Genomic DNA, 117,267 nt, shown 5'->3' with positions numbered 1-117,267 from the left:
GTAGCTCAGAGTTGGTTACATTATGTAACACAAATTTTGTTCCCAGGGTTTAAAGGTTATATTCCAATTGCTTATGTATAAAACAAATTAAAAATTGCTTACATTCATCATAAACTTCGCTTTTGTGACCACCGCAATGAAAATTATGCATTTTTATGATAGAAACAGATGATTTTGCATTTTCTCATTTATACAGTCAGACTAAGAATACTATATGCATTGCAAATTTACACAGATTACCAAAAACTGTTCAGAAGTGTGCGGGTTTCCCAGATTTACAACTATACTGCAAATCAGTTTCACGCATCAATCCCCAAATATAGTCGCCCATCATGTTTTCGTTATATTGTCCTTGGTAACAACGTTCAAAGTTCATAATGTCCTGGAGAAAGCGCTCGCCTTGCTCCTCTGAATAAGCTCCCATGTTCTCTTTGAACTTATCAAGATGAGCATCAAGGATATGGATTTTGAGTGACATCCTGCAGCCCATTGCAGCAGAGTTCTTTATCAGAGTCTGAACCAGTTGTACATAGTTTTCATCTTCCTCTGATCTGTGACTTGGACGCTTTCATCTAATAAGCTCTCTGGATCTCATCAATAATTATAGCTAAATTCATGCTCACTTTTATTTTCTCATTTGCTGTGGTGGCACAGTGGTTAGAATGCAGTACTGCAGGCTACTTCTGCTGACTGCTGGCTGCCAGCAGTTTGGCAGTTCGAATCTCACCGGGCTAAAAGTTGACTCAGACTTCCATGCTTCTGAGGTTGGTAAAATGAGAATCCAGATTGTTGGGGGAAATATGTTGACTCTGTAAACCGCTCAGAGAGAGCTGTAAAGAACCGTGAAGCGGTATATATCATATTTTTCGCAGTATAAGATGCATCTTTTTCCTCCCTAAAAGAGGCTGAAAATTAGGGTGCGTCTTATACTCTGAATGTAGCTTCCCCCCCCGCCAGCCCTAATTAGCTGATAACAATGTTCCCAGCTCTTACCAGCTTGCAAGCTTTTTCATTGTTACTCTCTGCAAAGAATGTTTTCCAAGCCCTAAGTCTTTGAAGGTTTTTTTTCCATTGGTCTAACTTGCTCCAAATGTCTCTTTCCAGCCCTTAACAGGTGCTAACGATGTTCCCAGCTCTTACCCGCTTACAAGCTTTTTCATTGTTACTCTCTGCAAAGAATGTTTTCCAAACTTTGTCTTTGTAGGGTTTTTTCCCTTTGCTTTACTTGCTCTGAATGTTTCTTTCCAGGTGCTAATGATGTCCCCAGCTCTTACTGGCTTGCAAGCTCTTTCATTGTTACTCTCTCCAAATAAAGTTTTTTAAAGCCCTAACCAGGGATAAAATAATGTACTAGCTAAGGATGCTAGCTAGATGAGTATCTGGTAAGCAGATTTCTCCTCCCCAAAAACTAAGGTGCATCTTATATTGTGGTGAGTCTTATACTCCGAAAAATATGGTAAGTCTAAGTGCTCTTGTTATTTAATGTATTTTATTCCTTCTAAGAATGGAGTTAGGTCAAAGTCAGTCCATCCCCATTTGTTTGTGCAACAGTGATCATAGATCTTACAAATCTTCTTCCTGAATAGGTTTTGTAATTTCCCATCTCTTCTTCAGATATCTCGTTGCCTGCCACTCTTATTTGTGCAGCCTGAAACTCAGTCGTGATGTCTTCTTTTCAAAAACATGGCCATTTTCTGTTGTTTTTTTTAAAAAATATTTCTATGTTGTTAATCTTATAGCAGTGATGGCAACCCTTTTTTGGTTTGTGTGTCAACAGGGTGTGCATGCGCATCCTAGCATGCTTGCTTATACCCATGCCCTGTGCACATGCATGCAAATCCCCCACTGCTTCCGCCCCTGCGCATGTATACATGCCTCACAAACTTGGGGAGAGTGAAAATGGCCCAACAGGCCAACTGGATATTCATTTCTGAATTTCTGGTTGGCTTATTTGGCTGTTTTTCGCCATCCCCAGGCTTCAGGAGGCTTCCCTGAAGCCTGGGGAGTGGAGAGAATGAAAACGGCTGAAAAGAAGGCCAACTGGCCAATGCACTCATATGTGCTGGAGCTGACCTAGGGCAATGCCTCATGTGCCCTCCGATATGGCTCTGTGTGCTGGAGCTGTGGCTGGGGTGCCATCGGTTTGTTACAACAGCCCTGCAGATTTCTACAATTCTGGGCTACTTCCTTCAATATTTTGACTCATCATAGGACTCTGTATGTTTTGAAAATAATTGGAAAGAAAGCTTAAGCTCTTTTGCAAGCACAGCGTCTTTCTACTTTCATTCATGCAAATTTGGACAGGAGGGAGGGGAAAGCTTTGGTCAGAGCCAGATTGGGGTGGGGGTGGGGGCTTGATTAGAGAAATGAATTAACTTGGGAGAATGGAATTCTTAAAGCAACTTTCTCCTTCTGTCCTGGCCACTTTTTACAGACTGCATCACAGTTTGGTTTGGGTGTAGCAGCGCCTGAAACAGAAGGTCCATACAGAGAGTGGTAAGGAAAGCCGCTATTCAATATTTATTTATTTATTTGTTTATTTGTTTGTTTATTTGTTTATTTGTTTATCTGTTTATCTATCTATCTATCTATCTATCTATCTATCTATCTATCTATCTATCTATCTATCTATCTATCATTTATTTATTTATTGTTAGAGTTGAAAGGGACCATGAAGGCCACCGAGTTCAACCCCCTGCCCAAGCAGGAACCCTATAGTACACCAGTCAAGTGGCAGTTCAATCTTCTCTTAAAAATGTCCAGAGTGTTGGAGTTCACAACGTCCGCTGGTAGGTTGTTCCATTGGTTGATCGCTCTGACCATCAGGAAGTTCCTCCTTATCTCCATGTTGAATCTCTCCTTGGTCAGCTTCCAGCCGTTGTTCCTCGTCCGGCCCTCTGGTGCCCTGGAGAATAAAGTGATCCCCTCCTCTCTGTGACATCCCCTCGTATACTTGTAGACTGCTATCATGTCCGCTCTGGCCCTCCCTTTCTCTAGGCTATCCATGCCTAGTTCCCTCAGTCTCTCTTCGTAAGTCTTGGTTTCCAATCCCTTAATCATCTTGGTTGCTCTTTTTTGCACCTTCTCCAGAGTTTCAATGTCTCTTTTGAAGTGTGGTGACCAGAACTGCTTATAAGCACTTTGTACTTAGAGCTCGAAGCCTCGTATTGACCCCACACATGCATTTTATGGTGTGTCTCTCTTGCTCCCCTCTGGGAGGAAGTTCCAAAGTATTTCTACCAATAGCAATAGGATTTAGACCTATATACCACTTCATAGTGCTTTTACAGCCCTCTCTAAGCTGTTTACAGAATTAGCCTATTGCCCCCAACAATCTGAATCCTCACTTTACCCACCTTGGAAGGATGGAAGGTTGAGTCAACCTTGAGCCGGTGGTGAGATTTGAACTGCTAAACTACAGCTAGCAATTAGCTGAAGTAGCCTGCAGAGCTGCACTCTAACCACTGCACCACCCCAGCTCCAGATTCTGTAACAACTTTGCAGTGATGGTGAACCTATGGCACGGGTGCCACAGCTGGCACATGGAGCCATGTCTGCAGGCACGTGAGTTGTTGCCGTAGCTCAGCTCCAGCATGCATGTGCGCACCAGCTAGCTGATTTTTGGCTCACGCAGAGGCTCTGGGTGGGCATTTTTGGCTTCCGGAGGGCCTCCGTGGGATAGAGGATGGAAGACTCTGGAACCTGGGCGGGTGAAAAACAGTCCTACCGGGCCCACCAGAAGTTGGGAAATGGGCTGTTTCTGGCCGACAGAGGGCCTCCGGGGGGGATAGGGGAGACAATTTTTGCCCTCCCTAGGCATTGAATTATAGGTGTGAGCACTCACACAGGTACGATAGTGTGTACGCATGCGCTTTCGGCACTCAAGGGAAAAAAGGTTTGCCATCACTGCCCTATGCCATCCATCTGGTAAACTCGCAAGATTCGTTTTCCTCACCATGTACATGTATACTATGCATCCAAACCAGGCCTTGTTGTTTCTCTATATCATAGAATATATTGGGGTATGTGCATTTCTTTTTGGTCATGTTTATATAGTGTACATCGAAGGTGGTGAGTGGTGACCCTTGAGAGCTGTATGCAATGAAATTTCATTTTAATGTATTCCATTTAGTGTACATTTAAAGTGACGGTAAAGTTATTGTAAACTAAACTCTAAGCTCAACAGCACCATGTGTATTCTCATCTCACTTAGAACCCTCTGGCTGCCTTAATAAATTGCAGAGAAGGACTGTATTCACAAAAACACGTCTCTTAAATTATTTTTGAAGCATGCGCAATTCTTACTATGTGATCTATAGAGGGAAGTGTATAAATGGAAAATAATTGTCAGGGTTGACATTTGTTTTCTACTGAAGATAAGGGAGTTTCAGTATTGTTTTAAATTGTTCTGTAGAAGATGAGGTTTGATATTTTACACGACTTCCTCTTTGGGGAACAATCAATTAATATAAAGAGCTACTGTTCTAGCTAACCTTACCAGAGGAGGTCACTGCTTTCTATCTAAATCATCCTTACTGCAAACACTAACATTAAGTCACAATTGGCCTTTTGTTTTGGGGGTATCTGGTAGCCTTAGAACATTAGTGCCAGACAGATCTTAAAATATTTAGTAACTGTTCTGCTACTAGAACCACTTCAGCTGCTATGTTTACATAAGTAAAAGATATAGCATGCTTTGCTTTGTGATTATAAAAGGCAGCAACATATCAGCTATAAGATTGTGCTGGAAAAATTCAGACAAGTATGAGTTTTCTGTATCACTTTGCTGCCCTTCAGATGTTTATGGCTCAGACGTAGGAGCCCAGACTTTTTCAAACTTTCTTCTATCACAAACACCCTATATGTGTGTGCATAAGAGGGGGGAAAAACAACCTGATTGCAAGTTAGAATAGTTTCTGCCGAGTCCTTGGAGAGGGGCAGCATACAAATCTAATAAATAATAATAATAATGTTTTCAACTGCAACCTTCTATTTGCAAGGCAAAAGTTGTCATATTCTGCTATTGCAGCATTTATATTAAAGATTTAAAAGTTTAAAGGACATGAGAACAAAATAGGCCACATAGCTTGTTGTACCTGCATGTAGCTGATTGTGATTGTGTTTAACTTTCTGTATATGTGTGAGCAGTTTGGTGTATTTGTTAAAGCACCAGAGTAGAAACTGGGAGATAGGGAATTCTGGTCCCACCTTAAGCATGAATGATATTGAGTCAGTCACTCTTTTTCAATCTTAGGAAACAGTCAAGAGCAAATTATTTTTGAAATCTTGCAAAGAAAACTGTAGGGAATTGTGCAGGCAGTTACCAGCAGTCAAAACTGCCTTGAAGACACCAAAACAGACAGAGAGACAGACAAGTCCAAGAAGATCTACCCACAGGATGGAAAATGATTGGCTACTTCTTTTCTGGAACAGAAAAGTGGAAGAGCAGAACAGTAGGGAAGTTGTCCAGCAATAGGACAACTAGTGGAAGCCTATAGTTTCCGCTAAAACCTTTGTAAGCTGTTGCTAAAGTGTTTTGAGTCTAGATAGCATTTTCTTAGAAAGGCTCAGTGTCAAACCCAGCACGAGCAACTTAAATTCAGTAAGTGCAGGTAAGGCCTTTGGGTTAAGCTATTTAACTCATCAAATCCCAGAACTGCATTTGATGTATGTATATGAATATCCATATCAACATTCACCCACCCAATAAAGCTGAGTAAATATAGACCAAGGCAGGGACTATGGGGTGTGCAGAATAGAACTAGGTGTAAATGATGAATTACTGTATTTTTCAGAGTATAAGACATACCCTTTTACCACCACCCACAAAGGGTGAAAATGTGGGTGCGTCTTATACAACAAATGTAGCCCCGCCCAGACACACCCATGTTTTGGCCTCTGCCTCCCAGCAATTTATCTCTTTGCAGCAAGCAGCCCAGAGCCTGTTTAGCACAAGCCACTGATTATGTGCCTCCAGACTCTCAGCTGATTGATTGAAGCTGCAGGCAAGCCCAGGGCTAAAATGAAAGTGAAACTAAAGCAGCACAGAGGCAAATAGCTGGCTGGGAGAGGCAAGGCAGATTTTAATTTTCTTATGCTAATCAGACTGTGCTAAAACTGACTGTTGTTTGCTGCAAGGAGGCAAGTCAATAATTACAAATGCCTATAAGAATGCTCAAATTATTAGACTTATTGTTTAAAGACTGCTTTATTATTGTTCTAGAATCTAGACAACTTGCAACGAAGAAGCTTTTTAAAATAAATGCTTGGTTTAATGAGGCCCACTGCTATTGCGTCTTCTTTTAAATAGTAGAGAATAACTATACTTCCAGAAAGCCACATCAATTATAACAGGATCTGTAAAAGTATAACCTGAAATGTAGCAGTGTCCCGTTTAATATTAAGATAAGGCAGCTGAGTTAAACCCTGACTTAGTCACGTTTGGGGTAGATCTATTTAAATAATTGGGAGAAGTTAGCATGACTACATTTAAGAAAATTTTCTGGAATTAATATACTGCCATAATGTACATTTCTCCAATTCTTTGCTATTTCTATGGGTCAGGCACACATGCACAGAAATACACAGCAGACATATCATCTGTGCTGTTTGCTGGAAGGCAAATTGCTAGGAGACAAAGGTTCCTTGTTTTCCTCCCCCAAAACTAAAGTGCATCTTGTACTCCAATGCTTCTTATACTCTGAAAAAGATGGTACCCATTTACACATAGTAAATGTATCTCCTGCCTTTCAGCTCTGAAAGCGGCATGTTACTCCCTATAGAAGCAAGGAAACAACTAGTTTCTATGGAAACTAGTTGAAATGCTGCATACAGTGCAGGATAATAAATAAATAATAACTAGCACACATTCCCACATACAAACTGGTGAGCAGACTGATTCCTTTGAGCCTTTCTGGATAAAGAGAGGATAGAAGATGCCCACATGTAATTTCGGTGGCTGGTTCTTGCAAAGGGGTTGCATGACAGCAGTTTTCCATGCTTTTGAGTGACAAGTCTCCGGAGAGGGGCGGCATACAAATCTAATAAATGAAATGTAAATGAAATGAAATGATGGGATAATTCATCTTGCTTGCAACTGTGGCAGGGCCTTTAAAAAACACATGAACAAACTTCGTGTTTGAATCATTAGAAAACGTCAGAACAATAAGTTTGAAAAGTCTTCATCAGATACATTTATCAATTCTGAACAAAAGAAAATAAAGAAATGTAAGGATTTGAAGTATTGATCTAAGATAATTATAAATTCATGATGTGTGCAGATAAATTTGGATTATTGACTTTTATTAGAAGATTTTGGAATTAACTATAAAACACAAATAGCTTCTTATGGGAAAAAACCTATTTTGACTATTCTGGCTATAACAAATATCTTTGTCGTTACAAAAATAAGTGATCATTTTAGAAACTGGACATTAAAGGAAACTAACAATTATAAGCAGAGGAAAAATACAAGAATGTTCTTGATGTCAGCGAATACTGGGGCTTATAAATGACATAAAATATTTTAGGACCACAAATATTAAAGGAGAATATTTGAATTTTACGTATAAAATATATATCTTTAGGAGAAATACAAATGTTTTAAGTATTCATAGTCATTATTTTAGCCCAAAATGACCTTATCTCAGGGATCGCCTTCTGCTGCACGAATCCCAGCGACCAGTTAGGTCCCACAGAGTGGGACTTCTCCGGGTCCTGTCAACTAAACAATGTCGTTTGGCGGGACCCAGGGGAAGAGCCTTCTTTGTGGCGGCCCCGGCCCTTTGGAACCAACTCCCCTCAGAGATTAGAATTGCCCCCACCCTCCTTGCCTTTTGTAAGCTTCTTAAAACCCACCTCTGCCGTCAGGCATGGGGGAACTGAGATATTCTTTCCCCCTAAGCCTTACAATTTACGCATGGTATGTTTGTATGTATGTTTGGTTTTATAAGTTTTTTTTTAGTTGTTTAGTATTGGATTGTTACATGCTGTTTTTTATCACTGTTGTTAGCTGCCCCAAGTCTGCGGAGAGGGGTGGCATACAAATCCAATAAATAATAATAATAATAATAAATAATAATAATAATAATTTGTAGAGATTAAAAAAAACAATGTTTTAAAAAATCTAATATAGTTAAAAAGGATAATGACTGGATTTATTCCCTCAAACCTCACCCAGTGAAAACACCCAGACTGTGAGAATGGCCTAGCTCAATCTAGAACAAGGTTCCACCCCTATTTTGTAGAACATCTCCTGTCTTGGAAATGGGTTGGGCCATTTGTGGATATACAGGGGCCATGAGAACAAATGGCAACTTGCAAGCACTGACATGACTTAAAGTGCAAAATATAGCCTTGTTTTCTTCCAACCCTCAAATTTTGGTTGACGCTCATGAATCAAAATTTTATTTATGGGCCTAAAATCACTACTGAGGAGTTGTGAATTTTTGTTACATTATCATATTTTGTTAATGATTTATGTTTATTTTTTAAAATCATAGATGCTTTATACGTCTGTAATGAGGTAAACACCATGTTACCTGGTGAACAAATAAGGAAATAAATCATTATAATTGTTTTCCCACCCATATTAATTGCTGCTTCTTTTTGCTGATACTCCAAATCATTTAAGGAAAAAACTTGGAAATAAATAATTGTGTCAAACTTTTACTAACACCCACACCAGCATATCAAACTGGCTCTCCTTTACCAGTCATATTTATGGCTAAATGGGTATTGCAAATTTGCCCTAAACCAGGCCTGTCAAACTGGTAGCCAGCAGACCAGATGTGTCATGCACAGGCCATGCGCACTGTGGCTCCACAAAGGCAAAAAAGCCACATTATGTCCCAATTTATCATGTGACACAATCAAGTTTAAGACCTGTGGTCTAAACTGTAAATCCATCTTCTTCAGTTGTGAACACTTGTTTTGTGGAATGATCCCCTATCACAACACCATTGGTCCTAACTCTTTCGCCTTCAAAAGAAACCCCCCTGAGATTTTCCTTGGGCGTTAAGCCAAGATTAGGCCGGTTAGATCCCACAGAGTTGGTCTTCTCCGGGTCCCGTCGACTAAACAATGTCGTCTGGCGGGACCCACGGGAAGAGCCTTCTCTGTGTCGGCTCCGACCCTCTGGAATCAACTCCCCCCAGAGATTAGGACTGCCCCCACCCTCCTTGCCTTTCGTAAACTCCTTAAAACCCACCTCTATCGTCAGGCTTGGGGGAACTGAGACATGAACTCAATCTGTATAGTCTGGAGGATAGAAGGAAAAGGGGGGACATGATCGAAACATTTAAATATGTTAAAGGGTTAAATAAGGTCCAGGAGGGAAGTGTTTTTAATAGGAAAGTGAACACAAGAACAAGGGGACACAATCTGAAGTTAGTTGGGGGAAAGATCAAAAGCAACATGAGAAAATATTATTTTACTGAAAGAGTAGTAGATCCTTGGAACAAACTTCCAGCAGACGTGGTTGGTAAATCCACAGTAACTGAATTTAAACATGCCTGGGATAAATATACATATCCATTGTAAGATAAAATACAGGAAATAGTATAAGGGCAGACTAGATGGACCATGAGGTCTTTTTCTGCCGTCAGTCTTCTATGTTTCTATCCCCCCCTTGCCTATGTAGTTTTGTGCATGATATGACTGTGTGTATGTATTTTATATTGGGTTTTTTTCTTTTTAGACTTTTTAATGTAAAACTGTTATTTTAGATTTTAATTATTAGATTTGTTACCATGTATTGTTTTTATCACTGTTGTGAGCCGCCCCGAGTCTGCGGCGAGGGGCGGCATACAAATCTAATAAATAATAAATAATAATTAATGGAACTCCAAATTAGAGAGGATGTAAATGTGAGATCCCAGCTGCCAACTTACATCTGTTCGGATGTGAAATGAAAAGCTTTCTCCATTTCCATTTGGTCCATTTCCCATCATCTAATCTTGTGTGCAGTGTTTGAGTTGGATGGACGTATCATTAAAGAAACAAAACAAAGAAATGAAGCTGAAATGAATCAGCTGTGACAACTCCCAGAGTTTATCTAGTTCCCATAAAAAGCATTTCTAGGCCTGGGGATGAATAAAACAATCAACCCTTACATGTGATAATTCTTTGATTCTATGACAAGCTTGCATTATTCATCCAGGAAATATAAGCTGAAGCAAGAGTAAACACAGTAAGCTTTGGGTAAATGTTGCAGCCGCTACTGGGAACAAAGCTAGTGATTTCACGGACAACATACAGTATATCTGCCATTTATCAAGTGTTTAAAGGCCCTCCTGAATGCCCCTAGAATGCATAGACAAAAATGGGAGAGCTACATTACCGAATATATTGTGCTCTCTGGTTTTGCTACAAAGCATGAAATAGCTGTTGAAATAAACCGAGGTAGGGCAATGTGTAGTCTCAAATGATCCACCAAGCAGACAACTGATGCTTAGCTTTTGCAGTATGGTTACTTTGAAGAAATCTGGATTTCAGAGATATCGCAAGTAAGAAGTGGATAAATAACCAAATCTTCGGAATGGATCCTATCACCAAAGTATGATCCTCCATGTAAAATTGGCAGTGTTTTCTCAAATAACAAAAAGTCCTCGCTTAGGAAAGATATTGGATGGTGGATTCTTAGCTTTGCAATTATACACTTCTAAAGAATCTTGGACCTAATGTTGGACCTCCAAGCTTTGAGAACTTTTAAGATACATGGATTTTAACTCTCTTAATTTCCCAGCCAGCATCATTTCCCTTTGCTCTGCATGAAGCGGACCCCATTGCAGGTTTTGAATCCAATACTGGATGCTCCATCTCAAGAAGATTCATAGAACCTGGAATGGGTGCAAAGCAGTGAGGATGCAGAATAACAGAGCTGGAAGAAGAATTGGAGGTCTTCCCTAGTTCAACGCCTTGCTCAAGCAGGAGATCCGACCTAAACCATTCTGGACAAATGGCTATACTGTACAGTCTTTTCTTAAAAGACTTAGGTGTTGGAGCACCCTCAATTTCTGGAAGTAAATCATTGCACTAATGAATTGTTCTCACTGACTGGAAATTTCTCAGTGCAGCTTAGCATTGCTGAAATTTGCACATTTTCTGCCAAATTGAAGTGGCCCAACGCAGAGCAGAAGGCTGAGCTAGATAAAACTCAGGCACTTGTGGCAGGCAGTGGCCTTCCTGAAACTCCCTTCTGTTGTTAAGAAGTACATATGCTTTTTTCCACCCTGTCTTTATAGCATGAGATTACCAGGCATCCCGCACACACCATGGTATCCTCAACTGTTAAGCCCCAATAGCATGGATTCCTCAGGCAGCATGATCCTTGAGTGGGAGATAGTCTTGCTGCAAAGTTGATGCTAGCTGTCCATTTGCTGTACCTGAGTGATGGTGTCAGTATGCTCAAAAATAATGATAAGTCTAAACTTTGAAATCCCAACTTGCCAAATGGAAGAAGTGTTTCCCAGGGATGAACATAACGTAGGGGTGGAGAATCTTTGGTTCTTCACTTACTGCTGAACTGCCTCTCCATTGGCCATACCCATGGGGATGAATGGGAACTGAGGTTCAACAGAATCTGAAAAACCACATAGCATTATCAATAGCATTTAAACACATACCGCTTCATAGTGCTTTTACAGCTCTCTCTAAGCGGTTTACAGAATCAGGATACAGTATTGCCCCCTGGGTCCTCATTTTACCCACCTCAGAAGGATGGAAGGCTGAGTCAATCTTGAGCCGGTGGTGAGATTTGAACTGCTGAACTACAGCTAGCAGTTAGCTCAAGTAGCCTGCAGTGCTGCAGTCTAACCACTGTGTCATCCTGGCTCTAGTCCTCCTATTTCATGCAAGGGATAAGTAGATTGCCTATCGAGCTTCATTATTTTTCTTTCAAGGCATCAAGATCAAACTAGGGCAAAGACAAATGGCAGATCTATTTAGCTAGCATAGTGCAGAGGTGAAGGTATCAGAATTGGAGCACGGTTCAGATTCAAGTCTCCATGGACATGGAGTTGACCGGGTGATTGTGGTTAGTGTCATCACTGAGTTAGAGAACCAAAAATAAAATCTACAGGACTAAAATGATACTATAGCAGTAGGCTATATAATAATAGAAGCTTGATTGTACTACTCCCTCTTCTATACTGCTAAAAAAAAATAAAGGGAACACTTAAGCAATACAATATAACTCCAAGTAAATCAAACGTCTTTGAAATCCAACTGTCCACTTAGGAAACAACAGCTGCTCTGAGTCCTCGGAGAGGGGCGGCATACAAATCTAATAAATAAATAAATAAATAAATAAACAAACAAACGAATGAACGAACGAATAAATAAATAAATAACATTGATTGACAATCATTTTCACATGCTGTTGTGCACATTCAAGAGAACAAAGTATTCAATGAGAATATTTCATTCATTCAGATCTAGGATGTGTTCTTTGAGTGTTCCCTTTATTTTTTTGAGCAGTGTATATCCATCAAATTAGGGAGAAGGCAGCCTTAGCATCTTTGTTATACCGTCTCGGTTCCCAGGACCTAAGGCTAAGCAATGCTTTTGTCCTTTCTTTGCTTATATAAGTTTCTGAATATTTGCTTCAATGCCGCTTCTCTATCTCTCAACAGCAGCTTCTCTTTCTTCAGCCAAATCATTCTGTCAAAAAGAAATTATTGCAACGGTAAGATTAGGGGAGAGGCCCCAATCATTATGTCGAACTCTTAGAAGAAAGGCAAGAATTGGTGCAGTAAAAAACACATCCATATTGGCTAAATGTCTGTGGAGATTCTCAGTCAACCAGGTCATGACTGTCCGGAAGATGCTTTTTCAAAAGGCAACTGGACTTTGTTTTTCCTTGAAGATATTTTACTTCTCATCCAAGAAGGTTCATCAGTTCTGGCAGGACGGTGGAGGGATGGAAGGATTAGTTCTGACTCTCTCCCATCTTATCAGAACTAATCCTTCCATCCCTCCACTGTCCTGCCAGAACCAACGAAGTGAAACCTGTTCAATGAAAAACAAAGAAAGTCCAGTTGCCTTTGGGACATCTATATTGGCTTGCAGAATGCTTACCTATCTGGACCGGGACTCATTACTCACAGTCACTCATGCCCTCATCACCTCGAGGTTCGACTACTGTAATGCTCTCTACATGGGGCTACCTTTGAAAAGTGTTCGGAAACTTCAGATCGTGCAAAATGCAGCTGCGAGAGCAGTCATGGGCTTACCCAGGTATGCCCATGTTTCACCATCACTCCGCAGTCTGCATTGGCTGCCGATCAGTTTCCGGTCACAATTCAAAGTGTTGGTTATGACCTTTAAAGCCCTTCATGGCACTGGACCAGAATATCTCCGAGACCGCCTTCTGCCGCACGAATCCCAGCGACCGATTCGGTCCCACAGAGTGGGCCTCCTCCGGGTCCCGTCAACTAAACAATGCCGGTTGGCGGGCCCCAGGGGGAGAGCCTTCTCTGTGGCGGCACCGGCCCTCTGGAACCAACTCCCCCCGGAGATCAGAATTGCCCCTACTCTTCCTGCCTTCCGTAAACTCCTCAAAACCCACCTTTGCCGTCAGGCATGGGGAAACTAAACATCTTCCCCTGGGCACGTTGAAGTTATATATGGTATGTCTGTATGTGTGTATGTTAGTACAGGGGATTTTCTTAAACTTATAATATTTTAATTAATTGGATTGTATTGGATTGTTTTTCACTTGTTGTGAGCCGCCCCGAGTCTTCGGAGAGGGGCGGCATACAAATCCAAATAATAAATAAATAAATAAATAAAGGTTCTCAAAAGATTGATTTCTAAGATACATTAGAATTCCATACAAATTTTCACCAACATTGCAAATGCTCATCTAATTATGAGCACATTTATTCACAATTTGTTCCTTTCAATATTCATGATTTTGATTGACTGATTGATTGGGATTAACAAAACTAACAACTTAAGCATCCATGTCTCTGGAGTCTAAGGATACTTCTCTTACTGTATTATTCCCATGTATGATGTATGAATTTTAATAATATTTGCTCCTGGTGATGCATTTTTGGCCAGGATCTGACCAGAGGGACATAAAGCCCTAGGCTACATATATGTGTTCAGAGTTGTGCTTTTTGAAAGATAGAATAATACAATGTTAAAGCTGCCAAGAAGCAGAGAAACTAGAACTGGAGGAGAAAAGAAGGAACGAAGATTCACGAGAAACAAGAATATAGGCCTGTTTTGTATTAAACAGCAATGTGGCTGTTCTGCCTGGCTCTATGGTAAGAGTCTCCCGAAAATTCAAGGGTACAAATTTCAGGCACACATGCTTGAAAGTTCAAAACAATGTTCTTTATCACAAAAATTCAAAAGAAACAAAACACCCTTTTGGTATTGCAAAGAGCACTGGTCCCAAAAACAACTTGGTAGTCTGTACAATCCCCTTTATCAGTCTTTAAGTACTTAGCTAGCAGCTGTGAAGAACCATCACAGCCCTTCTTCTTCCACGAAGTGAAACACACACACACTTTGCTCTGCTTTGGTTTCAAAGTCGTGAAAAATCAACAAACAGCAAGGCACAGTCCTAAAGAACAACGATCAGATAATCTTCCACAACGGCCAAACCAACACCCTGCTATTTATATCAGCAGCTCTAATTACTGGAGCCCCACCCAAACACAGGTGGCCTCTCTTATCTCCTGTAATATTTCTGCAATTGGTATCTTCTATGCATAATTCTGCACATGCGTGGGTCTAACACTTCCTCATCTGAATCAACCGGAGATAATGGAGATTGGCTTCCTGGGCTGTGTGCCAAGCCCCCCTCTTCCAAGTCACCCCCACCTTCTTCTTCGTCCAAGGAAACTGCACTACCTGCCTCTGTCGGCAATAAAACAGGCCTATGACATGTTGATGTTTCCCCTGCATCCACCTCCACATTCCTTGGGTCAGGAGCTGGGCCAGAGCCAGCCACAACAGTGGCAAATATACCACACTAGTTCTTTCATTGCCCAATGCCTTCAGCAATCAGATGGAGACCTGTGGTTTCCAAAATCAACATTTATGATTTGGCAACATGTTTTGGTTTTTTTGTGCCTTCACGTCACTCTTGACTCCTAGTGACAATAGTGGCAGGTTTTATGCAATTTTCTTGGCATGATATGGGAAGTGGTTTGCCCTTGCCTGCTTGCTCAAGCTGAGAGAGTATGACTGATATCACACAGCTCGCTACAGCACAATGTCTCCTTGGTTCTATCCTGGTCTTTTAACTACTATACCAAACTGATCCTCCAGGCATTGATTAGATATCTCCCAATGCGAGAGACACTTCTTCCACTTACTTGAAGCAAGTCAGTATCTATGGTTTGTAATGACTAGAAGTTACTTGTATCCAAAATTTTGGCAATGCGCTGTAGGACATACAATGACAACCTGGGCAATAGCTCAGCACATTCAGAACCAAACTATCCAACATTTGGCATAATTGTAATCTTTATCACAAATTGGAATCTCCTCATTGGTTTAGCTTCAGATTGATTGGCCCTAGTCATCAAGAGTATTTTTTGAGAACAACCTTAATGTCTCAACACACCTATTGACCTAAAAAAAGAAAACAAAAGCAACCACACATACTTGTTCTGCCGGGCTCTATGGTATGAGTCTCCCGAAAATTCAAGGGTACAAATTTCAGACACACACACACATACTTGAAAGTTCAAAAACAATGTTCTTTATCACAAAAATTCAAAAGAAACAAAGCACCCTTTTTGTATTGCAAAGAGCACTCGTCCCAAAACAACATGGTAGTCTGTACAATTTCCCTTAATCAGTCTTTAAGTACTTAGCTAGCAGCTGTGAAGAAACATCACAGCCCTCCTTCTTCCACGAAGTGAAACACACACACTTTGCTCTGCTTTGGTTTCAAAGTCGTGAAAAATCAACAAACAGAAAGGCACAGTCCTGAAGAACATCGATCAGATAATCTTCCACAACAACCCAAGCCAGCACGCTAATATTTATATCAGCAGCTCTAATTACTGGAGCCCCACCCAAACACAGGTGGCCTCTCTTATCTCCTGTAATATTTCTGCAATTGGTCTCTTCTATGCATAATTCTGCGCCTGCGTGGGTCTAACACTTCCTCATCCGAATCAACCGAAGATAATGGAGATTGGCTTCCTGGGCTGTGTGCCAAGACCCCCTCTTCCAAGTCACCCCCACCTTCTTCTTCGTCCGAGGAAACTGCACTACCTGACTCTGTTGGCAATAAAACATGCCTATGACATGTTGATGTTTCCCCTGCATCCACCTCCACATTCCCTGGGGCAGGAGCTGGGCCCGAGCCAACCACAACACATACTGTACAACAAACCCACAAATCTCCAACTTAAAAAATGCATAGGTAGGACCTAGCAGTTTTCAGGACTATTCCATTTAACCTTCAGCAATATTATTGCTGTTCCCCTTCGGATGCACAGAAAGATCTGTTTAGCACTTAGGACCTGCTCAGTTCCTTCGTTCTTATAATTGTCATGGTCATCAGCCACCAGACGGAAATGCATCTTTCTATAGATAAGAGGGCAAGGAAATAAATTGGAGCTGTGTCGTGAATTTGGAATCTTTCCATAAATTTCAAAAACGTCATTTAGACATATTGCCCAATAAGGAACAGAAGTAACAAAATACTTAAGGCGAAGAGGCTGAGTTTATGGCAATTAATAGGAGTCGCTTCCTACTTTCATAGCACTTGGTGGCCCATGAATATGGCCCACTAAAAAACGTTTTTGAATGCACAGTATCATTTTGGCTGCAGTGCTTTCAAAATTATACTTCACTAAAACACGTTACTTATAAAGACAGCTTAAAAGATACTTTGCAATCAATCTTTCTCTCTCAGCCTTGCAAGGTGTAGCCCCGGCAAGAAGCACAACTAGGAGTATTAGCTCTATCTTTATTACAAGGTTATCTTAACAGAAACTTGCAAGACCGAAAGTATTTCTCTTCCTTGTTCTTCATTCTGTCTCCCAAGGTCATTCCCACCTACCATTTCATTTTCCCAAAAGGATTCAAGGCACACTTCTTTTATTAATATAAAGTGACTTACAACCATTTTTCACACTTACAACCATTGCAGTATCATCAATGTCTTCTGATCAAAATTTGGGTGATTGGTAACTGTCATGTATTTATGACAAATTAACTGTGCCTGGGTTATACGATCACCATTTGTAACCTTCCCATCTGGCTTCCATCAAACAAAGACCATGGGGGGAAGCCAGATTCACTTAGCAACTGCACGTTTCACTTAACCACTGCAGTGATTCACTTAACAACTGTGGCAATAAATATTGTAAACTCACTGCCTTGCTTAGCAACAGAAATCTGGGGCCTGATTGTGATTGTAAGTTGAGGACTACCGGTATAGCTTATATGACTACCAACCTCATGTAAAGGAAATAAGTGTCACTGAGGAATGGGGCTGGGTGGGAAATGTGCTAAGATTAATTACACAGGTGTACAAAAAATATTTTTTGTAATCATCACAGTTGACTTTGTACTTTTCTGAATCATTTTTTTGTTCTGATTTTAAAAATGTAGTTTTTCTGTAGCAGGTATACAGTGTTCCTTCGATTTTCGCGGGTTGAAACTTCGCGAAAAGTCTATACCACGGTTTTTCAAAAATATTAATTAAAAAATACTTCGTGGGTTTTCCCCCTATACCACGGTTTTTCCCACCCGATGACGTCATATGTCATCGCCAAACTTTGGTCTGCCTTTAATAAATATTTTTTTTAATAAACTTTAATAAATAAACATGGTGTGTAATAATCTGAATGGTTGCTAAGGGAACAGAAAATTGCAGTTTAGGGGTTTAAAGTGTTAAGGGAAGGCTTGTGATACTGTTCATAGCCAAAAATAGTGTATTTACATCCGCATCTCTACTTCGCGGAAATTCGACTTTCGCGGGCGGTCTCAGAACGCATCCCCCGCGAAAAGCGAGGGAACACTGTAGTTTCCACGGAGCAGCATCATTATTATAAGGTATAGGAAATATACTGGCGACATTAAGAAAACAGTAATCTACGTATCAGAAATAATATACGGTAATAACAAAAATGCTTCTATATCAGACACTTTATGTGATAGAGCACAACTATGCACATTTTTGGAATCAACACATCAAACTCCAAAAAACAGACATATTACCTTTGCCGCTGATTTTTTTTTGTGTTGACCAGTGTTATAAAGAAATGCAGAATTAGTGAAAAGAAAATGAACCCAACACAGAATTTCTTCATAAAATAGTTATCAGCTTTATTATTTCCAGTCAAGATTACCAGAGCAAGACATCGTTCCCACTGAAGTTTTTTTTTCCAGCAAGTGAAACAAAACTTCTAATGCTAGCTCCTCCATTCAAAATCTAGGTCCTTTCACCCTGTCTCCGTTCTTCGAAAATGCTAAAAGAATTGTATGGAAACCAGCGATGTCCTTTTAAAATGGGACATTGGAATCCTGCAGATAGGTTTTGATCTGTAATGTCAACCAATCGGCAATTAAAAGTGTGGTGTGCTCATAAAATACCCGGTACTTACAAAAATCCAAAATCTATTTTTCCCCCTTTGGACTTATACCTTCCATTGAAAGTGAAAATGCTAATTATTTCTAAGCTACAAGTATTACCAGTGTTGTCAGTTATAAGAAAGTTACTGTTTGGGAGCTGACAACCATGTTACAGAGAGGACTCTCTCCTTCCTGCCTGCCCCCTTATCAGGGGAAATTCAAGAAATGTACATCTGAATGTTTTTTAGAAACATTACAAACACATAATAAGGATAAGAGCAAATTTTTGGTCCAGCAGTTCACTTTGATTAGGAGAAACCATGATCCCTTTACTCGAATTGCTTTCCTAGTGGGCATTTCTTGTCAACAAAATGCAAACACAAATACACACACATACACAAATTTGGGTTTTTGAGTTGCTTTAACTCCCATCCACTGATGTGAGTAAGTAATTCGTTTGGCAGCTGGTTTCTCATGAAAGACGACTTCCTGCTCTGCTAGTCTTTTGTTTTTTTTAAAGGCACATTAGCAGCTTTCCTTGTTCCTGGCATTGCAGTGTACCACCAAGGCGATGGATGTACCAAGTCACATGCCATCTCCCACTGCAGGATGTTAATACCAGTGTAATTTAGGAAGGCCAAAACTGGGCCCTGTTTAGTCATGAAGAATGGAAGCAAGTTGCAACCTTCTGTAGGCCTAGACCGCAGGGGTTATTAGGAGAATTAAAAGGCACATCAAGCTCAGACGTGGGGGAGGAATTCCTTCTCTTCAATTTGCTGGGAGAGGACTGAACAGCTGTAAGACACAGTTTAAATTCTTCCACAGAATCATCAGTTGCTACCTGCAGCATGCTGGCAACGATTCCGAAGCTTGAGGTAAAACACGGGCCGCGGCCTGTGCAAAAGGGCTAGGATTTCAGTCACACAACAATACTGCAGGCCAGCGTTTGCTATTTCAATTGCAGGTGGCTGCACTGAGCCTTTGGAAGCAGAGGTTTGCCTGCTGCTCACCTGCATGTCAGTGCAAAGACCTTGAAGATAGCTGAGAAAGCATTAGAATTACGGAGATTTCTCCTCAGTATTGTCAGAAGCCGCACTTTCTATGTAACAGATTAAAATCATTATCTTTGGCATTCAATTATTCTCTAAACCAGTGTTTCCCAACCTTGGCAACTTGAAGATATTTGGACTTCAACTCCCAGAATTCCCCAGCCAGCGAATGCTGGCTGGGGAATTCTGGGAGTTGAAGTCCAAATATCTTCAAGTTGCCAAGGTTGGGAAACACTGCTCTAAACTATACACACACAATTTATTCCTTAGGACAAAGCCTCAAAATACTACTTCCTATAATATTCACAACATACAATTTAGGGAAATGTTTGAGTTCACATCTGGCTGATGGCCACATTTTTCCTCTACAGCGATATGAACATCACCACCACCACCAGTATAGTTTGCCTCAGAGTGTGGAACTTCGATAATGCATCTAGTATTCTAAAGACCAAACATACCGGCGTGTAGTTATTTTTATCAAGAAACCCCCCAAATAAAATGATATATCAACGTTGGCTGTTTTGACCTTATTGCAAAAGGCACAAGAGTGTTACAGGCAAATTTTGGATTATGCAGCAAATTGGTTCCCCCTCTCATTTCCAGAAATGTTTCCTCTGTTGCTAGAAAGTACAGTCAGAAGATTGGGAGCTTTGTCAGGAGATGCATTTCAGAGCTGCTTTGGTCTTTTTCCTGGGCTGCTTTAGCTGAAGTGCCAAATCTGATGAGCATCTGCAGTGTTGCAGGGAGCCATGGATGGATGCTCACCTCTTGCAGATAAACACCAGTTAATTGCTACATTCTTAAGCAGGTGGTCCTAAAAAACAACAACAAAAGGCACACTGTTGAGATTCGCCCACATATCTACAACACTCTGTGGCCTGCATTGGCTGCCGATCAGTTTCCGGTCACAATTCAAAGTGTTGGTCATGACCTTTAAAGCCCTACATGGCATTGGACCAGAATATCTCCGGAACCGCCTGCTACCGCACGAATCCCAGCGGCCGATAAGGTCCCACAGAGTTGGCCTTCTCCGGGTCCCGTCGACTAAACAATGTCGTCTGGCGGGCCCCAGGGGAAGAGCCTTCTCTGTGGCGGCCCCGGCCCTCTGGAATCAACTCCCCCCGGAGATTAGAACTGCTCCCACCCTCCTTGTCTTCCGTAAACTACTTAAGACCCACTTATACCGCCAGGCATGGGGGATTTGAGACACCTTTCCCCCAGGCTTATTATAATTTATGTTTGGTATGTATGTGCTGTTTGGTTTTTAATTATGATAGGGTTTTTAGTTTTTTTTTTCTTATTAGATTTGTGCCTGTATATATTGTTTTATCGTTTGTTGTGAGCCGCCCCGAGTCTTTGGAGAGGGGCGGCATACAAATCTAATAAATTATTATTATTATTATTATTATTATTATTATTATTATTATTATTATTAAAACACAATTGAAGACTCCACTGGCTGAGTTGGCTAGGAATTCTGGGAGTAGAATATCTATCTATCTATCTATCTATCTATCTATCTATCTATCTATCTATCTATCTATCTATCTATCTATCTATCTATCTAACTATCTACCTACCTATCATCCATCCATCCATCCATCCATCCATCTATGTCTATATCTATCTATCTATCTATCTATCTATCTATCTATCTATCTATCTATCTATCTATCTATCTATCTATCTATCATCGTCTGTCTGTCTCCACTCATCATCTTCAGGCTGGTGCTTTTGGCTTTGTGCTACAGTGAATATGTTCATGTTCATGCCAAGACCTTCATATATATATCATATTATATGCTGCTCAAAAAAATAAATGGAACACTGAAATAACACATCTTAGATCTGAATGAATGAAATATTCTCATTGAATATTTTGTTCTGTACAAAGTTGAATGTGCACAACAGCCTGTGAAATTGATTTTCAACCAGTGTTGCTTCCTAAGTGGACAGTTTGATTTCACAGAAGTTTGATTTACTTGGAGTTATATTGTGTGGTTTAAGTGTTCCCTTTATTTTTTTGAGCAGTGTATATTTGGGTTCTTGGAGGGAAATTCTACAGCTAGAGCAGAGATCTTCAAACTTGGCAACTTTAAAACTTGTGGACTTCAACTCCCAGAATTCTCCAGCCTGCTATAGCTGGCTGGATTATTCTGGGAGTTGAAGTCCACAAGTCTTAAAGTTGCCAAGTTTGGGGACCCCTAAGCTAGGGATTCTATTAAGCCAAGATGTTCTACAGCAGGGGTGTCAAATTGGAACCTGTGGGCCGGATGCATCATATGCATGTTCATCCCAGCTCAGCAAAGAGGTAAAACATTGCATTATGCCACCTGACAGTAATGTGATGCTGCAGGCTTGATCCCCATACTGTACACAAAAAGGGCATGCTGGCCCCGCTTGCACCTGGAGGACTCCTAGTGTGGCTCCTATTTAGTCAAGCTGTGCCCTACACTTTGAGAAAAACGGTGCAATCGAAGCTAGTAACAGCCACATTTCCCGATGTAACATCACCACCTGGAGCACACTCAAACCACTTCCTGTGTAGTAGGTAGCAAAGGAAGGAAACTCTTCTTATTGGCAGGTGCAGGGGAAAAAACAATTTTTTAATGTGCAGATATAGGTGGAAATATATTACTCCCGGCTTCTGCACTGATAAAATCATGCTATTTGAAAGATGGAATTAGGCTTCCGCTTCTTAACCCTCCATGACATTATTTGAACTGCCAACTGCTGGTTCACATCTGGAGGGTTTAGCAAAACAGCCTCTTTTGTGAAAATTTATCTTTCTCTGACCAATCTTTCCATTGACTTTGGACAAAGAGAAGGGAAGAGGAGATTCCTAAGTACATATGGACTGTTTCCTTACATAGTTTTGAAACTTCATTTAACTTTCACAGCTACAGAATGGGAACTGTGCAGCTCTTATGGTTGATTGCTAGGTGATGAATGATGGGTCTTTCTCATGTCATGCGGGGCTAAGATTACACTTAATTGGGCATTACCGTATTTTTCGGAGTATAAGATGCACCTTAGTTTTGGGGGAGGAAAATAGGAAAAAAAAATCTACCTGCCAAGTATTCATCTGGGCAGCGTCCTTACTCTGTTCAGCTTCAGCACATTATTTTATCCCCTGGTTAGGGCTGAAAAAGCATTTTTCAGAGGGAGTAGGAATGACAGCAAACCTGCAAAGACTTAGGGTGGGAAAAATTGCTTTGGAGGGAGTAGGAATAAAACAATGCAGCAAGCCAGGAAGGTAGCATCATGTTAGGGCCGAAAAGCATTGCTTTTTCAGGGGGAGTATTGATTGATTGATTGGAATGAAAACAAGCCTGCAAAGACTTAGGGCTCGAAAAAACCTTCTTCCTAGGGAATAAGAAGCTGGGAAGATCATTAACAACTAGTTAGTGATGGGAAAAAGAGCTTTAAAAAACCCCTACATTCAAAGTATAAGACGCACCCAAATTTTCAGCCTTTTTTAGAGAGGAAAAAGATGTGTCTTATACTCTGAAAAATACGGTAACTCCAAACAGGGACAAAGGGTTTAAAAAAAATATTTTTCAAAATTTTAATTGACTTTACTGCCTAGCTAACAATCAAAATTTGGCAAATAGATTCCTTCTCTTCAAATGATTTTTGCCATTTTGCTCATGGCAGGAAAAGTCATGATCTTTGTAGCAGAGACTGGCTGACGTACATGGTTGGACATAAAAAAGACAGGATTTTTTTTTTAATTAAAAAAAAAGCAAACATTAAAAAAGTACCACAATGAAAGCAACATTACAGTAATACCTCATCTTATGAACTTAATTGGTTCCCGGGGGAGGTGCGTAAGGCAAAAAGTTCGTAAGACGAAACATTGTTTCCCATAGGAAACAATGCAAAATGAATTAATGAGTGAAAGAAAAAAAAAACGCAAAAAACCGCCGCTGCCCGGCTGCCACCTTTTGAAACAGCCGGGTGCTTCTCAGCGTTCTCCCAATGCCGAACCCGGACGTTCGGCAAAAGTTCGGGTTCGGGTGGCCGCCGAGAAGCCCCGCCGCCCAGCTGTCACCTTTTGAAACACCCGGGGGGCTTCTCGGCGGCCTCCCGAATGCCGAACCCGGAGGTTCGGGTTTGGCGTTTGGGTTCGGGAGGACGCCGAGAAGCCCTCCGGCTGTTTCAAAAAGCGAACCCGAACCCGAACTTTTGCTGAACGTCCGGGTTTGGCGTCGGGTTCGTAAGACGGAAAAAGTTCGGAAGAAGAGGCAAAAAATTTCCGAACCCCGGGTTCGTATCTCGGATTGTTCGTATGGCGAGGTACCACTGTATTATTAAACAGAGTAGGAAAGAGTATCTTCAATGTTGCAAGCATTGTAGCCATCTCAGTAAATTTGTCAGGGCCAAAGTCATTATGAGAAGGATTTCTGGAAGCTACCAAGGGTGGGGGCCAGCCACACCTTGGGAATTGGGGAAATGATGTTCCAGAAGATGTTGCCATTTTAGAAACAGCCATGATCTTTGTAACAGAGACTGAACTCATAATTATTGGCGTCAGGTATTTCCTAAAGTTCTTATTATCAGCAGCCAAAATCATATGCTGCTACTCTTGCTTCAGATTTTCTTTTGAAGAGCAAATGACGTAATGCAAATTTCGGAACGGACTCCGAAATTGTATTTTTAATTATCAGTGCAATTTTAGCAACCAGATATGTGAATAGATGCCTCAACAGGAAAGGCATTATATTCTGAACTTCGGTGTGTGTGTGTGTCTCCACAATAAGAAATATTTGGCTGACAAGTAATGTGAGACCAGCTGCAGGTAGAAATAGCTGATCCTGGAAAGACTTAAAAAACTTAAAGAAGAGCATCTTTGTCTGTAAAGTCCACAGATTAAACTCACTTGCGTCAGTTCCCATTCTTCATTTTCTGGCACTCGGGAGTGTTTCCCTGTAAAGCGACAGTCTCCCAACTCAACAGCCCCCTTCTTGGCTCGGAGGCAGAGCTGCTTGCCAATGTTGTGTCGCAGATCTCGCTGGGATGTGTATTCAAAATACTAAAAGCAAAACAGGGATAAGAAGCAGTCGCTATTAGAGGCAAAGCCAAAAATATTAATATTTTTTTCTAAAGTTTTCAACACTTCAGTGCACCAACTTTGTTCGTTACATTTCCAGACTTTTCTGTCTTCCATATATTTCCTACGTTGCTTTTCATTCTTTATAGAGTGCCTTCCTCCCTCCCACGCTCCTCCCTCTCTTGCAGGATTTAATAAACTCCATCCAACTACCACCTTTTCAGCTCTCTGTTTTCTCTCAACTCATTTACTTTTCCTTAGCTACTTATTCCTTATTTATATATAACCAAACCTCTCCGCGTGTAACTTTGAGTGGTCACTAAATTAAATGCTGTAACTCAAGGATAAAAGAATACATAAGAAGTATATAAAACATGTATATAAAAAGTATAAAAGAAGTATACAGGTGTTGTGGTTCAGCCTGAGTCAGATGAAAGACCAGATGCGTCTCTCCTGGCTCCATGCCCGGGGGAGGATGAGAGCGAAGAGGAGAGTTCTGGGCAGTCGGACAGGGGAGATTACAGTCAGGAACGTGACGAGGAAGAACGGCCTGTGAGCCCTGGGGAGGGGCTCTCTCAAGCCAGTAGCTTGGAGTCTCTAGAGTCGTTGGATGACGAAGCACAAGCTATCATTAATATGCCACAGAGACACATAGATCAAAGGAGGAATCAATTGAAGAAATATTATCAGCATTGAATGAGGAACACCAGGGGGTTGGGTGTGGTCCTCATTAGCAGGGAAGGGTTTATAAGGCAGGCAATCTCTTTCGGCAGTGTGGAGTGTTATCAGAGTAGAGTTGCTGTAATCTGCATTGTCTCTCAGCGTTTCTGTTCCTGACTCGTGGCCCAGCAGTCTTGAAGACCCGTGGGAGGTGTATGTCTGTTATCTACAGCCTCGTCTTGGCATCAAGGATCCTGTGTTTCTGTATGAACAATTGCCTTCATGTATCCATTTGGAGTTCCAGTGTTTTCCTGATTTGAAAGGACATTTTCTGTTGGCTTCTTTTCTCTTTACCATTATAAAACTGTGTTTGGATTCTACCGGTGTGTCTGGCTTATCTTTTTGGGTTGGTCATAGCTTCCGGAGTGACCCAGACAGAACAACAGGGAGTCCCTGAGTTACAGCATTTAATTTATTGAGCGTTCAAAGTTACAGCGGAACTGAAAAACTTAAAATTTATGCAGCATCCCCATCATCATGTGACCAAAATTCAGATGCTTGGCAATTGACTGATATATTTATGATGGTTGCAGTGTCCCAGGTTCATGGGATCACTTTTTGTGACCTTCTGACAAGCGAAGTCATGAGGGAAGCCAGGTTCCCTGAACAATTATATTATTAACTTCACAGCAGCAGTGACTCATTTAACATCTGAGGCAAGAAAGGTTGTAAACTGGGGTAAAATTCATTTCACAACTGTCTCGTTTAGCAACAGAAATTTGGGCCCAATTGTGCCTGAACTGATTACTTCCTATTGTATTCAGGCTACATCCATCCATCCTTGACTAATTCTTCTTGGACAAACAAGTGTCTTAAATAACCCATTCAACTTACTTTTATGCCTTCCTGACATTTCACATTTCCACTAATTAAAAAATGGACAGTAGCTTAGTCTTATAAACAGTGAGGTTGTGGTTGAGAGCTTACCGAGAGGCTGGGCAGGGCTGGGATGGGATGGAACTGATTCCAATTCGATCCTACCAAGACTGAATGGACTCAGGGAGTTTCATCTAAATTCTTGGATAAGACCTCTCCATTCAGGAATTATGCACTATGGGAGCTTCTCTTAAACTAAGCCTTTCCTTAAAGAGTTAAGTGGCAAGTGGCAGCTGTGACCAAGTGGTCCTTTGCACAGCTCCATGTGATGCACCAGCTGCATTTCCTCTTGGGTTGGAAGGACAATCTTTGGTCAATCACTCATGCCTTGATCTCCTCCCAGCTTGATTATCATGAGCTGTGGAGTGGACCTCTCACTTCTGATCAACACCGATTGGGATGAGAGTTGAAGAAAGGTGGTGAACCAGCACAAAACTGCACCCCCTCCATCCCCAGTTCCCAAAGCTGATCCAAATGGAAAACATGATCAATGGCATCAAAGATTGCCCAAAAGTTAAAAAAGAACTAGGAGGGATGTCCCAAAAGTGCTTTTTCAAGAGGCAATTGGACTTTCTTGTTATTCTTTGAAACGTTCTACTCCTCATCCAAGAAGCTTCTTCAGTTTCTTGGATGAGAAGCAAAACATGTTCCAAGAAAAACAAGAAAGTCCAGTTGCCTCTTGGAAAAGCACCTCTAGGACAACCATGACCTGGATGACTGAGAATCTCCGTAACCAGGATAGATGTACTACCTCCATCCCGCTCCTGCCAGAAATCACCCAAAAGCACGACTAATACATCCGGGTCCGCCTTCTGCTGCACGAATGCCAGCGACCGGTTAGGTCCCACAGAGTCGGTCTTCTTCGGGTCCCATCAACTAAACAATGTCGTATGGCGGGACCCAGGAGAAAAGCCTTCTCTGTGGTGGCCCCGACCCTCTAGAACCAGCTCTCCCCGGAGATCAGAATTGCCCCCACCCTCCTTGCCTTTCGTAAGCTCCTCAAAACCCACCTCTGTCGTCAGGCATGGGGGAACTGAACTACCCTTTCCCCCCTAGGTCTATACAATTTATGCATGGTATGTTTGTGTGTATGTTTGGTTTTAATAAGGGTTTTTTAATTATTTTAAACATTAGATTTGTTACAAACAAACAAATAAATAATGCAATTTCTATCCTATGTCTGGGTCTGGGTCTGAAACCTGACTGGAAGGGATCCAGATAATACATCTCAATCTCATCCAGGATCCTCTGCAGCTGCAGTGTGACCATCTTCTCAGCTACTTCCTTAGAAAGAGAAGGTGGGAGACTAGGTGAAATTCAACCAGAATACTGTAGTTGGATAAATATTGAAGTTCTTGTACTTTGATTATTAAGATCTTTACATTATTTTTAAAATAATGTATGCTTGTAGGAAGAGTGTTTTCGAGATTGAAGATATAATAAGACAAGAAATTTATAATGGCATTTGGGGACATCTTTAAGGAAGCATCTCATGCTTTGATTCAATCATGCTGTTTATGTTGTGACTTCTTGGGAACAGTTTATTCCTAAACGAACATGTTACAGAATAAAATATGGAGCAAAATTTGAGGAAAATATGAATGAAATGCATAAAATTTGTCATCAGATATAAAGGAAAAACTAGATAAGGTTTAAAAAATGAAGGATATGAAAATGATAATTCCAGAGAATGATTGGACTAATGTCCTTTTGTTGGATTTGTAAAACAGTTACAGAGGTAAAGAAATTTATAACATAGCCCTCTTTCTGAAACAATTTTATTTTCACCATATCTGTCTGCATTTCATCTTTTAATCTTAGCTGCAGCTTATTGCCATTGTTCTTTGAAATTATCTGTTTTGTGGTATATAACCATCCACATTTTTACAACCGCTATTCATTCATAGCAACTTTTACCTCATAAATTTTAATCCTATCACCGTAACTCCCAGTGCTTCCGTGGCTCTTTGCAGCACAATCCTTTTTTCGCTTTTCCAAGCACCTTCAATGTTATTTTTCTTTACATCTATTATTCATTCCTCTTATGCTCCAGTTATAGTATTTAATCTATGTTCTAATAATTTCTCCATAAAAGTATGGAATACTTTCATTTCCAGCTATCACTCTAATTTCAGCAGATTCTTTCCTCCCTTCGTCATTTTGATAGATATAACCTGGATTTGATGTTTACAGAAGCAGAGATAAGGATGGATACATTTTTATGAAGCCCGTACCTGGTTACCTCCCATCCCATGACAGGGATACAAAATTAAAGGCTTTCCACCATGGTTGTTTTCACCAACATCCAGGCACTGCTGGGCACCTTCATTTCTAATCTGTAATGGATTTAATAAAATTAGGAGCATATTAACAGAACACCCACACAAAGCTTTGGGTTTTAACTAAAGCTTGGACAAGAGTGGTTTTTTTTTAAATGTTCTTTTCTAAACATATTTACTCTTTTATCTCCCTTTTGAGCTCAATTTGCCTTTAAGTACCTCACACCAACGAGAGTCAATTAATGAATTATTTTGGGAATCACAATATTTATGAACATTGAAAGACTGAGTCAATGGCAAGACAGCTTGAATGGGAAATGCAGAGCCAAATAAAGATAGATTTGTTTCCTCAGGTCTTTCAATCAACTCTAAGACAGTTTGAGAGTGAATTTATAATACACCTACCGCCCAGCGCAAATACTGTACATCAGATTTAGTTCCTTGAGATTGGCTTGCAATTCTTGGACAATTCTAGACTTTAATTCATTCTTTTGAGGTATTCACTTCTCTCTCCCCTGTTAGTGTTTTATTATTAATCTTTGCATCAACACAATATTTTGCCCAGTATTTTGCCATCTTATTTAAGAAGAAAATGCTCATATTGCTGGTTTCCATTGTTGGATTGTGCTCTGGGTTGATTTTCTACTTTTTTCCCCCAGACTGAATGTAACAAAAAGTATTTTATGAGAATGTGTGTACACCTTTGTATTCCTATTTATTTCCTCATATTTTCCCATCTGCTGATCATTTATGCAATCCAAAGATTCTAGAGGCACGAAATTAAAGAGATGGGCTCCTCCACAAACTTTTAGGAAAATAAACCATCATTTGCAAACCAGGCAGATATTGCTGATATCGAATGAAGAAACACTACTACCATCTTAGCCTCTGTATTACAGTCCAAGTAGCTCAATACCATAGAATGATATTGCTGCCGTGAAAGACCCAATACACAAGAAATTATAAATACAACTTTTCTGTTTTTTGAACCAGCAAGATCAGGGGAAAGCGCGAACGCAGTCCCCCACTACCACAAATTATGCAGTCGAGTTTCCCGCATTTGGGGAAATCGCAGAGGTCAGCACACCCGGAGTGCAATGGATGAGCCTCACTCTGGGAAAACCACCTTCATGATCATGGTGTCTCCCCTGCCAGGTAAGTATGAGTTGGAGGTGTGCATCTGCCTCCTTGCCCCTTTTTGCCTCTGCCTCCAACCCCATGGTGACTCCCCCAGAAAATTTCCAGCAAGCTCAGGAAGGCTCAGCTGACATCCTGCCTCTCCCCAGTTTCCTTGCACAGAGTGTTGGGGCACTTTGTGAGCTTAGATTTGCACCCTGATTTTCATCCCACAATGCCTTGCAATACATATATTTGCATATGTGCGTCGGTTGCTAAGGCACAATAAAGAAAGGTGGGGGAGGGGTGTCACTGGGATTCTTTCCCTTTGTAGCCTGCGGGGAATCAGATCCACATTCTGACTGGCAGCATCAACTTTAGCAATAGGTCGCATGCTATCTATTGATCACACCAGAGAGTAACCTGATCACTCTTCAACAACTCAGTTCCTCAGGGTTATTATGCTTTCTCACGGAGGCATGTCTAGCCATAGATTTCGGCATGGGATTGCTTATTATAGGAGGAAAACAAACTGAAACAAACTATCATTTCTCTTTGGTCTTCAAAGAACTTTCACTTCAGAGACTCAGCCTTCACCATTATCCATATAGGTTCTTTTTCGGAGAATACAGTGGAACTAAAAGATGCAGCTCCATGTATCCAGAGAATAAATCCAGAGTCTTCAGAGAGGGGCGGCATGCAAATCTAATACATCATTATTATTATTATTATTATTATTATTATTATTATTGCTACTATGGGACTACCTCTGAAGAGTGTTCGGAAACTTCAGATCGTGCTGAATGCAAGTTCCGAAAGCAATCATGGGCTTCCCTAGGTATGCCCATGTCACACCAACACTCCGCAGTCTGCATTGGTTGACGATCAGTTTCCGGTCACAATTCAAAGTGTTGGTTATGACCTATAAAGCCCTTCATGGCATCGGACCAGAATATCTTCGGGACCGCCTTCTGCCGCATGAATCCCAGTGACCAGTTAGGTCCCACAGAGTTGGCCTTCTCCGGGTCCTGTCAACTAAACAATGTCATCTGGTGGGCCCCAGGGGAAGACCCTTCTCTGTGGCGGCCCCAGCCCTCTGGAATCAACTCCCTCCAGAGATTAGAACTGCCCCCACCCTCCTTGTCTTTCGTAAATTGCTTAAGACCCACCTATATCGCCAGGCATGGCAGAATTGAGACATCTCCTCCAGGTTTATATACCGGTAGTTTTATGTATGGTATGCTCGTGTAGCATGGTTTTTCCCAAGTAGCTCAATACCATAGAATGATATTGCTGCCGTGAAAGACCCAATACACAAGAAATTATAAATATAACTTTTCTGTTTTTTGAACCAGCAAGATCAGGGGAAAGCACGAACGCAGTCCCCCACTACCACAAATTATGCAGTCGAGTTTCCTGCATTTGAGGAAATCGCAGAGGTCAGCACACCCGGAGTGCAATGGATGAGCCTCACTCTGGGAAAACCACCTTCATGATCATGGTGTCTCCCCTGCCAGGTAAGTATGAGTTGGGGGTGTGCATCTGCCTCCTTGCCTCTTTTTGCCTCTGCCCCCAACCCCATGGTGACTCCCCCAGAAAATTTCCAGCAAGCTCAGGAAGGCTCAGCTGACATCCTGCCTCTCCCCAGTTTCCTTGCACAGTGTGTTGGGACACTTTGTGAGCTTAGATTTGCACCCTGATTTTCATCCCACAATGCCTTGCAATACATATATTTGCATATGTGCGTCAGTTGCTAAGGCACAATAAAGAAAGGTGGGGGAGGGGTGTCACTGGGATTCTTTCCCTTTGTAGCCTGCAGGGAATCAGGTCCACATTCTGACTGGGCAGCATCAACTTTAGCAATCTACTTATTGATCACACGAGAGAGTAACCTGATCACTCTTCAACAACTCAGTTCCTCTGGGTTATTATGCTTTCTCGCGGAGGCATGTCTAGCCATAGATTTCGGCACGGGATTGGTTATTATAGGAGGAAAACAAACTGAAACAAACTAGCATTTATCTTTGGTCTTCAAAGAACTTTCACTTCAGAGACTCAGCCTTCACCATTATCCATATAGGTTCTTTTTCGGAGAATACAGTGGAACTAAAAGATGCAGCTCCATTTATCCAGAGAATAAATCCAGAGTCTTCAGAGAGGGGCGGCATGCAAATCTAATACATCATCATCATCATCATCATTATTATTATTATTATTATTATTATTATTATTATTACTATTATTATTATTGCTACTATGGGACTACCTCTGAAGAGTGTTCGGAAACTTCAGATCGTGCTGAATGCAAGTTCCGAAAGCAATCATGGGCTTCCCTAGGTATGCCCATGTCACACCAACACTCCGCAGTCTGCATTGGTTGACGATCAGTTTCCGGTCACAATTCAAAGTGTTGGTTATGACCTATAAAGCCCTTCATGGCATCGGACCAGAATATCTTCGGGACCGCCTTCTGCCGCATGAATCCCAGTGACCAGTTAGGTCCCACAGAGTTGGCCTTCTCCGGGTCCCGTCAACTAAACAATGTCATCTGGTGGGCCCCAGGGGAAGACCCTTCTCTGTGGCGGCCCCAGCCCTCTGGAATCAACTCCCTCCAGAGATTAGAACTGCCCCCACCCTCCTTGTCTTTCGTAAATTGCTTAAGACCCACCTATATCGCCAGGCATGGCAGAATTGAGACATCTCCTCCAGGTTTATATACCGGTAGTTTTATGTATGGTATGCTCGTGTAGCATGGTTTTTCCCAAGTAGCTCAATACCATAGAATGATATTGCTGCCGTGAAAGACCCAATACACAAGAAATTATAAATATAACTTTTCTGTTTTTTGAACCAGCAAGACCAGGGGAAAGCGCGAACGCAGTCCCCCACTACCACAAATTATGCAGTCGAGTTTCCTGCATTTGAGGAAATCGCAGAGGTCAGCACACCCGGAGTGCAATGGATGAGCCTCACTCTGGGAAAACCACCTTCATGATCATGGTGTCTCCCCTGCCAGGTAAGTATGAGTTGGGGGTGTGCATCTGCCTCCTTGCCCCTTTTTGCCTCTGCCCCCAACCCCATGGTGACTCCCCCAGAAAATTTCCAGCAAGCTCAGGAAGGCTCAGCTGACATCCCGCCTCTCCCCAGTTTCCTTGCACAGAGTGTTGGGGCACTTTGTGAGCTTAGATTTGCACCCTGATTTTCATCCCACAATGCCTTGCAATACATATATTTGCATATGCGCGTCCGTTGCTAAGGCACAATAAAGAAAGGTGGGGGAGGGGTGTCACTGGGATTCTTTCCCTTTGTAGCCTGCAGGGAATCAGATCCACATTCTGACTGGCACTGACAGCCTCAACTTTAGCAATAGGTCGCATACTATCTATTGATCACAGGAGAGAGTAACCTGATCACTCTTCAACAACTCAGTTCCTCAGGGTTATTATGCTTTCTCACGGAGGCATGTCTAGCCATAGATTTCGGCACTGGATTGCTTATTATAGGAGGAAAACAAACTGAAACAAACTAGCATTTCTCTTTGGTCTTCAAAGAACTTTCACTTCAGAGACTCAGCCTTCACCATTATCCATATACAGAATACAGTGGAACTAAAAGATGCAGCTCCATTTATCCAGAGAATAAATCCAGAGTCTTCATTCAGCGAGGGGCGGCATACAAATCGAATAAATTATTATAATAATTATAATAATTACATATAATTATAATTTTTTTATTTATTGGATTTGCATGCCGCCCCTCTCCGCAGACTCGGATTGCACATACTGTAATTATAATTATTATAATTATTATTATTATTATTATTATTATTATTATTATTATTATTATTATTATTTCTGTTGTCCAAAATGTTGAAAAACAACATGCGTACATACCCATACATCCTTTTCAACTCTTAAAAATATTATTATTATTATTATTATTATTATTATTATTATTATTATTAATAATAATAATAATTAGATTTGTATGCCGCTCCTCTCCGTAGACTCGGACTCTGTAGGCTATTAAGAGGTCTAGTGCAATTTATCTTTTATATTTATGCCACCTCTTCCCTAGAATTCTCATACAGCTATGCAAGGAAGGAATAAAACATCAGAATAAACTAAAGACCAAAGAATTGAAAGAGAATACAGTGGAACCTCGACATACGAGCAGCTCTACTTACGAGCTACTCGAGATAAGAGCTGGGAGGGGAGCGACATTTTTGTTCGCCTCCCGAGCTCACATTCGGGATACGAGCGCCAAGGAGCTGTCTCCTGAAGCCGAACGCTAACTTCTGCGTTCGGCTTCAGGAGACAGCTCCTTGGCGCTCGTATCCCGCGTGTTTTAAAAGGTTGCAGCCGGCCTGGGGGGGTTAACTTCCGCGTTCGGCTTCAGGAGACAGCTCCTTGGCGCTCGTATCCCGCGTGTTTTAAAAGGTTGCAGCCGGCCTGGGGGGCTAACTTCCGCGTTCGGCTTCAGGAGACAGCTGCGAAGCGGCGCGGGTGTTTTAAAACGTGGCAGCCGGCCTGGGGGGTTAGCGTTCGGCTTCAGGAGACAGCTGCGAAGCGGCGCGCGTGTTTTAAAACGTGGCAGCCGGCCTGGGGGGCTCGGGGGGAAGCCCCCGAACCCCCCAGGCCGGCTGCGACGTTTTAAAACACCCGCGCCGCTTCGCAGCTGTCTCCTGAAGCCAAACGCGGAAGTTAGCGTTCGGCTTCAGGAGACAGCTGCGAAGCGGCGCGCGTGTGTTAAAACATGGCAGCCGGCCTGGGGGGGCTCGGGGGGAAGCCCCCGAACCCCCCAGGCCGGCTGCCACGTTTTAAAACTTCCGCGTTCGGCTTCAGGAGACAGCTGCGAAGCGGCGCGCGTGTGTTAAAACGTGGCAGCCGGCCTGGGGGGGCTCGGGGGGAAGCCCCCGAACCCCCCAGGCCGGCTGCCACGTTTTAAAACACGCGCGCCGCTTCGCAGCTGTCTCCTGAAGCCGAATGCTAACCCCCCAGGCCGTCTGCCACGTTTTAAAACACCCGCGCCGCTTCGCAGCTGTCTCCTGAAGCCGAACGCTAACTTCCGCGTTTGGCTTCAGGAGACAGCTGCGAAGCGGCGCGGGTGTTTTAAAACGTGGCAGCCGGCCTGGGGGGTTAGCGTTCGGCTTCAGGAGACAGCTGCGAAGCGGCGCGCGTGTTTTAAAACGTGGCAGCCGGCCTGGGGGGCTCGGGGGGAAGCTGCCGGGGGGAAGCTCGGGGGGAAGCTGCCACGTTTTAAAACACCCGCGCCGCTTCGCAGCTGTCTCCTGAAGCCGAATGCGGAAGTTAGCGTTCGGCTTCAGGAGACAGCTGCGAAGCGGCGCACGTGTTTTAAAACGTGGCAGCCGGCCTGGGGGGCTCGGGGGGAAGCCCCCGAACCCCCCAGGCCGGCTGCGACGTTTTAAAACACCCGCGCCGCTTCGCAGCTGTCTCCTGAAGCCGAACGCTAACTTCCGCGTTCGGCGGCAGCGTTTTTTTTTGTTGTTGCACGGATTAATTGACTTTACATTGTTTCCTATGGGAAACAATGTTTTGTCATACGAGCGTTCCGACTTACGAGCCTCCTTCCGGAACCAATTAGTCTCGTAAGTCGGGGTTCTACTGTAGTTGATAATCCAATGAAGACATATTTCTTTCCATCTGAAATACCCAGCACCCCGGGCTATTCTCCTCTCTCCCCCCTCCCCTTGGATGACAAAGATGCTAAAATGTCTCCCTACATTTATTATTCACTTCCAATGTTTGTTTTGACTTCCGTGTGCTTGATATTGCTCTGTTATTTCTATAGATTATCCCGACAAGTTGCATTTTCACTTACCGCTCCATAGAAAGCCGGAGTGAGGTCTGGAATGAAGATTTCAGGATAAACCGTTTGTAGGTACCAAGTGAAATTTTTGCAGTGTAATTGCTCCTTCAGCTGCAGGCGCTCACTAAGGTCTCCATAGGTTTTCTAACGAAGCCATAAGACGTGCAATGTTTAAAAAGAATCACATAAAACAGACAAAAGAACCATTTCCAGTTTGTTTACTATAATAACTACAGGTCTTCACCCTCTTTATTATTTTATTTGAGACGGTTCCAGCTAGAATTTTGATTTTTAGGGTTACTTTCAGATATGGGACATTCCAACCCTGAGATCTTCCAAATTTCTCTCCTTCAATAGATCCTGGAGGTTTTTTTTAGGATAAAGCCACAGCTCCATTTTATAACCTATCAATGGATCTGCTTTTGTATCAAATCTCTTGCCAGTCACTCCAATTATAGAAATGAGGCCACTTCAGGCTGTCCAAATCCTTGAAATAATGATTGGAAAATGCTCTAACATTTCTCTTCCTTTGGTAAGGTTCTCAGCAACTATGCTGGAGAATCCTGCCTTTATTTAGCGGAAACAGAATCCATTAAATCAAATATTTAGAATGTAAAGACAAGACCTATAGATTTTGTACATTAAGGGAAAAACAGTAGTACCTCTACTAAGAACGCCTCTACTTACAAACTTTTCTAGATAAGAACCGGGTGTTCAAGATTTTTTTTGCCTCTTCTCAAGAACCATTTTCCACTTACAAACCTGAGCCTCTGAAACTAACTGGAAAAGGCAGGGAGAAGCCTCTGTGGGGCCTCTCTAGGAATCTCCTGGGAGGAAACCGGGCCGGAAAAGGCAGGGAGAAGCCTCCATGGGGCCTCTTTAGGAATCTCCTGGGAGGAAACAGGGCCTCCACCCTCCCTGTGGTTTCCCCAATTGCACGCATTATTTGCTTTTACATTGATTCCTATGGAAGAAATTTCTTCTCATTACAAACTTTTCTACTTAACAATCTAGTCACAGAACAAATTAAGTTTGTAAGTAGAAGTACTGTACCACTGTAATTCTCAAGGAAAGTATTTCATACCTCTCTGGCCATCTGGGAGGCCTGCTGGTTCCTTCGGTAGAAGATTTCCTTATAGTCATCCATCCAGACCTCTGCCAAGCGCACCTGATTCCTAGAAATGACTTGGGTCCCTTTGGGGAAGGTGTGGGGGCTCTTGGAACGGAACACATGGCCAACTACGGAGCAGGGAATAATCTCCAGCTGGCCTCCACACTGCCAAACCTGAGGATGCAAGGCAGAGGGCATGAAATACCATTCAAACTACAACAGGAAACTACAAAGTCATACAGTCGGAGTCAGGTAAAGGACATAAAATGTGAAATCTTTTCTCTTTAAAACATGAATCACGATCAGATTCCAGCTGCCTAAAATCAGGCCTCTTTAGGACAGAAGCAGCCATCAACTAGCAATAGCACTATACTGCTTCATAGCACTTTACAGCCCTCTCTAAGCAGTTTACAGAGTCAGCCTATTGCCCCCAACAATCTGGGTCCTCATTTTACCCACCTTGCAAGATTGGAAGACTGGGTCAACATTGAGCTGATCAGGATCGAACTCCTGGCAGTGGGCAGAGTTAGGTTGCAATGCTGCATTCTATCCACCGTGCCACCACAAAAGAGCATCTTCTTAGGAGGATGGAGGCAATATCTATCTATATCTTTCAAGTTTGATACCAGTCCCCCCCCCCCTGCTTTTAAAAGACAGTGGTCCAATACCCCAGTTTCCTCTGACCAAAACCTGGGACTAGTTCAACCCAGAATAGACCTCTCTCCAAAGAATCTTCATCTCAGAAAGATGGCTTTAGTTAAAGATTTACTCAACCTGCAACTGGATTGGATAAAAAAAAATGGGTAATACTATGTTGATAAACAAAACATGTAATATTTTCCATCTGGGACCCATTCTTAGCCCCTGTGGACCAGGACAAAAATCTAACTTTATGTAATTTAATCAGTAATACATGTATTAATTAAGACATATGCTAAAAGTGTAATAAATAATTCCACCTGACACATTAATAATTTCACGCCTGACTCAAACTGCCCAAGGAGCTGCTGACACAGCCCTACAGAGGAATCACTGAGTCTATCAACTGCAGCTCTCTAACTGACTGGTTTGGTTCTGCAACCCAACAAGACCGACACAGACTTCAGAGGATAATCAGAACTGCAGAAAAAACAATTGCTGCCAACCTGCCTTTCATTGAGGACCTGTATACTGCATGAGTCAAAAAGAGGGCGGTGAAAATATTTATGGACCCCTCGCATCCTGGATTTAAACTGTTTCAACTCCTACCCCCAAATGATGCTATAGAGCACTGCACACCAAAACAATGAGACACAAGAACAGTTTCCCCCCCAAATGCCATACACTCTGCTAAACAAATAATTCCCTCAACACTGTCAAACTATTCACTAAGGCTGCATTACTATTACTATTACTGCATTACTATTACTATTATGCACGAATCCCAGCGACCAATTAGGTCCCAGAGTTGGCCTTCTCCGGGTCCTGTCGACTAAACAATGTCGTTTGGCGGATCCCAGGGGAAGACCCTTCTCTGTGGCGGCCCCGACTCTCTGGAACCAGCTCCCCCCGGAGATTAGAACTGCCCCCACCCTCTGTAAACCCCTTAAAACCCACCTTTGCCGCCAGGCATGGGGGAATTGAGATATCTCCCCTGGGCCTATACAATTTATGTATGGTATGTTTGTATATATTTCTGATTAATAATGGGGTTTTAAAAATGTTTTTAAATTATTAGATTTGTTATGAATTGTTCTATTGCTGTTGTGAGCCGCCCCGAGTCTACGGAGAGGGGCGGCATACAAATCTAATAAATTAAATAAATAAATAAATAAATAAAATTAGTCTTCTCTATCACCCATCTCCTCCCACTTATGACTGCATGACTGTAACTTTGTTGCTTGTATCCTTACAATTTATACTGACTGGTTCCTAATATGATTTGACTGCTTTTTTGTTCCTGGACTATCATTAAGTGTTGTATCTTATGATTCTTGATGAACCTATCTTTTCTTTTATGTACACTGAGAGCATGTGTACCAAGACTAATTCCTTATGTGTCCAATCACACAGCCAATAAAAAAATTATGTTCTATTTCTATTCTATTTCCATTCCATTCCATTCAAACAACTTGGTGGCAATTTTGAACAAGGCCACAAGCAAGGCTTGGGAGGCAAGTACATGTTAGTGCCTTGAGATTACATTCATGCTTAAGGACTCTGGTTCTCGCCAGTTCTCTCCATTCTTGGTCTTGCAAAACATGTCCACTTCTAGGGTTGGATTTGTCTTATTATTAATTATTAATATTTTTAATGCTAGGTAACAAAATGTCATCAGAGCAAAAGCAAATTAGAAAGCATACAGTACATAAAGCCATGCATTAACCTGGATGGAAGGTGATCTTAAATTTAACATTATGCTCGACTTTAGTTAGACAAAAGCAAAAGAAAAGGCTTCTGTATTTTCATTTAATCTGAAACAATTGTCCTATTTTAAAGATAGCTATTGAAGGCAGAAAAACTTAATTTGTTTTAGGTAGTTACAGGAAATTGCAATTCAGACTAGAAGTTCTTAACCTCACTTTAAAAACAGAAGTACTGTACTGTATTTGTGTTTCTCATATTCTTTTTTGGCCACATGGTGGCACTTTACACAGCATTTAAAATCTCACTTTTAACATTTAAAAAAATCTTTATGTGCAAAGTTACCAACAAAGCATCTACTTAAACATCTGCACTGCAAATATATATTTAAAAAAACCTTCTGTAGATCCTGAGATCATTTCTTCTTCACAATATCAACTGTAAAATAAAATTTGCTTGCATTTTTCTCAGATTCTTGTATAATTTTCCAACAATACTAAGCATTTTTTTTAAATGCAATTGAGGCACATGTTATGATCAAATTTGGTACGCATACTTAATGAAACAAATTATAATTCATTGTATCTTCAGAATCAATTGATGCCTTAAACTGGGAGAAATTGTGGAATGTCCTGGGGGTAATAGAACCATTTCTAATTGCTTGCTTCTAAGCCAACGATCCAATTTGGGGCTGCTGCTGTCAAGATGCCTGTGTAAAACAGCAGGATGTGAGTTCTGTTTTTTGCGGGGGTAGTGATTTGAAAGCAGGAAAAGGGGTAATTGGGCCAAACAGTTTAAGAACCAATGCTGTGGCATCTATGCACCTGCACTGTAATCATTGTCCCTGGATTGGACAGCAAATGAAAGTTTTATTCCCGGATGGACAGTCGGAACTGAGAATCTGAATACAAAGAAGTAGTTAGTCAGCTTCCAAACTATGTCTGGCTTGGTTTCCATAGAATTTCTTAAATTTTACTACTTTGTTTACTACTTCTACTTTCTTTACTTTGTTTTTACAACTTTCTTCCTTTCTTACTACTATTTTCTCCCCTTTACTTTCTTTTAATTGCTTTCTTTATTATTACTTTCTTCTGCTACGATTGCTACTACTATCACAAGACTCCATTCCATTTTGAAAGCACAGAGCTAGGACAATGTGCATCGGATCTACGCAATCAATCCAGGTTTATATATCCTGACTTTTGTTGTGAAAAATTCCATCCACTATGAGGTTACATGATACTGCCATTACTTTACATTCACATTTTTAAGCATTGGGTTATAAATACAATCTAAAACGTAACGGAGCAGAAATAAAATAACCCTTAAGTGAAGAAATGTCACGATAACTTTGTAGGTCCACTTAAAGTGGTGATTTGCAACCTTTCCACCGTGGTGGTGTGAGCTGGCAAGAGAGGAGGCGTGTGTGATTGGTAGGTGCATGCTCGCACAGATCCATTCGCACATAGCTCGAATATGAATCCTTTGCATGTGAGTGCCCCCTGCTCATGTGAATGGAGCTTTGCATGTGAGCAAACATGTCTTTCACTTGCACACAAATCTTCATTTGCAGTCCGCTTACATGAGTGGAGTTTCATGTGTGAGAGCAAGGACCCACCGCTTGTGCGAGTGGAGCTTCATGCATGCTTGCCCATCACGTGTGTCACCTGGTTTTGAACAGGCTGCAGCCAGGTAGTGGGCTATGGTCTGGTGGTTGGGGACCCCTCATCTAAAGATTATGCACTTCAAGGAATAAAGCCTACAGTAAAAGAAGCAGTGGTGGGCTTCAGTGTAAATTTGGATTTAAGGCTACCAAGAAAATGCACTGAGTAATTTATAGCAAGGCATCACTGAGCATCATGTACCCCCACAAGACTATTGCTAGGACAAACTAGACAGGAAAAAAAATATGATCGATAAGTCTTTACCGGAATCTTTACTCTAAAACAAGTTAGGGGGTAAAAATAATAAAATTCAATACAAACTTCTTAGAAGCAATCCACATATTATGTGGTGCTGGATATTGGTCTTTTAATTATCATATAGATTTTCACTTTGAAATTTTCATGTTTTTCAAGCTATATGCCACCTAATTCTCTCACGGGGAAAGTAATATATATTGTTCTCTTTTAATATTAGATTTGTTGCAATGTTATATTGTCTTGATTATTGTTGTGAGCCGCCCCGAGTCTTCGGAGAGGAGGGGAGGCATACAAATCTAATAAATTATTATGATTATTATGATTATTATGATTATTATACTGACAAATCTAAGCCCCAAATTCTGAACCAGCATTATTAGGCAGTGATGGCAAACATATGTGTTCAAATATGACATGTTATGATATTTTGGGCGACACACTAGTAAGAACAGGGTGTCCTTTCCCGCAGTCTCCAAACTTTCTGAAAATGAGATTTAGTCATATTTCATTTTTGCAATTATTTGACATTGTAATAAATAATGTATGTGTTATACGATACATAGCACCACTCAAGATGGGAATGCATTTTTTTCAAAAAATATCTGAACATGGAAAGAATTCTTTATCTTTTGTTCAGGGGGTGACATGCCTGCAGAGTCAGGTTAGGTATTTTCCAAATATTTGACATGTGGAGCCAAAAAAAATTCTATTTATTTATTTATTCATTTATTGGATTTGTATGCCGCCCCTCTCCGCAGACTCGGGGCGGCTAACAACAGCAGTAAAACAGTATATAACAAAATCCAATACTAAAAACAGTTAAAAACCCATTATATAAAAACCAATCATACATACAGACATACCATGCATAAAATTGTAAAGGCCTAGGGGGAAAGTGTATCTCAGTTCCCCCATGCCTGGCGGTAGAGGTGGGTTTTAAGCAGCTTACGAAAGGCAAGGAGGGTGGGGGCAATTCTAATCTCTGGAGGGAGTTGGTTCCAGAGGGTCGGGGCCACCACAGAGAAGGCTCTTCCTCTGGGTCCCACCAAGCGACATTGTTTGGTTGACGGGATAAATAAATAAATAAAAAATTTCACCATGAATGACATCAGGCATTGATAATCTATTACTTCCCATTTCCTCTCTAAAGACAGAGAACTGGTAAAAAAAAAAAGAAACCCCCCCACAAATGATATCTAAACATAGCTCTAATTGCAAAGAATATTTTGTCTCTTTCCTTCTTACCCGAAAAGACATCTCTACGTTTTCCCCTCCCCAGATTTCCATCTGATCATCATAGGAGCCAATATGTTCAAAATAGGACTTGGAAATGGCAAAGAGACCACCGGCAAATGTAGGAGTCCTGCAAAGGAAGCAGAGGAATATTGAGAAAATGAATTATGGAAAACAGGACTCTTCTCTCTGAACTGAAGTCTTCATTCCCTCTAACATTTCCGAGTGAAATATCAAGGAAAGCTCAAACCAGGTTACAACAGCTAAAATAGGGAAAGGTATTGCATGGCACGTTGGATATTGTTGAATTTCTAGTGTCTCCACATAGCACAGGCAATGCAGAAGGATGCTGGGAGATATTGGCAATGACTTCCGGAGAAGGTTCTCAAATCCTTGATCAAAGCAGATCACATAAATTGGAAGGCAAGGGTTTTTCTGCACTATATCAAAGGCAACTTTCAAACACCCTTGTACTGAGGCAGCCTTTGAGAAGTGATCTCAGGCTTTTACTACAAGTTTCAAGTTTAAAAAAAAAAATGGCAAAAGATGTGAGGAATATCTGAACATTCAAAATACGTAAATGTTTTACATGTTAATATTTTTCCACTGATTGTCCATAAAACTGAACCATGTATTTCCATGCAGTGGAAGTGATGTGCTGGTGCCTGGAGGCTGTTGGGGTCTGGATGGGTGTCAACAGACTCAAACTCAACCCTGATAAGACGGAGTGGCTGTGGGTTTTGCCTCCCAAGGACAATTCCATCTGTCCGTCCATAACCCTGGGGGGGAATTATTGACCCCCTCAGAGAGGGTCCGCAACTTGGGCGTCCTCCTCGATCCACAGCTCACATTAGAGAACCATCTTTCAGCTGTGGCGAGGGGGGGCATTTGACCAGGTTTGCCTGGTGCACCAGTTGCGCCCCTATCTGTTGGCCCTATCACTACTCACAGTCACTCATGTCCTCGATGTTCGATTACTGTAATGCTCTCTACATGGGGCTACCTCTGAAGAATGTTCAGAAACTTCAGATTGTGCAGAATGCAGCTGCGAGAGCAATCATGGGCTTCCCTAGCTATGCCCATGTTACACTCTGTAGTCTACATTGGTTGCCGATCAGTTTCCGGTCACAATTCAAATTATTGGTTATGACCTATAAAGCCCTTCATGGCATCGGACCAGAATATCTCCGGGACCGCCTTCTGCCGCACGAATCCCAGTGACCGGTTAGGTCCCACAGAGTTGGCCTTCTCCGGGTCCCGTCGACTAAACAATGTTGTTTGGCGGGACCCAGGGGAAGAGCCTTCTCTGTGGCGGCCCCAACCCTGTGGAACCAGCTCCCCCCGGAGATTAGAACTGCCCCCACCCTCCTTGCCTTTCGTAAACTCCTTAAAACCCATTTCTGCCATCAGGCATGGGGGAATTGAGACATCTCCCCCGGGCCTATACAGTTTATGCATGGTATGTTTGTGTGTATGTTTGCTTTTTAATAAGGGTTTTTTAGTGATTCTTAAATTATTAGATTTGTTGTACATTGTTTTATTGTTGTTGTGAGCCGCCCCAAGTCTGCGGAGAGGGGCGGCATACAAATCTAATAAATAATAATAATTTTCTAGTTCCCTACCAAATATCCTAAAAATCATAGTTTTCTAAATTATATGGAAAGCATATTTGAAATAAAAGGAAGCATAAAAATAAAATTTTATGAAACAAAATAAAATCATTAAATTAGCACACACACTCCCCAAAGAGTACCCACAATTTCCTGATCCAGTTATCAAAAAAAGTCAAGAATCACAAATCACAAGTATCTGAATGGTAATGCTTCACTTAAAGGAACAAACTAATTATGTGCACTGGGATGGTGGGACAAAGTGAGGCAACACTTTCACTCCCGTTCTCTGAAAAGTTTTTATACAGCAGTATCATCTACAATTTGTTTAAAAAACAAAAAATCCAAACCAAATTGATGCTTGTAGACCAATTTTTACTTACTATAGATCGCTGTATTGATCAAAAAGCAGAGCTGTATGTATAAAATCTAAACAAATGCAGTGAAGTCAATATGAATGACTGTGCACGGGCATTGTACGTGTTGACACAAAGATGTTCTCCCCTCATCCTTCCTACCACTTTTTGTCTGATACATTTTGCCTGGTAGTTCAAACACTTGCTGACAAGAGGGCGGCTGCTAATTCCAGAATCAGATGAGATTGAGGGGGGTGGTGGTGAGACTCAAACCTGATAATTGGAGTCATGTTCTTGATTAACTGCATCTCAAAACAAAAAATAACTGCAGTGTTTGGGATAGATCGCATTCCATAAGAGCTTCAAGGATGGCTCTTCAGAGGCAGACTGCGCCTTTATTTATCCTTGGGTAAGACACTGAGCTTCTTGATAGAAAGGTTGGCAGTTCAGCGGTTTGAATCCCTAGTGCCACATAACGGGGTGAGCTGCTGTTACTTGACCCAGCTTCTATCAACCTAGCAGTTCGAAAGCACGTTAAAAAAAGCAAGTAGAAAAATAGAGACCACCTTGGTGGGAAGGTAACAGTTTTCCGTGTGCCTTCGGCTTTTAGTCCTGCTGGCCACATGACCTATCCTCGAATACAGCTCATCTGTTTGGAACCCATATCGTATCTCAGACATTAACACCCTTGAAAATGTCCAAAGATACTTCACCAGAAGAGTCCTTCATTCCTCCACTCGAAACAGAACACCCTACGAAACTAGACTTACAATCCTGAGTATTGAAAGCTTAGAACTACGACGCCTTAAACATGATCTAAGTATTGCCCACAAGATCATATGTTGCAATGTCCTGCCTGTCGAAGACTACTTCAGCTTCAACCACAACAACACAAGAGCACACAACAGATTCAAGCTTAACATTAACCGCTCCAAACTTGACTGTAAAAAATATGACTTTAATAATCGGGTTGTTGAAGCGTGGAACACATTACCGGACTCTGTAGTATCATCCCCTAACCCCCAACATTTTACCCTTAGACTATCCACGGTTGACCTCTCCAGATTCCTAAGAGTCAGTAAGGGGCGTACATAAGCGCATTATAGTGCTTTCCGTCCCCTGTCCTATAGTCTCTCCTATATCTCGTATTTCTTCTCTACTATATCCTCTATAACCTTCACTGTGTATTATTGTGTATTGGACAAAATAAATAAATAAATAAACAAACAAACAAATAAATAAAATAAAATAAATGTAGAGGTCTTCGGACAGCGCTGGCTCTTCGGCTTTGAAACGGAGATGAGCACCGCCCCCTAGAGTCCAGAATGACTAAGCACATATGTGCTAGGGCTGTGATGTCAAACCTATGGCACGTGTACCACAGGTGGCACGCGGAGCCATAGCTGAGGGCACATGAGGCATTTCCCTATGTCAGCTCCAATGCTGCTTTTTGGCCTTCCAGAGGGTGGGGGAGCCCGTTTTTACCCCCTCCATGCTTGAGGAAAAGCTCTGGAGCCTGTTGATAGGGAAAAAACGACCCAACGGGCCTACCGGAAGTTTGGAAAGGAACTTACGGTAGGCCAATTGGGCCATTCTGCGCCCTCCCCACGCTTCAGGAAAGCCTCCTGGGGAGGGTGAAAAATGGCCCAACAGGACTACCGGAAGTTCAGAGGCTTCAGTGGGGCCTGCATGCATGCAGAGGGGCCAGCGGTGTGTGTATGTGTGTGCATGCATGCAGTGTAGAGGGCATTTGCATTATGGTGTGAGCATACACACGCTTGCTATCACACTCATGCATGCCCTTTTGGCACCTGAGCAAAAAATGGGTTCACCATCACTGTGCTAGGGGAACCTTTACTTTTACCATTGATGCAAAGGTTGGGCACAAATAAAGAATATTTGGGGGTAAAGTTTTTTTTTAACCAGTTGCACTACATTATTATTATTATTATTATTATTATTATTATTATTATTATTATTATTATTATTATTATTATTATTTAGATTTGTATGCAACCAGTTGCACTACATTATTATTATTATTATTAATAATAATAATAATAATAATAATAATTAGATTTGTATGGCACCCCTCTCTGAAGACTCTAGTTACCCCAGAACTCTTTGTCCTTGCTTGCATGCTCACTTGTTTTAAGGAAAAGAAAAGCTGAGACTGGCACCAGAAACCAGCTTCAGCAAACTTTTCTCTGAAACCAGCCCTCTATTGCAAATAGAGGAGATTAGGAGCTGATGAAAAGCCAAGTGGCCAATCTCTCTCTCTCACTCTCTTTCTTTCTTCCTTCCTAAGAAATAACAAAAAGGAATCTCTGTGCCTCTTTCATTGAGACAGAACAGCCTCCTGTTTGACCTCTGCACAAAGAGGAGCTGTACTTGAGGCCAAAGGAACAGGATTTTGTCTCCCTCTTGGAAGGGAGGAGGGCCAAGCCGGTATCAAGTGGCCAGCACCATGAATTTCAAAGGTCATTTCAAGCTTTAAGAAGTGGAGAGAGGCTGGTTACCTTAATGACTTTTCAGTTGTCCACTGCCAAGAGAGACAAGGGGCTGGCAGAGTTTGAAAGAGGGAGGAATAAACCTTAGTTCTTTCATGTCATGGCCCTTATTATCCAGCTTTGATGCAGCAGGGGGGGAAAGCTCCTGTCATTGTCTCTCAAGGAAGTACAGGGTCTCACAGGCAGTTTATTACAAACTTTGTACTATAATCAATGACACTTGGGAGATAAATCACTCCAAATTTTTTTTCTTTTCTGATGTTATGGTACGGGGGAGAGTGCAGAAGCAGTCTTAGAAAGCTATTAATACTGTAAACTTTTTAAAGAAAATCCTAATCTAATTAGCTATAAGAGATTCTAAAATTGAAAGGAGGTGGGTATTTTCCATTAGAAATTTATAGCATCTTACAAGGCAGAGGTAAACCTCTTAAATTTCCTTTGTAAGAGGGGCTGAGATACTTTGCAGATATATCTTTTAACTGTGTGGCAGTAATATTTGTGTCATTGATATTGAGACAGACTGAGAAAACATTTCCAACATAAAACTCGGAGAGAGTTGCTGCATAAACAGTTGGTTTCTTCTACACATTTCAAAATTCAATCCTGGTTCAAACATGCACATTCATTATTAAGTAAAAACTCAGCAGCAGTACAGTATGCCTTTTACATGCACTCCTATGTCTTACAAAATACTGAAATCCCACAGAGCCATAATAAAGCACTTCATGAACTGATTAGATAAAAACTCAACATAGTAAATACTGTGGTACCTCTACTTAAGAACTTAATTCATTCTGTGACCAGGTTCCTAAGTAGAAAGGTTTGTAGGTAGAAGCAATTTTTCCCATAGGAATCAATGTAAAAGCAAATAATGTGTGCAAACCTATTAGGAAATAAATAAAAGCTTAGAATTTGGGTGGGAGGAGGAGGAGGAAGAAGGGTTGTCTAGAGCCAAGGAAGTGTTTCTTTTCTCTGGGTGCTGGCAGAGGTTTATTCCCTCTCCAAGCACACAGAGAAAGGAAAATGCTTCGTTTGCTCTGGACTGCCAAAGCCTCCTTAGGCGCCACCAAAAGGCTCCTCTGGCAGCCCAGAAAAGCCTGAGATGGCCGGGATTAAAGGGGGAATGGCAGGAAACTGGCTGGTCCTTCGTGTCACTCTCAAATTTCCTAGGAAATTTTCCTAGACTCGGGTTCTGAAGTAGAAAATGGTTCTTAAGAGGCAAAAAACGTCTTGAACACCCAACTCTTATCTAGAAAAGTTCTTAAGTAGAGGTGTTCTTAAGTAGAGAGACCACTGTACTGTATGATGGAAACAGTTTAATTCATCAATCAGGCTGGAAAAGTCTTGAACCAGTTCACTCATAACTAGAGCAAAACAAGAATGATATTGCTACTTCACAGACTATCAGAACTCCAGACAAGAGGAATTTTCCTATTCAAAGATAAGATTAACACCTAAAAAAATGGAGCATCCACTTAGCCATTATTTTTGTTTAAAAAATAAATTTCCTTCCTTCCCTTCCTTCCTTCCTTCCTCTCTAAAGATGGTTCTTTGAAGTGAACAGGGAGGAAAATTCTAAGAACCCACAGTCTCACTCTGATTTAGTCATCGTTAAGCCTACTGGAATCGTACGCACAGAGTTCAGTGCTAGATTGTGGCCAGGAGTATTTAAGCATCAGTTGCATTGACAAATGCTTAGGAACAAAATACATCTGTGCCAAAAGAAAATTGTCTTTTAATGACCTTGTACTCATGTGCATCAGGGTGAAGTTAGAGGGGAGGGGCAACTGAATGGAGCTGAGGGTTTACTGGTCCAATGCCCATACCTGTTGCCAATGCAGAGTTCGCAGCTGACATTGTCCCCAAAGAGAAAAATACTTGCTGCTATCTAGGCTACCTAGGATCGAACTCACAGCCTTCTGATTGTGAGTCAAGAGCTCCACCTCTAGGCCACCCCACCACTCTAAAATACATCTCTGCCAATTCCAATGGCAAATTAAAGATTAGTGAGATCACTAAGAATGACTATTCCATATCATCCATCTTATTATATGTACCTGTTCTGTCGGGCTTTCTGGTAGACTTCTCCCAAAAATTCACAGGTACAAATTTCAGAAACAACAATGTTCTTTATCAGGAAAATTCACTTAAACCAAGCCCTCTTTTGGTATAGCAAAGAGCACTGGTCTCCAAACAAACTGGTAATTTGTACAAGTCCCTTATCAGTTCTGTGATACTTAGCTTGCTGCTGTGAGGCAATTCACAGTCCTTCTTCTTTCACAAAGTGAAACACCCTTTGCTCTGGTTTAGTTTCAAAGCGGGGAAAAATCAGCACACAAAGGTCGAAGTCAGTAAAGCAGTCATGAAACACAACGATCAGATAATCCTCCACAATGGCCAAACCCACAGGCTGCTATTTATAGCAGCCTCACTAATTACCACAGCCCCACCCAACCACAGGTGGCCTCATTTTCTTTCATAATAATCTCTCAGTTGTTGCTGCCTATGCATCGCTCTCCGTATGCGTGGCTGTATCATTAACTCTTGTTCTGAATCCAAGGAGGAGCTAGATAATTGATCTCCTTCTGAGCTGTCTGCCACACTCTCCTCCTCCCTGTCACTGATGTCTTCTTGGTCAGAGGAGCCTTCATCAGCAGATTCCACCAGGGGCAAAACAGGCCTGCAGCATGTGGATGTCTCCCCCACATCCACAGTCCTTGGGGCAGGAGCTGGGCCAGAGCGAACCACAACATGTACCAGAATGTCATAATAATGTATACTCCAAGGAAAATGTACGTCTTTCTGTCATATTGGCTCACAGTCACTCATGCCCCAGTCACTTCCAGATTGGACTATTACAATGTGCTCTACATGGAGCTGCCCTTGGAAATGGCAGCTGGTGTAGAACTGCAGTTTGCTTCTTGGTCTAATTCAAGGTCTTGTTTTAGATTTAGATGGCTTATTTTTCTAATCAATTTTGTTCCATCTCTGCAAATTCCCTCCTCTGCTGCATCAACATGCTGGCACTTTCATTTACTTTTCTCAGTCTGGAAGTGTACACAAAAGTTTTTCTGCCAAGCAAACTCAGAACACAAGGGAGTTGTGGTGGCTGGGTGGTTTAGTTGAGGATTGCTTGTACAAGTAGTCCTCAACTAACAACAATTCATTTAGTGACCACACTGAAAAAAGGGATTTATGACATTGTTTTCACACTTATGACCATTGCAGCATCCCCATGATCACATGGTCAAAATTCAGATGCTTGAAAACTAATTCATATTTATAATGGTTGCATTGTCCCATTTTTGTAAACTTCTGACAAGCAAAGTCAATGGAAAAGCCAGATTCACTTAACAATTGTATCATTAATTTAACAACTGCAGTGATTCGCTTAACAGCTGTGGCAAGAGAGAAAGTAGCATGGGGCAAAATTCACTTAACAATTGTCTCATTTAGCAACAAAAATGTTGGGCTCAATTGAGGTTGAGGGCTACCTCTATTGCTGGGAGTATATACATAATCATAAGGGTTCTAAGCAAGGCTTCAAAAATTGTATATTTTTTTATATTACCTTGAGAGAATGCTAAAACACTTTCAGAGTACACCTAGATTTTGAAGTATTTGACCCCAGTATCAGTTCCATAAAGTGATTTTTACAAGCATGTGAAAATCCAAAGAGAATACGTGCTGTTCTACAAATGAAAAATGAAAAATAACAAACTATGCTTGGTACGATTGCAGAGATAAGTGTTTCCACATAAAATATTTAAAGTAAACCAAATTCAAAAGCAAAGCTCTGAAATAGCTTCTGCTGCTCAAATATGGATATATTCTCCAGGCACTAGAAAGCAGAAGAAGATCTATTACTCGACAGATGGAACTTCGGTGGGTTCATGGAATTGTACCAAAAGCAGGCATGCGACTTTTTCTTCTTCTTCAAAAAGTCCTGGAAATAAGGCTAGATTGAATTTGATCAGCTCAATGAGTTAAGGAGACTAATAGAAGTAGTCCTCAACTTATGACCACAATTTGAGTCCAAAATTTATACAGTAGTTGTGGGAAATTTGTTAAGTGAGCTTTGCCCCATTTTACGACTTTCCTTGCCGCATTGGTTATGTGAATCACTGCGGATCTTAAGTAACACTGTTGTTAAGTCTATTTGCACTTGTCAGAAGGTCACCAAAGGAGATTACATGACTCTGGGACATTGCAACCATCATAAATGTGAGTCAATGGTCAAGCATCCAATCGTAAATCATGTGACCACGGAGATGCGGCAACAGTCATTAAGTGTGAAAAATAAGTCACTTTTTTCAGTGCTGTTGTATGTTCTAACAGTCACAAAATAAATTGCTGTAAGTTGAGGACTACCTGTAACCACTGACTTTTTCTATTCTGCACTGATCTCTGATTTATAATATGCCTTCTGCTTTTTGAAAAGTTATCATGTATATATAGTATAGTCCAGTGATGGCAAACCTTTTTTGGTCCACGCTCTGAAAGAATGTGTGTGCTTGTGCCCACACCCATTCCCTCCTCCCCATGCATGCGCAGCCCCGCTTGTCACGCTGTATATTGACAGCCCCTCAGAGACATTTAGTAATGAAACAGTTAACTAGTGTGTCTTATTGGATCCTCCCTCTTATGTCGCAATATCCTGCCAACTCACTTCCTCTCTTCCTTCTTCTTCTTCCTAACCTCCATGATGTAAGATGCATATGTTCTCCTGTCCCTCGAGACAGTCTTTTATTTGTTTATTTCTTTTTTTCTTAAAATAAATATCTTGTTTAAAAAATGATTGAGGCTTCTATCCATCGACCTCCGGAGTTAAGGTCCTAACAGACTTTAACCTTTCCCGTGACACCGCTCTGCCTCTGCCCACAATCCCCCTCATCCCCGCACATGCGCACAGGCCTCACTGAAGCCTGGGACAGTGAAAAAACAGGCAAACTTGAAGTTCAGAGAAAGAGACTTCCAGTTTGTCAGTTGTGCTGTTTTTCGCACTCTGGAGCCTTCAGGGAAGCTTCCTGAAGCCCTGGAGGGTGAAAAACAGCACAATGGGCAAACTGGAAGTTAGTTTTTCCAAACTTTCTGTTTGCCTGTGGTGTTGTTTTTTGTACTGCAGGGCTTAAGGGAAGTTTCCCTGAAGCCTCTAGAGGGCAAAATGGCCTTCCCCAAGGCCAAAAATTAGCTGGCTAGCATGCGTATGTGTGCTGGAGCTGACATAGGACAATCCCTTGCATGCCCTCCAATATGGTTCCATGTGCCACCTGTGGCACACATGCCACAGGTTTGCCATCATGGGTATAGTCCTTCTGTGTCAAAGTACAATTCAGGAGTGGGAAGATTTTTCAGCACTGCATTACCTTCCCCTAAGAGAGAGAGCCATGATGCGAAGGCACTAGAAGCACCTATTTCCTTTTCAAACTAATCTGAATTCTTCATCATATCTGAATTTGGGGGAGCTCTGGCTACATCAGGGTTACCCTACATTTGGCATATATCAAGGGATTTTCAAGTAGACATGGATGATTCTAGTTTCAGCCGCCTTGAGTCTTCGGAGAGGGATGGCATACAAATCTAATAAATTATAATTATTATTAGTCCTTCTCTGGGCTTCAAGAAAGACAATGGGAGGGGGAGGCATGGGGAATGGGACAGGACTTGGCAGTGCTTGTAGTGACAGTGTTAAACTATGGTGCTGTTGCTAAAATGGAACTCAGCTAAATGCATCTTTCCTGTTCCTGTTCAACCCAAATCTATTATTACAATGCAAGCGGCGGACCCCTTTCATTACGTTTTGTTAAGACTAAACGTATGGCCAGAATTTAGAAATGCAAGCAGGCCTTCACAAGGTATTAAAATGAATGAATTTAAGATAGAGAGAGAGGGGGGGGGGGTTTAAAGGAAACAGTTGACTTCTTACTGAGAACTAAATAGCAAGACCTGAATGGAGCTTGAAGAGATTTAATAACTTCTTTCATTTGTAAGAATGAATCTCACCCTGACCTCCTTTCGCTCAAGAGTTCAAGGAAGAGGCTGCATCCCATCCCCCAACCCACGTTGACAGCTTTAAACCATTAAACAAATGATTCTATAGGCAGAGTTTAGCCATGACAGATCAAAGATCAGCAAGAAAAGCGCTTGGAAAAGTTTGGTCTTCAGGAGCTCTAATATGGGAAAATGTTGCCTGATGACTCTCTGGATTGTTCATTAAGGTTTCCTAGCTGGCTTCATACATTGCACAAAGTACAGTGTTCCCTCGATTTTCGCGGGGGATGCGTTCCGAGATCGCCTGCGAAAGTTGAATTTTTGCGAAGTAGAGATGCGGAAGTAAATACACTATTTTTGCCTATGAACAGTATCACAAGCCTTCCCTTAACACTTTAAACCCCTGAATTGCAATTTCCCATTCCCTTAGCAACCATTTAGATTATTACTCACCATGTTTCTTTATTAAAGTTTATTTAAAAAAATATTTATTAAAGGTGGATGAAAGTTTGGTGACGATATATGATGTCATCGGGCGGGAAAAACCGTGGTATAGGGGAAAAAACCGCAAAGTATTTTTTAATTAATATTTTAAAAAAACTGTGGTATAGACTTTTCGCGAAGTTCGAACCCGCGAAAATCGAGGGAACACTGTACATGTTTTCTTTGCAGTTTAGTGCGATGTGCAAAGAACAAGGAGTAAGCCATGTTGTTGTTGGGTTTTTTAGTGCAGTAAATAACTATTTGTTATTAGTGTATTTATTGGAGCCATGGATTACTGTGAAGTATGAAACATGAAGAAGTGGTTTAATTTGTGGTTTCATGAATTATTTCTTTTTTTCAGCCACATCAAAGGCTTTAACTAATCCTTAGAAGTGCAAGGCACGGGTGGTAAAAGTTTGAAAAAGTTTAGTTCTTTGATATTCCTTATCTGCCTTTTGAGAGGTAGCCTAATGGTTCATTCTTGCCTGTGGCATTGTTCTCTGTTTTCAACTGGAGAAGAGAAATGATTATTCTGCTTAATTAGGCTAGGCTCATGGGATGCCAAGGGAGGCCCTTTCTGGTTTTTAAATGGGAGCAGTAAATACAATACCTGTAAAGTACAAGCTGTCACTGTAATCTACGGTATCATATCCATGTTTTGTGAAGTATTAACATCAGCATGATCTGACAATGGAGGTTAAACCTAAGGGCTTCAGGCCTATAATGGTTTCCTCGTATCAGTACTCTAAAGGTTGGGAAAGATAATACTGTAGTTAAGCTAATGAACTTGGCACAACAGAGAGAAAGCAACCCCTTCCGTTTTGATTTGAAGATGATAAGAACATCTCAGTGTAAACCTTCAGATATTTGCTTCTGGTAGGTTCCATACATGAAACCTACTTTAACATGATATGCCAAATCGTCTAGTTCAGGGGCTCTTCTATGACTTATGGACTACAATTCCAAGAATTCCTGAACCAATCACGCTAGCTCAGGAATTCTGGGAGTTGAAGTACACGTGCCATAGAAGAGCCAATTTTGCCCACCCCTGATCTAGATGCACTTTCTTGGCTATCTCTGCAGGAATGTGCCTCAGCATCTCCGTCTTTTGGAATATTTATTTTATTTTATTTTATTTTATTTTATTTTGTTTTGTTTTGTTTTATTTTATTTTATTTTATTTTATTTTAATTTTATTTTATTTTATTTTATTTATTTATTTATTTATTTAATTTGTTTACTGTCCATCTCCCCTGTCAGAGCCAATGGCACTGATGCCTTTTTCAACCTGAGGGCTCTCCAGATGTTCAGGCTTGAAATAATTCCAGTTAACATGGTGTGAGAATTTTAGGAATTGAAGCCCACCCATCTGGATGCCACCCAGTTTATAGAAGATTGGACTAAGAGATCCAAGATAATCTTGAAGCAATCCAGCTACTTTAGTCCAGGCAAAACCCCACGCTCCCAATTTCTGTTAAAAATAGAAATGCTGTGATTTTTATTTCATGAATAAATAGTAAAGAGTAAAGAGAAGGAATTTGTATAAAGCTGACTATTAGCTGAATATCCGTGCTTCGCTACAACACTATGTGATCAGGCTGGATACGTTGGCATGTAAAGCTTGAAAATTTATGTAGAATGTATAACTCACTAGCATCAGAGCATGTTAATATAAGGCAACTGGCAGTAGGATCAAAGTTCTTTTCATGTGGGGAGGGGGAGTAAAACGTCTAAGTCTTCAGCATGTTAATAAATATTTTAGTGTGTTAATAATAATATAAGAAATAACTAATGATCTGATGGTCATTTTGAAAAATCTTCTTAGCGAGCACCTAGAAGCCAAGAATTGCCAAGTTTTAATTTTGAAGGCTATTCGGTTCTGGAGATTTTGTGATGGTGTGTGAGTAGCATTTGGCTTTCAGATATCATTTCATTTATAGATTTCAGGATTTCCAAAACTAAAACCTATGCTTTGGGAAAGTGTTCTTTTAAGGCAATCTCTTGCCACCCATCACTTCCCCAGACATGTTAACAATGGTATCAAACTTTCAGCTTGAACCTACTTGATTGGGTAGGTCTCATCTTTTCTTCTCTGCTTCTCGTGTTGAGGGATAGCCTCCCAGCCAAAAGTAAGGCTCCAATCAAAGTTTCCCCGACTGTGCTGCTTCCCATATTGAATGGGCTTGGAAAATTCAAAGGTGTTCAGGTCAATGGTGGTGATATCTGGACTGACCACAGCTGTGGGCTCTTCAGCAATGCGCGACAGGAGAGGTTCTAACCATCCATGGAAACATTCACCTGAGGAAAAATCAATCAGGAACTGATACACCATCTCCGCAAAAATAATGTAAATCCCTATTTCCAAACGTTGGTGGTGAAGGACATTGATGGCGAACCTTTTTTGCCTCGGGTGCCGAAAGAGCGTGCATGTAATTGTGCATGCGTGAGTGCCCACACCCATAATTCATTACCTGGAGAGGGCAAAAACAGCTTCACCCACCCCGGAGGCCCTCTTGAGGCCAGAAACGGCCTGTTTCCCAACTTCTGATGGGCCCAGTAGGCTCATATTTTGCCCTCCCCAGGTTCCAAAGGCTTCATTGGAGCCGGGAGAGGGTAAAACACCTACCTCCATCCCCCCTCCCCCCACGGGGGTTCTCTGAAAGCCAAAACAAAACCCTGTCAGAGCCTCTGTGTGAGCCAAAAATCAGCTGGCCTGCACACACATGAATGTTGGAGCTGAGCTAGGGCAACAGATCAGGTGCCAGCAGATATGGCTCTGCATGTCACCTGGGTATCCGTGCCATAGGTTCACCATCACTGGTGTAGGAGATGACCAGGCTGAGTCCAAGGGCAGAGTCAAATGTGTCATCAGTTTGGAGTCCCTATGCTCCCACAAGACACCTAAGTCCATCCCCCCTTGAATTCCATTTATTTTTATCTAGCACCAATTTACCTTAACTGCTAGTAGATCAGATTCTTGTGTCTAAGTAGCATGTAATAAACTTGAAGTGCTTTGAACTAAACTCCTGTTTCACGTTCTTTCTTTGTACCTAACAGTTGCTGCGATCACTTCTACCTTTCAAGGTTTTTCAGAGATAAACCTGATGCTCAGGAACTGGTACTCACTTTCTTACCCATGGAAAGTCATATGGACCCCCAATTTTCTTTTAAAAACGTAAACATTTATTTCCTTAACATTTGCAAGATGAGGACACCTGATCTCTTCTGGCCTCAGAATACATCCAGGATCAAATCTGCCTAGTATTTGGATGATAGACAGTTTGGGAGTTACCTGGGCCATAGGTGTTAGACTTTCCAGAAAAAGATAACAACAAAGCTTTCATATTGGTGTCAAGAAAACTTGCATTAATGTGTCCAGATGTCAATCTCAATACATAGAATGATAGAATCAGAGGACTGGAAGGGACCATTCTATCCCTATTCTGCCCCTTTCCAAAGCAAGAGTCCTTATACTATCCTGGAGAAATAGCTGTTCAATCTTTCCTTGAAAACCCCCAGCGATAGAGCACCAATAGCTCCAGGAAGCAAGCTGTTCCATTGATTAATTGTTCTGTCTGGAAATTCCTCCTTATTCCCAGGTTGGCTCTTCCTCTGATGAACTTCCATCCGTTACTACTTCTCCTGCCCTCGGATGCTTTGGAGAATAAACTGATGCCCTCTTGGTGATGACAGCACTTCTACTATTGGAAGACTACTATCAGGCCTCCCCTAAGCCTTTTCCTAATTAGGCCAAACATACTTAGTTTTCTTAGCTGTCAACTATATGATTTAGCCTCCATACCCATTAACATCTTTCTTGCTCTTCTCTGCACTCTTCCCCAGGGCCTCTGCACCCTTTTTGAATGGTGGTAACCAAAACTGGGTGTAGTATTTAAAATGTGGCCTCACTAGTGCAGTATAGAGTGGTGCTATCACTTCTTTCTTTCTTTCTTTCCTTCCTTATTTATTTATCGATTTATTTATCTATCTATCTATTTATTTATTTATTAATTTATTAAATTTGTATACCGCCCCTCTCCGTAGACTCGGGGCGGTGATAGAAACAATGTACAATACAAATCTAATAATCTTGTGATCTTGATGCTATCCCTCTGTTGATGCAGCCAAGGACTTGGTTGGTTTTTATTTTTTTTTGCCAGCTGTAGCCCACTGCTGCTTCATACATAAGCAGCAGTCCACCAGGACATCAAGATCCCTCTCACAGGCACTACACTGTTGAGCTAGGTGCTGCCTGCCCTGTACCTGTGCACCTGGGCTTTTCCTGCCTAAGTATGGGACCTTACTTTTTCAGCACTGAGCTGCATCTTATTGGATAGGGCTCAATGCTAAAGTCTGTCAATATCCTTCAGACTCTTGAGTTTATCTTCCAAAGAAACTGAGCCATTAAGTAATTTGCAAAATTGGACAAAATGGACAAAAATGTAACTATGGAGGGAAAATGATTGTTTGAGATCTAAAAATGGAGAGACAAAAGGCTGAAGTAAATAGACTGAACATTCAGGGAATCAAACCTATCTAAGCGTTGTTGTTGTTTTAAAAAAATACCACATACTCTATGCAAGAGAATCAGAACATGCCTCCAGGACAGAGACAGTTGCATGTACATTAAATGAATAATGCATTGAATGCATAGGTGTCCGACTCCATATTTCAATTAAATATTGAATGATGATCCCCTAACCCCCAACATTTCTTCCTTAGACTATCCACGATTGACCTCTCCAGGTTCCTAAGAGGTCAGTAAGGGGCGTACATAAGTGCACTAGTGTGCCTTTCGTCCCCTGTCCAATTGTCTTTCCTTTATCTCATATATCATATATATTTTCTTCCTTTCATATATCTTCTCCTCTATTTTTACATATTATCTTTATATTTATTACTTCATGTCTATTGTGTATTGGACAAATGAATAAATAAATAAAATAAATAAATGATGCATCCAACCTACATCTGAGCATGTTGGATGCAGCTTTAGTGCTTTAACACCTTGAACAAAATAGCATTCTTAGTACAGTCTGCTATTTAGGTTGTTCAAGCGCCATCCACTTGTTTGACTTCACTAAAGTTATCGTGTTTGACACAACAATCGGAACCATAATCAATTAAAAAGTCTGCCATATCCATTCAATGAATGGCCTGCTCATTAGTGGATAAAGATTGCAACTCATCCCAAGATGCAGAACAAGCAATTGATGGAGTATTTCTCAACTTTGGCAACTCTAAGACATGTTGTGAGACACTGAATTAAACGCATACATATCGATGAACTGGCACTGCGTGTCAAGGTGGAAAAAACCCAAACTTTATCAACAAAGTGATTTATTACTTACAATGAGCATCCAAGAAAGTGAGGACATCTCCCTTGGCAACACTGGCACCAAGCAACCGGGCAGTTATTAAGCCCTTTCTCTCCAACTGCCGGACAACTCTGACTACCTGCAATTGCTTCACATAGTTGTCCAACTCGTCTTTCAAGTAATCTGAAAGAGAATTCATAGAAACATAGAAGATTGACGGCAGAAAAAGACCTCATGGCCCATCTAGTCTGCCCTTATACTATTTGCTGTATTTTATCTTAGGATGGATATATGTTTATCCCAGGCATGTTTAAATTCAGTTATTGTGGATTTACCAACCACGTCTGCTGGAAGTTTTTTCCAAGGATCTACTACTCTTTCAGTAAAATAATATTTTCTCACATTGCTTCTGATATTTCCCCCAACTAACCTCAGATTGTGCTCCCTTTGTTCTTGTGTTCACTTTCCTATTAAAAGCATTTCCCTCCCGAACCTTATTTAACCCTTTAACATATTTAAATGTTTCGATCATGTCCCCTCTTTCCCTCCTGTCCTTCAGACTATACAGACTGAGTTCATTAAGTCGAGTTCATCAAACACAAGGCCAGTTATCTACAGCAGTGTTTCCCAAACTTGGCAACTTGAAGATATTTGGACTTCAACTCCCAGAATTCCCCAGCCAGCATTCTCTGGCTGGGGAATTCTGGGAGTTGAAGTCCAAATGTCTTCAAGTTGCCAAGGTTGGGAAACACTGATCTACAGAACTGTCTTTGTGCCATTACAGTGTCCCATCCCACTTGGTAGGGCAGGGAAAATGTATTGCGGACCCTGTCAGTTAAAGAATTTTGATTGGCAGTGTCCAGGAAGAATGCTTTCTCTGCCTTTGTCCTTGCTCTGTGTGGCTCCCCTTTACTGGCCTTTCAGAAAGGTATAAAGACATGATGGTGAGGCCTCGCTTGCAGTTCACACAGAAGCATGTAGCATGGGGTTGTTTGGTTGGTGCCCTGAAAGTCCTCCCTTTTCCTTTTAATTAATTTTTAACACTGTTTTGAATCATCCTTGCCTCTTTTTTAAATTTTAACTTTTGTTTTTATGTTTTAATATTCTATTGTACAGCACTACAAGTCCCTTTATGAGGGAGATGGGCAGACATGCAGTCAGTCAGTGGGATATAACCAGGGGTGGGCTACTGCCCAGGGTGTGTGTATGGGGGAGGAGAATGCAGGGGGAAAGTGAAAATGGAGACCCACCCCAGGGGACCCAATTTGCACTGAAAGATGTTGAAAGAAAATGCAGGGCGTCCTGCATAAGCCACGCCCACAGTGTGGTAGTAAAAATGTTGGTAGCCCTTCACTGGATATAATGCTGGGGACAATGGGAGTCAGATTCTCATCCCTATGTGGGGGATCAATTTAAACTCTGGTTTTTAATTTCAAAAGTTTACTTTTTGCTTGAAAACAAGCTTAAGAGCTAAAAAATGCTTATGAAACCATATGATGATTAGAAAAATGAATGGCTCAGAAAAAAAAAAGAGAGAGGCTGGGACAAGAGAAATGTAGTGAAGGGGAAAAAAATATAACCTTTACCAGTCAAAGAGTGTGATTTTATACACATTTGAGCCGGAAAATAAAAGCCCACTATGATAATTGAAAGTCATTCTCAACCACACACACACACTTTAATACCTCAAAACAGGTTGCCATAGTTTCAAACAAACACACCCAAGATTATGCTTTAGAAGGGTTTGTTGCACTCCAGACATGCTTTCACTCTTGCTATTATTTATTTATTATTTATTTGGACTTATATGCCGCCCAACTCCCAAAGAACTCTGGGCGGCTATTTATTTTATTTATTTATTTATTTATTGGATTTGTATGCCGCCCCTCTCCGCAGACTCGGGGCGGCTAACAACAGTGACAAAAAACAGCATGTAACAATCCAATACTAAACAACTAAAAAAACCCCCTTATTATAAAACCAAACATACATACAAACATACCATGCGTAAATTGTAAGGCCTAGGGGAAAGAATATCTCAGTTCCCCCATGCCTGACGGCAGAGGTGGGTTTTAAGAAGCTTACGAAAGGCAAGGAGGGTGGGGGCAATTCTAATCTCTGGAGGGAGTTGGTTCCAAAGGGCTGGGGCCGCCACAGAGAAGGCTCTTCCACTGGGTCCCGCCAAACAACATTGTTTAGCTGACAGGACCTGGAGAAGGCCCACTCTGTGGGACCTAACTGGTCGCTGGGATTCGTGTAGCACTCCATAACAAACAACAATAAAAAACAAACTCCACCAGCAGCATTTGATTAAAGCACTTACTTTTATAGCTGCCCATTGCCCAAATTTCTTACCCATTATTTGGAATGTATGTTTTCAAACCACTGGTTTTCAGCTAGCGGCTCATATTAGAATAGTTTTGTAACTTTGTAGCCTACAAGCACAGGAAGGCCACTATACATTTTTTTTAAAGAACTCAAAACTGAATTAAAATTAAATGTTGAATAACAAACCGCACTAGAGGTTTCCAAGTCTAAACAATTCTGGGTGATGATTTATCTCCCTGACTGTTCTGGGTCTAAGCATTTCCAGCAATGTTGACATGGGAACGTATACTGATCAAAAAAACAGAATGCACTGATTAAGAAAGCAGGTATTCATCAGATAAGGGTGGGGTGGGAAAATAGGTGATTTTGTACAGATGCCTAAAAGTTTATCCAAGTGCTTCTGTTGCTTAGCACTAATTTCAGGAGTGTATACAAGGCAATTCCTACCCACCCATTCTTCAAACAGAAGATAATACTTCTCAGTGACGTCCTTTCTTATGCTAATATCGAAAAGTTACAGGCTCCTTTCCTTCACTGTGTGCCCCCAGAGGACATCCAGTAATGGGAGTTGGAGTCTAACATACAGTGTTCCCTCGATTTTCACGGGTTCGAACTTTGTGAAAAGTCTATACACGGTTTTTCAAAAATATTAATTAAAAATACTTTGCAGTTTCCCCCCCATACCACGGTTTTTCCCGCCCGATGACGTCATATGTCATCACCAAACTTTCGTCTCCCTTTAATAAATATTTTTTTAAATAAACTTTAATAAATAAACACAGTGAGTAATAATCTAAATGGTTGCTAAGGGGATGGGAAATTGCAATTTAGGGGTTTAAAGTGTTAAGGGAAGGCTTGTGATACTGTTCATAGCCAAAAATAGTGTATTTACTTCCGCATCGCTACTTCGCGGAAATTCCACTTTCGCGGGCGGTCTCGGAACGCATCCCCCGCGAAAATCGAGGGAACACTGTATTTGGAGGGATCAAGATTGGGGGCAAAACAATGTTGAATATCTTGTCTGTTCATATCCAATTACTTGTATTAATTGCAGAACCCTATTTATTTATCAGGGAACAAAAAGAAAAAACTCTGTTTTCCTCACTCGCCCACTGACCCCCACTTAACCCAGCATCTCTTAGCATCAAAGCTAAGTCCTTATTTAGAATTAGTCTGACCAGACTTTGGGTGGCAGGTGCAACCTGTGGGCAGGAAGCAGTTCAAGTCTGTGTGGGGAGAGATTGTTAGCTTTGTAAATTGCAGCCACCCTGAAGGACTCTGCTGCAAATTTGAAGAGGAAGAGGGCAGGAAATGACAGCACGGAGTTGCAAATGACAACTATAAAATAGAAGCAGCTTTCAGCCAAGGTAGCTGAGGAGTTGTCTTCTTACAGTCACATATATACGAACAAATACATTCTCCCACTAACTCTGAAGTCTTGGGAGATACCGGAAATAATAGCTTACTACAGCGTCAACAATAAAATTAAACAGGCAAATTATTGTCTCCCCACATTAAATGGGAGGTTTTTAACAAAGTTCATTCTCTTTAAAATTCACAGATTATGTGCAGGATAATGGGCTAGCTAGTACTTTTGTTTTATTCTTCAGTGTGGATAGAATGGTATGGTGGCGTTTTGTTCTCCATTTGAAAATCATCCAATATAAATCTGGTTTTAAGATAACAAATGATAGGAACGGGCAGCAATAAAGATTTGGATCTGTACGTTACCTGGGCTGTTGTGAGCATAAAAGCAGCAGGTGAGAGCAAAAGTCTGTTTTTAGCTTAGCAGGAAAAAAAATCTCATTATCAGGAGAACATAATATTTATAGCAAGGAAGCCTAAAACCAGATAGATAGGGATGTTTTCTTCCTCTGTGTGAGTGTACGTGCATTTTCAGAGCCTAACAGCAAGAAAAAACCTAAACAAAATAGCCCTATACTATATGTGTAAGTTACCAGTATTAAAACATATAGTAAAAATAATTCATAGTGACAGTAGTTTATTTGTTTTTTTTTAAATTAATTAAAACTCTAGTTGAATTCTTATTGATTTTAACATTGGGTCAAAATTAGCTTTGGAATTTTCCCTGTAAATGTATGCAACCTAAATAATAGATAGCAAAACAGAAAGCAAACCTCTCTCTCTTTTACTGTATTTTTTGGAGTACAGTGATACCTCATCTTACAAACGCCTCATCATACAAACTTTTCAAGATACAAACCCGGGGTTTAAGATTTTTTGCCTCTTCTTAGAAACTATTTTCACCTTACAAACCCACCGCTGCCGCTGGGATGCCCTGCCTCCGGACTTCCGTTGTCAGCAAAGCACCCATTTTTGCGCTGTTTGGATTCCCCTGAGGCTCCCCTCCATGGGAAACCCCACCTCCGGACTTCCGTGTTTTTGTGATGCTGCAGGGGCATCCCAGCAGCGCAAAAATGGGTGCTTCGCTGGCAATGGAAGTCCAGAGGTGGGGTTTCCCAGCGAGGGGAGCCTCAGTGAAATCGCAGCATCGCAAAAACACAGGTAGGTAGGGTTTGTGATAAGGTTCCAGTAAAGAGCAGCAATTCCAAAACCAACTCTAACAATATCAGAATGAGTTCATTTATTAGAATTCCCCTGCAGCATTGCAAAAACACAGAATTCCGGAGGTGGGGTTTCCCATGGAGGGGAACCTCAGGGGAATCCCAGCAGCACAAAAATTGGCGTTTCGGCTGGCAAAAGGGGTGAATTTTGGGCTTGCATGCATTAATCGCTTTTCCATTGATTCCTATGGGAAACATTGTTTTGTCTTACAAACTTTTCACCTTAAGAACCTTGTCCCAGAACCAATTAAGTTTGTAAGACAAGATATCACTGTATATGATGCACCTTAGTTTTCTGGGAGGAAAATAGGGGGGGAAATCTGCCTACCAGGTATTCATCTGGCTAGCATCCTTAGTCTAGTCAGCTTTAGCACATTATTTTATCCCCTGGTTAGAGCTTAAAAAAACTTATTTAGAGAGAGTAACAATGAAAGAGCTTGCAAGCAGGTAAGAGCTGGGAACATCATTAGCACCTGGTTAGGGTTGGAAAGAAACATTTGGAGCAAGTAGAGTAATGAAAAAAGCCTGCAAAGACTTAGGGCTGGAAAAACATTATACGCAGAGAGTAACAATGAAAGAGCTTGCAAGCCAGTAAGAGCTGGGAAGATCGTTAGCACCTAGTTAGGACTGGAAAAAAAACCTACAATCAGAGTACAGTGGTACCTCTACTTACAAACTTGATTTGTTCCGTGACCAGGTTCTTAAGTAGAAAAGTTTGTAAGAATAAGCAATTTTTCCCATAGGAATCAATGTAAAAGCAAATAATGCATGCAATTGAGGAAACCACAGGGAGAGTGGAGGCCCTGTTTCCTCCCAGGAGATTCCTAGAGAGGCTTCATGGAGGCTTCTCCCCACCTTTTCTGGCCCTGTTTCCTCCCAGGTGATTCCTAGAGAGGCCCCACAGAGACTTCTCCCTGCCTTTTCCAGTTACAGTTTCGGAGGCTTGGATTTGTAAGTAGAAAATGGTTCTTGAGAAGAGGCAAAAAAATCTTGAACAAATCTTCTTATCTAGAAAAGTTTGTAACTAGAGGCGTTCTTAGGTAGAGGTACCACTGTAAAAGATGCACCCAAATGTTCAGCCTTTTTTAAGGAAGAAAAAGGTGCATCCAAAAAAGAAGGTACTTAACTAATAAGCATTGTTTTCTTAAGAATTGGCCCTGCCTTCAGTTCTGGAATTAGCTTAAGATGAGAACAGCAAGGGGTTAATGGTCCTGAATATTTGTTCAAAGCATTCAAAGCAAGCAAGGCCTTTTGTTAAGAAAATTTCCAGCTAAGGAAGAAAATGATAGGCCACTGCTTATTCATATGAGGTGATTTAATGCTTGCAAAGCAATTTATAATCCATCTAGGCATCTCTATATTACAACACAGTATTACAAGATTCAAAGAGAAACATAAGTCTTTTATGTTTGGAGAATTCACAGGGTTTTATCTACAAGTATCAACAACTGTAGAGATTTTGTTTCAAATAGGTACTTTCCTGCTCAGAATGTTGTGTCAGGCATTCCAAGAGGTCTGGAACTCATAATTTATGCAATTTAATTAATGCTACTGCTCAAGGAAAATGCTGCTCTTCCTCCCAAAATTCTGATGTTGAGAAGGTGATGGGGAATAGTAATCTCTGTATACATGCACCAAACCCAAGACTCAGCTGGAGAATTAATCTCGCAAAAAAAAAGCTGGCCAAAAAAATAAATCAATGCACTCCTAGGCTAAATTAGCAAAGGGATAGTTTCAAGACCATGCAAAGTGTATACAGCCTTGGTGAGACCATACTTGGATTATTGCATCCAGTTCTGGTCACCATGATACAAAAAAGATGTTGAGACTCTAGAAAGAGGGCAGAGAAGAGCAACAAAGATGATTAGGAGTCTGTAGGCTAAAACATATGATGAATGGCTGCAGTAACTGAGTATGTCTAGTCCAGTGATTTTCAACCTTTTTTGAGCTGCGGCACATTTTTTACATTTTAAAATCCTGGGGCACACCACCAACCAAAATGACACAAAATGACACGCTAAGACACTCTCCTCTCTTTTTCCATCCGTCTCCTCCCCACCCTTGTGTGTGTATACACACTCTTGAACCATTTCCAAAAACAAATGAGGGCTAGGGGTTTTTTTCCTCTTATTCTTTGGGTGCTTTTTATCATATGCTTTAAATCAAGAGTCACTTCTCTCTCTTCTGTTTCTCTCTCTTTCCTCTCATTCTCTGTCTCAATCATTTTCTCATTTCTCTTTTTTCATCCCCTTTTTGCTCATTTCTCTCTCCCTCTCCTTTTCTCTCCCTCTTTCTTGCTTTCTTTCTCTCTCTCTCTTGCTTTCTCTCTCTCTTGCTTTCTCTCTGTTTCTCTCTTTTCTTTCTCTCTCTTGCTTTCTCTCTCTCTCTCACTCTTTCTCTATCTCTTGCTTTCTTTCTCTCTCTCTTGCTTGCTTTCTCTCTCTCTCTCTCACTCTCAGCAAAAAGTTGCGAGACCGGAACCTGAGCTTCCTTCTTCGCGGCACACCTGACCATGTTTCGCGGCACACTAGTGTGCCACGGCACACTGGTTGAAAAACACTGGTCTAGTCTAAGGAAGAGAATGACTAGGAATGATGTGAAAGCAGTCTTCCACTACTTGAGGAGCTGTTGCAGAGAAGAGGGGTTTACCTATTTTCCAAAGCACCTGACACAGCAGTGGGTTACAGCAATGGGTTACTCTCAGTTCGGTATGGTTCTGCAAACCAGGAGCCCCGGCAACGGGAGGGTCCGTCCACCCGTCCAGGACACTTTGGCCCGTGCGCATAAGTGTCACAAGCAAGCTGGTAGCAACAGGCTTTAGAACCCACTACTGATAATAATAATAATAATAATAATAATAATAATAATAATAATAATAATTTATTAGATTTGTATGCCACCCCTCTCCGAGGACTCGAAGCGGCTCACAACAGCAGTAATAATACAATACAATACAAATCCAATATAAAAAACTAAATTAAAAACCCATTATTACTAAAAAAACAATTAATTCTACACAATCACACCACTCCTAGAAGCTAAAGTCAGAAGGGTGGGGGATAAAGTTAATCTCCCCATGCCTGGCGGCATAAATCAGTCTTCAACATCTTGCGGAAGGCAAGGAGGGTGGGAGCAATTTGAATCTCTGGGGGGAGTTGATTCCAGAGGGCTGGGGCCGCCACAGAGAAGGCTCTTCCCCTAGATCCTGCCAGACAACATTGTTTAGTTGACGGGACCTGTAGAAGGCCAACTCTGTGGGACCTAATTAGCCGCTGGGATTCGTGCGGCGGAAGGTGGTCCTGTAGGTATTCTGGTCCAATGCCATGTAGGGCTTTATAAGTCATTACCAACACTTTGAATTGTGACCGGAAACTGATTGGCAGCCAATGCAAGCCGCGGAGTGTTGACGAGACATGGGCGTATCTAGGAAGGCCCATGATTGCTCGCGCGGCTGCATTTGGTGGGCCCAGGACAGGGGTTTTCCTCTGTCCTGGTGCTGCTTGACCTCTCAGCGGCTTTCAATACCATCGACCATGGTATCCTCTTCCCCCCCCGGAGGGGTTGGGAGTGGGAGGCTCCTTCAGTGGTTCTCCTCCTACCTCTCCAGTCGGTCACAGTTGATGTTAGTGGGGTGTCAGAGGTCGAACTTTAGGTTTCTCCCTTGTGGGATGCCTCAGGGGTCAGTCCTCTCCCCCCTGCTATTTAATATCTACATGAAACCGCTGGGTGAGATCATCCAGGGGCATGGGGTGAGGTATCATCAGTACGCCTGATGATACCCAGCTGTACATCTCCACCCCATGTCCAGTCAACGAAGCAGTGGAAGTGATGTGCCGGTGCCTGGAGGCTGTTAGGGTCTGCATGGCTGTCAACAGACTCAAACTCAACCCTGATAAGACGGAGTGGCTGTGAGTCTTGCCTCCCAAGGACAATTCCATCTGTTCGTACATTACCCGGGGAGGGGGGATTATTGACCCCCTCAGAGAGGGTCTGCAACTTGGGCATCCTCCTCGATCCACAGCTAACATTAGAGAAGCATCATTCAGCTGTGGCGAGGGGGGGGCGTTTGCCCAGGTTCGCCTGGTGCACCAGTTGCGGCCCTACATGGACCGGGACTCACTGCTCATAGTCGTTATGCCCTCATCATCTCGAGCTTTGACTACTGCAACACTCTCTACATGGGGCTACCTTTGAAAAGTGTTCGGAAACTTCAGATCATGCAGAATGCGGCCGTGAGAGCTATTGTGGGGTTACCTAGGTTCACCCACGTCTTTCCAACACTCTGTGGCCTGCACTGGCTGCTGATCAGTTTCCGGTCACAATTCAAAGTGTTGGTAATGACCTATAAAGCCCTACATGGCATCGGACCAGAATACCTCCGGGACCGTCTTCTGCCGCACGAATCCCAGCGGCCGATAAGGTCCCGCTAAGTTGGCCTTTTCCAGGTCTCGTCGACTAAACAATGCCGTCTGGTGGGCCCCAGGGGAAGACCCTTCTCTGTGGCAGCCCCAGCCCTCTGGAATCAACTCCCTCCAGAGATTAGAACTGCCCCTAACCTCCTTGTCTTTCGTAAATTGCTTAAGACCCACCTATTTCGCCAGGCATGGCAGAATTGAGACATCTCCCCCAGGCTTATATAGTTTTATGTATGGTATGCTTGTGTTGCATGGTTTTTAAATGTTGGGTTTTTAATGTGTTTTCTTTTAAACATTAGATTTGTCACATTGTACAGTTTTATTATTGTTGTGAGCCTCTCCAAGTCCCAAGTATGATATTGCTGCCACCCAATACACAAGAAATTATAAATACAACTTTTCTGTTTTTTGAACCAGCAAGATCAGGGGAAAGCGCGAACGCAGTCCCCCACTACCACAAATTATGCAGTCGAGTTTCCCGCATTTGGGGAAATCGCAGAGGTCAGCACACCCGGAGTGCAATGGATGAGCCTCACTCTGGGAAAACCACCTTCATGATCATGGTGTCTCCCCTGCCAGGTAAGTATGAGTTGGGGGTGTGCATCTGCCTCCTTGCCCCTTTTTGCCTCTGCCTCCTACCCCATGGTGACTCCCCCAGAAAATTTCCAGCAAGCTCAGGAAGGCGCAGCTGACATCCTGCCTCTCCCCAGTTTCCTTGCACAGAGTGTTGGGGCACTTTGTGAGCTTAGATTTGCACCCTGATTTTCATCCCACAATGCCTTGCAATACATATATTTGCATATGTGCGTCGGTTGCTAAGGCACAATAAAGAAAGGTGGGGGAGGGGTGTCACTGGGATTCTTTCCCTTTGTAGCCTGCAGGGAATCAGATCCACATTCTGACTGGCACTGACAGCAACAACTTTAGCAATAGGTCGCATACTATCTATTGATCACACGAGAGAGTAACCTGATCACTCTTCAACAACTCAGTTCCTCAGGGTTATTATGCTTTCTCACGGAGGCATGTCTAGCCATAGATTTCGGCACTGGATTGCTTATTATAGGAGGAAAAGAAACTGAAACAAACTAGCATTTCTCTTTGGTCTTCAAAGAACTTTCACTTCAGAGACTCAGCCTTCACCATTATCCATATACAGTGATCCCTCGAGTTTCGTGATCTCAATCTTCGCGAAACGGCTATATCGCGATTAAAAAAAAATTAATTAAAAAAACCCACTTCCGCATTTGGCTTCGGGAGTCAGCTGGGAAGCGGCGCGGCTGTTTTAAAAGGTCGCCGCCGGCATGGGGGGCTTCCCAGCAGCCCCCCGAACCCGGGTTGGGAGTTTGGGGGGCTGCTGGGAAGCCCCCCATGCCGGCGGCGACCTTTTAAAACAGCCGCGCGGCTTCCCAACTGAGTCCTGACGCCAAACGCGGAAGTTTGCCTTTGGCGTTTGGCTTCAGGACTCAGTTGGGAAGCCGCGCGGCTGTTTTAAAAGGTCGCCGCCGGCATGCGGGGCTTCCCAGAACCCCCCCCAAACCCCCAACCTGGGTCTTCCCGGCCGCCCACGCAAAGGGGAAACCCCGGCTCCTCGCTGATGCCCGCCGCTCGCCCGATCCTGGGGTTTCCCCTTTGCGTGGGCGGCGGGCGGCACCCAGGGAAGGTTCCTTCGGCCGCCGGGCAGCTGATCTGCTCCGCAGCACGGCAGCAGCGAGAAGGCGAAGATGGGGTTTCCCCTTTGCGTGGGCAACGGGGAAACCCCATCTTTGCGTCCTCGCTGCTGCCGCGCTGCGGAGCAGATTAGCTGCCCGGCGGCCGAAGGAACCTTCCCTGGGTGCCGCCCCCCGCCCACGCAAACTCCACCATCTGCGCGTGCGCGGCCATGAAAAAAGGGGCGCGCATGCGCAGATGGTGTTTTTACTTCCGCAACCCTACATCGCGAAAAATCGAGTATTGCAAGGGGTCTTGGAACGGAACCCTCGCGATACTCGAGGGATCACTGTACGTTCTTTTTAGGATAATAAACTAAAAGATGCAGCTCCATTTATCCAGAGAATAAATCCAGAGTCTTCAGAGAGGGGCGGCATACAAATCTAATAATACAGCCAATAATCTCAAAAGCACTAGCTTTCTCACCTTTCCTGCAGGGCAGGTTTAGTGAAAAACATAGAAACAATATTTACAGTATCAGCGTTGTATGTTGGCATAGTATCGTGTGCCAGAATCTCTAAAATAGCTGCATAGTTAAATGTTGCAGCTACAGCAAAGCAGTCAAAGAGGTCCTTAAGCTTTTCAAAATACAGTGCTTCAAAAACCACACTGCTTTGAACAAGCTGCTTATTATTTCTAGAAATAAGATCTGTTTAAACTGATAAAAGAAGCAAGAAAATTTATAACCAGTTTGCTCACGAGCGGTCTTCTCAACTGCATTATTTCTAGTTGTGGAACACCTCTTAAAACTCACTCCTATTGTTCAATTAATGATGATTTAGATTTTTATTTGACGGGGTGGGTGGGAGGAGGAATAGAAGCATGACTGGGACAGGGAAAGGGTTAGAAGAAAATGCATGCTGTAGTGCAGAGGTCTTCAAACTGGCAACTTTAAGACTTGTGGACTTCAACTCCCAGAATTCTCCAGCCAGCACAGGTGGCTGGAGAATTCTGGGAGTTGAAGTCCACAAGTCTTAAAGTTGGCAAGTTTGAGGACCCCTGCTGCAGTGGAACAATATCAAGTTAGGAGCAGGAGAGCATCACTTATAGCCATGTAGCTCATGGGTTTTGAATGAAACCACTTCCTTTCAATTTAATCTACTATAATTTCTAATATTATGAGCTACAGAAACACACTGTAAAGAGAATGATGCCTTCTGCATTTCTCTGACACTCTGTCATGGAAGATACCATATTTTTGGACTATAAGGTGCACCTAGGTTTAGAGAAGGAAAACAAGAAAAAAAAGGTTTTGGTCTCCGTCTGTCCTGTTTTTGCCCTCCCCAGCATCCAGAAGCACTCTGCGGGCCAAAAACAGGTCCATTTTCGAAAGCAAAAATGGGACCCACAGAGGCCAAAAATGGGCATGGTTTTGGCCTACAGAGTGCTTCTGGATGCCGGGGAGGGCAAAAATGGGACGCATGGAGGGCTTGGGCAAAACAGGCCCATATTTGCTATATAAGATGCATAGACATTTCCATCTATTTTTTTGGGATGGGTAGGTGGGAAAGTGCATCTTATACAGTGGTACCTCTGCTTAAGATCTTAATTTGTTCCGTGTCCATGTTCTTAAGTAGAAAAGTTTGTAAGTAGAAGCAATTTTTCCCATAGAAATCAATGTAAAAGCAAATAATGTGTGCAAACCCATTAGGAAAGAAATATAAGCTCAGAATTTGGGTGGGAGAAGGAGGAAGAAGAGGAAGAGAACAGTCGCTACCCAGAGCGAAGGGAGCGTTTCTTTTCTCTGGGCGCTGGCAGAGGTTTATTTCCTCTCCAAGCGCCCAGAGAAAGGAAAATGCTTTGTTCGCTCTGGACTGCCAAAGCCTTCTTAAGCACCACCGAAAGGCTCCTCTGGCAGCCCAGAAAAGCCTGAGATGACTGGGATTTAAGGGGGAATGGCAGGAAACTGGCCGGGCCTTTGTGCCGCTCTCAAATTTCCTGGGAAATTTTTCCGGGCTGGGGTTTTTAAGTAGAAAATAGTTCTTAAGAAGAGGGGGGAAAATCTTGAACACCCGGTTCTTATCTAGAAAAGTTCTTAAGTAGAGGCGTTCTTAAGTAGAGGTACCACCGTAGTCTGAAAAATATGATATCTTTGGCTACAAGGATCAATAATCTGACTTAGTAAAAGTAGGACCCAGCATGCAATATTGGAAAAGATGCAGCGCCTTTTAGCAGCAAGCTAACGTCTGACAGGCAAAGTCAATGGAGAAGCCAGATTCATTTATCAACTGTGTTACTAACTTAATAACTGCAGTGGTCCAATTAAGTGCAGCAGGGATGGTTGTGAACTGGGACTAAACTCCCTTAAAAACTGCCTTGCTTAGCAACACAAATTTGGCTCCATAAGTGGTTAAAATATTAATCTTACTGGAAGGGAAAAAACATTCCAATGTTTTTTTCCCATTAATAGATTTCATATTAGCTAATTGTGTTATTTGTCTAACTCTTAATATAAAACATTGCATTGTAAAAATGTGGAGCTAAGGACACCGAAAAAGATACATGGGATAAACTTCCAAAATAATCTCCCCTCCCTCCTGGAAAATGGTACTGTTGCAGACAATTTAAAGAGATTTAGAGAGAAAGCAAAGAATGGATGCAGAATGGAGTAGAAGAGAAAGATTTAAATCTACAATGAAAGCAGAAATAAGGGGTCAACGTATGATATGGTATGCACCAACTGGTATTAAAACTTACAACTCATTAGTATGTTTAAAAAATATTTCACTGTAGTATCTTTAGTGGCTGGTTGAAAAGCTTGAGGAAAGCTTGAGGAAAGCAGGCTGAGGCACAGTATACAAGTTGTGATGTTGAACCATGTCATTATCTTAATCTGAAGGATAACCAATTTAGATTGCTAAATACAGCTTGCGGTTTCTAAACTTGCCCAGCTGAGTAGTTTGGACAGAGGCTAAATACAGTTTTGTGAAGAGGTATTTGGGCTTTCTAAATTTTTGTATATCTTTGCTGCAGGATACTATATCCACATAAGTTCTAGAGTTTGAGTTAATGAGTAACACCAAAATGAGGTGCTTGTTTCATTTATTGTATAAAGAAAGTCAAATAACATGTGACATGGCACCATGAAAAAAATATATAATTGCTTCCTTAGATTGAGTGACAAGCTGCACTAACTTTAGCTCAGTAACTGTAAGCAAAAGCTAACTGGTGATCAATTTCTCATATTGCGGGATAGGAATTTTTCTTACCATTCCTGAAGAGAAAAACTAATTAAAGGTATTCCAGTATAAACAGCTTGTTTCGGAACTGGCAATATTTTTGGACCTAGGTCTGAATTTTGACTTATTTAAAAACAATGAATCTCTTTCTTTCTTTCTTTCTTTCATTCATTCATTCATTCATTCATGTCAATCAAGTATAGGATAGTAGTTTATATAAACAAAACATAGAAAGTAATGATAAAAGAAGACAATAGGACAGGGATGGTGGGCACAATTGTGCACTTATGCATGCCCCTTACAGATCTGATAGAAAAGGGGAGAGGTCAACTGTAGACAATCTAGGGTTGAAGATTTTGTGGTTTAGGAAAGAAATAACAGAGTCAGGTAATGAATTCCAGGCATTGATCACTCTATTGTTGAAGTCGTATTTTCTGCAGTCTAGTTTGGATCAGTTTAAATTTAGTTTGAATCTGTTACGTGCTCATGTGTTGTTATGGTTGAAAGTGAAGTAGTCATTAACAGGAAGGACATTTTGGTATATGATTTTGTGAACTATGGTTAGATCAGTTGGGAGGCGACGTAGTTGTAAATTGCCTAATTTCAGAATTTCAAGTCTGGTGGAGTAAGTTATTTTGTTGCGGGAGGAGGAGTGAAGGACTCTTCTTGTGAAATATTTCTGGACACTTTCAATTGTATTAATGTCTGATATGCAATGCGGGTTCCATACAGGTGAGCTGTATTCAAGAACTGGTCTGACAAATGTTTTGTAAGCTCTGGTTAGCAGATCAATATTACCAGAGAAGAAGCTGCGTAAGATTAGATTGACAACTCTTAATGCTTTTTTGGCAATGTTGTTACAGTGGGCTTTAGGACTTAGGTCATTGGATATGAGTACTCTAAGGTCTTTGGCAAAGCGAGGGTCGTCTACATGTCATGCATTATAGCTTAGGAGGCAAACTTGATGAAGAGAATGAATGTCCATAATCTGATGTTCAGGTGCTTATTTTAGATGGGAAATTTCAAGGACTCTCTTTGCTTTATATAGTCCTCAACTTTAAACTAGTTAGATTGGATCCCTCCAACAGAGAAAGGAGCACTAACTGTCCTATCTCTAGATATAAATACAGGTACAGTGTTCCCTTGATTTTCGTGAGTTCGAACTTCGTGGAACGTCTATACCAGGGTATTTCAAAAATATTAATTAAAAAATACTTTGCGTTTCCCCCCCCTATACCACGGTTTTTCCCACCCGATGACGTCATATGTCATTGCCAAACTTTTGTCTGCCTTTAAAAAACATTTTTTTAATACATCTTAATAAATAAACATGGTGAGTAATAATCTAAATGGTTGCTAAGGGAATGGGAAATTGTAATTTAGGGGTTTGAAGTGTTAAGGGAAGGCTTGGGATACTGTTCATAGCCAAAAATAGTGTATTTATTTCCGCATCTCTACTTCGCGGAAATTCGACTTTCGCGGGCGGTCTTGGAACGCATCCCCCGTGAAAATCGAGGGAACACTGTAGTGGATAATGTGACTCTTAAGGCAAATATGATATTATGATCCAAAAGTTTTAAAATATTTCTTACATACAGGATAAAAGACAATGGTCTTTCAGGAAAAACACACAAGCACACACACTTTCAAAGGGATTATACTTGCCATCTGTACTGGCATCATCTACAAGAATGATTTCCTTTAACAATATAGCTGGAGAAGAGTACAGCACACTATAGACAGTGCGGAGCAATGTGGACCAAGCTTCATTATGGAAGACAATAATGACGCTGGTGGTGGGAAGGGGTGGGCAGCGTTTGAACTTTTGATCGATGCACCTGCAAAGGGAACATTAAATCTAAATTACAACTAAGATTAGATAGGAGCATTACATTCATTAGATAATTACAATTAGATAACGAACATGTTTTCATTTCAGTTAGATAGGCTCTGCATCCAAGAGTTATAGAGTTATATGGTGTTCAGTTTAGTGCATATGTTTTTTAGCACTTTGGGGTTATTTAAGAAAACCCTTCTTGTAAGTAGATATTATCTCAGTTTTAATATGCAGACATACACAACAATAAACTCCCTTTTTACGACCCCGTAATCCCGTAATTTGGGGTCTGAGGAAACAGCTACACCCCAAGGACAAACTTGTCTATAGGACAAAATGTGCTTTACTACGTGCACTTGGTATCTGGAATTGAAACGTTATGTCCTTCCAATACCAGAATTTTCCAAATTAGCTTGGACTCTCCGGGGTTCTGGGACCTATTTGTTCTGACTATTATGCTTGGCTGCCCATATAGCTTAAGACGGCCGTATCTGAGCTAAGATATATGTTTAAAATGCTGGGTATAAGATCTATAATCTGTCAAAGCATGTGAGTTCTTGATCTGAAGACCTCCCATTGCCATACCACAAACCACCAAAACTGCACATTCAGATATAATACTAAACTATTGCTTTGTGCTGTGGGAATGAACCTGGACATACATACATATTTGTAAGCTTGTAACTACTACTGTATTTTTCAGTTATTTTAATTAAGCTATATGGACTTTCTCAGAATCCAGTCTTCAGAGAGGGGCGGCATACAAATCTAATAAACACAAATACAAATACAAATACCATGCAGTCTCTCTAGCTGGTTAGACACCACCTCAATCAACACTTTCGATGCTACTTTGAGTTTCATATTGCAGAAAATGGGGGTGGAGAGAGGCACCATTCAAACCAGGCTACTTAGTAAAATATATGGCAAAGTTAACCTTTGAAAACGAGTCCTTGTTGCTTCAGGGCTCAGCCTCTTTCTTAATCACTTGACTATGCTAGTTCTGAGAGGGCCCATAAATAAAGGGGAGTTTAACAGGTGCAGCTTAGCATTTCAGTACTGCAAGAGAGTACTGTAAAGAGCTGCTGAAATCCCCATTCTTCCTAATTTTTAAAAGGGACAAGGGCTCTATTGCATTTGTTTACCAGTCCGGGCTGCTTCACCCCTCCTTTACCTTGCCCTTAAGCGCCTGTAGGTCACAGGATGAGGTCATGAATTGCATCCCTGAAAGGCGGCCACAACAATAAAGGCTCTCAATGGGTTGCCTCCAATGCGCTTGTGAATGGAAGCTCTGCCTGGCAGAGTATTAAGGGGAGGGGCGGTAGAGGGGGAGAGATCATTTATTCTTTTAAGATTTAGGGACCAACGGCATTGCCTCCTGCCATTGTTTGCAAGCTCCGCTGTAAAATAGAAAAGTTACAAGGAAGATCTTTTTTGTTCCCAGAGAGCATGTGCTCCTTTAGAAACTAGGAAAGCTTTCTACTTCTCATAGCTCATGCAGTTCGGGATCTTTTGCCAAGGTTGGCCATTCAGATACAAAAAAACAAACAAAACAAACCCCATCCTTCATTGCTCCCCATGATCAGAAACGTCTGCTTCCTGTTGTTTGACCAGTTGCAGTACAGTACAGTGGTACAGTGATCCCCCGTTTATTGCGTCCCCAACCATTGCGAACAGGGTACTTCGCTATTTTTCAACCCGGAAGTCAAAATACCATCTACGCATGCGTGCCCGTGGGCACGCATGCGTAGATGGCAACCGGGAGATCAGCTGCTGGGCGGCTTCCCTGAGTCTTCCCCCTCTTGCTGGCGTCAGCGAGGAGTTTCCCCACTGCCCAAGCAAACTCCTCGCTGCCGCCCGCCCTTCGCCCGCCCACGCCGTTCATTCTCGCCGCTTTCGAGCTGAATCCGGGAGCAAATTCGCTCCCGGATTCAGCTCGAAAGCGGCGAGAATGAACGGCGTGGAAAAGCCGTTCCTTGCCGTTCATTCTCGCCGGATTCAGCTCGAAAGCGGCGAGAATGAACGGCGTGGAAAAGCCGTTCCTTGCCGTTCGTTCTCGCCGCTTTCGAGCTGAATCCGGGAGCGAATTTGCTCCCGGATTCAGCTCGAAAGCGGCGAGAATGAACGGCGTGGAAAAGCCGTTCCTTGCCGTTCATTCTCGCCGGATTCAGCTCGAAAGCGGCGAGAATGAACGGCGTGGAAAAGCCGTTCCTTGTCGTTCATTCTCGCCGGATTCAGCTCGAAAGCGGCGAGAATGAACGGCGTGGAAAAGCCGTTCCTTGCCGTTCATTCTCGCCGGATTCAGCTCGAAAGCGGCGAGAATGAACGGCGTGGAAAAGCCGTTCCTTGCCGTTCGTTCTCGCCGCTTTCGAGCTGAATCCGGGAGCGAATTCGCTCCCGGATTCAGCTCGAAAGCGGCGAGAATGAACGGCGTGGAAAAGCCGTTCCTTGCCGTTCATTCTCGCCGGATTCAGCTCGAAAGCGGCGAGAATGAACGGCGTGGAAAAGCCGTTCCTTGCCGTTCATTCTCGCCGGATTCAGCTCGAAAGCGGCGAGAATGAACGGCGTGGAAAAGCCGTTCCTTGCCGTTCATTCTCGCCGGATTCAGCTCGAAAGCGGCGAGAATGAACGGCGTGGAAAAGCCGTTCCTTGCCGTTCGTTCTCGCCGCTTTCGAGCTGAATCCGGGAGCGAATTCGCTCCCGGATTCAGCTCGAAAGCGGCGAGAATGAACGGCGTGGAAAAGCCGTTCCTTCCCGTTCATTCTCGCCGGATTCAGCTCGAAAGCGGCGAGAATGAACGGCGTGGAAAAGCCGTTCCTTGCCGTTCATTCTCGCCGGATTCAGCTCGAAAGCGGTGAGAATGAACGGCGTGGAAAAGCCGTTCCTTGCCGTTCATTCTCGCCGGATTCAGCTCGAAAGCGGCGAGAATGAACGGCGTGGAAAAGCCGTTCCTTGCCGTTCATTCTCGCCGGATTCAGCTCGAAAGCGGCGAGAATGAACGGCGTGGAAAAGCCGTTCCTTGCCGTTCGTTCTCGCCGCTTTCGAGCTGAATCCGGGAGCGAATTCGCTCCCGGATTCAGCTCGAAAGCGGCGAGAATGAACGGCGTGGAAAAGCCGTTCCTTGCCGTTCGTTCTCGCCGCTTTCGAGCTGAGTCCGGGAGCGAATTCGCTCCCGGATTCAGCTCGAAAGCGGCGAGAGCCAGCGCCCCCCGGACCCCCAACCCGGGTTTGGGGGGCTGCTAGGAAGCCCTCCATGCCGGCGGCAAACAGCCGCGCCGCCCCCAATCTTCGGCTCCTCGCTAGCGCTGTGGGAGTAAAAACACCATCTGCACATGCGCAGATGGTGTTTTTACTTCCGCAGCGCTACTTCGCGAAAACCCGCTCGTTGCGGGGGGTCCTGGAACGGAACCCTCGCAACGAGCGGGGGATCACTGTACCTCTACTTATGAACTTAATTCGTTCCGTGACCAGGTTCTTAAGTAGAAAAGTTTAGAAGAAGAAACAATTTTCCCCATAGGAATCAATGTAAAAGCAAATAATGTGTGAAATTGGGGAAACCACAGGGAGGGTGGGGGCCCTGTTTCCTCCCAGGAGATTCCTAGAGAGGCCCCACGGAGGCTTCTCCCCGCCTTTTCTGGCCCTGTTTCCTCCCAGGAGATTCCTAGAGAGGCCTCATGGAGGCTTCTCCCCACCTTTTCTGGCCCTGTCTCCTCCCAGGAGATTCCTAGAGAGGCCCCACGGAGGCTTCTCCCCACCTTTTCTGGCCCTGTTTCCTCCCAGGAGATTCCTAGAGAGGCCCCACGGAGGCTTCTCCCTGCATTTTCTGGCCCTGTTTCCTCCCGGGAGATTTCTAGAGAGGCCCCATGGAGGCTTCTCCTCGCCTTTTCTGGCCCTGTTTCCTCTCAGGAGATTCCTAGAGAGGCCCCGCGGAGGCTTCTCCCCGCCTTTTCTGGCCCTGTTTCTTCCCGGGAGATTCCTACAGAGGACCCATGGAGGCTTCTCCCTGCATTTTCTGGTTACAGTTTCAGAGGCTCGGGTTTGTAAGTGAAAAATGGTTCTTGAGAAGAGGCAAAAAAATCTTGAATACCCGGTTGTTATCTAGAAAAGTCATAAATAGAGGCGTTCTTAGGTAGAGGTACCACTGTATATTGTAACATCTAGAAAAACTGGCCCAAATAAACTAAGGCCTGTTGAAAGAAAGACGGATTGTAGTTCATTCCAAAAATTATTTGTTAATCTGGGAGCTCCCCCCTGATAACATTCAGTTAAGCCATAATGGGAAAACATGGCTACCTTAAACCAGGGTCAGATGGATTGCTCCTACTGCTGATACCAGTGCGCTGTGTGCGTAGCTTCTGGTGTCTTATGTGTGCGCGTGTGTGCCCCAGCATGTTTTTGCTTCTGTGCAGGAAGAAAAATCTCACGAGGGGATGTGAGATTTCGGCAATTTTTTTTGTTTCTGCGCATGCTCAGAAGCAAAAAATAAATCGCACAAAATCTCTCTCGCACACGTGTCCCCTCACAAGGTTTTGCTTCCTCTGCTTGCGCGTATGCACTGAGATGCATTCAAAGCTCTACACGCAGCTCAAATTTTGCTACCAGTGTGGCATCCTTTACAGTTCCGGTAGGAACCCGCTACTGCCTTAAACTCCCTAATAGGTGTTAGGCAATATTTGTTAATGTTTTTAGGTAGTCCTCGATTTATGACCACAATCAAATCCATTTGCTAAATGAGACATTTGTTAAGTGAATTTTGCCCCATTTTATGATCCATGATTTTTTGATTTTTTAATGATTTATGATTTTGCCGAATTATTTAAGGGAATCACTGCAGCTGTTAAGTTGGCAACACAGTTGTTAAATGAATCTGGTTTCCCCATTAACTTTACTTGTCAGAAGGGGATCCCGATACACCAGGACACTGCAATCGTCATAAATAGAAGTCACCTGCCAAGCGAATTTTGAACACATGACTATGGGAAAAATGGTCATAAATCACTTTTTATAACTTTGAACAGTCACTAAATGAACTGTTGTAAGTCGAGGACTATATACTGCCATGTATGTGGTTTAATGTATATTGCTCAAAAAAATAAAGGGAACGCTCAAATAACATACAGTATCCTAGATCTGAATGAATGAAATATTCTCATTGAATACTTTGTTCTGGACAAAGTTGAACGTGCAGAACAGCATGTGAAATTGATTGTGGACAGTTTGATTTCACAGAAGTTTGATTTACTTGGAGTTATATTGTGTTTAAGTGTTCCCTTTATTTTTTTTTGAGCAATGTATGTTTTCTTAGTTCAGGCCTTACTGTTTTTTTCAGACTGTAAGACACACCAGTGTATAAGGTGAACCAAGATTTCAAAGAGGTAAGTACCGGTAAGTTAAAAAAAACACGTTTTTGTCCTCCCTGGCCCCCAGGAGCACTCTGCAAGCCTCCCAAATCCTCAGTGCTTTTCACCATTTTCACAAAAATGGGCCCATTTTTTACCCATTTTGCAGAAGGTTTGAGAGACCTGCAGAGAGCTCCTAGCGGCTGGGGGAAGGCAAAAATGCTCATTTTTGCAAAAAAAAACAAAAACAAAAAAAGAGTCCCTTTTCACTCATCTTTTTTTTACAAAAACTGGAGTGTTTTTGCCTTCCCCCAGCTCCAGGAGCACTCTGCAGGCTTCCCAAACCTTCTGCACATTTAATTTTTGCAAAAAAGGGCCCATTTTTGGCAAAAATGGGATGTAGGAGTGGGGCTTTGGGAGGCCAAAAATGACAGTATTCGGTGTAATAAGACACACCAACATATCTACCTCTTTTATTGGGGGGGGGGGAGGGGAATGTGTCTTATACTCTGAAAAATATGGTATTTCTATGTCTTTTCCAACCCACACCTCTGATTTTCTTTGTTTTCTCCACTAAAGCTATGCAAGAGCTGTGAAAAGTAGATTTGATGACTTTACGTTGCTCTCTACAGTTTAAGTCCTAAGCTGGAGGAGAAGAGGGGAGCACCAAAATCTATGGTTGCTTATCCATGCATTAATATGTTAATTTATTTAGTGGATTAATATTCACTTATTTTTTATATATCATGCCTTGGTACATGCTATGTGGAGAAACTTAAAATATATCCATTGGCCATCACTTAGTAAACTACCGAATTTAGTGTAAATTTTTTCCTATCCCTCTCCACTTTATATACAGTATCTATCTAGTACTATGTAAACTATTTACATATCATTACAGCAGGGATGGAGAATATGTGGATCTTGGTAACTTGTGGAATAAGAGAAGAATGTCCATTTAAGGTTTGGCAAGTTGCTGCAAGAGTCGATGCCGAGATTTTAAAAAAAGAAAACATCAAAGAACTTATAGTTTAAAATCTGTAAAATCTTTTGCGTGCTACAAAATTCAAGAACGCTTACTGTGATTGCAAGTTTTTTCAACATACCTAGAGCGATGCTCAGCTTTAAAACAGAGAAACTGTTCTTTGGTATGTATGAGTAGTGTACAAGCCCATTGTACTGCGTACAGATAGTCCTTGGCTTAAGACCACAATTGAGCCTAAATTTTATGTTGCTAAGTGAGACAGTTTTAAAATATGTTTTGCCATATTTTATGACGTCTCTTGCCACAGTTGTTAAGCGAATCACTGCAGCTAAATTAATAACACCCTTGTTAAATCAATACGGCTTCCTCATTGACTTTGCTTGTTAGAAGATCATAAAAGGCAATCACATGACCCTGGGACATCGTAAATACCATGCCAGTTGCCAGATGACCATATTTTGATCACATGACCATTGGAGATGCTGCAACAGTCGTAAGTGGCGGCCCCGGCCCTCTGGAACTAACTCCCCCCGGAGATTAGAACTGCTCCCACCCTCCTTGTCTTTCGCAAGTTACTCAAGACCCACCTTTATCGTCAGGCATGGGGGAACTAAGACATCTCCCCCAGGCTCTCTTATATTTTATGTTTGGTATGCATGTGTTGTATGTTTTTTTTAATAGTTGGGTTTTTTTATATAATTCTTATTATTAGATTTGTTCCATTGTCTATAAGCTTTTTTTAAAAAAAACAAAAACATTATTACCTATGTTGTATGTTCTATATGGTGAACCTATGGCACGCGTGCCAAAAGTGGCACGCAGAGCTCTCTCTATGGGCACGCACACCATCACCAGCTGCTCTTCTGGTTTCCTGCCAGCTGGTCTTTGCAGGTGCTAGAGCACCAGAAAACGACCTGAAAAATGGCCAAAAACCCAGACCATTTTCCAGACCATTTCCAGGCTGTTTTGGGGCCAAAAGCCAGCCTGAAAATGGCCCCAAAATGGTATGAAAAGGGCTCCCCCCAAATGACACCCAAAACAGGCATGTGTGCACTGGCCAACTGGTCTCTGGGTTTCCAGCGCCTTGGCACTCGCACATACGCACACATATGCATGCACATACATTACGGTTTGGGCTGAAAAGTTTTGCCATCACTGTTCTAGGATATACAATGTCGTTTGGCAGGGCCCAGGGGAAAAGCCTTCTCTGTGGCGGCCCTGGCCCTCTGGAACCAACTCCCCACGGAGATTAGAATTGCCCCCACCCTCCTTGCCTTTCGTAAGCTCCTTAAAACCCACCTCTGCCGTCAGGCATGGGGGAATTGAGATATTCTTTCCCCCTAGGCCTTTACAATTTATGCATGTTATGTTTCTTTGTAGGGATGTCTGGTTTTACAATAAGGGTTTTTTAGTTGTTTTAATATTGGATTTATATGATGGTTTTTTTTACTGTTGTTAGCCGCCCCGAGTCTACGGAGAGGGGTGGCATACAAATCCAATAAATAAATAAATGAATGAATGAATGAATAAATAAATAAATAAATAAATAATACAAGGTGAATTCTGTGCTTGGACCTTTGGCAGAGAGCCAGAGAATTCAAATCGTTTTGCTGAAACAAGAGGCTCCCACCTTATAGCCATCTCTTTGGATTCCACTACCCATCCCACCCTCTGAATCTTTCAGCAGGGAGAGAGAAGGGGGTCCCCTTACATGCTGCATACCTCTAGGGCACATCAAAAGGGGGAGGGGGGGAAATGTTCCACATGGCAGCTCAGGCCCTCCCCTCCCTCGCTCCTTCTCCAAAGCACTAGACAATAATAATAATAATAATAAAAAAGTTCCATTCACAGCCTCTCCCTCCATCTGAGCCAATTTCCCCGATTTATGGTTTGTTTCTGGGAGGGCTTTACACCCGTTAATTGAAATTGGTTTATGCTTTTTTGGGTTGACTGAATAACATTCTTGCCCTCTGCCTTGAACACAGCATTCTTCTATTGTGGCTATCTACACCTGCTAGGCAGAAATAATCAGCTGTCAGAAGGGTAGGAGGTAAGTTGAAGAGAGAGAAAACTGCCTTTGCCAACCCAGCCTAGTTTTTAAGCCCTTATTCAAGCTACCTTTTGTTGGCTCCTTTGACTGACTTATCCCCCTTATGAAAAGCCGCAGCGGCGGCCTTAGAAAAAGCTTCGGGGAGACCACAGGGGAAGGGGTGGCAAGAATCACGTTCGCCTCCTTCCACACCCTCCTGCTGTACTGTAAAAAGCCCCCACCCCACCCGCCTCTGTTCCACTGGCCGAGCAAAGTGAAAATTTATGGAGGCAGCGGAGCTTCTCGGAGGGAGAGGAAATGGACCAAAACCAAGGGCAGGAGACAGATGTAATCAAGAAAAAGTTTTTGAACTTGAGCAACTCCTTTTTCTTATTTATGCACTGGGGGGGGAAAAAGGCCGCAATTGTCCGTGTTCACCGCTCTGTAAATGAGGCGACGGTGGCACTAAAAGGTAAGACAGTGAAGGGTGGCAGGAGCAAAGGGAGAGGGGGGTCTCGTAGGATAATTAAAAAGTAGAACTGAACCCTGGGCTTTTCTTTTTGGTTAAAAAAAAAATCAGAGATGAAAAGAAACCAGTTGAGGGTTAATCCGTGTGATCTTTTTCCCCTTCCGACCCACTTGTCACTACCCACTAATGTATGGATAGAGCTAGAATCAGAGGCTCTGGGCTGCTTTCCTTTTTTATACTTGCAAACAAAGAAGCCCGGGAAATTTTGCGTTTTTGTACTCTTGGCCGTTATGGCAGAGAGTCATTCTTTCACAGCTACGGCTTTCTAAATACAGGTTTATTCCTCAACTGATGACCTCAACGGAGCTCAACATTTATGTTGCAAATTTACATGTACTTTTTCATTAAAGCATTCTTGGCTAGCTGTCCAAGAAACATGAGGTTCCTTAGAACAGTGTTTCCCAACCTTGGTAACTTGAAGATATTTGGACTTCAACTCCCAGAATTCCCCAGCCAGCGAATGCTGGCTGGGGAATTCTGGGAGTTGAAGTCCAGATATCTTCAAGTTGCCAAGGTTGGGAAACACTGTCTTAGAAGACTGAAAATAAATGGCACAATACAGTGGTCCCTCGATTTTTGCGGGTTCGAACTTCGCGAAAAGTCTATGCCACGGTTTTTCAAAAATATTAATTAAAAAATACTTTGCGTTTCCCCCCCCTATACCATAGTTTTTCCTGCCCGATGACGTCATACGTCATCGCCAAACTTTCGTCCGCCTTTAATAAATATTTTTTTAAATAAACTTTAATAAATAAACATGGTGAATAATAATCTAAATGGTTGCTAAAGGAATGAGAAATTGCAGTTTAGGGGTTTAAAGTGTTAAGGGAAGGCTTGTGATACTGTTCATAGCCAAAAATAGTGTATTTACTTCCGCATCTCTACTTCGCGGAAATTCGACTTTCGCGGTCGGTTTCGGAACGCATCCCCCGCGAAAATCGAGGGAACACTGTATATATGACTGATGACATCCAAATGTCAGTACAGGTAGTCCTCAACTTGCAGCAGTTCATGTAGTGACTGTTCAAAGCTACAATGTCACCGAAAAAAGAGATATTAAGTTAGTTACATGGTTATTTAAGGGGGTCTGGCTTCCCCGATGGACTTGGCATGTCAAAAGGTCGCAAAACATGATCACATGACCCTGGGACACTGCAACTGTCATAAATACATGGCAGTTGCCAAGCATTTGAATTTTGATCATGTGACCATGGGGATGTGGCAATGGCCATAAGTGTGAAAAATGGTTGCAAGTCACTTTTTCCGGTCACATTGTAACTTTGAACGGTCACTACATGAACTGTTGCGAGTTGAAGATTACCTGTACTGACAAGTTGAATGTCATCAGTTGGATGTGCCATTTATTTTCAGTCTTCTAGGGCAGTTTCCCAACCTTGGCAACTTGAAGATATTTGGACTTCAACTCCCAGAATTCTGAGAACCTTAAGGTTCTAAGGAACCTTAAGTTTCTTGGACAGCTAGCCAAGAATGCTTTAATGAAAAAAATACATGTAAATCTACATAGACTCTCATTCCAGCCATGCGCTGATGTTGATAACTCAATTTATAGTTTCCTAGCAAGATTCTCCTGGCAGCAACAGGATTTTTCTAGATCAAAGGAGAAAGAACAATAGCAATAGCATTTTAGACTTATATTCCGCTTCATAGTGCTTTTACAGCCCCCTCTAAGCAGTTTACAGAATCAGCCAATTGCCCCCAACAATCTGGGTCCTCATTTTACTTCTATACTTTTCTTCTATTCCTATATCTCTTCTTCTATTCTTTCATTGATATGTTCTATTACTATACCTTCTTTTAGAAACATAGAAACATAGAAGACTGACGGCAGAAAAAGACCTCATGGTCCATCTAGTCTGCCCTTATACTATTTCCTGTATTTTATCTTACAATGGATATATGTTTATCCCAGGCATGTTTAAATTCGGTTACTGTGGATTTACCGACCACGTCTGTTGGAAGTTTGTTCCAAGGATCTACTACTCTTTCAGTAAAATAATATTTTCTCATGTTGCCCTTGATCTTTCCCCCAACTACCTTCAGATTGTGTCCCCTTGTTCTTGTGTTCACTTTCCTATTAAAAACACTTCCCTCCTGAACCCTATTTAACCCTTTGACCTATTTAAATGTTTCGATCATGTCCCCCCTTTTCCTTCTGTCTTCCAGACTATACAGATTGAGTTCATTTAGTCTTGCCTGATACGTTTTATACTTAAGACCTTCCACCATTCTTGTAGCCCGTCTTTGGACCCGTTCAATTTTGTCAATATCTTTTTGTAGGTGAGGTCTCCAGAACTGAACACAGTACTCCAAATGTGGTCTCACCAGCGCTCTGTATAAGGGGATCACAATCTCCCTCTTCCTGCTTGTTATACCTCTAGCTATGCAGCCAAGCATCCTACTTGCCTTTCCTACCGCCTGACCACACTGCTCACCCATTTTGAGACTGTCAGAAATCACTACCCCTAAATCCTTCTCTTCTGAAGTTTTTGCTAACACAGAATTGCCAATGCAATACTCAGATTGAGGATTCCTTTTCCCCAAGTGCATTATTTTACATTTGGAAACATTAAACTGCAGTTTCCATTGCTTTGACCATTTATCTAGTAAAGCTAAATCATTTACCATATTACAGACCCCTATTCTATTCTTTCTTAGATATATTTTACTATGAGTATCTCCTCTATAACCTTCATCATGTATTTTACTATGTGTATATAGATATATACCCACTAAAACCCTCATTGTGTATTGGACTAACTGAATGAATGAATGAATGAATGAATGAATGAATGAATGAATGAATGAATGAATGAATGGAAGGCTGAGTCAATCTTGAGTTGGTGGTGAGAGCTGAACTGCTGAACTACAGCTAGCAGTTAACTGAAGTAGCCTGCAGTGCTGCACTCTAACCCCTGCACTGCCCCAGCTCGTCCTTCCTAACAAGGAAGGAGGCATCCAGTACTGGTATGCAACAGATATCCAGGGAGACAGAATCCATTAAGCTTGAAGGTACTACAGTACACAATGCTACAACAGTGGCTTAAATTAATATGGGATGTGTTGGGGGGGGGGATACAACGCTGCATTTCTGCCCATATGCAATGTGTGTAGATGTGTTGCCTGTGTTCGAGTTGACTCTGTAGCAAAATCAAATTCCAATTGATGTTACAGCTTTTTCAATCACTGCAGAGCTGCTGAGAAGTCTAAATTTACTGTAGGGGACCATGTGGGACTGGGTAAGTGCATGAAAGTCACAAATCCTCTTTATTGTCAAGTGGAGAAGATGAGTAATGACTAGCAGCAGCAGGAATAAGACTCTTTAAAAGAAGAGCTGCTTTAAACAGCTTGCTGTTATAGTCACTGAGCTCAGTTTAGCATTCGAGAAGTCTGTTAAAGAACTGGGTATTTAAACTGGCTGGGGCAGGGGTAGGTGGCAGGGAGGACAGAGGGATGAATGATTTCAATGTTATTATTAGAGGTACAGTAGTCCTTGATTTATGACTCAGCATTTCATAACCATTCAAAGCTACAATGGACCGAAGAAAAGGTACTTGTGACCCAGTTCTGAACTTCTGATGCCTCCCTTCCCCCCCAGTCACATGACTCCATTCACAGCCATTTGCAATGTCCCACAGTCACATGACTTCAATTTCCTATATTTTTGCAGACAACTGGCAATTATTTCCGGGTTTGGACAAAAATGCCGCTAGCCAACAATGGGTTCATTTAACAACTGCAGCAAAATTAGATTATAAACTCAGGTCAGTCATGTGATGATTTGCTTAACAAATCATCACGATTTACAACCATAATGTACCAGCTGCATTATGGCCATAACAAAAGGACTACAGTATTTATATTATATGTATTATGTTATGTTATCATATTCAGGGTGTCCGGGGGAAAGCATTTTGAAATTCCCTGATATTTCCCTGTAACTTGCGATCTAGTTAAGGCAAGATCATAGATGACATCATAACAAACGGCTAAGCCGTGGAGAAATATCGGTAGCTGAGGAAGCACGTTGTGGCCACAGTTATGCTCATTTTTGCTTGACTCTGCAAGGCAGCGTGATCTGTTTTTTAACATGATTTTTCCCTGACTTTTAAACATTTTAATACATTTAATACATTTTCTGCCCCCTCTCCAATTTATTCAGGTTTTTTTCCACAAATTCCCTGATAATTCCCTGGTATTTCCCGAATGGCCTGATAATTCCCTGATTTCCATGTTTTCCAGGTTTGCTGGACACCCTGTATATTATAACATATTATAACGAAAGGACTATTTACATTATATGTATTATGTTATGTTATTATGGCTATAATTCTCTAGACTATAAAAAATACGACTTCAGCAATAGAGTAATCAATGTCTGGAATGCACTACCTGACTCTGTGGTTTCTACTCCTAACCCCAAAACCTTTAACCTTAGATTATCTACAATTGACCTCTTACCCCTTCCTAAGAGATCTGTAAAGGGCGTGCATAAGCACACCATTGGGTCTACCGTCCCCGTTCTACCGCCCTATTGTCTTTTGTCATTACTTTTTATCATTACTTTCTAATGTTATATTTATATAAACTACCATCCTATAATTGTTTGACAAACGAACAAATAAATAAATGTGGGTAATATATAGTTTAGCTTCAACATAATACAGCAAATGGTTGCGTATACACTGCTTAAAAAAAATAAAAGGGAACACTTAAAAAACAGAATATAACCTCAAGTAAATCAAACTTCTGTGAAATCAAACTGTCCACTTAGGAAGTAACACTGATTGACAATCAATTTCATATACTGTTGTGCACATTCAACTTTGTACAGAATGAAGTATAGTGATACCTTGTCTTACAAACCCCTCGTCATACGAACTTTTCGAGATACAAACCCAGGGTTTAAGATTTTTTTGCCTCTTCTTCCGAACTATTTTCACCTTACGCTGCCGCCACTGGGATGCCCCGCCTCCAGACTTCCATTGCCAGCGAAGCGCCCATTTTCACACTGGTGGGATTCCCCTGCTGGGATTCCCCTGTATCATCACAAAATTCAGAGGTGGGGTTTCCCATGGAAGGGAGTCTCAGGGGAATCCCACCAGCATAAAAACGGGCGCTTCGGCTGGCAAAAGGGATGAATTTTGGGCTTGCACGCATTAATCACTTTTCTATTGATTCCTATGGGAAACATTGTTTCGTCTTACAAACTTTTCACCTTACGAACCTCGTCCTGGAACCAATTAAGTTCGTAAGACAAGGTATCACTGTATTCCATGGGAATATTTCATTCATTCAGATCTAGGATGTTTTATTTGAGTGTTCCCTTTATTTATTTTTTTGAGCAGTACAGTATACTTATCAAGGGTTGCTTTGGAGCAGTATTTCTATAAGGAAGGAGAGCTCAGAAAGAAATCTTACTCTGGAGGCCGGCTGTCAGGTCCGAGGGCCCTCTGGAGTGAAATGCGGTCACTGGCATAGGCATTAAAACAGTGCTTCTCATATCCATGGTCTTTCTCCTTTGTCTCTTCTTGTGTCCACTGGTCCTTCTTGAAAGATTTCCCATCTGCACCAGGGCTGTTGGGGTCCTGTGGTGGACGCTCCATGAAGGGCTTCAGTTCTGCTGGTGTATAATAGCCCGGCAAGCAAGATTTGCTGTCCTGCTCAAGGGCCTCTTGTTGAGCAGGTGCCCGGATCTGCAGCTTTGGCATAGAGTCACGGATATTGTTGACAGCTCCCATCATTATATCTATCATCTGGTCTTTTCTCTCCACAATATTTTTCAGCCAGGGCTCCTCTGTTTGTTCCCCATTGCCCACATCTCTTTGCATTATGAAGAGGAAGATTACAAAGACAATGCCCACCAAAGCTAGCTTTAGTGGGCCGTAATGCCTTCGGAGTAGCCTCATCACGGCTAATGTCCAGCAATTACTCCTTCATCAAAGGTACGATCTTCTCAAAGTTTCAGTTGATCTGTGGAATTTCAGCATCTTCTTCCAAACCTGAGAAGCATACAGGGAGACCAATGCCAGAAGAATCAGAACAATGATTATGAGTGCCAACAAACTTTTCCCCGACCTAAACTGAGAGCCTTCTTACTATATTTTGTAATGGTATGTTCTATGGAAGCAGTAAAAGGAAACCAGACGGTTGAAGAACATGGTGGCTGGACGCTAGCAAAGCTGACCATAGCCTGAGCATCGAAAAACTCCAAGAAGCAGTGAAAGATCAGAAGTTGTAGAGAAACTTGGCCTATAGAATTGCCAATAGTTGGACACGGCCAAATGGATAACATTCTCATCATGTTCTATGGTAGGGGTAGGCAAAGTTGGCTCTTCTATGACACGTGGACTTCAACTCCCACAATTCTTGAGCCCATCATGCTAACTCAGGAATTCTGGGGGTTGAAGTCCACAAGTCATAGAAGAGCCAACTTTGCCTACCCCTGTTCTATGGCATCAACTTTTTAAAGTGCTAAGCCAGGTTGCTGACATATGGTTGCAAACAGGAAATGAAGAAAGATAGGAAAATAAAAGGAAGGCCGAAATCCCACCTAAGCTTCCTACAGTTTCAGAAGAATCACGATATCTATAAACAAAGCCAAGACTAAAAGGGCCACGAAATTTGTGACATGGGGTCTGCAATCCAACAAGGCAGACACAGACTTCAGAGGACAATTAGAACTGCAGAAAAAAACAATTGCTACCAACCTGTCTTCCATTGAGGACCTGTATACTGCAAAAAGAGGGCTGTGAAAATATGTATAGGTATCTCACATCCTGCACACAAACTTCTAGCCTCAAAATGACGCTATTGAGCAGTACACACCAGAACAACTAAACACAAGAACATTTTTTTCCTGAACGTCATCATTCTGTTAAACAAATAATTCTCTCAACACTGTTAAAATATTTCCTAAGTCTGCATTACTATTAATCTTCTCATCAGTCCCATCACCTATCTCCTTCCACAAATGACTGTATGACTGTAACTTTGTGGCTTGTATCCTTACAATTTATAATGATTAGTCCTTTTATGACTGGATTGCTTATTTGTACCGGGATTATCATTAAGTGTTGTAGCACCTGAATCTTGACAAATGTATCTTTTTCTTTTATGTACACTGAACCAAGACAAATTCCTTGTGTGTCCAACCACACTTGGCCAATAAAATTCTGTCTTGTCTTGTCCTATTCTATTCTGTGACGGTTGGGAAAAACTGTCTCAATCCTGATGCCTTCAGTGTACAAAAATAGCAATTGCACATCCTAGTTATACAAATGCCACTAAATTCTGGGGAAATACTTTTCAACAGACTCTGGAAATTCTAATTTTGTTCTATTGTGTTTGCTATGGACATGGCAGGATTTAGTTACTGGCTCTCTGGCCAATACCGGAAAGCTTTTGATTAAGGAAAGAACAACAATTTTGTAAACTCTTTATGGAGTTTTTGCTAAAAAAAAAAATGAATTGGTGTTTTCAGGATTCATCAATTACAAAGGACTGTTTGTGAAAGGAGGGAACCTTGATGGAGAACGGAAATGGTAAAATGTTTGTAAATGTTGCAAAGGAGATCCAAATACCTTTTGATTTTTTTTCATTTTCATTTTTTTTTCATTTTCTTACTCATTTTCACAACTATTTTTCTTTTATTCTTTCACGTCTTTTTCTTTTTTATGTTTTCATAGCTGTTTAATTCTGTGTAAAGTCTTTTCTTTGTAAAAAATTATATAGACAGAGACAGAGAGATAGAGTGAGCAAAAGAGAGAGAGAGAGAGAGAGAGAGAGAAAGAAAGAAAGAAAGAAAGAAAGAAAGACTTGGAGGATTTTCATATTTTGAACGATATTTTTGCACATGGATAAGTTGTGATTAGCACACATTCAAACAACGATATTTGATTTAATGCCAATTGAAAATTGATACAGGTCTCATTTAAAGCAACCCCCAATTCACTTAAGGCTGAAGCTAGCATGTATGCAATTAAGATAGCACATGTGCAATTGCAGTTTTAGACACTGTTAATCTCTGTGTAAAATAAAGGGAAGATTCCATCAGAGGAAAACCATACAAGTTCAAAAAAAAGAAGAAGAAGAGAGGCTTATTATTACAGTAGAGCATCATTCTCATTTAATTGAATGATAGGAACATGGTTATAGCAATGCTAAAATAGGATGAGATTTTGGAATGTCTAAATCTACCATGCACAGTATGATTTAAAAAACCCAGGGAGAATGAAAGAAACATCTTTAACATCTACAAGATTGAGAGATATTTTCATCCCTGTTAAGCTTATTTATAGGAATGATATTTTGCTTTCTGGAGATACATTGTAATTTTGGTTAACATAAATTGAAGTAAGTACCGTATTTTTCAGCATATAAAACACACTGGAATATAAGATGCACCTAATTTTTAGGGAGGAAAATAGGGAGAAAGTTTTGCCTACCAGGTATTCATCTCGCTAGCGTCCTTAGTCTGGTCAGCTTCAGAACATTATTTTATCCTGTCTAGGGATGAAAAAACCTTATTTGGAGAGAGTGCCTTCAGTCCCCTGTCCTATTGCTCTCCTATATCTCCTATTCCTTTCTTCTATTCCTATATCTCTTCTTCTATTCTTTCATTGATATCTCCGGGACCGCCTTCTGCCGCACGAATCCCAGCGACCGGTTAGGTCCCACAGAGTTGGCCTTCTCTGGGTCCCGTCGACTAAGCAATGTTGTTTGGTGGAACCCTTCTCTGTGGCGGCCCCGACCCTCTGGAACCAGCTCCCCCCAGATATCAGAGTTGCCCCCATCCTCCTTGCCTTTCGCAAGCTCCTTAAAACACACCTCTGTCGTCAGGCATGGGGGAATTGAAATTTCTCTTCCCCCTAGGCTTATAGAACTTATACATGGTATGCTTGTATGTATGAGTGGTTTTTTAAATTGGGGTTTTTTAGATTGTTTTTAATATTAGATTTGTTTACATTGTCTTTTTATATTGTTGTTAGTCGCCCGAGTCTTCGGAGAGGGGCGGCATACAAATCTAATAAACAAACAAACAAACAAACAAACAAATAAATAAATAGTAACAATAGAAGAGCCTGCAAGCTGGGACCATCATTAGCACCCAAGAGGCACCCAAATTTTCAGCCTCTTTAGGGAGGAAAAAGGTGCGTCTTATACTCCGAAAAATACAATATATTCTTTTTATCTTTTATGGTAATATTTCATTAATATACACATAGAAATAATGTCTAATTTTTTATTAATAATTAAAAATATTACTTTTTAAAAATGGATTTTATTGAGCTGAAAACCATAATTTTTTATAGAAATATCACTTTGAATAGTGGAAATTCAAACAATGTGATCATTTTGTGGGGTTTGTTAATTGCCCTGAGACCACTTGTATTCTCACAAGGGTGAGGCTAAAGAATAAAATACCTTTCTCTGACCCGTTGTAATAAAACAATTTGTAAATAATAGCAACATGCTTCTCACCAGGATCAGAAAGACTGTTCCCCTAATTACTGCAGTAATGAGCCTCATAATCTAGGTATGAGATCCAGAATTGTGCATTGCCACACCTTTAAAACTGTACATATCGCTTTGTAAATTTAAAGACAAAGAAATCAAGTTCATAAGGACACGGAAATGCAATAAAGCACAGCAGATTTTGGAAGCGATGCCAGCCTTCAAAAGGGCATAAGCAGCAGCTATAAGAAAAATGAGGTTTTAATTAGCCCTAATTCGTCTCCACAATTAATCTTGTTAGGAACCAAACAGACAAGTTAGTCCCACAACAGAGCCGGCTGCAGGAAGACTAAAATCATAGAGGTGTGCCCCCTTAGAACCAGGGGTGTGATTCTTAGGAAGTGGTTAGCTTTTTTACAATCTTGTCTTTGAGTCAATAAAAAAAATGAGTTTATTGTGTTGATTGCAACACCAGTAAATTTGCAAATAAGACCTAAAAATTCCAAAAGGAACATGGAAGAGAATTATCCAGTTTTAAAGGAAAACGTTTATTTCCACATACCATTTTGTATGAATACAGTGTTCCCTCGATTTTCGCAGGGGATGCGTTCCGAGACCGCCCACGAAAGTTGAATTTCCGCGAAGTAGAGATGCGGAAGTAAATACACTATTTTTGGCTATGAACAGTATCCCAAGCCTTCCCTTAACATTTTAAACCCCTAAATTGCAATTTCTAATTCCCTTAGCAACCATTTAGATTATTACTCACCATGTTTATTTATTAAAGTTTATTAAAAAAAATATTTATTAAAGGCGGACAAAAGTTTGGCGATGACATATGACGTCATCGGGCGGGAAAAACCGTGGTATAGGGAAAAAACCAGCGAAGTATTTTTTAATTAATATTTTTGAAAAACCATGGTATAGCCGTTTCGCAAAGTTTGAACCCGTGAAAATCGAGGGACCACTGTACTGTGTTAGTTCACAAGATCAAAACCAAAATTTTAGACAAAGTGCACATGGGAAAAACCCAATATATGTGGGTTGACCACATTTACTCGCACGACTCTGCTGTGTGTTTGGGTCATAGGGTCAAATAAGCCTGATTGCTTATTTGACTACTTATTTGACCTCTATGACAAACATTAAACGTTGTACGTTATGATTCTTGACAAATGTATATTTTCTTTTATGTACACCGGGAGCATATGCACAAAGACAAATTCCTTGTGTGTCCAATCACACTTGGCCGATAACAAATTCTATTCTATTCTATTCTATTCTATTCTATTGCTCTTCCCAATCACACACAGAGCAACTAAAAGTGTAGTCTGTCTGCCTCTCCGAGTCTGCGGAGAGGGGCGTCATATAAATCCAATAAATCTAATCTAATTTAATCTAATCTAAATACAACAGTCAGTCTTATAATGAATTTATTTCCTACTTTATCTTCCCAGTGATGCAAGCTAACATACAACTGAGAAAGCTACCCTTTTCAAAAGGCATATTGTACAAACATAGACACTTTCCCTTCTTTCTCTTAGAAGAACTTGAACGATTAAAGATAAATAAGGCAATGGGTCCAGATGGCATCCACCCCAGAGTTCTTAAAGAACTCAGATCTTTCATTGCTACCCCCCTGACTGATTTGTTTAACCAATCCTTGCTAACAGGAGAAGTTCCTGAGGATTGGAGAATGGCCAGTGTTGTGCCTATCCACAAGAAGGGCAGTAGAGAAGAAGCTGGTAACTACAGGCCAGTTAGCTTGACATCAGTGGTAGTTAAAATGATGGAGACTCTACTCAAAAAGAGGATAAATCAGCACCTAAAAAACAATAACTTATTGGACCCAAATCAGCATGGCTTTACTGAAGGCAAATCATGTCAGACTAATCTCATTGATTTCTTTGACTATGTCACAAAGGTGTTGGATGAAGGTGGTGCCGTGGATATTGCCTACCTGGACTTCAGCAAAGCCTTTGATACGGTTCCACATAAAGAGCTGATAAATTAGTGAAGATTGGACTTAATCCCTGGATAGTTCAATGGATTTGCAGCTGGCTGAAGCGTAGACATCAGAGAGTTATTGTTAACGGCGAGTATTCTGAGCAGAGTCAGGTTACAAGCGGTGTGCCACAAGGGTCTGTTCTGGGTCCTATTCTTTTTAATATGTTTGTGAGTGACATAGGGGAAGGTTTGGTAGGGAAGGTTTGCCTATTTGCCGATGACTCTAAAGTGTGCAATAGGGTTGATATTCCTGGAGGCGTCTGTAATATGGTAAATGATTTAGCTTTACTAGATATAAATGGTCAAAGCAATGGAAACTGCAGTTTAATGTTTCCAAATGTAAAATAATGCACTTGGGGAAAAGGAATCCTCAATCTGAGTATTGCATTGGCAGTTCTGTGTTAGCAAATACTTCAGAAGAAAAGGATTTAGGGGTAGTGATTTCTGACAGTCTCAAAATGGGTGAACACTGCAGTCAGGCGGTAGGGAAAGCAAGTAGGATGCTTGGCTGCATAGCTAGAGGTATAACAAGCAGGAAGAGGGAGATTATGATCCTGCTATATAGAATGCTGGTGAGACCACATTTGGAATACTGTGTTCAGTTCTGGAGACCTCACCTACAAAAAGATATTGACAAAATTGAACAGGTCCAAAGACGGGCTACAAGAATGGTGGAAGGTCTTAAGCATAAAACGTATCAGGAAAGACTTAATGAACTCAATCTGTATAGTCTGGAGGACAGAAGGGGGGACATGATCGAAACATTTAAATATATTAAAGGGTTAAATAAGGTCCAGGAGGGAAGTGTTTTTAATAGGAAAGTGAACACAAGAACAAGGGGACACAATCTGAAGTTAGTTGGAGGAAAGATCAAAAGCAACATGAGAAAATATTATTTTACTGAAAGAGTAGTAGATCCTTGGAACAAACTTCCAGCAGACGTGGTTGGTAAATCCACAGTAACCAAATTTAAACATGCCTGAGATAAACATATATCCATTGTAAGATAAAATACAGGAAATAGTATAAGGGCAGACTAGATGGACCATGAGGTCTTTTTCTGCCGTCAGTCTTCTATGTTTCTATAACTGGATTAGGATGGGCTGTCAATTTTTTTTTTATTGTAGCGTAATCGTGTCCCCATAAATCCACTGCACCAGCTACTAAATTTTCAAGTACAAAATGAAAGTTTGAAGGGCAGACTAGATGGACCAGGAGGTCTTTTTCTGCCGTCAGACTTCTATGTTTCTATGTTTCTAAAAGAGCCACAGAGTCAGGCTTTTGAATTCAATTTGGAGATATGAGCGTGCACATGCCATCATTTCAAGAGAGCTCGTTTTTGACCAGAATTGTTGATTGAGGGATTTAGAAAAAGGTCCCTGACTGTCCCCACCATAGCAGTCGTGACATTTTAGATTTTAAATGCATGATGGTTTTTGGTGATGATTTATACACAGAGTAGTTCCGAGCAAGAAAATGTGATAAATCGCTTCTCTGCCATGTACTGTGGTTGTATCTGAGCCTTGGCTGATGGGTGTAACTCAATGGTTCCCAATATGGGACCCACGCTCCACAGGGTGGGGGGGGATCTGACTTTTAATGAGGGCAATTGGAACCTTGTTTAAACCAAGTTAATGGCCTTTTAGGCTTCCTGCATGAGTAGGAATTAACTTTTTGAATAATAAGAATTATATGCCAATAGGGGCAGTGTGTGTGTGTGTTAGGATTTTAGCGATGCTTAGATGGAGTATGGCCAAAAAAATGTTGGGAACCACTGGTTCTAGCTCCAAGCTGTTTTTCATCACCCAGCTTGATACCCATGATTGTTGCAGCCTGCTTGAAAAATAGTTTTGAATACTAGTCAGTGCTATAATTCCACCTCCTGAATTACCTACTGCACAGGGAAATTGTATCTGTCTGTCTGCCTGCCACTATGCAATGGATCATTCTGTAGAATAGAGCTCACTTAAGGTCCTCTAACTGCAGCTCCGCACTAATTCACTATGCAGAAAGTATCCCAAGTCATGTTTTTCCTGCTAAATCAAAGCTTCTGAGAACATAGAATTTTAGACTTGGAAGGGACCTTAGAGGTCTTCTAATCCAACCCTCTGGTATATTCGGGACAAATGGCTGTCCACTCTCTTATTGAGAATTGAATGTAAATTCATACTGTATTCAAATGTCTATTGAACAGAAATTCCAAGCAGGGAAGCTCAGTTCATTAATCAATCCTGCTATCCATTTTAGTGTTCCTCTAATTGTAGATTCAACCATTAAAAATGAGATACTCTTTCCCCCTAGGCCGTTACAATTTTATGCATGGTATGTCTGTATGTATGTTTGGTTTTATAATAAGGGTTTTAACTGTTTTAATATTGGATTTTTATATGCTGTTTTTATTACTGTTGTTAGCCGCCCATAGTCTACGGAGAGGGGCGGCATACAAATCCAATAAATAAATAAGTAAGTAAGTAAGTAAGTAAGTAAGTAAGTAAGTAAGTAAGTAAGTAAGTAAGTAAGTAAGTAAGTAAGTAAGTAAGTAAGTAAATAAATAGGATCAAGTACAGTGGTACCTCTTCTTACGAGCTTAATTCGTTCTGTGACCAGGTTCGCAAGTAGAAAAGTTCGTAAGAAGAAGCAATTTTCCCCATAGGAATCAATGTAAAAGCAAATAATGCGTGCAACCCCACCCCAAAAGTCACCCCTTTTTCCCTGCGCCGCTGGGAATCCCCACCTCCGGATTTCCATTGCCAGCCAAAGCGCCCGTTCTTGCATTGCTGGGATATCCCTGAGGCTCTCCTCGTTGGGAAACCCCACCTCTGGACTTCTGTTGCCAGCCGAAGCGCCCGTTCTTGCGTTGCTGGGATTCCCCGAGGCTCCCCTCACTGGGATTCCCTTCATTTTGCCAGCGCTGCTTTGAATCTCAGCGAGGAGAGGCTCAGGGGAATCCCAGCAATGCAAGAACGGGCGCTTCAGCTGGCAACGGAAGTCCGAAGTCTTGCATTGCTGGGATTCCCCTGAGCCTCCCCTCGCTGGGAAACCCCACCTCCGGACTTCCATTGCCAGCCGAAGCGCCCGTTCTTGCATTGCTGGGATTTCCCTGAATAAATAAAATAAATAAAAGAAATAGTAGCTTATCAATTGATTCACTTAACAATTCTGGCAGGAAAGGTAATAAAATGAGGTATAACTCACTTAACAAATGTCTCACTTTTGGGCTCAATTGTGGTTGTAAGTCAAGAGCTACATGTCCTTTATTCAGAAATTGAGAAATAAACCAAGAGTTGAACCTCAAGAACATCTAGCTAATACAAATGGTCCTCAACTTATTGACCGTAATTGGTGATAACAGAATTTCAGTTGTCAAGCAAGTAGGTTGTTAAATGAGTTGCTTAAGACTGAAAAAGGGGTTTAGCTGATTTAAAGCCTGATAACATAATCTTAACATAATCTTAGTTTAGGAAGAATTCTGGACCAGTATCAAACAAAATTTGGTGGCAAATCACTAACTGCAAATTCAAAGTAAAAAAAAAAGGAAATTGTTGCAGAGATGGGAAGTTAAAAGAAGTCTTCAAACTTTCATTTTGTACTTGAAAATTTAGTAGCTGGTGCAGTGGATTTATGGGGACACGATTACGCTACAATAAAAAAAAAAATTGACAGCCCATCCTAATCCAGTTATAGAAACATAGAAGACTGACGGCAGAAAAAGACCTCATGGTCCATCTAGTCTGCCCTTATACTATTTCCTGTATTTTATCTTACAATGGATATATGTTTATCCCAGGCATGTTTAAATTCGGTTACTGTGGATTTACCAACCATGTCTGCTGGAAGTTTGTTCCAAGGATCTACTACTCTTTCAGTAAAATAATATTTTCTCATGTTGCCTTTGATCTTTCCCCCAACTACCTTCAGATTGTGTCCCCTTGTTCTTGTGTTCACTTTCCTATTAAATTCATTTCCCTCCTGAACCCTATTTAACCCTTTAACATATTTAAATGTTTCGATCATGTCCCCCCTTTTCCTTCTGTCTTCCAGACTATACAGATTGAGTTCATTAAGTCTTTCCTGATACGTTTTATACTTAAGACCTTCCACCATTCTTGTAGCCCGTCTTTGGACCCGTTCAATTTTGTCAATATCTTTTTGTAGGTGAGTTTCTTCATGGAAACTCTTAGTGATATTACACATGCAAGATTTTAACTTGATTCTTCTACTTAAAATACTTCTTTGTGAGAGCTACTTGTTGAATCCTCTCACTTTAGTTATGGAGATGAGGCAGCAGGCTTAACAAAAGAAGCATCCTGACTCCCTTCTAGGAGAGGAAAATATGGTTTGTAACCGAGGGTCACAAATGGACCGCATGCAGAAAGCAACAGCTGTTCCCCTTTCTCTCGGAAGAGAACTTTCCTTATCAAAGCAATACCAAATCCCTGGCAGTGTCAACGTTTGGTTAAGCTGATATTACCAACTCCACCTAGTTCAAACAGGATGTCCTTTTCTTAGTTTGACAAGAGCCAAACGACACCCTGTTCAGAAGATCAACTTGTTCAAATACAGTGTATTTGAAAAGAAAAAAGAACTGTGCTATACTCAAGGACTGGTGGCTAAGAAAATAAAATTCTAGCTTCTGCTAGAAAAAAAGAGCCGCTGCAGACATTTTTTTCCCTATTACAAATACAATCATATGTTGGTCACATTTTTGAGAATCGAATTATTAATTTTATCCTGAGGATAGAGATTGAAAAGGGTGGTCTTGCTTATGCAGATTTCACAAATATGAATGATTTATGGCAGACCTGGGCAAAGTGCGGCCCGGGGGGCGGATGCGGCCCGCCCGCTGTCTGTGACCGGCCCGCGGAGGTAGGAAGGAAGGAAGGAAGGAGAAATGAAGGAAGGAAGGAAGGAAGGAAGGAATTAGGTCCCTTCTCTGGGTCCCGTCAACTAAACAATAGCGTTTGGCGGGACCCAGGGGAAGAGCCTTCTCTGTGGCGGTCCTGGCCCTCTGGAACCAACTCCCCCCAGAGATTAGAATATCCCCCACCCTTCTTGCCTTTCACAAGCTTCTTAAAACCCACCCCTGTCGTCAGGCATGGGGGAATTAAGATATTCTTTCCCCCTAGGCTTCCACAATTTATGTATGGTATGTTCGTATGTATGATTGGTTTTAAAATAAGGGTTTTTAGCTTCTTTAGTATTGGATTGGCGCATGTTGTTTTTACTGCTGTTGTTAGCCGCCCCGAGTCTACGGAGAGGGGCGGCATACAAATCCAATAAAATGAAATGAAATGAATGGAAGGAAGGAAGGAGAAATGGAGGGAGGGAGGGAGGAGAAATGGAGGGTGGAAGGAAGGAAGGAAGGAGAAATTCTCTTTCCATACCTTTTTGCAAAAGTCCAATAAATGCTCGTTTTTTAATTGTTCATTGGTTTCATTGGCCTTTCCAAGAAATTTAAAGCAAACCCCCCACCCCACCTCTCAGGGGGAAAAAAGGGAGGAGAAGAAAAGGAATCCAAAGCTACTTTAAGGCAAAGCCTCCACTATGTTTTCTCAACTGACAATGTAGGTCAGTTGAAGAGAGGCACCTGAAAGGAATATTTTGAAAGAGAAGTAAAGAACTGCCCAAAAGCAGAAATAAAAGGCAGAGAAAATCAGAGAGACAGAAGTTTCTCTCCATCTGGAGAAGGAAGGAAGGAAGGAAGGGAAGGAAAAAAAGGAGAAATGGAGGGAACAAGGAAGGAAGGAAGAGGTGGACAATTAATTTATAAGAAATGAAAAGATGGAATGTATCTCCAGAGAACATCACCTGCAACTTTTAAAAATAAACTCTTACGAATTAAAATATATATTGCCCAATTAATGTAATAAGTTTTTTTGGTAGAACTAATAAAAAGAGGCAGCCTACATTGATTTCAGACGTTTTTAACCAACAAATAATGTAATGTACCTTTATATCCAACTTGGCATCCTCCAGGTATGTTATGACTACGTTTTACAAATTTGGGGTGCATGGCTTAAGGAGCTGGGAATTCGAAGAGCAATCCTATCAGCAGACATAAAGGGATTAGGTTGTGAAGATTAATTTAATTCATACCAATATTTTAATGTTGGCGAACCTATGGCATGGGTGCCACACAGAGCTATATCTGCTAGCATGCGAGCCGTTGCCCTAGCTCAGATCCAAAATGTATGTGTGTGCCAGCTAGCTGATTTTTGGCTTGCACAGAGGCTCTAGGAGGGTGTTTTTGGCTTCCAGAGAGCCTTGGTGGTGTGTGTGTGTGTGAGGGAGGGCGTTTTTACTCTCTCCCAGCTTCAGGGAAGCCTTTGGGGAGGGTGAAACACAAGCCTACTGGGGCCACCAGAAGTTGGGAAAGAGGCAGTTTTAGCCCTCCCCAGGCATTGAATTATGGGTGTGGGCACTCACACGGGTGCGACAGCACACGCATATGCTCTTTTGGCACCCAAGGAAGTTCACCATCACTGCTCTAGAACAGGTAAGACGATATATGGCGAGTAGGATCCGAGACCAAGCTATAAGAAACAAGTTGGAATCACTCTATAATATGTAAAGAAATATTTCACCCTTGGGTTTAAATGATTTATAGAAGAAATACCCCCAACTGGTGGTGGGGTATGATAGATTGTCTGGTGGTGGGATCACTGAGCACATGTTATATGTTATATGCTGTATGTGTGTTTTATATTATAAAAATCAATTAAAATATTAATTAAAAAAATAGAACATTTTTCAAACTTGCTGGCTGGGGAATTCTAGAATTTTGCCAAGGTTGAAAAGCAGTGTTCTAGAAGCATTATAAAGACCCTAAAATAACCAAGTAACAGAAGCCTTCACCAACCATTTTGCCATGAGTTCTACCAATGATATTTTAGCTTTGTTTTGGAATCCCCATCAGGCCCAAATTTTATTCTGCATATACAAGGTAAAATGCGTTTGATCAGGCAAGAAGATGCCTATTTGTTGCTTCTACCACCTTTGTACCTTTCCTTGATATTTCTTTTCTGCACCTGAGAACAATGAAGCATGAAATAATTTGCCTAATCTTACTGATCATGTCATCGCTTAGAAAAACATGTTACTTGTAAAATAAACACCGAGAAATAATGCAAGTCAGAGGTATCAGTGGCCTCTGTTGGCCAGAGACATGTTCCAACACATGCTTCACTGAAACAGCTGATGGGAATTTTTTTCTTCTATACACAGGTGACTTGGCAGCATCCCTAACAAACTTTGAGGATGCCAAAGGAAGCAACATGTGCATGAAGTCATCACCTTAACCCTATCCAAGGTAATTGGTGGCATCATCTTGGATAGGTACCGTATTTTTTAGAGTATAAGACACACCTTTTTTCCTCCCTAAAAGAGGCTGAAAATTTGGGTGTCTTATACTCTGAATGTAGCTTTTTCTAAGCTCCCCCACCCCAGCCCTAACTACTTGATAATGATCTTCCCAGCTCTTACCTTACAAGCTTTTTCACTGCTACTCTCTCCGAAGATTTTTTCCAGCCCTAAATGCAGGCTTTTTTCGTTGCTACTCCCTCCAAATAAGGTTTTTTTCCAGCCCTAACAAGGTGCTAACGATCTTCCCAACTCCTAAATACCAATAGCAATAGCAACAGCACTTAGATTTATATTCTGCTTCACAGTGTTTTACAGCCCTCTCCAAGCGGTTTACAAGTCAGCATATTGCCCCCCAATAATCTGGTCCTTCTTTTCCGACCTCAGAAGCTGAGTCAACTTTAAGATGGTTAGAATCTAACTTATGGAACTGAGCAGTAAGTTAGCTTGCAATACTACACTTTAACCAATAGCTCTTCCATATAGATCTCTTGTTTAGCAACAATTCAAAGTTATGATGGGAAAGGAGACACGATTGGCCACGAAGTTGCGGCCGTTGCATCGTCCCTTTGGTCACGTGATTGTAAACTGGGTCACTGTGCGAACCATTTTACAACCTACACAACCACCTTCAGACAAGCAAAGTCAGTGGGGAAACTGGCAGTAAGCTGCAAGTTGCAGTCATGATTTGAGGTGATTTACTTAATGACCACAGCCAGAACTGATGTCAAGTAACATGAGGTTTCCCTAAACAACCATGTTACTTAACAATGGAGTTGCTAAGTGAGGATTACCTGTTTATGGACTTGTGCTCATCCTTACCCCATGGCCATTGCTAAGAATTATGGGAGTTAGAATGGAAAACCTGGACTAAGATAACCTTCATAGCTCCAGTTTTTACACCCCTTGCCATATTCTTCTATAACCCCATGGCAAATAATCAGCATATTGACTCAGCAAAGTACCAGGTTTTTTTTGTCAAGTACATATTGGTAGTATACAAAGATATAACAATGTTTATATACACTGCTCAAAAAAATAAAGGGAACACTTAAACAACACAATATAACTCCAAGTAAATCAAACTTCTGTGAAATCACACTGTCCAGTTAGGAAGCAACACTGATTGACAATCAATTTCACCTGCTGTTGTGCACATTCAACTTTGTACAGAACAAAGTATTCAATGAGAATATTTCATTCATTCAGATCTAGCATGTGTTATTTGAATCTTCCCTTTATTTTTTGAGCAGTATACATGATATTGGTACTAATAATTTAAAGAGCCTTCAGGGAGGGGATGGGGGAGTGCATTTTTACCCTCCCCTGGCTGCAGGGAAGCCTTTGGAGCCTGGGGAGGACGAAACACAAACTTACTGGGCCCACCAGAAGTTGGGAAACAGGCCGTTTCTGGCCTCCAGAGGGCATCTGAGGGGTGGTGGAAGCTGTTTTTGCCCTCCCCAGGCATTGAATTATGGGTGTGGGCATTCACACATGCACGATAGCATCCGCACACACTCTTTCGGCACCTGAGGGAAAAAAAGGTTTGCCATCACTGGACTTGGGGAACCTAGAGTGTTATGTAGCCCATCAAATAGCTTATTTAATTGTGTGCTGTTGCCAGAGCTGGCTGGGTGGGATTTATTGTTTTTTATTTTTATTTCTATTTTGTGTTTTTACTATTTGTGAGCTGCCTGGAGTCGCTGTGAATAGGCACCTATATAAATGTTCTAAAATCAATGAATCAATGAAAACAATTTAAACCTGCAAACTAGGTAAGGAACCAGGTGATGAGCTAATAATTCCATCCCAGCTGCAGCCAGTCCACAAGAACTGGTAGGATAAACAAAAGTTAGGCCAACAGCTCAGAGAATAGAAAATGCCAGCCTCCCAAATCTGTCAGGGAGCTAAGCATCAAGCAAGTCAAAACAGATGAGATTTTTCTTTGGAAAAAAGGAAAGGAGTTAATGGTGATATGAATGAGAGATGAAAAGTTAATGTTCTGCCACATAAGATGTCAGCTTAACACAATGATAAATGATTTTATCTTTTAAGATCATGGGTTATTCTTATTAATGGCTTTGCTGTTTTTAAAACGTTAATTATACTAAGTTGTTTTGGATTGCAAATGGAACAGAATAAAACCCCCAAGCTCATCTTTTTAAGAACAGGCATGTCCACACACTGTCTGGGTGAATCACAATCTGCATCCCAGACTCTTTGGAAAACTATCTAGTTCTATGTTTTACAAGGAGGATAAGCCTTGTTATTTAGTAGAGTGACTCAGCCTTAACAACGGGAGCCAGCATCATAGTCAGCACTGTCAGTCACCCAGCAGACCCACAATAAGAAAAAAGCTCACTGCTACCACTATTTTATTTTTTAGCCATGGCTATTCTTCTGTTGAGAAGACACAATGGAACAATGGCTGATTCACTCCTCTGATCTGCAGGCTTTGGGGCCCAAAAAGAAAGGAAGTGGTCAATTCGTTATTAAAAATAACAAAATAAATGGTACTGCAAGAGTCTACTCTTACGCCAAATGCTTTGCATATCCTTTGATTTTAAAAAAATGCTTCAATGATTACTTTGCTCAGATATGAAGCACTGAAGGGCTAAGCAGTCTTTTTATGCCATTTATTTATTTATTAGAGTTGAAAGGGACCTTGCAGGTCATCAAGTCCAACCCTCTGCTTAAGCAGGAAATCCTACAGCACCCCAGCCAAATGACAGTCCAATCTCCTCTTGAAAATGTCAAAAGTTGGGGAGTTCACGTCCACTGGCAGGCAGTTCCACTGACTCTCAGGAAGTTCTTCCTTATTTCTAGGTTGAATCTCTCCTTGGTCAGCTTCCAATTGTTGTCTGGCCCTCCAGTGCCCTGGAAAACAGTGTGACCCTCTCCTCTCTGTGACAACCCCTCAAGTACCTGTAGACTGCTATCCTGTTCCCCTGGCCCTTCTTTTCTCTAGGCTATCCATGCCCAGTTCCAGCAATCTCTCTTATAAGTCTTGGTTTCTAGTCCCCTAATCATTTTGGTTGCTCTTTTCTGTACCTTCTCCAGAGTTTCTATGTCTCTTTTGAAGTGTGGTGACCAGAACTGAATGCAATACTCCAGATGTGGTCTGACCAGGTGGGAAAAAGGAGATTTATTATATTTGGTGTGTCTCTTAGAATAAACATAAAATATTTCCTTAAACATTTTATATATCACATAAGAAATATGCAGGATTCTTCTTTACTCCATTTAATCTTTATTGGTAAAATGAGCCAATCTCAATCTAAATTAATATGTGGATAGACTTTTTTAGTGCTAGTAGAATTACGTGGTGGTTCCTAGCTAATGTCTTCTGGAAAGTCTATTAATTTTTCATGTCCTATTTTAACATAATGATTTTGACTTAGCACAATGTATAAACACAAGCATACATTCACCTATGTGGCTTTATAGCCTGACTGCAAACAAACAAACAAACAAACAAACAAACAAACAAACAAACAAACAAACAGGCTGAAACACCAAAAGAGGCACAGGAAAAGCCCTACCTTTTTGTTGTTATTTAGTGACCTGAATGGTTAATATGCCTACTTCATATACTGTCAATTGCTGAAGTTATTTGAAAGGGGGGGGGGAACCTGTTTGTAAACAAACAGGCTAAAACAACAAAAGAGGCACAGGAAAACTCCTACCTTTTTGTTGCTATTTAGCGACCTGAATGTTTAATATGCCTACTTTATACACTGTCAATTAGTGAAGTTATTTGAAGTGGGGTGGGAACACGGACAACATTAAAGACGAATTAAAGTGATGAACAATTAGCGATGTACTTTGAAGTCTTTTGAAATGTGAAAAAGGAGATTAAGCAATCCAACTCTATAAGTTTGGATGAACCTCAAACTGCCTTCGCTGGTTTATTTTTTCCTTTTTGAAGTGCTGGGCTACCATAATCCCAATACCCTTGCCAGCATTATGGGACTTGGTCACACATATGTGGAAGATCTCCAGTAGAAAATCTTATATAAGTAATGCAAAATGGAAAAGATAAATTGATACAAAATCTTCCCATTAGGGCAGGATGTTAGGTCCTAGCTGATAACTGCTCATACCTTCTACGTTCCAAGACTATCTTTTTAGGCAACAGCTCTCTTTAATATATTGTGCATGTGCATACTGCCACTAAGGCTGAAAACAACATTCAATTTCCATAGTGCTGGAATATTTTGATAGAAACAATTTTCACTTCCAAGACCTTTAAGCATAAAAACCTAGACTCTGGGTAATTGTTTAACAGGTTAAACAAATTTGCAAAAAAATGTCTGTGAATTGCCCCTGATTTCAAAGGTCAATTTGCTCCCACACTGGAAAAAGAGCTAGGGGGTGTAAAAGAGCAGGTTCTTCCACATAATTTTACCCTGTCTTGTTGTCATCTTGCCTATGACTGCGATCGGGAAAAAATATGCAATATGCAATGGAAAGTACTTTGTAGACAATGCAGTTAAATTATGGTTTCTTTCTTGAATTAATTTTAGCAAGTAATTTGGAACAATCAAAAACACAAGTAACAGCATTTGAGATTTTAGACAGTTTAGGGAAAGGGTGCTCTGGAGTGGTGGCTCGCCCTATGCAATTCTCAGCAAACATGTGGCTGGGGGTTGTGGGAGTTGTGATCCAGCGCACCTGGAAGGTATCTGATTGAGGAGTCCTGCCTTAAGACATGACAACTGTTCTAAATGTTTCCCTCAAGATTCTATACAGGAATTATTTTCTTTGGACTCAGACTTGGTTCAAACATCGCACGGTGTTTGTTGAACAACTCAGAACTGGCTGTGCTACATTAAATAAACAGGACTTATAATGCATTCTATGATTATTTAAAACCAAACCAGCCAAATGATGACTAGGCAATCTGAGACAGGTTTATGAAAGAGATGCAAACCAAAAGCTCAAGGTATTGATGAAGATTTCCCTGTTTTCCCTGCCATTCCCCCATTTATTCCCCATTTGCATGATATTCCCTCTTCAACAAAAAGGGAATAGGGGAAAGGGAACCAACAGGTGTTGTATTTTATCAGCTGATGCCTTATTTAAGAGATCATGATCTTTGGACAGCTAACGGATACCAAGTCTTGGAAGCCAGCTGCCTTATTAGCATCGAAATCAGCATTTAATTCTGATGGGTTTAACCCTGCTGTTCTGTTCGGGTCGTATGTGACCCGAAACCAAGTTTGAGTCCCTGTAAAACATTTTCCCTGCATATCTGAAACTTGAAATTCCATGAGTTTTCATCATTTCAGGGGTTCTCTCTATGAGAATTTTTTTTGGGGGGTGGGGGGTTTCTTTCTTGCTGAAAAAAAAAACCTCCCTAATGTTATGTTCCCGGGTCTATTTGACCCGGACTGCAAATTGATCATTTTAGGTACTTATATTTGGTCTTTTTGAAAGCTTTTTTTCACCTGGAAACAGGTTTGAACATTTCTGCACACAATGATATGAAAATTGGAATGAAAAAAGTAAATCTTATTGGTTTATTTCGTGGATATAATGCATGCCCCCCCCCGTTTTTGTGAATTTTTGTCAATTTTTCCAGTTCAATTTTTTCAGTTCAATTTTCATATCATTATGTTCAGAAATGTTCAAGCTACCAATCCCACACCAACTTTAGTAAAATAGAATGGATTTTGCTAGCAAAACTATCCATAAAGTGAAGACTATTTCAAAAAAACGGAGGGGCATGCATTTCATCAACAAAATAAACCAATATGCATCAAGCTACCAATCCCACACCAACTTTAATAAAATAGAATGGATTTTGCAAGCAAAACTATCCATAAATTGAAAAAATTCACAAAAACGGGGGGGCATGCAATATATCCGCAAAATAAACCAATAAGATTTACTTTTTTCATTTCAATTTTCATATCATTGTGTGCAGAAATGTTCAGACTACTTTCCAAGTGAAAAAAGTTTTCAAATTGACCAAACATAAGCACTTCAAATGAAGAGTTTTTGGTCCGGGTCGTATGTGACCCGAACATAACATTAGGAAGTTTTTTCGAACAGAACAGCAGGGTTAAATTTAATCCCCATCATCTCATCATCAAGGGAACTAGCCTGAGGATTTATAACTCCAAATGTACACTCAGAAAAGCGACTGATTGTACTTAACTACTCTTTCTCATAAAGAAGCATAAATAGGTAGAGATGTTTCCGCTTTGGGGGGAGTTAAAAAAATTGCCATCACCTAATTTTCCTTATCAATTCCATCAAGAATGGATTTCTTTCCTTCTCTTTAGATAACGTCATTCTGTCACTTCTAAGTTGGGGAAGTTTGGAGTTTGGAAGATAGGTCCCCTATTCATTTTGCCAAGCTGGGCTTTAATTTCTCATACGACTTTTCTTTCAGACATTGTTCTGGTTTATTTATTATGCATGTTATTTTGGGGGGTAATTTTCATACTCTGCTCAGCGTCCTTGGTTATAAATGTTGTGTATATATATTTCCAACCATATATTCTCCCCCAACAAAAATATTTCCTCAATCTGGGACAACACTTTGTTTCTCAGGATTACACTAGAAAGCTGGTTTGGTCGCATTCATATTAAAGTAACTATCTTGGGAGGGGTATATTATGATGCTGTCAAGTTAGCCATCACCTGTGAAAAAATGTGAATCATTTTTAGGCAAGCGTTTAATTTAGACTTAGTCACAACAATGTTTAAGATAGCTCAAAAGGTACTCATAAGACTACCTATTGTGACTACAGTGATTTTCTTTCTCAACTAGTTTCATGTCCGTTGAATTTTGGGTCAACAGCTCTTGATATTAAAACTCTTGCATCAACAATGGTCCAAAATAATTTGACATGGAGGACAGGGTTGAAATACTCCTGGTTCGCTTGTGCCTATGGGTTGTCAGAGAGCCGGTTGTGAAGGGAGCGTGAGGCTCCTCACCCGCCCAGACACCGCCATTTGGGTTCGTTTATCCTTTGTGCATGCACAGAAAGCTTTGCACGTGCGCAGAGGGTAAAAGAACCCAGATGATGGTGTCTGGGTGGGTGGAGCCTTACGCTCCATCCCAAGCACCTAATTTGCACTGAAAGATGTTGAAACAAAATGCATAAGCCACGCCCACAGTGTGGTAATAAAAATTTTGGTAGCCCATCACTGCTGACAACCCACAGGCACGAGCGAACTGGGAGCATTTCACCTCCGATATAGGATGAAAGACAAAACAATATCTAAATACCACAAAGAAGACAACTAACAGGAGGATCTACTCAATTAAAAAAGAGGACATAGTTGTCACCACGTATCCTTTGGTTGCATAGTTGGCACACCTAAAAACAAGCAGAGCTTAATTGCACCATAATCTTAACATCTATGGAGATTCTCAGTCATCCTGGTCACGTCTGTCACAAAGGTGCATTTTCAAAAGAGAACTGAGGATTTTTCCCCCCTCAAAAATGGTTCGCTTCTCATCCAGAATCGAAGAAACGTCTTGGATGAGAAGCTAAATGTCTTCAAGCAAAACATTCCAGTTGCCTTTTGAAAAAGCACTTTTGGGGATCCCATCTTAGGTTTTTTGTCCTCGCTCTCAACACTCCTGCCAACTGATAGGAGGACTGCATATTATTTTAAAATATGAGGCAAATCCCTCTTTGTGCCTAAGAGAGGAGATTTGTTTTTGGGAAAGTCAGCAAATCATGTGAAAAACATAACTTGGTTCTCCTAAGAAGGTGAAATTTGTTTTCTTCAGCATTTAGAAACAAGATAGGAACTTAATTCATTCTGTGACCAGATTCTTAAGTAGAAAGGTTTGTAAGAAGAAGCATTTTTCCCCATAGGAATCAATGCGTGTGATTGGGGAAACCACAGAGAGGGTGGAGGCCCTGTTTCCTCCCAGGAGATTCCTGAAGAGGCCCTATGAAGGCTTCTCCCCGCCTTTTCCGGCCCTGTTTCCTCCCAGGAGATTCCTGGAGAGGCCCTATGAAGGCTTCTCCCTGCCTTTTCCAGTTACAGTTTTGGAAGCTCGGGTTTGTATAAGTGGGAAAAGGTTCATGAGAAGAGGCAAAAAAATCTTGAACACTCGGTTCTTATCTAGAAAAGTTCATAAGTAGAGGTGTTTGTAGGTACTACTGTAAAAGATTTCTCTCTTCTGACAGGGCATTATTAGATATTTTAATATTTCTTTTATCATCCATTAAAATATTTTAAATAAATGGTTGTTCTTTCCATTTTAGCTATCAGAAGTACTTGCCAGAATAGAAAAGTGGCGGAGAAACTTGTGGTCACAAGCCAAACCAACACCATCTGATTGAAGTGGCCAGCTAGCAGTATGTAGTAATCAACTAGATAAGCAGGTGACAGCACTGAGTTGGTTTTGATTCAGACCTAGCTACATGGATGGGAGACCATGAGAAAATCCCAAGAAGTAAATTAGACCAGCAAGTTGGGGTGGGGGTGGAGGGGCAACCACTGGAAAACTGTATTCTCATCCTCATTCCCATACTGTTACCATGAAAACTATACAGACAAATCAAATTCAGATACTACAGTCCTTCCTCTTTTAATAGGTGAGCTTTATTCACCATATTTAGGCAAGCTCTGAATTGACCATGATTTATACTTTTGCTGGAAACCAAAACTTACTTTGGGCTAAACCTGCCCCACCGTGAAGAGTGAGTTTGCTTTATGACTACCACCAAAAAAAATAAATAAATCATAAAAAGGGTCCAGTCCTATGGTGACCTGCTTTATGACCATAACTATGAGGCCCTCTGTTTTGTAAAAATTATTAGTAAGAGAGTGGAATCATTTTTTAAAACAGGGGATATAGGTATTCCTTGACTTATGACCACAATTCAGGCCAAAATTTGTTGTTAAGTGAGACATTTGTTAAGTGAATCCCTGCCCCCCCCCATTTTATTAACTTTCTTGCCACAGTTGTTAAGTGGGTCACTACACTTGATAAGTTAGTAAGCCTTGTTAAGTGACTCTTGCTTCCCCATTGACTTTGCTTGTCAGAAGTTCACAAAAGGTGATCACATGAACCAAAACACTGCAACTATCATAAAATAGGAACCAGTTGCCAAGCATCTGAATTTCGATCACATGCTGCAAAAATGTGTAACTGTGAAAAATGGCCATGTCAGATTATTCAGTGTTGTTGTAACTTTGAACGGCCACTAAACGAACTGTTGTAAGTTGAGGACTACCTGTAATACGTAGATGTCAAACCATCTGCAGAGTTAAACCAAGAAAATTAGAAGGAACCAAAACTTGAGTCTGTTTATCTTTCTTATCCATTTTGGTGAAACACATAAAACATACTGCCAAAAACAATTTAAAAGGGGAAGTTATGTGGGTTCGCATGAAACAAAATCCCACAAAACAAGAAAAGTTATTTTTAGAGCCCTAGATCTTCAATTTCACTTTTTAATGTTACCCTAGTTATACATTTAACTTTTAAGAGGAAGTATTCCCCATTCCTGTGATGCTATCATCTCTATGCGGATTATCTGCTAATTTAGAGAGTCTCAAATTGGGGCCACTGATGATTCTTAGCAGCATCCCAAATTCACAAGCCAGAGTTGATCTTCAGTGTCAGTAATGACCCACTGCCAACACAGCCCCTGGCTCAACCAGTAATTAAAGCCTTAATTTTGGATTACATCCTTGGTAAGACATTCATTTTTAAACACTCCTTTTAAATGGGGGTATAAAAGTATATACAACTGCACCTATTACCAGTGTTTTATTCACTAGCAAATGTTAACCTCCATGCTCTTAAGACACAAGCACAGAGAGAGGGTTTATGTTTAATTGTGATCCCAACATTTTCTAAATAGTGTCGTACAACTACTTACCTTCCCTGCCAGTTTGCATTGCGACGGAAGTGCACGTTTTACTCGTGTGTGTGTGCGTCCCTTCCCAGAAATGACCTTTTGTGCATGCACAGAAGCCTTTGCGCATACAGAGGGGTTTTTGGCAATCCGTGGCGACTGGAGGACAGGTTTGGGAGCATAGACTGCTGGTTCAGCAAGCAACGGGAAATTTCCGCTACAGGTTTTAAAGCAGTGTTTCCCAACCTTGGCAACTTGAAGATATTTGGACTTCAACTCCCAGAATTCCCCAGCCAGCGTTTGCTGGCTGGGGAATTCTGGGAGTTGAAGTCCAAATATCTTCAAGTTACCAAGGTTGGGAAACATTGTTCTAAAGAACCGGTTTGAATTGGTGGCAAACCACCACTGACCATAGCAATTTGGGGGAACCGTGTGACAGATGAAGCTGCTAAATCTTTGAACAGTTTGGTTTCAGAAAAAAACTATCCTGCAACCTGCAGCTCCTCCACTGCAAAAATATATGGACAACTCATCTAGATCAAGGGAAATCTACAGATGCAATTTATATTGACTTCTGCAAAGCCTTTGATTCAGTGGTCCATGACAAACTACTCCTAAAACTCAAATCCTATGGCATCTCAGGATCCCTCCACAGCTGGATTACAGCATTCCTATCAAACAGACAACAAGTGGTCAAAATAGGAAGCACCATATCCACCCCCGTCCCAGTTAAAAGCGGTGTTCCCCAAGGTAGTGTACTGGGACCAACGCTCTTCATTCTCTACATCAATGACCTTTGCGATTACATCACAAGCAACTGTGTCCTCTTTGCCGATGATGTAAAACTCTTCAACACCACCGATAACACAACTACTCTCCAAAAAGACCTTGACGCTGTTTCTGAGTGGTCTAACACATGGCAACTCCAAATCTCAACTAGCAAATGCTCTGTCCTACACATTGGGAAGAAGAACCTGAACTCCAAATACGAACTGAATAATCAAATTATCACAGATAATCCCCACTCGGTTAAAGACCTTGGTATACTAATAACAAAAGATTTAAGTGCCAAAGCCCACTGCAACATTATAGCCAAGAAGGCTTCAAGAGTTGTAAACCTAATCCTACGTAGCTTCTGCTCTGGCAATCTCACACTACTTACCGGAGCTTACAAAACTTTTGCCAGACCCATCCTCGAATACAGCTCATCTGTTTGGAACCCATATCGCATCTCAGACATTAACACCCTTGAAAATGTCCAAAGATACTTCACCAGAAGAGCCCTTCACTCCTCCACTCGAAATAGAATACCCTACGAGACTAGACTTTCAATCCTGGGCCTAGAAAGTTTAGAACTAAGACGCCTTAAACAAGATCTAAGTATTGCCCACAAGATCATATGCTGCAACGTCCTGCCTGTCGGTGACTACTTCAGCTTCAACCACAACAACACAAGAGCACACAACAGATTTAAACTTAATATTAACCGCTCCAAACTTGACAGTAAAAAATATGACTTCAGTAACCGAGTTGTCGAAGCGTGGAACTCATTACCGGACTCCATAGTGTCATCCCCAAACCCCCAACACTTTACCCTTAGATTATCTACGGTTGACCTATCCAGATTCCTAAGAGGTCAGTAAGGGGCGAGTACAAGTGCACTAGAGTGCCTTCCGTCCCCTGTCCTATTGCTCTCCTATATCTCCTATATACCTTTCCTCTATTCCTATATCTCTTCTTCTATTCTTTCATTGATATGTTCTATTCCTATATCTTCTTTTCTATTATTTCTTAGATATATTTTACTATGAGTATCTCCTCTATAACCTTCATCATGTATTTTACTATGTGTATATTGATATATACCCACTAAAACCCTCATTGTGTATTGGACTTTTATATCCTTTCTTTATATATAATAACTCATGTCTATCCTCTTCAATATGTATTGTGCATTGGACAAAATAAATAAATAAAATAAATAAATAAATAAACAGAGACAAGATGGATTCTTTCATTGTCTATGACAATTCTGCTCCTTTTGCTTTACTTAGTTTACTGTTGGAGATCCAACTGATTGACTTTCATTTTATGCAAGCAGCCTTGAGGAAGTGACACAACTTCTCTCAAGGCTTCTGTTCAAGCATCCCCTGTGGCGAGCAAGATTTAGACCTGAAATACTAGCTATTTTTACTTCGTTTGTCCCAAACTATTTTTCCTGCTGATAAAAGTTTCCAGTGCCAAGTCATAGCTCAGGCTCAGCCTGACGTTTAACTCACTGGCTCCCTCTAGTGACCTGTACTGTAAATACAGCATAAAGTACTGTATAGGAATGTCTCCTCTGAGAAACTTTGGTCAATTAGGATGGGGGAGTGGCAGATATGACACACTATTTCTATTCCCATCATGACTAGAGAGTTAAAGCCTAAGAGTTAATAAAACAATAATTCCACCCAATCCCGTGATTCATCTAAGAGAAGTCCAAATATAGCTGCATGATATCCCAAAGCATTATAGGCTCCCTCTGAACCTTCAAAGTCTACATTTCATGCCCTGATTCCACTGATTAGTGGCTTCCAGCAAGTTATTTTTTTTCTCACTTCCGTTCTAACAGGGGCAGTGATAATTACCAACCTTTCTTGCCCTTCATGGTTTTCTTAAAGTAAGAATTACCATAATAATATATACAAGAAGGGTTTCCTCCTCAAAAATTATTGAAATCTGAAAGCTCTTACCTAAACATAATTTTCCAGAGTTTGTTTTGTTTCCTAATGCCACTGGGAAGTCACAACCAGTTGCTACAAATCCAGAAGTCATTGTTTCTAGATTAAAGAATTATATGATTTTTAACCACTACTGTCCCAGTGCGGTAACTTTTTTTGAGTTTTGGACGACTTTTGAGCTTGCAACGTATTATTTAGATGCACATGGCAGTTGATATTAATGAAGGGCTGAATGGGCTCTGTTTCAAGGGAAATAGCACAGCGCCAACAGAATTAAAAGTGATACCTACAGTATAATAGTAGATAGAGACTACCAGTTAAACTGGGCTTGATTATAGGCAAACTACACAGCATTTATACTTTTCTTCACAATAATATAGAATTGGTCTGGCAGTGCCTTCTTCCAGGATGGTTTTCAATGCACCGTTTTCTTCTACAGACAGAGGATTTCCAAGTTGTCTCCCATCCAAGATCTAATCCTACAGAGCACCTTCAAAATGAAGGCAAATCATGCACGCCCACATTGAATTTATTCTATTTCAGCTTAAGAATTGCTTTGCACCAGCTTCTATCATTTAAAAACCCTGTCACCCAAACACAGTGATGGGGTCCCAGTACAGCAGTGTTGTGATGGCAGTGTTAGTTAGGGACAGATAACCAGGATCTTGATCAGAGAATGAGGTGAGCGTTGAAGCACAGGACGTACCTTCACCAAGCACCTTCCTTCCTCATCTTAAACGCTTTCAAGTTTAACACCAAACTGCACTGTTAGTCCTTCGGTAGTTGGACCGCATATAAATTAAATCAATTAAAGAAATAAATAGATAACTACTTCCCCGTCACTCCTCTGATGGGACCTGAAATGGATTGTTTCAGTGGCACCATTTCCTCCTGCCCCCAATTTGAGGTAGTTCCAAGCAACCCCCCCTCCCAAATTACAATTCCTGGGATTTACTATCCCAATATATCCCAAACACCCGGTTCGGAAAAAGTTGTCTTCTAAACAGAACAAAATGGCAGTGAGAAGAAAGCAAGCAGCCTGAAGTACTTGTAGGAAGTAATAAAAAGGAAACGGACAAAAATCAACCCCAATCTTAGAAGGGTGGCACTTCCACTGTATCACAGGCTAAAAACAAAACAAAACCCGATTTACTTTTTTCTCAACTGTAAACCACCAGAGCCCAACTCCCCCCCCCCCCATCCACAGGCCAATAAACTTAAGTAAACTAGGTTCCCCGACGATTTCAGTCTAGTATCCAGTTGGCAAGCTAGGATTAAATCTAAGATTCCGAGGGTGGGTTGGAAGACGACTTTAAAAAAAGGGAGCAAAGATGCAGTTATGCAGAACAAACTGACTGTTTCTCTTTCCAACGAAACCCCACCTAATAACGACACAACCCGCAAAGCCGGAGCTCCTCGACTTGACTCGCAAGTTACATTTTTTTGGTCCGCCCCCCCTCACTCCGTCTCCCTTCCAAACGTCCCCTCCCGCGTCTGGGAAGTCAGATAAACCGCGGCTTCTTTCTTCCAAGCCCGGAACACTGCTAAAACCTGCAGACCAGAGCGGAGCGCCTCCGAGCCTCGACCGAGGAGGTCACACCGCGGCCAGACCTCCCGAGAAAAAGACAAAGAAGCCCGCCGAGAGACTCACCCAGCAAAGAGCTTAAAAGAAGAGGTCGGGCTCGGAAAGAGCCGCTTCACGCGCGAAACTGCCCACAAGATGGGTGGGAGATGGAGCAGGCGAGGTCTGGGAAGGAGAGAAGGGCAACCGCTTCCCTGCTTGCCTGCCTGACTTCTCACCTGCAGCCGACCTCAGGCGAGGCGGTGGGGAATTCCGCCGCCTTCGGCACAGGTGTAAAAGCGTGCTCCGGCTCGCCGGGTCCTAGCGCCGTCACGTCGCCCCCGCGAGGAGCCTTTTAAAACGTCGCTTCAATCTTGAGGCGGGAATCTCAGCCGGGCTCCGTTTTTTGCGTTCCAGAAATAAACCGACGGGCCGAGCGGGTGGGTGGGGTTGGGGAAGAGGTAGAAAAAAAAGGGCGGGATGGTCGAGGGTGGTTTACTTAAAAAAAACAACAACTACCTCAGCCGTGTAGTAATTTTGCACGCCCTGCTTTTTTTTTCTTTCTTTTTTGCGGCCAAAGGAAGTTACACTGCGGTGAAGGCTCGGTTTCACACACACACACAAAAGCTATCGGGGTTTGGGACAAAAACGACACGCTCCATGTTTTTGGGTGGGTTTTTTTCGCGCGCGGACCCACAATTTCTTAGGATGTAAGCTTTACTCAACGGATAATCTCCAAATTAGGTGTCCAAATTGCCGTTGTATTCATGACTCAACTAGTAGATTAACATCTGAGCAACTGCACACGGAAGATAGCTTTCTTTTTAAATGATTCTAGGGTGACCTGCTGGATTATACTGCCTGTCGGGAAGCGTGGAGTTCTTTAAAGACCAAGTGGGAAGGGGGTTGTACAACATGCTAACTTGAATCAAACGTCCTACCGGTCAATGACTACTTCAGCTTCAACCGCAACAACACAAGAGCACGCAACAGCTTCAAACTTAATACGAACTG

General features: G+C 41.6%; 1 protein-coding gene and 4 non-coding genes across 6 annotated transcripts; all 5 read right to left on the bottom strand.

The window, feature by feature from the left end:
• Positions 1-18,281: 18,281 nt before the first annotated feature.
• GALNT6 (polypeptide N-acetylgalactosaminyltransferase 6) lies at positions 18,282-116,647 on the bottom strand. 2 transcript variants are annotated; one of them, XM_070740721.1, is made up of 11 exons: positions 116,493-116,647; positions 88,730-89,310; positions 74,237-74,409; positions 58,388-58,537; positions 55,100-55,334; positions 42,099-42,216; positions 36,562-36,762; positions 35,490-35,621; positions 28,488-28,589; positions 24,487-24,639; positions 18,282-20,418 (listed from the first exon to the last, which is right to left on the bottom strand). In XM_070740721.1, exons 2-11 carry the CDS (start codon positions 89,215-89,217, stop codon positions 20,305-20,307), a joined length of 1,866 nt encoding a protein of 621 aa, XP_070596822.1. In that variant the 5' UTR covers positions 89,218-89,310; positions 116,493-116,647; the 3' UTR covers positions 18,282-20,304. The 2 variants fall into 2 exon arrangements, with proteins under 2 accessions (XP_070596822.1, XP_070596821.1); XM_070740720.1 differs by having other exon boundaries at positions 116,344-116,585.
• LOC139163316 (U1 spliceosomal RNA) lies at positions 29,532-29,695 on the bottom strand. The gene has a single exon (XR_011558467.1). It is a non-coding gene; the product is annotated as a U1 spliceosomal RNA (small nuclear RNA).
• Positions 31,010-31,173, bottom strand: LOC139163338 (U1 spliceosomal RNA). The gene has a single exon (XR_011558488.1). It is a non-coding gene; the product is annotated as a U1 spliceosomal RNA (small nuclear RNA).
• On the bottom strand, positions 32,509-32,672 carry LOC139163327 (U1 spliceosomal RNA). The gene has a single exon (XR_011558477.1). It is a non-coding gene; the product is annotated as a U1 spliceosomal RNA (small nuclear RNA).
• LOC139163305 (U1 spliceosomal RNA) lies at positions 68,106-68,269 on the bottom strand. Its single transcript, XR_011558460.1, has one exon. It is a non-coding gene; the product is annotated as a U1 spliceosomal RNA (small nuclear RNA).
• Positions 116,648-117,267: the final 620 nt, after the last annotated feature.

The sequence above is a fragment of the Erythrolamprus reginae genome, chromosome 2 (genome assembly GCF_031021105.1).
Source record: "Erythrolamprus reginae isolate rEryReg1 chromosome 2, rEryReg1.hap1, whole genome shotgun sequence".
Taxonomy (NCBI): domain Eukaryota; kingdom Metazoa; phylum Chordata; class Lepidosauria; order Squamata; family Dipsadidae; genus Erythrolamprus; species Erythrolamprus reginae.
This window is presented reverse-complemented; position numbering and strand designations above follow the sequence as displayed.

What these genes read in the sequence shown, in the direction of transcription:
- GALNT6 (XM_070740721.1), bottom strand. Translation starts at nt 89,217, where the DNA reads ATGAGGCTACTCCGAAGGCATTACGGCCCACTAAAGCTAGCTTTGGTG. An exon ending in CCTGACAGCCGGCCTCCAGA is followed by an intron (nt 74,410 to 88,729) that starts GTAAGATTTCTT and finishes TTCCCTTTGCAG; the next exon opens with GTGCATCGATCAAAAGTTCA. An exon ending in AAGAATGGGAACTGACGCAA is followed by an intron (nt 20,419 to 24,486) that starts GTGAGTTTAATC and finishes GTTGTTTTTTAG; the next exon opens with GACCACCTGCTTAAGAATGT.